Source organism: Calonectris borealis, chromosome 4 (genome assembly GCF_964195595.1).
Source record: "Calonectris borealis chromosome 4, bCalBor7.hap1.2, whole genome shotgun sequence".
Classification (NCBI taxonomy): Eukaryota; Metazoa; Chordata; class Aves; order Procellariiformes; family Procellariidae; genus Calonectris; species Calonectris borealis.
Genome location: NC_134315.1, coordinates 82914577 through 83043051, shown reverse-complemented (window position 1 = coordinate 83043051; position 128475 = coordinate 82914577). Strand labels below are relative to the sequence as shown.

The window sequence follows — 128475 nt, the reverse complement described above, 5'->3', positions numbered from 1 at the left end:
GTCAGGTCTTCATGAAAACACAGGCAGAGAATCAGGCTTGCCGAAGAACGCTGTTCACTCTCCGGCCATTTCCTCACGCTGTGTCAGTATCGGGGATCATGGTTTTCTGTGGTTACCAGCATACCGTACATGGGCTTGCTCAGAGCCGTGAAATAATAGGCAGGGGCCTATCCACGGTGTTATTCCTGGAACAAAATCCTTTTGCATCAGTGAAAATTCTCAATGATGACTTGGAATTTCCTTCATGAATCAAGATTTTAGCACTACAAGCAATTCAATTTTAGCTGTGTTTTACAAGTTTTATGCCAGCTACTGTACAGGGAAAGATTTGGTTTCCAATGGACTTTTTGATCTCTCTCTTCTAGTAACCTCATCTTGGGAGTCCGAAGTTAGGTTTCCCTGTTGCCAGAGGGGATTCAGAAATGCCTCCCAAGACGGTCAAAAGTACCTCTGATGAAACCAGATCAAACGGGTGGGGAGTAGAACACTGCATTAAAACAGCATAAATCGGATGAAAACAGACCCAACGTTAATCGAGGCAGTGAAAATGGAGTCCCCTTCAGCGCTTCACATGAACATTTCATCTCCTCTAAAACTCTGATTCTGCGTTCTCGGTGGTTAGCTGTAGTTCGGCCTTCTTTATAGTGGGAAGTTTTGCCATTTAAGTTATATAGATGCGCTTCCCCTTGCGCCAGGACTTCGATGCAGCTGTGCTGGTATAGGGGTTCTTACACCGATATAATGGTATAAATATGGTAGCTTTTTTTTTCAGTAAACAAAGTATGTGGTACCAGTGCATGGCGGCTTTACGCCAGCTTAAATGCGTACATAATTTTATGTGTACGTAAATATCTATAATATGTACAAGAATGATAGATGCTTCCTCTAAATATACACTGGAGTTCTAGGGTATACATAACCAGCTCTGTATACAACCAGGGTTCTTTGCATCTGGCCTGTCCCAAAAATGCAAGCTGCTTGGCGGAAGGTGCCCTGCAGTCAGCCGCGCGTGGCAGGCCTCGCAGCTTACTAACGATCCCAACGAACAAACGGCGCTTCCAGGCTCACTCTCTGGATGCGTCTGAAAAGCCTTTCTGGATGCCCATCAAAAAAACATGTAAACTTTGCCTTTGCAAAACAAAGCAATATACCTAAACAGCCCAGCTGTGCTGTTACAAATTTTCTTGTGTAGGCTAACTTGCGTTTCCCTTTGTGGTGAGCTTCCTCTGGTAAAGGAAATTCCTCTCACCCACCCATTAACACTGTTAGATGCTATTTCTGCACTGGTTTGCCATATGTTGCAGCAGCAAGACAAAAATCACAATCTCTAACAGCTTACCGTCTGTCCTAAACTTTTTAAGTTTCCATTGATTTGTGTTCAGGTCTTGTCAGCCCACGGTATTTTCTGCTAAGTATAGCTCCCTTCTCCTGAGCAAACAAGATGGGTTTCTTTTTTCTGCACCCTCCCTTCCTAATTTCACCAGCTATTTTGAACTCGGGGTGTGGTCACTGAGACAGACAGACATGCACTGTCATTGCTTGTCGCTAGATTTGTTCGTGTTGCCTCTGAACCTTTTCCCCAACACCAACCTCATATTTACATTAATCCTTGACCGGCAAGCCTTGCTCTCCTTCCGTCTTTTAGGAAGCACGTAATAAATCTGAATAAATTCATTTATTTATGAATTCTGAACTTGACCAACTTCCATTGAGCACAAGGTGAAAAGTGTGAAATTACACTCCTCTGTACTGAAGACAGGAGCTGTACCAGTGGGGACGTTTACTCCTAGGGCTACTAGAGGATCAAATGCCGCTCTCCTTTAGGGGCTTCTGTCAGGGGAACACGTTTTACATTCTGGCAGATTTATGAGTCATTTAAGCTCCTAGACTTGTTACCTCACAAAGGGCCTGGTGAGGGGAAGCCTATGCAAAGGCTTCATTTTTGATAGCTTTTATCGCCAGGCGCTTCTAAAAGCAACAGAATCCGCAAAATATTTCTCAGATACATATATATATGTGTGTACATATACATATGTATGTAGCCTTTATATGTGCTTTCTAATATGTATATTTCTGTATAAAAACAAAATGTACACACTGAGGTTATTTTATTTGCTTAAAGAACCTACTTTTACTCCCCTCAGTTAAACAGAAAACACCCAACTGTCAAATCATGCCATTTAATTAAAACAGGGATTTTTTTTTTTTCATATCATGCCTCTTAAGGAGTTACGAAAAGAATAAGCAGGTCTCAAGGGGGGGGAAGGGTTCTAGGGCCAGTCTCATCTGACGCGGGTTCTCTTGATGTTTGATACTTTACCCATATTCTCAAATGAGCTTGACTGGCGTTTGAAGAAAATGCCAATTAACACGAGCTGTTGTCTCTTCCATCATTGCAGAAAAGAAGGATGTTGGCCAAACTAGACACATTTTTTTCCCCCAGAATTAGGTGCTGAGTCCTTAATCATCATATAGCAGCAGTTTGGTCTTCGGGAAGAGAAGTAGTCACAACTGTGTGACTTCTGCCTTCCAGCTTTCCTGGTGCTGCTGTCCTCCGTACCAGTATAATGCGATAGCAGCGGGGCACTTAGATTAATTAGTGGCTGTGAAGTGTGTGGAGCTCTTTGGTTAAGTGGTTCAAAGGAAACTATGGTTCTAAGTGACCCCTATTGTTCTTACCTGGGTGTCCAATTGAGTAGGCAGACTGCTTGTGTCTAGAGTGTTAATTACCACGTGTCCCTTAATCATGAAGGTTTGTAATCCTATTTCAGTTTGGAAATCCACATGCCACAATGCCCAATTAACATTTCTGATACCATCACATATGATACCATCATATAGTCAATACCCAGCTGTAAGCCATCCATAACTATTGCCGATGAAATGCTGTGCAGACATGCCGGGACAAGTTTTGCTAAGCCATATTGGAAGACAGTTTAGCAAGGCTAGTTAAAATAGTACCTATTTAATTTGACAGCATTGGAAAGTCTCCCATCACATCAAATAAATGACAAATATTTTTTTGTTGTTTAATTTAAAATCTGTTTTACAGAACTTAAGGCTTCAGTATAAATCTTCGTTTTATTAGGATCCCAAAAGATTTCAGATGGGTTTTCCTCCAGTTTCAATTCCTTTTTTCGTTGATTTCACGCCAGCCTTCCGGTTCAGTGTACCTCAAGAATTCCCCTCTCAAAGGCTGTCGTCACTATTTCTAAATAATGAGTGCTATAGCATCTGTAGCTAAGGAATTTATAACTCTCTCTTTACTTACCACATCTTTAGGTTCCCAAAGAATGTCAGGAAGGAATTGCTATTCTGTAAAGCACAGCATGTTACAGAACAGATAAATTGTGTTTTCTCATAATACTTCTCATTTCTCCCCCCACATACACACTTCCCTTAGTCACAAATAAATGCCACATTGAAAGAAAATTATTCCTTGCATATGGGAAAACCCCCCAGATTTTATTTCTAGACCTTACCAAGGGCTCCTCCTTTGCTCGCAACACTTGATTGTTCTGCCAGGTCCAGACAGCACAGGGAACAGATGTAATTTTTCCTGTTTATAATCCCAAAGCTGATGAGTGCATCGCTTACCTATAGTAAGGATCCTTGGGGTTGTTTGCTTTTTTTTCCCCTCGATCCTGCTCAGCTCTTTGCAACAGATCAGTTAATTACAGAGGAACAAAGATGGGGCAGGGACCCTTCTCTCCTCATGTAGAAAATGAGCCTTTCTGCTGCAAGGCTGCAGAGAAAGCGCTTCCGAGCCATGCTCTTACGGCGGATTTTCCCCCCTCAAATTACATGATAGATGAATGATAATTTTGCAGAGTGTTATATTAGGTTTAAATTAGTAAAGGGAAAGGAATGTATGTGTTCAAGTAGATGCCTGAATTAGCATTTTTAGAATTGTCATGCTACGTGTTTACAAAATTAACTTTTTTTGCCGTTGTTTAGGTAAACGGAAACATGTTCCACTGCGTGGCTTAATACAGCACGTCATCCATACTCCGTCTCTGTCATGGCAAGATACACTTCAGAATGTGGCGGAAAAAAAAGCAGCAACTGCCACGAGCATTTAGATAACAGAGACTGGAGCTCAGAGCCTCATCCTGTAAACATCACCTAGATGACGCCACTGCAAGCAGTCAGTTTGAAGTCAACTCCATTAACAGTAATCATTGTTGTTCGAACTGGAGCAGATCCACAACTCTTACTTCAGAGCCTAAAACTACTTTTATCCCTTGAAATACTGGCTTCAGTCACAAAAAAAATCAGTCGGCGTGCCAGTTCATTCACCTTGGAGGGATGCTGCATTTAAGGGTGCTCAAGATATATCTGATGGTACCTACAAGAGCGCTGGCCTGTGTCAGGAATATCCCGAGGAAACGTTTTGCATGTTTATGGGAGTCTAAGAGCGCTTGTCATCAAAATAAACTTGAAGAAATTGTTGGCCGTCATCACTGGCATAGCAGACAGGAACTGTGCCTAGAAATAGAGATTGGCATAGCAACATTGCTGACTGTTTTGTAGAGAAGGCGGCTTATTTTTCCAGACTGCGACATTTAATAAACATTTTCTGTTTGTTGAAACTGCGGAACCTCAGTAGATCAAACTGAATGCTAATCTGCTCGAGTCGCCACCACAGACTTTTGTCTCCAGTGTGTACACATCACGAGTCACTGTGGTTTCGTTGGTGTTGTCCTATGACATTTGTTCCTTTGTGTTTGTCCACGAAAAATAGAACATGGAACGCGTTGAAACAGCCCCACAAATCCTCCAGACGATGATTTATTTTGCGAGATCCTGCTTTATCTTGTCATTAGGGCTCCGTTAAGCAGCGGGCTGAGAAGCCCTTTGATGCAACCTCCGACTAGCAATCTGCTAGAGGGTCGATAGGCACCAGCGCAGCTGCCAGCTGCTCGCCTATTAGCCGTCCTCTACCTGAACCGTCGGACCTTGGATTCACACACCACGCAAATGGACCGCGATTACGAAGAGAAGCCTGGAAGTGCACATCCTAAAAGCTCTGAAACGCCAGACCGCGAATACATTTGACTTTTGGTTTAAAGCTTTTAAATGGGGCTTTTAAATCCAGATGGGCACCTTGAACCCTCGAGAAACAGCGTGAGGAGAAGGGTCCCACACAGACACCCGGGAGTTACGCCCACGGGAGCAGAGCTACCTCAGGCCGCCCCCCTCGGGGCGGCAGGTCAGCCTTTGTCTTTATTACAGCGCAAGAGAGCTGTGGGGACGGGAGGTGTTTCTCGGCGGCTTCGCTGGCCCAAGGTGGCCGGCAGCCGTTGACCGTGGAGCCGAGCGACCGTTGGCCTCCGGCCGTTAGCACCCACAGCCCCCGCCTCAACGCCAGGCGCCCCCCGCGCGCGCACGGCTCTGTCACGGTTGCTAAGGCCCGCAGCTGTAGGCGGGGCAGAGGTAGAACTCATCCGGCCAATCCGGAGAGACCCACCTTCGGTCGGCGGCCAATCGCTGCCGGTAAACAACACACCCCGCCGGGTGGGGAAGGGGAGGGGGGGAAGCCGCACTGCCGGCCAATCAGCGGCTGGAGAGCGCGGACCAATCAGGGCGGGGGAGGGTTTGGGCGGACTTTTTAAAACAGGTCAGCCGCCACAGCGGCTTCGCTCTCGGGTCCCTTTAAAGGAGTGGCTCGGCTCATCCCTGTCTCCTTCCGCCGGGGCCTAGCACTCCCTCCGGAGGAGCGCGGTTTCGCCCCGCTTCGCGTCGAGCAGGCGTGGCGCTGGATGGTTGCGTCGTGCCCTGACCTCCGGGCCCTCTCGGGGCACCCCTAGGGTGCGAGTCTGGAAGCGGACTATTTTACTTCTCGGCGGCGCCTCACCGGCCGGGCCTAGCAGGAAGCGCTCCGCGCGGGGCCATCTGCGGGCCGCCAGAACAAAAACAAGGGGGCGGGGCCGGGCCGCCTCCATTTTGATGCGGGGCTGGGGCGGCGGCGGCGGCTGGGGCCCGGGATGGTGCCGCTGTCGCGGGCATCGCCGTGACTCGCTGGGGGAGGCGAGCGGGGCCCGCCGCGGGCGGGGGCGCAGGCGGCCCTGCCTGGATGCGGGGCCAGCGGCGGAGCCGATCCGCGTCCGTGCGGTGACGGGAGCCGGGCTCGCCTCCCGCTCCCCGCCGCGGAGGAACCGAGCGGGGGCGGCCCGGTGCCCCCTCACCACCGCCCCGGGTGAGTGTGCTGGCAGGGCCGGGCAGCCCCCCCCTTGAGGCGTTCTGTCGGGTCCCTTTGTTCGCCTCCCCGGTGCTGTGGGGGTTTTCCCCCCCCGGGGGGGAAGGCGGTTGAGAGGCCTGGGGCGGGGGGCGCCCGGCTCCCTTTGTCCGGCGGGGGGGGAGCGAGCTGCCAGCTGTTGACGACGTGTGTCTGCCGTGAAGGTGAAGGATCCGGAGGCGGGGGAGAAGATGAGCAGCGAGGCGCTGTGGCTTTTCAAGCAGCTGAATCTCCACCTGGAACAGGAGGGGCGGTTTCAGCCCCGAGAGAAGGGGCTCAGCCTCATCGAGTGCGCCGCCGAGGTGAGGGGGGACCGGGGCGCTGGGCTGGGGCAGGCGCGGAGGGAGGAGGCAGCCTGCTCAGGGCAGGAAATACGTGCCTTAAAAAAAATCCGAGCTAGGCGGGAGACGTGCGTTAACTTCGGAAAGTTAATTCTTTCCTCTGTAAACGCCGCTTGCCTTTTGTTTTCGCTCAATCTTAATCTGTAGTTTTTAACATACCCTACATCATCAAAGAATTAGGACCTACAGGGCAAGTAAAATATTTAGGCGGTTAATACTTACTGTTTAAACTTCGAGTAACACAGAACCAAGAGAAGTGTATTATTTTCACCTGGGGAGCTCTGTACCACTGCGTTGTACCGCTGCAGGAAAGCTGGGATGTCAAGTAAGCAATTAACAAATGGGGAAATGATCAGTTTTTCATTAGCAAGGTGTAGGGAAATGAACCTGGAAACACTCAGTGCTGAACAGCAAAAAATAAACTAAGCATAAACATTACCACGTTAATAACGAGAGTTCCTTACAGAGTTTAGGGCAGGCGTACACTTCTTTGGATGCTTGTGAGTTTTTTCGAAGGGGCCTTAATGTTGAACAAAAAAAGTCACTGAAATCAGACTGCTTGTTTGTTTTGAAAGCAGAACTTTTGTCGCTTAAATATTGACATGCAGGCAGAGAGGCGAAGAAGCTGAGTTTGGTCATCTCTCTTTCCGTAATGTCAGGAGTCGCTGTGTGTGCACGCACTTGGTAACTATTGTCTTAAAAAGACAAGTGCGTACCTGGAAGTGTGGTTGTGCTGGGTATTGCACCAGTGAGACTCAGGACCTGGCCGTAATCCTTGTACCTTGGCTGTGTTTTGAGTCTCAAGTATCTAAATTAATTTTTTGAGTCGAGAGAAAAAAAGTATTTATGGAAGAAAAGAATTGCTTTCCTTTGACCTAAGTAAAAGATGACTTAAGGAGTGAGTCGTCGCAGTCATCAGTGCTGCCACTGGATAATTCTGACTTTGCTTCTCTTGCCATAGAACGAAAATACTCTGTGTCCGAGACAAAGGAATGCCAAGGTGGAAGATCTTTGGAGTCTGACCAACTTTTTCGGTTTTGCAACTGAAACGTTTGTTTTGGCTGTTAATATTCTGGACAGATTCTTGGCTCTTATGAAGGTATTTGGGGGGGGGAGGACCTGCTGTAGGGTCAGCTCTGAACTTTCTTGTCTGACAAAAAGGGGAAGGTTGTGATCTAGGAGGTAGCTGTGGCTACTCGTTCTGTGCTAGCAACATTTCTGAAGTCCTCTTTTGTAAACCTGGAGTACAGTTCTTTTTTCTTCTAAAGGCAAGTAGCAGCATGGTTTGTTTCCTCTAGTAAGTCTGTGGCCTTCACCGGGTAGATGAAGAAGAGTAAGAAAGGAGGAATTTAGAAGGAACAAACCAATTTGTGTTACAGGCTGTTTCTAGGTGTTAAAGATAAGCTTAGCGCTGGAACTAATACCGAGTAATAATTTCCTGGATGTTTATTTTATTGTGTTTGTGCTGCGTTATGGCAGACAATTCAAACCTAGACCAGTTCCCCATTATTATTCCTCATTATTAAGTTGGCAGAAAAACTAAAGTTGCATCAGTTCTCTGGTCTGACTGTCCTTGAGGTTGCACAAAATGTTATGTTGGTACATGGGAGAGAATAGCAGAGGTTGGAACAAGTTGGGGAGGGATAGGACTGCCTAGAACAGGCTCAGGCTGGATTTGCTTAGGCTTTAAATTGAGGGTGAGTGAGCACTGCCGCTTGGAGAACCGGGGTATTACAGTTCTCACTGCAATTTATTTGTTGTGTAGTGATGTGGAACAAGATTTCAATAGAGGTGCTCAGCTGTTGAACTTCGCTTCCTCTGGCTTAGCTATGGCAGATTGATACTGCTTTATGGGCTCTGCCAGCTGTGTTTTGCTGAAACTTAAGTGATGAAACTAGTTACGACTGGGTGAGGTGTATAAGCTGACTGATGTCGCGTCTAGTTGAGATAAGGAAATCTCTCGGTTGAACTGTGAATTTTCCAAACAGCTCGCCGAGGCTGGGGGAGCGGTTGCTGTTTTATACGCGTGGTGTTTATGGGGGGGAGGTATTCATAGTGCTTCCTTTTACTTATAGGTCAAACCGAAGCATTTATCTTGCATTGGAGTTTGTTGTTTCCAACTGGCTGCCCGAGTAGTCGAAGAAGAATGCAATATTCCATCTGCTCATGAGATCATCCGGATCAGCCAATGTAAATGCACTGTGTCCGACCTGAAACGGATGGAAAAGATAATTTCAGAAAAGTTGCACTTTGAATTTAAAGCTACTACTGCCTTAACCTTCTTGCACTTGTACCATACTATTGTACTCTGTCATACCTCAGAAAGGTGAGTTGAGTTGCACATTGGTGGTGGCCTATATGCTTGCTAAGCCCTTTTTCTCTTTAGTGACCTCTTAAATAATTATGGCATTGGCTGTAGAGGAGGCAGCTCCTTAGTTTTTACTTACTGACAAGTGAATGCTTGTTGATACAAATGCTTCTTCTCTTGGGTGTCTTACAGGAAAGAAGTACTGAATCTGGACAAATTGGAAGCGCAGCTAAAAGCTTGCAACTGTCGTCTAGTCTTTTCTAAAGCAAAAGTAAGTAGAAGTAGCTTTCTTTGACTTCTGAATAGATTTTGATTCATGTCATGTTGAGTGGTGTTTTTTTGTCCTTCTAGCCATCTGTCTTGGCCTTGTGCCTTCTCACTCTAGAAGTTCAGACTTTGAAATCTGTTGAGCTGTTTGAGATCCTTCTGCGTGTTCAGAAACATTCTAAGGTAAATATTTTCTGTGGATTGTTGTAGTTGTTGGGACGGGTGCAGTTAATGATGTGCCATGTTACATTTAAGGGACCTCTGCTGTCAGTGTACAATCTTTACAGGTGCTGTTTGGCATCAGCTGAAATAAGCAACGAAATGGGTCTTTAAGCATCTGTCTGCAGCTTGTGTAACTATTTTACTGGTGGAATGCCAAATGCAAAAAACGGGTGCTTAGAGAATGAGATCAGGTAGTCATTTCGCAGTGGCACATCTTGGCAGCTGCCTGGCAAGCAAAAGGGTTACGGTTTAAAAAACGAGCTTAAATGTATAAAATGAGAAGAAATGCTGACCTAATGCCTACATCGTACGTGCTTTAACAAGCAGCGGATTTAACTTGTACAGTTCTAGCTGTGTGTTCTAGAGAAACTGCCAGTTGGTTCGTAGGACTACAATGACTGCTGGGCTGGTTATTCTTTTTGCCTGAATAACTAACCTAGGATTTATAGCTTCTAGGTGCGTACTGTATCAGTTGATGTTCTAAACCAAGCTTTTCACTTTTACAGTCAAATTGAACTAACCCAGTTTCTGAGGGCTGGAAGTAGTTCCTTAAAGTATCAGATTATTCCATTTTAAAGTGGAATAAACTTGGTTTCATTTTTGCTTTGGAAGTGATAATGGAAATGGTAAAAGCAACTGACAGGCAAACTGTTAACTTGACTTAGACTTCAATGTGGACATTTCTAGGAGGTGTACAGGAATTTATCTTCAAAAGCAGCCCAACTTTGGCAAAGGTATCACAGTTACGACTTGCTTTTATCTTGACTGATATTTTTTCAAGTCTTTACTGAGGAGGTGAAGTGGAAGAAGCGGGGGGTTATTTTTAGAGCCTGTGTGTAATAGACTAAATAGGTTCTTTTTTTTGCTTTTCAGATAAGTGATAGTGACCTACTTTACTGGAGGGAACTGGTCTCGAAATGCCTAGCAGATTATTCGTCTCCTGAATGTTGCAAACCTGATCATAAAAAGCTAGTTTGGATTGTTTCGAGACGTACAGCCCAGAATCTACAGAACAGTTACTACAGTGTTCCTGAGTTGCCAACGATACCAGAGGGTGGATGTTTCAATGAAAGCGAGAGGTTGGTAAAACTTCTACCAGGTGGTTAATTTGTTAGGAATTCTCATTTTCTGGAAATGTTAATGGCAACTCTGTATAACTATTCAATACTACTTGAAAAGAATTGCTAGCTTTGAAAATACTGGTGGGCTTAAAATACATGTTAAACAGAAGGGAAAAAAAATGGGGAACTGTCATTGTGGTGTTGAAAAAGTACAAGTGCTTTGCGGGGTGGGGGGAGGCATACCTCTTCTTTTAAGACGGGGAGGCTTACAAAGCATTTTAGTCTTTTCAAGTAATTTATATTTGATATCTCGAACACTGGCTTCTTGGTTGGTAGGAGATTTTTGGCATTAGGAGAAAGGAAATTGTACCTTGTTATGATTAAGCCTTAGTGCCGAGAAGCATTTAGATCTGGGACGTTAGACTAGGAACAGCTTGTAAGAAAACACTGGATTGAGGAGTACTTTGCAATTTTCAAGGGGTTGTGCTGTGTTTAAATTACCTTTCCTACTGTTCCTTCTAGTGAAGACTCCTGTGAAGATATGAGCAGCGGAGAAGAAAGCCTTAGCAGTTCTCCTCCAAGTGATCTGGAAGGCACCTTCTTTTTTGAACTCAAACCTAAAACAAAGTGGCAAACTCTTAGCTGTCGGTCTTAGCATTAAGCCTTGATTGTATTAGGTTGAGATTTTTAATGCACCATAAAGTCTTCTTTTGGCAATAATAAATGAGGTGGTAATCTGTAAACTGTATTAAGGCAAGAATTGCTGTGGTATATCAATGCTTTGAATGCCTGCCTTGGTTTTTCTATTGTTGTAACTTTAAGGAAGAAAAAAAATGCCATTCATGTCCCCAGTTCAGCAAAAAAGTTCATGTATATTTCTGTTGTCAGCAAGCGTAAATGTAGTCCTGTACCTGGTGGTCCCAAATGGTTAGCGGCCGAACGCGTTAGCGGTGTGCCCTGGCAGCAATGAAGGCTGCCAGCTACTGGGCTGTGTTCGCAGGAGCGTAGCCAACAGATAGAGGGAAGTGGGTTTTTTCCTCCCTTTACTTGGCATTCATTCTCATTTGGAACAGTGTCTGGTTTTGGGCCCAAGATGTTGATCAACTTGTGCAAGTCCAACAGGAAGCTGCCAAGATGGTTAAGCGATTTGGGGCACAGGACCTGTGAGGAGAGGCTAAGCGAATTGACCTTATTGAGCCTGGTAAAGTGGCCTTTGCGGGGAAAATGGGATTGAACCAGCAGGCTTTTGGTATCTAAGAGGCGGTTGCTGAGGAGGAGATGATTTCAGGGTCTTGACTGAGAAGCATGGAGCAAGAAGGAGAGGCTTTCATTAAAAGGAAAAGTGAAGTTCTGAGTTATTGGAAGAAGTTTGCTCCATGGGGACAGTCCGGCGTGGGAGTGGACCGAGACGGGCTGTGCAGTCTTTGTCCCGGGAGGTTCTCGGGATTCTACAAGACAAAACCCCGAGCTTGGTTTGAATTCAGCCTTGACCCTGCTTTAAGCAGGAGCTTGCACTAGAATCCTCTTGAGGGCACCTCCACCCTTTAGTATTTTCGGATTAGATCAAATTGGCTGGATGGTGATATGGAATTACATGTACGCATAGTACCAGGCTGAAATGATTTACTGTCAGATGGGCCAAATGCTGAAACTGCTTTAACACTTCACGTGCTGTGCTCCTTTCCAGCAGGATCTTGAGTTGTGAACTCCAAGTAGATTTTTTTTTTTTAATTAAACTTGGTTTTTATAAACTTGAGGAATCCCTGTTTCACAACAGGAGTATGCATGGCAAGAAGGAGGTTTCTAGTCAATAATAGTTTTCACTGAAGGGTAGTATAAAGAATGTGGCAGGGAGTAATTTCTTTTTCTTTAATTCAGATGTTTGCACACTGAAATTCACATTGTGTACTTCAGTGTGTTTAAAATCTTAACTGTTAACATGTCAATCCATACTATTAGCTTGGACTTATTAACATGGTAAATCTTGGTAAGTCTACATTCCTTTTAATATTTAACCCTTGTAGTTGTTTTTCAGTATATTCATGTTATTGATTGAGTCATAATCAGACTTGTTTGCATGCTTACGTAAAGCAGTTAGTGCAGGAAAAGTTGATATTATGCAGTAATACCAGGTAAATGTGATGTTGATGAAGTAGTTCATGTAATGTTTTTTTTCTGAACTTCTTTTTTTGAAGCACAAACTGAAGTATGATTGCGTTTTTCCATATTGAGAACATGGCTAGGTAGCAAGTGGACTAATTAGCTCAGAATAATGGTGTGAAGTGTGTTGGTGCCAAAGTAGAAATGAAGGAGCAAACAAGCTAAAGGCTATTCTGTAGACGCAAGCATTGTTGTAGAACGGTAAGAGCGGTGCCGTAAGTTCATAACTGTTATGTGATTTCAGTTTTATAAAAATACAAAAAGTTTACAAAAAAGTGTATAAAAATGTAAATGGAAAAATGTACAGAAAAAATTTAAAACAAAAAATGAGCAGAAAATACTGTATTTTTTTATGTTATATGTAACTTTTTGTAGGTATGTTGCATGTAGATAGTAATTTATTGTGTACTCTGTATGATATAAATACTGTACATCTGAAGACGTACTAGTGCAAGTCTCTGCGCCTGGAAGCTCACTTCTGAAAGAGTGCTTTGGTTACAGGTAACACACCTACTGAGTCTTGTTTCAGTTGAGAACAAAAATAAACCAAGTGCTGTATTTGTTAACTGGTGTGAGTTACGGTTGGCTACTTGAAGCTTTTGGCTTGCTTTTTTTTTTTTTTTGCTGTATTGCTTGTATGGTGCTGCAGGTGTGTTCCAGGTTCCCCAGTTCTGGTAAGCAGTTCGTAAAGAACAAGGGGAGACTTTGGTGTGGCTTGCTACTGGATGTGAATCTCTGCTCAGCTTTGCCCCTGTCAGTTTTAGAAGCTAGTGTGAGGTGTCCTCTGCTTACCACCCAGCTGCAGCTGGACTCTGGCCTGCTGGCTTGCGGGTTGTGAATGGTGCATTTGCACATCTGGTAAATGGGAGCGGTTAAGTTAGGGGTCACTACAGGCTAAGTGGTCTGGGTTTTTCTGGATTTGTGGTTGCTGCTGTTCCCAGTCCTCTGAGTGAAACTTAGTTTTGGGATATGTCTGTGTCTTGGCAATCCGAAACACCTGCAGTAACTCCTCAAAGACAAACTTGAGCTCGTTTCCTTTTTGTCTCATGCTGCCCATCTTGCCCAAGTATTTCCGAAGGGTGCCTCTGTTGCAAAAACTAAGGAATAAGGGAGTGTAAATGGTTCTTGCTGGTAAGATGTTCCCAGCCCTAGAAAGACTGAAAGAGGGAGCCTGGACTCGCACTCGGCTTACCTGCTGAGACGGCTGTAAGGATCACGATAGACCTATTGCACCTTGTAGCTTGATACAGATCGTCCCTCTCTTTGTCCTTTTTCTTTCTTGTGCAAGGGATGGAGTGAGACAGCACGAAGGTGCTCCCTCTGTCAGGCCAGCCTGTCTTCCAGCTCTGGCCGCTGCTGCTGCGAAGGGAAATCCTGCCTCCGATGTTCCAACGTTGGGGCAGTGTGTGTAGGCGGGGGCTGGGAATGAGTAGGGTGCTGTGAGGCTGACAGTGAGTGCTGTCACTCATTGGCAGGGGGCATGTGTGGCAAGAATAGGGTCACTGCTACTGTTAAAATAATCCTCAGTTTTTTCTTCACTTTTTTTTTAAATACAGGAACACGCTACAAGGCTTCTCACTTCCCACATGTAACAGATGAGGGATGGACAGTTGATATTCCTATGTTCTGTATGAAATTCCTTCCTGTCTAATAACTCACATGTACCACGGAAAGTCAATTATATAATGGAACTGTTCATCTATGAAGCACGCATTGTAATGTTTTAAGAGCAATGGCTTCCTTGCTGTCTGTTGTGACTGCTTTGAACATGAAAGCTACTGCAGCGGAGATGTTCAGCTTCTACTTCAAAGGTGCCCACTCGGGTCGCTTCAGTACACCTCGCTCAGGAGTCGGCGGATAATGCGTGTGCTGCGTGGGTGGGCTGTTAGGAAGGTAGGAAGCCATGGGCTATGTCCCTGGGTTTACTAACAGCTTGTGAGATCAGTCTGGTTAATAAAGCTGGAGGTGTAGCATTCAGCCCCTTTCAAGTTCGTCCCAGCATGAAAGGAAATCTGCTTGCAAGAACGTTGTCAGGTTTACTTCTGTGGTTTGGTAATTTAGGCTCAACTTTGATTTTGCCGGGTCAGATAGCTGTGTATCCCTCAAAGGAGGTTTGCCTGGCTTTGTTCAAAGAATGGGGCTTTTGGTGGTTGGCTTGTTTTTAATAGCAGAGGTGTACATGGTTTTTAAATGCTGTTTTGGGCTTTCTTGTACCACGAGGTGAAACTTTGAATGCTTGCAGTCTCAAGAGTTTAAATATGTGCTCATTTACATAACTGCCTTGTCAGTAAGACTGGTTTGGGTGGGGGCGGAGGGGGCTGAAAGGCAAGGTTACTGTGAGGAAGACATCCCCTGGGACAGCTCCTAGCTGTACGGTTTCTGTCTGAGCTCTGAGACGTCACTCCCTGTGCCTTTGTGAGCTGGTGTGTTGCCAAACCTATTTAAAGCGTAGAGCCGAAGGTTCACATGGGTATAGATGAGCCCTGGATTCTGAGAGGATCTTGAGATGTTATCATACTGCTCACCTGCTCTCCTGTGGCTGAACTGGGCCACTTCTGTTCCTAGGGAATTGTCATTCCATAATTAAATAATGATAATGGCCTTCTAAACAGGAAACTTGACTTCCCCACCACTTGATTACATGACAAGTGACATGGAGCAATAAAATCTTTCAGCATACATCAGTCGGTGTGTTCAGGCCCTGGTCTCTTAACAGCTCCCCATTTTTTCTGGTGGAATAAGTAGTATGTTTCTGTTGGCCAGTGCTTAGAGCAGGCTCTGTGCTTGACTGTAGCATGAAAGGCTGAACCATAAGGTAAAGGAAACAGTTGATGTAAAAGACAGCGCTGCCTCACGATCTCATACCATTTCTTCGCTTGCTTGTGGATGGGCTGGGCTAATAGGTGAATGCCTTGTTCCTGTGATACCAGGTAGCTATCAGGGCTTAGAAGCTCAGCGAAACGTGAATCAGCAGATACTGGGGCAAAACCAGAAACCAGCTTCTGCAGTTTCCAGTTCCCTGTACATTGCTTAGGGCCTTTAACAAGGGAAGATGTCTGTTTCCATTTCCAAACCATGTCTAACTCGGAGCTGCTGTCTTCAGCTCCCTGAAGACCTGATGCATGTGAGATGGATGACTCACAAGAGATTATAAGGAGGTACTCCGGGGACCCGCAAAATGTGCTTTGCTAGCATACATGCTCGGAGAGCAAGATCCGTTTGGCTGTGCAGAAGTGACTGGGTATGTTTACACCTAAGCAGCAGTTAGACCTTCGCTGGGGAGAGACAGGAGGAGAGATAAATAGGAGTGGATCTGTAAGTATAGCTGAGCAAAGCCGGTGCTGGGTGTTACTGTTGAACTGAACTGCATACCTTCTTATAAACAGCAAGAGGCATGGTTTGACTTCAGGTCTCAACTGTCAGGTTTTGACTTCCTGCTTCGAATTCCTGTTGTGTAAAAGCTTTTCTGGAAAAGAGTCAGAAAATAGATGAGGTAATGTCTAACATATGTGCTGACAAAACTGCCATTTCTAACTAGCTTCGCAAAATGGCCACTGTTTTTGCTCAAGCAGAAGTAATAGTAAACTAGTGTCAAGCAAGAGTAGGTGGAGGGAAGCGTGGAAGTCATCAGTTGGGACAGCTGAGAGAAACTGCCTATGATAATAAAACATTAGACTAGAAGGTCTTGGATAGCTCTAACTATGGTCTCTGTTTACTATGTATCATATGAGTAGATAATCAGTATTATTTATCTCACAGTACATGTTAGAACTGTGGTGTGTCACATAGCCTTACTTGATGGCTTCAGCCTGTAAGCGTCTAGTGTAGTGCGTATACTAAAAGGAGAAAGTTGCCATAACAACTGAATGAAATCAATTAGAGTAATAAGCAATTAAAATCTCATCCGTAGTGTTGCATAAACATAGCATTTTGCTCATGAATTATTTGTAATCTTGCCTCTAGACCTGTATGTTCTGTTCCTGATTTGCAATCTCGACAATTTTTGAATTAATGAAGCATTTCATTTCTCCTTCAAAGAGTGCTGGTGGGGTTTTTCTTGGCTGCAGCAAGTACGTCTTCATCAGAGAGATGTGAACACTATTAAAACATCCAAATGAAGGAAGCATTCATGATGGGATTTCCAGAGCACTCGGGGCTGGCTTCATTCCCACCCGGTGAAGTCGATGGGAGAACTAGCCTGTGGTGAGAAATTTTGCCCTGGACCTAGAAAGGCAAATGCAACTCTTCACTCTGTCACACGCTTCCTCCTTGACCTTCTGCGTATTTCTGAATCTCTCGCTTCCTTTGTTCCCCCTCGGTAGCACAAAGATAGGAATAGCTCCTTACTGTAGTTGTCAGTTGCCAAGGATAAATCAGCTGAAAACAGAGAACTACGTAGCTGTTGTGGAAAGGCAGGGTGCCGAAGGGCCCATGAGAGAGTAGGGCTTGCAGACTTCGGTGGGAGTGGAGCTAGGCCACCTGTTAATTCCCAGTGGGTCATTTCAGTGCTCCTATATAAAGACGTGCCCTATATAAAGGCAGGGATTCGCACTCAAAGGTAATGTTGCCTTTGCTAGCATGGCAGGACGGGTGTTATGACCAGCTGATAACATCCCCCGTCTGCCCCAGTTGCTGTGGCAGGAGGTGTTCAGCATTTTTCAAGTACAGATACTCTCTGTTTGCTGGGAAGGTCCTGTGCTGTGCCTTAAAGGGTACCATTTATTTAACAGGCTTCTTTGTGCACCTAAAGCTTTACCCACTCTGCATTACATGCGCATATGTGGCCCAAGCTAAAGACGGCTGCAGTTGTGCAAGTTAGGCAACGGTGTAAATGCAACATCTGTTTACTTTGCGAGGGCCTGTATGCTTGTTCTCTGGGGATTTCGTGTAGCTGTGGGTAAAATGTTTCAAAGGTTAGAGTTGAATTTTTAATCCTAAGTCTACAGGGAACTTTGGAAAACGTTACTGTGGTTTAAATAGCAGTCTTCTCATGTACAGTTACTGAGCCAGGGATCTGTGTTACGGAGCAAAAGGACTTGACGTGATCCCTGGTTTTGGCTTGCTGTCCTGCCAAGATGACAAAAGCAAAGGCCGGTAGCCTCGTGGCTTGTGCTGCAGATGATCAGGAGCTAGGTGCGGTTTACATGCCAACTCCTTGCCCAAGGTGTTGGCACGGTGTAGGACAGATAGGAGGGGAAAGCTGTTCTGTGACAAAGAGTACAGTACTGTGCTCCTCCCTCGCTGTATCGGGAGAGCAAAGGGACGCTGCAGGTCCCTGTGATGCTCTGCGCTCCTGCAGCAGCTGCGTGCTGTCCCTCACTCAAACCATGCTGTAAGAAGCAGTTATAGTGTATTGCTCATGAGGCCGAGACCTCCTCTTCTTGGAATGCCACTTCTCAAATTCAGCAGTGCCATCTTACCAGAGGCACTGTCCAGTGCATCCAGAGGTCACCTGTCTGATTTTCTAAGCTTTTGCTTTTCTAAGCTTTTTCTGTTCCATTAAATGTAATCCTGCCACCTTTAACCTGTCTGGGCAGTCGGGAAGAGCCACACACTCAATGCTGTAAATGCAACATGAGCTACTTCCATCAGTTGTGAAATCGAAATGTGGCTCCGTTGAAGGAATTTGGTTTTGTGCTATTCTCAGGATGTGTACTTTGATCGGTTACCTTCACAGCCTGCCATTGCCACTGGAATAGCTGTTGTAGTACTCTTACAAGCCGAAGTTAAGGATTCACTCCTGCACCCCAAACTCCCTAATTCCGCGTTAGTTCTCAGGGTGTTTTTTTCTTTAACATCGAGCAAGTGACGGTGATGACGCATACTGCTCCGATCCGTATGCATGTACACTGTGTGGCTCTTAATGCTTAGGAAAACACGGATCGCGGTTTCAATGTAAAAAACACGTGCACCTTCTCCTGCCAAGCAGAGAGGAACGTGCAGTCGTATAACACGAGAAATGTTTGCTCATAGTTAGCTGAGTGCTAGACAGCTATTACGGATGTTTATCATTGGGATGGGAGGTGCCTTTGCCCAAGGTGTGTTAAATGGGGGAATGTTCTCTGAAAATAATCCCTGGTGTGAATGTTTGGCATGAGGGGTGGCTCCCATCTGAGGGTCTGGGTCCTGAGATGTTCTTATCTCAGCACAGAGATAACATGAACAGAGCGTATCTCATGGATTTGCTCAAAAGTACGGTTAGAAATTAGTACTATTTTCTTTTCTCCACAACTTTTTCCAAACAAGGTAGCTGTAGTATTAATATTCGGACTGCACTAAAAACTTTCTTTCTTTGATTTTACGTTCCCATTGCTTGCTTTTAAGGCTGATTTTGGGTAACTGGCAAGGACTGGGGCATTCTATTTTTATGGGCAGCCTATGGACTATTCTTAAAGTGTGTGCTATGCCTTAACTATCCAAGTGGGGGGAAATGCACTTCCACCCTTCTTCCATGGTTTGGTTCAGGAGCTGAATAGACAAGGGTTAGTGCAGAAGAGAGCTCTTCTAGTGATGAGCACAACACAGGCTTTCTGGTGTGCCGTGAGACAGTGCAGAAAATGGTTGAACACTGGTGATCGTCCACAAGTTTCTAACAGGAACAGACCTTTTTTTTTTTTTTCTCCTTTGGCAGCCTCTAGGATTATTTTGGTTTTCTAGAGGAGGGTTTTGGAGGCAGGGGGGTTGGATTTGTCTTTCAACTCTGCAGCTATATATCTTTGCACTCATAAAAAGGAAGAGGGAAGGAGAAGGAGGAATACTGTGCTAAGTGTTGGACCTGGCTTCTAACATCTTCGTTTATATACCAGTTGTGTGCTGATAGAGTCACTGCTTGCAGGTAAGTTTCCTAAGGCTGTGGCCATGGTTTTCTAGAAAAGGGCCCGTCTCCTTTACTGTTGTCCATGGCTGTTAAGGGTATGCGGCTTCCTACAGTCTGGAAAGGCTGGTTAAGGCGTTTGGCTGGCATAAAGATGATATGGGCTGGATTCTTAGCTTTGTTGTGAGTAGCTGCTGTCCCACCCTATAGAAATTTAGCTAACTGTTGTCCCATTTGCAAAATGAGAATGATAATCTCTCCCTATCTTTTTTGTGTGCTTGGCATGTTACTGCAGTGAACCAAGTGCTGTGCGCTTACTTGCCGTGTATGTAGTGTATCTTATTTCCATTTGCATATAGCAGTCTCACCTGGTATTTTCGGATACAGCTAAATACAAAAGATCACTGTAATTAAGGGCTGTTTTGTTGGCTATAATAATGTCTGGTTTCTTATCCTCTCATCTACCAGCTGATTTAATAAACAAGAACTTACCTGTGGTGGTAGCTTAGCACTCTTCTCAGATCTCCAGGATGAATACGGATTAATTCCTTCCAGGGGAATAACAGCAGCTTTAACTTCCACTGGTATCTAATCTCTGCGACAGTGCCTCTGATTGTCTGCTTCCTTCAAGTAACCTGGCGGCAACATTTGACTCCTGAGCACCTACAGTCAAGCGTAATCCCTCAGATTTTCTTCTCTGGATTGATTTAGCATCAGAGCGTGTAGTCCACAGCTCCTGGTTACGTGTCACCGTGCATTCTCCAGTGTTTTCCCTCTTCCACCTTTCGGCTCCTCCAGCGAGGTGGTCCCGGAGGCAAAATCTCAGTCCGGATGGACAAGCATCCTCACTGGCCCAGAGCTCCAGTCAGATTCAGCTACCGAAGACATCAGGAGCTGGGGCTAGTGCTGTATTTTGCCCCCTGCTTCCTTTCTTCCCCAGGGACTATTTCAGCACTCCTAGGACATGCGGACCTGAGAGAGAGCAAAATCAAAACAGCTGACTACGGGCTTACAGGTCTGAGCCTGCTGCCCAGCTCAACTGGGTTTTATGATAACATGGTCCTCAGGGTGCAGCAGGCAGCTTGGACTCAGCAGGGGATTTGGCCCAGGACATTTGCTGATAAGCTTTGGTCTCACCAGGCCATAGTTAAAAGCAGAAAAACCACTGGATCTTAGATCTGTAGTGGAAGAAAAAGCAGGCAATTAACCTGTCTGATGATCAGAGAATGGTACTGTAGAAAGAGGGGACCTTTTTATTCCGTCTTCACTGATCGGATAGGCTGCTGGCAGCTGCACGTGCAGTAACCATGCATGCACAAATGTAAGTTTGGGGGATTAGATGCAATTAATTGGCCTGTGCAGCCATTCCTGTGCAGAATGCTGCTATTCAGTGTCTGGGTTTAGAAAACATTTTCTTCAGGATATCATTTCTCTTGTCCTGAAGGAACCACTTTGGATCCCTCTCTTTAGTCTCTCCAAAAAGAGACAATGTATATCTGAGACAGTGACTGCAAACGGCTCAGCTGTGTCCTATTAGCTCCTTTAGGGGGGACCTTTAGCTCCTTTAGGGGCGACTTTTAGTTGCAGAGGCTGCTGGATGTGTGCCGTTTTATAGATATGCCCTGCTATTAAAAGCAATCAACACATATCTGGGCCTGAAGGGAAGAGCAGGCAGTGGCTGCGGCTCCAAGAGCACCGTGCTGGAGTCCCCGAATAGGCGGGGAGAAGCAAGAGCCAGCAGCGTGAATATACTGAGGACATGAGCAGTGTGGAAAGCCTTTCTCTGCAAATCAGCAGTCTGGAGAAAGATCTCACTAGCCAGTATTTCCAAGTGCCCTTGGAATGAGAAAGAAGCCTGGTAGCCTTCTCAGGAGTTTATGGAGACTGATGCTAGCGTTAGAGAAGCTGGACTGTGGCAGGAACAAAGGTAAATCGATGCTGCAGCCCACAAAGAGGCATCTGTGCTGGCTTTGCAGGTATACCCTGAGGGGAACCAAGATCACTTAGTGCTGCTTTTTGCCATTTCTTACCATCACTTTAAGAGCAGCAGGTTGCTGTACAGGTGAGGACAAAATTCTCTCTTTGCCAACTACATAACACTGAATTTGTAAAATCTCTCAATCCTTTCATTTTTTTCCTTTTTTCCTTTGGAAGATGAGATGAGCGAAGCCCTTCAGCCTCCCTTTTTCTAGAATTCATCCGACTGCCCTGGACAGGATCTTCAGCCAGCCTTCTGGATAGAGCACTGCTCTTGAAATGCAGATAGCGAGCTCTGTTTGTGTCTACTGGGCCCAAGTGACATTGTTGTACTTCTGCCGGGCTGGACTTTCCCCAGGTGCTCAGCACTACCCTAGGCCCTGCTGTCCTCGCTGATGCCACTGAGGGCTTTCTTGAAGGTCCCACCTTTACACGCTTAACTCTGTCTCCATAAGAAATGCACCCCTCAAATGCATATCCATTGCATGCAAATGCAGAATTGCAAGAAAGTTGATGAGGGGTTTGCAATTACTACGGGATGCTCTAGGGGCCAACCTATTAACTGGCATGTAATTCTCAATAAGCATGACGAGCATAGTTTCAGATTTCTACAGAAAGCAACTAAGGCTTGACTGTTGAATGAAGTCCTATTTACGCTGGTTATACCGATGGACATTTTAACCAGCGTTTATTTGGAATTTTTTTTTACTGCTACAGTTGTTAAAAAGAGGCTTTGTGTAATGGAGAATTTGCTAACTCTCCTGCTCTATTTAATGGGCTTTGATCACAGTTGCCATAGAAGCCCGCCTTCTGAATGCCCCTGTGATTCATCTCTTACAAAAAAGTCCACGTCAAGTTACAGGGCTGAACTCTTCCTCTGTATAGCTGTCAGTCCTCAGAGGGTTAAAGCCATGCCGGCTCTGGTCATAAATAATTTTCTGTTTCACTGGGGTTCAAGTTTTTATGTTACGGCTTTCTTTAGATCTTTTCAGGCCACTCTTTTAGACGCTGCGGCGTGTGGAGCATTTGGGTCTACGCTGGACATGGCTTGATGTTGCTGCTCTGTGACGAGTGTGTATCTTTTGGCATTCTTTCTTGAGCTGTGAGCAGGAAATAACTCCTTTTTTATTAAGCAGTAGTAGATGACAGTGCTCTCTATCTGGTACTTATCCCTCAACTGATGTCCTTTGTGCCTTACGTTATATGAAAGGCAAATAAAAAGCTTTGTGAAATGTATTGCTTCTTGGAGGTGTTAGGTTGTCAGCTGTGAAGATCAAAGTCCGTTTTCAAGTAGCTAACAGCAGCACACACTTTTCTGTACTTCCTCTTGTCCGAGCTTCAAACGTGACCTCAAGAAGCTGTTTTTTGAGAAGCATGTTAATGCTATGGAAACTTACCCAGCTGAGTAAAGCCGCTTTCCCGCCTGGTTGGAAAACCCCGCACATCTGCATGCAGAATTTGTCCGGGTCGTTTGCAAGGCAGCTAGTTCTGTAAGAAAGAAGCTGCGCACGCCTGGGCTACTGCCTCTGTCCGTGTTGTGCGTGTCAGGCTCCGTCTTGTAGTGTCATCTTGGCTATGTACCAGTGAAAGGACTGGATTAGTCCTTGTGGTTTTGTATCAGCCAAGGATACCCAGGATTCACTACTTCTGGAGAAGCTAAAGAAGGGGAGGTAGGTAGCTACAGGGACTTGCTTTTGCGATGATTCTTGTAACACATTCACAGTAAATCTTACGTCTGGAGCACGGCCGGTCTGTGTTCTGGCTGCCAGTCCACCTTCACTGGATCCCGTAAGAACCCAGCTCGGGCTGGCAGATCGCCTGTCTCCTGCAACAGTAATGTGGGCTGGGCTGTAATTGTAGCGCTTGCTGTTGAAGCAGAGATTGCTCCTAACACGAAGCATACATGTTATGTGTAACTCCTCGAACTATACTGCTCCAGTAGGACTGTTCAAGCTCCTAGGAGAGGAGATGAACGGGGGCCGTTTGGATGCCAAACAGGAGCAGCATTATTCCGCTTATGTGCAGAGAATGTGATTTTCCCAGTAGCTGAACACCTCCATCTGCCACTACTTTCTGAAGGAGTTGAAGAGATTTGTGAGCTCCGAAACTCAGGTCTCGTACATCCTAGGGTTATGCCAGAGGGAAAACTTTGTATATTAAATACCTAATCAACACCTAAGTTTTGCAAATGCTTGCTTGAGTAAGTTCTTATCATAGTAACAAGTTTTTGAAAACAAACAAGCAAAACTGTCCTGCATTACGGTGGGCGGAATAAAAACAAAGTCATAATACTCCTGAAATTCAGGAAGTCTGAAATTCAAATCTGCACTTTGAGACTGGGCCAGTCTTTTAATTTCCATTTCAGAAGTGGAAATACCCCACAGCAGATTGAGCCAGGAATAATTGGCCAGACCTAGTGTCTTAACAGAAAGTTTTAAGCAGATGGATTATAAGCAAAGATGACAAGGTATAAGATGGAGAACATCTATTTTACCATTTTATCTTCAGTCGCAAGCAGTTTTAGAGCTGATAAGTGATGCTGACTGTTTTGTTTGTATGTGATTGTTTTGTTTGGATGTGAAGGGAGGAGGATCTAAGCTGGAGCACAATTTGCAGAGAGTGTGGGCTTAGAAGAAGCCATTTCCCATGCCTTATCAAGGCCAGAGGAGGAAGGTCAGATTCTGGACGTAAGACACTCTCGTTAAAGGACTCAAAATAAACTATTTTGAGAAGCATATAAAAAAAAAATTGAAGGATGAAGGGTGACCGGTGATTCATCTCCAATTTGGCATGTAGCCAAGCCCATCCTTGAAACATGGGTCCTCCATACCATAAAGCGGTGACAATTAGCTCCGCATAGCCATCCATTATGCTAACATTTGGTTCCCAAAATTCTGACCTAGCAAAACGCTAACTGGAGCCGTACAAGCCCAGTTCATACTGCTGTGGAACAGCCTTAAGCCTGGTCTCCAGCTCTGTGCTTTGGGCTGATCCGGTTAGCTTTGTGAAGGAGGTCAGTTGTCCTGTGTCGCAACATAGTCTGCTGTGTCCTAATAGACAAATAGAAAATTATTTAGAAATCAGAAAATAGTTTGTTTTCACTTTCCTTTCACCTCAGCTGTAATTTTTTTCCTATTTGGTTCCAGTACAGTATTTCTTTCTCAGCTCACTATTTCCTTCGTGGCCTTCATGGGTTAAGGTCTTACTTAAGCAATAGGCTTGTTACGGTTAAGCAGCCTATATGCGATATGAAAACCCAGGCTGGAGGAGCGCTTCTTCCCCCATTTCTAGCATAGTTAAGGCATGTAAATCTTTTTGGTACATGTTTGGAAAGGTATCTAACCGTGATTACTTACTTGAACCTCTTGATGGCATTGCCATGCCCTTCTGGGTAAAAAACCAGGACAATTTATGCCCCTGCCGGCGGTTTGAAACTCTCAACATGCTTTATGTTGTTAAGGGCAGCAATGCTTTCATCTTGCCAAATAAAGAGAAACAAAAGTGAGATGTGAACAAGAAGTTGGTGGGTTTTTTGCCTTCCCCGAGTTGGGAAATTGTTGGAGGACAGTTTCCTATATGACAAAAACAGCAACAGAGGATGCCTTTGCTATTTATGCGGCCACTTGATAATGGCGAAATACCAGCACTTGTCATGGATAAGCTATCAGACTGTTTCCGTGAGAAAGATTTGGACAGAAGTCTAAGCTCGGAGGTAGAATTTGTAGTTTTAAGTGGGTTGACACAATAGGTAGTTGCTGATTAACATGCCCTTGCTCACCGGCGGCAGATAAATTTGCAGCAGCAGGTATAACCCTACAGGATACTGTTGCTGCCTTAGCCATAAAGGATGTAAGCAAGCAAGATGTACCATGTCTCGCCCCGCCAGTGGTGCCTGTGCCCAGCCTTGCAGAGGAATTGTTGTCTTTCTCCGGGGCTGTTCATTTACAGTCTTGCAGTGCAATTGCTGCTGAGAGCTGGGAAGGATCCAATCCGGTGTAGCCAGGTGCCTTTCAAGCCCTTTCTTTCAAGCACACTTGGTAACTCAGATGCAACTGTTGTGCAAAACCAAGCCAATCCCTTATTCATAGTGTGTTACAAAGATTGGAGGCCTTTCTTCTCCTGCTTACTGCCAAGTTTACATCCACAACCCACCCAAACCTCTCTTGGGCTTTTATAGACGGCTCGACTGCCTACCTACCCCCTTGCCGGTTGTGTTGTGGGCTGGCCTGTCTTCACAGGAGCAGATGACAACGTGACCACAAAATGCTCCTTAGGGGATGTCATACTCACTTTACACGTGTGTTGCCCACCACCATCGACACCAGCAAAATCATCTCGGTTCAAAACCTGAGCAAAGAGGGCAGGGTCGGTCCCTGTCAGAGGACAGGCGTTCTGGTGTAATCTCACACTGGTACTCGGCCAAATCAGTCCTCCTGATTTTGAAACAGCATAGATAGGCGAGCTTCTGCAAGCTAAGAGCTGGCCAAAGGATGCCCACGATGACCTCTTGGAGAAGCACAAAGTGCTCAAGCCGAGACACAAACGTTCCCTGTTTGCTTATGCTTTGTGCTAGACTGATAAGAGTAATAGAGCCACCAAACCTGCAGGGCCAGTGGTTACATAGGGAAGACGTGCTGAGTGACAGCTGTCAGTAGTCTATAAAATAGCCTGCTTGGGGAGGAAGGGCAAAGAGAAGTCACTTAGCCGTCCCGTTTGTTTAAATTTAGAAGAGGGAGCTGCAGATTATAAAAAGGGGGCTGTGGCTGTCTGTAATTTTTAAATGGTGGGGGCTACTTTGAGGGAAGGCTGGGTGGAAACGCAGAGAGGCAAGGCAGGTTAGGGAGACGGCAGTCTTGTCTTCTGTGTGCAGTCGATGGGAAATGGCAGGGAAATGCTTTCGTGTAGAGAAGCACGTTAGAGAAGAAATTTTGGGAAGATAATAGATGTTGAGGGAAATGATTTCTTAGCTGACTTCACACCAGATCTCTAGGGAGTTGGAAGGCTTGATGGAAATCAGACTCTTCTCCTAGGGTTCAGCTTCGTTAGCATCAGCAGAAATGAAACTTCCACAGATGAAAACAACCTGCAAATAGGGAGAGCCCGGGGGGGGAAAAGAACCTACCTGACAGATAAGTCATCTAGGACAGAGGTTTTTAAAGTGCAGCCTGCAGGGCACTTGAGGCTTGACAAGCCTCTACATGCAGCCTATAAGGGGATTTTTTTAAACCGAGGCATTGCATTTATCTGGGGTATTGCACTGTGAACGAATGTTACGTGATCCAAGCCTAGCAGCCCGCTGATGGAGTGGGTGACTATGAACGTGACTAATCCTACGGTAGGGCTTTCCTATCAAGAACTTCCTAAAGTTTTCTTTAGGCGTGAGTGTTATCTGTACTAAGAAAAACAAAGCCTTTTGAGGCTAGGAAAGAAAACAATCTCCTGGAAGTCATATGTTTTATCCTGTGGTTTCATTAGCTTTCTCAGGGAATTAGGTTTCAAGAAAAAAAAAGGAAGTAGTAAGGGCAGTTTGAATTTTTTCAGTACTTAACGTCAATCTTAATCAGTTATCTGAACTCTATTTCTGTTTCTCACTGCATTATTGTAGGGCTGTTCTGGGTAGCCTGCCACAAAGCGGCTGAAATAGCGAGAAACTACCTCTTTTGCAATCTGCATTCTCTTTATCATGGCCAGGGAAAAACAAGCTCAGGGCTGCGTATATGTTGAAATACTAACAACTAGGAGAAATCCGGCTGCACAGTCCCTTCAGCCCTCAAGGCCGTGTAAAACGGGTCACTGGAAATGTGTAAGCAAAATGAAAGGAGAGAGGAGAACCTGTTAATCCTGGATTTTTTGGTTCCTTGAGCACAAATTTAATGCTAAACTGCTTTCTGACTTGAGGGATTGACACGTGCTAGAAAGGTTTGCTACAAAGAGGGGAGAGAGCAGCCGAACATAAGCGAAAGGAAAATCCTGTGCCTCTGAAAGTAACAGCGATTTACTAAGACATTTGGGGGTTTCTGGAAATGCATTCCCGCTTCGGTACCACTTCATGGAAGCGATTTTCCACATGATGAAGAAAACTCGTCGTGCACTTGTAGAATTCCCCTAGCATCCTCTCCTTGCACTTCAAAGGAAATGCCCAGCATTACCCTGCTCTGGGCAGGGAGGGTACGGTGGAACTTCCCTGTCCCAGCGTTCGGGACCATGTGGTGGACTCTCCGGTAGAGAAAAACCACACGCTCCTCTCGCTGGTCACGCACTGCTGCAAACTAACACACCGCTCGGAGCTTGTAAAATTTAAGCTCAGAAATTACTGTGGAGAGGGGATGAAGAAGCCTGTAGGGAAGTAGTCAGGGGGTAAAATGTCATTAACTTGCTTCTGTCCTTCTCTCGTTAGTTCCACTCATCCTCTTCTCTTGCTGCCAATCACCGGATGGCTGAGGAAGGCACGGAAGCAATCATCCCTCTCGCTCGCCTTCCCTGGCTCCCAGGTGGGAGTGCTTTGCAAGGAATTGGGCAGCATACCAATTCCTGGCTGAGCCCAGGTGTTGAGACTGCCCTCGCAGCGAGCTTCCTGCTGATTGTAGGAAGGCTGGTGGCCACGTTTCTTGGTAGAGAGGCCTCTGGGAGCAGAGCTGTGAAGCGCTCTCTGGCTGCAGAGATGACAGGGCTCTTGTTTCATTGCTCACCTTACAGCTACCATCAGCGGTTAGACTTTGATATGTAAGTACGCACAGTTTTTCCGATTGTTTTACAAGTCGTTTATGCTGGTGGCTGCTATTTAAGTTGAATAGGAACTTGATTATTCATAGAAATACAGCTTGAGCTCAACTTCTTTCAGGTGCAGGTGGAAGTCTATTTGAGTGCACAGTGGGTAGCCTTTCTTTCAGCTAGGTGTTACCAGGCATGCCAGTACATACTGTCCTTTGAAGAACGTGGGCTTGTTGGTGTCCGTACGGCTTGTCTCAGAAGAAGTTGAGTTGAAATTTACCCTCGGTTAGAAAGTTCTGTCCTAACATAGCGGTTTTCTAAGTGGTTGAAAAGGTGGTCTTGGGGAAAGAAGGAAAGAGCCTGCTTTCTCTAATTTAGTTGAAACAAGCAAAGCATGTGCTGGGGAGAGCACTCTGTCTTGAACACAGACAACAGCCTTTTGAGTTACTTCTGGCTTGTTTCTTCAGGTTTGTTCTTTCTGGGGAAAGGTTTGTTATTTTGTCTGCCAAACCAGGCTTGTCTTACCGATGGAGGTAGAGGAATAAGAAGAGAATGAATGGAGGAAGGAGCTGAGCCAGTACACACCTGAGGAACTGAATGGACAGAGAGAGCTGAAGCTCCTGTAGACAGTGTAGTCCTTGGATCTCGCTACATTTGGTCCCAAAAGACCTGCTTAAGTTCTGGCTCAATGAATTGAGGGCCCAATGGCTTGTAGGGACCTCTTCACCTCCACGTTTTAAAAGCTTCCTAGAGGAAACACGACTATTTCAAGGGCTTGAAACTTCACCTCAATAAAACAATAACCCATGAAATAGACTTGCTCTTTTGAGAAGTGCTAAACTTTCTAGAGTTGGATAGTTGCTCTCCATTCGCTGAGAGCCGGTGGGTAATATGCTATCAGTGGAGGTGTGGAGCATCTGAAAGTAGGAGCTGGGAAATGGGCAGCAGGGATAGAGTCAGGCTTTTAAGACCGAGGAACAGATGAAATAAGGGACTCGTGCTAGTTTTTTTTTCATCCAGAACTTAAAAACCCAACCAAACGAGCGATGGGAGCGTGGGCTCCTCTGTTAGGCTCTCAAGTTAGCTTGCCTGCAAATTACGTCCCTGTCTAGCAGGACACAATGGTCCAAGTAACAGTAGTGCAGTGGACTGCCACGCCACTGCCACCAGGTCACAAACAACCCCCTTCTGCCCCAGGGAGCAGAAAATCAGCTGAGACCACTGCCCGAGAAACTGGTTTCACTGTCAGCTGTGGGGAAGAGAAATGGTTCTGAAACTCTCTGTTTCCAACCAAATATTGGGAGCTGAGGAGCTCAGAGACGGGAAGGAAGGGGGAAAAGCAGTGTTCCTCCCTCCGAGTCATTTCAAAGCACGGGAAGGGCTTGCGGCGTCGGCTTCAGAGGGCTGTGACCGTTTAAATAGAGCAGCAGGCGAGAAAAAGACTTATAGCTCTATGACAGGGTCTTCTGGCTTTTGGGGACAGGCCGGGGCTGCTTGGACTCTGAGGAGGAAAGAAGTTCTGTATTTGGAAAATCCACGTTCTGTTGTTACTGCCCCAGGATCCTACTTTTTCCATACAGAACTTTCCCCTTGTGTCTTTGAACCAACATGTCTTTCTTGGTGAAAATGATGTCTCCAGAGCAGAGGTTTTGGGTTAGGACAGTGGCTGTTTTTAAGTCCATTTTGAGTACTTGTTTGAAGTAACTTCAGGAACATCCTAATGTTGCTGGTGAATGCATAAGCTCTGGAAACAGAGTGATATGTACGAGGCTGCTGACAGGTCCCAGGCCCCTTCCAGAGGGAAAAGGTGGAAGGAGAGTTGGCTCTTCTCTGCTACGAATTCTAGAAGAAACCGCAAATTCCTCCTCAGTAGAGAAAATAATCTGAGGCTCTGATGATGCGCAGGGATTTTTCTGATAGCAAATAAATTCGCTCAGGCTCAAATCAAGACTTAAAAGGGCCCGTTGCTTCCCGTGAACTGCCGCAAGATATTGCGGAGAAGGTGGAAATTCCCGAAGCGTGTTTGCAATGCGAGGTAGGCAAGAGGCTTTTGACAGTATTGCAATATGTTTGGGGTAAGAATGGTACGTGGCTGACATTTTGCTTAAACCGGTGCAAGCTGGAGGCAAATTACTGTGTAGATCTTAGTGAATTGAGCATCCCAAGTCTGGCGTTGCTGCCCTAACGGGGAAGGAGATAGGGCAAAGTTCGAATTTGAAGGGGACTGAGAAGGCGCACCAGGGAAGGGGTCCTATCCTGAAACAGTGTGTTGAGCCAAGTAGCTGAGCCTCCACCATGTACTGGTGACTCTACTCAGCATCGGTAGGGGAGGGGGTTCAGGCAGCACCAGCCGGTGACGGAAATTTCTCCTTTGCCTGTTAAAATAACGTTGTCTGGCCTGATGCTGATGACCCTGTGACTCGTATCTCTTTAAACACAGCTTTGAAGGGGCTGGTGTCGTCGCGTACCCCGTTACGGAGGCGTGGGGCACTCGCTGTGTTGTCCTGTGATTGACTACCACCACTGAGGTTGCACGAGAAAGAATAATGAGCTTGAATCGTTTCCTCCATCTTTCAGAGGGCCTCCTGACGTCTCCCAGGCTTGATTATAGAGAAGCAGACGTGTGGTGGGCTTCTGTCGTGACCCTGAAATGCAAGCCCGTACTCTGGTTACGAGTTGCACAGAGTAACTGCGCCTCAGAAGAAGGGTTTTTCCGTAGGTGTGGTGGAAACGTGGGCTCCCTGCTTGCAGGTTAGTGCGAGGTGAGGCAGAATGGTGACTAACCTTAGGAGAGGCTGGGGGAGGAAGGTGTGAGTGTGCTGCTATTTATGCAAACACCCCGATAGCTCAGGCGATTCAGAAAATACTTCAGAAACTGGGGAAATATCACAAGGAAATATCAGCTGGGTAGGGCAAATAGCTGTGGCGTTACCTGTGAGGAGGTGGAACTGGTGACACAGATGTGTAATCGGGCTCGCACCTTCACCTCGATTTGCCCCGGTCTAAAGGGTTGGAAGAAGGAAGGCAGGCTGATAGGGGCAGGAGTCCTTTGAGTGGCAAAAATATTCCAAGGGCGTTTAGCACCCTGACCTTTAAACACTTCCATAGGCTGATTCAGCTCAAGTATAGAAAACACTTTGGGTGAGGCAGGGCTCAATGTAAATCTGCTGTGAATCACGCTGTTGTGATGCTCTCCACTGCGTTACGTGGTCTCCCAGTCCCACGCGTTAGAGTTCTGGGCAGATAAACATGACTGGCTTTAGCATAAAAAATGAAACAGTTGGGAGGGTCCGTTGCAGTTGCTTACAAATGCTGGATGAGCGTTGAAGCAGATAAGGTTTATTGTGACTTAAAGCATCGTTAAACTATTAGTTTGTCTTGGCTGTTATTTCCAAAGTATTAAAAATCCCAGCTTTTGAAGGTGTTCTGTGTGGAAATGCATTTCACCCACCCTCCCTGCCAAGTTGTGTTGCTCTCCAGGAAGCAGCTGAATGCCCTGCAGCCCGGTGGCTTTCTCGGTATCACTCCCCTCCAGCTCGAATGATAACCAGTTGTACCGTCAAACAGGAAAAACCAGGCTCAAGTGAGGCTCAGACAAATAACTGTAAGACAGACCGGTTATATCAACCGGTACCCGGGGTTGAACGCTTCCTGGGTGGCTTTTTGCATAAACCCTGGGGAAAATGCTACCCCGGCTCCTGTGTTGCCCTCCTGTGGCTGTCCGGAAAGAACCGGGTATTGTGACTATATATACGTCAATATTCTAGGGGGATTTTGTGTTTCCACTGAACTGTGTAGTTTACTCAGTCAATTGACACCTATATCGCTTACTCAGAAGTAATGACTGTCACGAAACCAAGAAATACTGTACAAAAGCGAATAGATCACGGCGCGTCATGTTCACTAGCTGTGTTTTGCACTTCACGGGGGCAAATCTGGCTAACTGTTGGAATGGAGGACTTTGGAGTAACTTAGTAGTTTCTTTTAAGATTCACGGGCTTAGCTAGGTGTTAGGGTAACAGCACCGTTCCTCAGCCTCTCCCTCCTTAGTCTTTCATCTCTGGAAATCCTACACTGCAGGCGTGCACCCGTGTTACTTTTTAGCAAATAAGCATCCAACATTGTTTTGGGGGAAGCGTGTCTGTAGGATGCAAAACTCCCTTGCAAGCAAAAACCCAGGGGAAATTGGGAAAGAAGTTCACCTCGAGCTCCCCTAAACTTTGGTCCTGCCATTGCTTCTCTTTGGGATTCAAGAAAACGGAGATCCTAAACGTGTGCTCTGCCGGCGCTTTAACACAAATGCAGTGAGATCACGTACTCAAGCGACCGAAGCGGGCAGCCTGCGCTCTGGTTCTCCAGCTGCTCCCGGCGGCAAACCTCAGCCGTTGTAGATTTTCTCTACTTTCCTATGCGGCACACTGGCTTCCTGTGACACTAACAGGTTCCAGCTGTTTCCAGGTGTGTAGCTGAACAGTAACGCTCATGGCTCAGCTTCAGACTCCTTAACCTACAAGCTTTCTAGTTAGGAATATAGCCAGCATACACATACTAAAAAGGCATTGCACGTAAACTTGCATCTTCATGCTTCTAGCAAATCTCTAGATATGTTACAAAACTCTAGATATATTAATAAGGAGTCTCTCTGGTCTTGGAAAAACAGGAGTGATACTTTCCTAGCTGACTGTCCTTTTAATGTTGGCGTGCTTTTAGTGTCAAGTATCGCAGCGTAGTTCAGCCGTGGGAGTCCTTCACAGTATACATTCCTCAGCTGTGCTGGCTTTAGTTAGGACGTGTAGCTACGTTAATGCTTTTTCAGGCCATAAGCACTGTTTTGGTCAACTCCGAAATAACTCTGGTATTTTTGGCTGCTTGCAAAGTCAGGCACATGTGCTGTAGCAGTTATACCCGCTAAAGTTTCCAGGTGTATTTGTAAAGAAGGGTCCTATAGTCTCTCTAAGGAAAGCCTGGGCTTTAGAGCCCAAAGCAGGGCAGTATACGACGTACGCAGCTTGTCAGACTAACAAATGGCCTCTACCTGGTTCTGCTGGGAGGGACGCCTTTCGTAAGGTAGGGTCAGACAGCCGTGTGATCCTGCGTAAGCCTGCTGTGCTCAATATGCAGAGCAACAGTTGGTCTGGAGGATGATGCCAGCTTTTGAAGAGCAGTGCGAAAGCTCCTGGCCTGCGTGTTGCCCTCCTGCCTCTGCGTTTTCAGTCACAGAAGTACTTTGCCTACCCAGCGACGTGCATCTTGCGTTTGCTCATCCGGGCTTGCTTCCGTTCTCTGTAACTGGGGGACACCGTGAAATGCATTGGGGATGCGCTGATGGTGGTGAAGCTGTATAGGAGTGTCCCTTTCCTTCTGCCCTCCCCAGGGCAGGGCAAGCTCTCCCTGTCCCTGACCAGGCACGGGAGGCGTTTTCCAACTGCCTGTGGTGGCTTTGCAGCAGGCACAATGCTGTGTGATTACTCCGTTTCTGGTGGTTGACTCTCCAGCCTCCTCTTTCCACCCACAGACGGTCCTGCTGGGAGCGCTCCGTCTCTCCAGGTGTGTTGGCTGCAGGCTGTTCTCCTTTTCCACACTGCAGACTTGAGCCAGTCCCCCAGCGGTGCCGGAGAAAGAAGGCTCTCTGTCTACATCTCCTTCTCCTCCTCATCTCGCAGGGTGATCGCTGCTCTATGCAGCAGTCTTCCTCGATCCTCCCTCAAACGAAAGTCCCTTTACGTTGCTGCAGGGTCTGTAGGGTCCAACCTGCATTTCTAGATTTCCAGGATGCCTCTGTGCCTCTCCCCACCCAAAAACCTACCCTAAACTGTGCTTCGCTGCAGAACATCAAGACAAGCCAGTTCCGCGGGTTGCTACCGCTCTTGCCTGGGAATTGAGCAAAGAGCCCTAACCTGTGTGTTATGTGGGAGGAGGAAGCCCTCCTTTTATCTCATCTCTTTCCTTCTCTTTTTCCTTCCCCAGGCCCGAGTTTCCTTTGTTCGGTCCCACACCGACACCCGGTCGCTTGGTCCTTCTCACCTGCATCCCATCTCCATGCCCGTTCCTTGGGGCACCCCGGTCTTTGTGCAGCACCCACCTGTGCTCAGGTCTGATGACACCGGGCAACGCCGTGGCACTGGCCAGCTCCAGTTTTATTGCACCGCAGTCGCTAAGAAAAATGACAAACTGGGAAAAAATTTCAAGCCGGTGGTTCAGAAATGCTTCTGAAAATTGTCTTTCTTAAGGGGGCAGTGGGAAAAAAACCCCTCTGTGATGAGAGCAGGCACGTGTAACACCTACAAAGATGTTAAAATTTTCCCTGTACAGTCGGTCAGCTTTGACTGTGACCTTCTGATTGCGACCCGGACACTTGGGTAGATCCCAGGCTGTATGAAATTTTCCTTTCCCATTTAATTTTCCTCGCTCAGCTGCCCTCCGTGGCGCTGGTGTCTGCCGCTCTCTAGTGGTGCCGAGCCCCGAGCCTCCCGGGCAGCCCTGCTTTACACCAGCTTTTCACGTAAGTGCTGAATATGGACACATGTAGAGGTGCTGGAAAGGGCTCGGGGGGACGTTGCGGTGTGCGTTTGTCTGTACATCCACTCCTCTGCAGTCATCCCCCACTGGGCCCTGCCCACAATGAGTTACTGGGCTCCCTATCTCGCCCAGTACGGCCATTCTCCGGGCCTTTCCTCAAACCAAATTAAACATCTTCATATAAGAAGGGAAAAAAAAAAAAAAAAAAAAATCTGGGTATCGGTACGTGTGTTGCACAAACCACTTAGCTACAGCAGCTGTGCCTTAAGGTCACTGCAATGGCATAAACCGGCAAATATGGCTCTGAAACTGAAGGAGAAGGCTTTTTGTCTGAGGGCTGTACATGAATCCCGTGGTGTCACTGCAAAGTGAGAACCTAGCTGCGGCTTTTTTTTTTTTTTTTCTTCAAAGGTTACTTCTGCTGTGGCAAGTCTAAATCCTGTATCTACATGATGCGGGCGTTTAAGCTGCCCACGCTCCCCAGTCCCATGCTCAGAGGCAGAGAAGGAAAGTCCCTCATTTTGTTAAGCTAAGGTGATATGTTATGTGGACGTGTTATGTTGAGGAAACATCTTTCCCAGCGCCTCCCTTGTACACCACCTCCCCCTTCCACGCAGCCAAAACTGCCGGGTGAAATACCCCCTGCTACTGACCCTGAGACCGTGGATATCCAGTCAAACGTCCTCAGCAAATACTGTCGAAAAGAAAATCCCCTGTCCGGGAGAGGAAAAACCCTTTCTAGCCTTAACGTCCTTCCGCTCCAGCTCGCCGTTCGCAGTTACTGCAGCTTAGATGCTTGTTCTGCTCTGCTGCAGTGCCCATGAGCGAAGGGGGAGGCTCTGGGGAGACCTCGCTGTCTAGGGTGAGCAGAGGAAGGGGTTTCACTCTGTCCGGTAACCCGTTCATGAAACAGGAGGTTGGCTTTTGCCAGCTGAAATTCAGACCCTTAAATCCCCAAGCCGTCTTAGTGGCGCCTAGCTGTCTCCCAGCGGATGTATATATATATATCTCAAGGAGAAAGGGCGTAACGCTGAGATCTGAGTTACCATTTCTTGGTTTATTTTGCCATTTAAAAGTAAAGTCGCAACTTCAGATGTGAAAATGGAATATAAGCAGCAACTCATTGGAATAAAGGGTATAAAGATAACCAAGCAGTCCTCGGAGAAGGGAAATAAAAACTTGATTCAAACCAACCTGCTAGCAAATAGTAATCCTAGGTACAAATCTAAAATACAGATCTGAAATAAAATGCCAAACTCGATTTGAGTACCAATCCCATTTGTCTGATGCCAGAACAACACGCAACAGACGACCTCGTTTTATTGGAAAATGCGCTTTCAGACAGGACCATAATCGGATAAATTTGGGGAGGGTCAGCTTGGATCATGGCACAGTCCTCCTCATCTGTGATGTTTTTCTAATGTTATAGCCCTTTGGCAATTTTGCTTTTTACGTTGTTGTTCGAACAAGGAAATAGAGACCTTAAAAAAAAAAAAAAAGAAAAATTTCTATGTTTGTCAAAGTAGTTGATGTGTTAAAGAATCCAGGTTTTCTACAGGATATTGTTTGTAGTTTTCTTCCAAGCCATCTGCGCACCGCCAGTGGGGGCCAGCAAACTAAGGCAAGGAAAAGGCTGTTTCCTGACAAATCCAGGTGCAGGGGAGGGTAGGCGTTTATCTTGTGTATGATCCATAGAGTGTATTTGGCAGGAAAGAAAACGATAAAATATTTATTGAAACGGACAAAAGCACGTTTCCTTCAGATATCAATTACATCGGACTTTGACTGATGTTCCCTCAATTAGGATGCCAGTGCGATTTAATTTTTTTTTTTTTTTGCTTCAAGAAAGGGTTTTCCCCGGGATGGGAACCTCTCTGCAAAGCCCGTGCCAGCGTCTCCGTTATGCCCCGAGGCACCAGGAGGTGTCGGGGCGCGCACGCTCGCTGGCTGCGGCTCGGCACCCTCCGGCCCTGGGTGCTCCCACCCTGCACCCAGCTCAGCCCGTCATTCCTTCGATAATGGACTTCTTTTTGCCCCATCCAGCCTGCAGCGGAGGGTTTGCTGATGTACTGGCTTGCTGCTTGCGTTGGGCAAAAAATGAACAGGTTCAAGTGACGGAATAGCAAGGTGACTTTTTAATAAAGGTGTTTCAAGATGTCTTTTTTTCCCTTCTGAGCCCTGGAAAATAACCTGAGCAAGTATCCACGTTTTCAGAAGAGGTATTTCGAACTGCGTCGTGTTGAGTGCTCGCCTTTGCCTTCGGACCTTTATGAGTGTGCCTTTTGACTGTTGCGCGTGGAGGGTTTTATGAGATTGGAAACGCACAACATGTCTAAATGCCTTGTTAAGTCTTTGTGTAGGCAGCAGGGCTATAGTTGTGTAAAGGATATAAGAAAACTGAAGGGTTTCATCTGCAGTGCTCAGCAGACGCTGCACTTCTTTCTGCTTGCTATCGCTGAACGTCCAGATAAGCTTTTAACTCTGTATGGACCCTATTAGCGTCTTCGTTTTGCAACGCCGTGCGTGTTCAGCCGTAAATGCACACCTTGTCAGAAAACATATATTATCGTGTCAGCGCCAGCCACGCGTGTGTTTCGGTCTGCAAAGGACTGGCATGGCTGCTGGGAAGCACGCGCTTCCGAAGGGCTTGTGTTTGACTGAAGCCTGGTGCCCCTTCAGTTTTGATGGTCTGACCGGTTTCTCTGGCTCCTTCCGATATTTTGACTTCTCCACACAGCTGCTTTCTTTCTTTTTCTTAAATAGGGGTTGGAATTAGGAGATATTCCTGCTAGGCGTTGGTTTTAAGTCAACTATAGTGGTTATATACCCCAAAATGCAAGGAGGTTGTATTTCCGTGTAGGTTTTAAAAATCACTCTTGGATAATTTTTAAGCTGTTATGATGATCACTGACTTTTCACAGCCTTGGGTTCTCCAGTGCTGTGCAAGGCACGATCTTCTCGTACAGGCAGACGCCTGTGCTGACTCAAAGTAAATATCTCAATTCACGACGGATTGTGTCTTGCAGAAGTTTAAGGCAAAGCCACGTGACGAGACATCGGGTTCTCCTTTATTTGCATGGACTTCTAAGGTGGGAACAAACCTCAAAAAACCCAGAACGTGCTTTATGTAATGCTTTTCATTGAGCAGCCTGTAAAGCTGCTCTGCTGTAGTGACAGAATTAGTGCTGTGGATCTATTGCCGCAACCGGTGTGATTTTCCTCCACACGGCCAGGGCGCGCGTGGTCTTGCGGCCAGGTATTTCACAAGTAGTCTCTTCGCCTTTCCCCAGAAGCTAATCCGGTCCTTTGTACGTTGTGGGCTTTTCATGCTCTGAATAGTAATGCCTCCTCTTTCCTGTTGTAAAAAAATATAGTCATGTTCAAACATGGCATTAACCCGGCAAAGAGGGATAGCTGAATTCTCCTACAGGGTTGTGGCAAATAACTGTATTGCTTCTCGTAGTATCTATGCCGTTATTTAGCTTACTCATGACCCCCCCATCTCTTCCACCACATCCACGAGACAGAGAAGAAGTGCTCCCCCTCTCCACGGGTGCCTCTCGTTCCCTTTTCGCTGGCGGGACACGCTCCTGAATGAAGAAACAGTCTGGGGCTCGCGATGGTGAGGCAATTTGGGCTGAACCGATCTCAGGGTGCATTTACATTAGTGTTTCAGTTTGGATCACTAGGGCTGGCTGGGTGGGGATTTTTTTGTTTGCGGGGGCGGGGGTGTGTGTTTTGGACCAAACATCCCCAGCATCCCCACTTACAGTGCCGTTCTCCATCCAAGGGGTGGTCCTCAAGGGCATGAACTCGGTTCCCTTCTGGGGAAACTAAACAGGGTGACGAAGCCCACCAGCCGTGGGCCAGCCTCCAGTGGGTGTTCGGTCCACAGGACCGGGCTAGGCTGAGCCACGAAAATGAAGAAACCCCTGATGTGTGCATGGAGTGTGGATGCCCGGTCTTCAGAGCGGTCAGTGCTTTGCAGGTGTCGTGCTGGTCCAGGCTACTTGCCGATGTAGGTGGGACTGTAACGGTCCTTTCTGATCTGAAGGGAACAAACCACCGTGCTGAGAGGAGCGTGGAAGGAGGAGGAGAGCCGTAATGAATCCCTTCTGGAGAACCGGGAAATGAACTGCGGGAGAAAAAGTTAACTGGACTACCTCTCTTCTGCAGGCTGAGATGAAGCGGGGAGCTTTCTTCCCGAGATCAGCTTCCTTGGTTGGTGCCCCTGAAAAATCAGTCTGGTTGGGTAAAAACTGCTTTTCCCCTGTTTTCCATTTGCACGTGGCTAGCAGGGGCGGGAAGCTTCAGATTTGGGATGGAAAACCTTTCTCGCACAACAAAACCTCAAGCCAGGAGATGCTCTAATCTGTGCTTGCGAGAGCGGGCGCCCGAGCCGCGGGAAGGTGGGGTATGAAAGGGAGGGGAGATGCACAAATAGCTTCAGGGACGTTCTGAATCCCACCCGAGGCTGCGCCCTGCGACAGATGCGACTTTGTAGGCCTTATTAGTTTTCAGGGTGTGTTTCGTAAGTGACAACCAAGATAAAAGCTGAGGAAAGATCAAAGCAGATTTCATGGTTTCTATGGGTTTATGCTTCTTGGTTTCACTTTCCAGTATCGCCCTAAGACTTTTTTCTCTCCCCGCCTGCTGCCCTTTCATCTGCCTCCCCGTTTCCACCCGTCAGGCGAGAGCTTGCTGGCCTTCCAGCCTTGAGCACGGCTTGTGAGCTCGAACAGCCTTTCTTTCATCCCCCCAAACCTGAAGCCATGTTGGATTATTTTAGCTGCGAGAGAATTCCTTTCAGTATTGATTCTCTTAGCTGGTGAGATTTACGTCGTTTGCAGAAGTTGGGCTCGAGTTTCTCCTTCTCCGTTGAGAGCATCTCCGGGTAGCTGCGTTGGCTCAGCAGCGTGAGCAAGGCTTCGATTTCCGAAGTGCTGATTCAGGGTGGCCGCGTCCAAGAGAAACGGTTGAGAAGGGGCTTTCCAGGGGGGCGGGAGGGCTGCTCGTCTCCCCAGTAGTCATTTAGGTTGCAGCGACGTGGTTCCTTCTCGGAGAAGACCTGGATTTCCCCTCCTTACCATGTGCACTTCTACTTGCTGCAGGAGAACAGTCGCTCTTGGCTTGGCTTTTTTTTAATATAAATACTCCTGTGGTGGCTTGCGGGTGAAATGTGGGGAAAGCATCTTCCCCAAGAGAAGAGGTGGGGAGACACCTGGCAAAAAGAGGATAAGGGAAGGCCTCCAAACATTAAGTGGACATTAATGGAAATAACGATTCCGGCTGTAGGCCCAAGTCTGACGGTCAAGTTTGGGTCCATTCCTGGTGTGTTAGGGTACAAAGTGCCTCGTGGCAGAAGCGATATACTCGAGTGTGTTGTGCTGCACTGGGGTTGGGACCCCAGCCAGAAACATCATCCCCCAGTAGGTGGGTGTGATGTGCCGCTGCCGGCCTGGGATGGGGCTGGCACACGACGGTCCCTCCAGCAGCCGTGGCTGGATGTGACTGAGATGTCCCGGGAGGTGGGACGCCCCCACTCACCATGCACAATCCCATCCCCACCACCATTTCCCACGTATCTCATCCTTCTCTTTCCCAATAAACTTTTAATAGCCGGCTAGCCTCACACCCCTCGCCGACCCCCGCGACCCTCGACAGCAGCCCCTCAGCAGTGATTAACCCTGGCAGGATGGCAAACATTCATCTGCGCTTGTCTGCAGCTGGGACCATCGCTCCCTCTCCTGCCCCATCACGTGGCTTTTCCAAAAGTAGCACATTTTGGCGCTCCAGGCTGCGCTTACAGGTACTTCGCCTTGCTGCCAGCGGGCCTAGGACTTGGAGCGGCGTCGGTAAATGTAGCAGACGGAAATGCCGGCCGCACGGGGCTAGCGAGGCTCTCAAAGGTAGCTGGGCACGTCCTTCTCCCTTGACCATGTCACTTAAACAGTACCAGCTCTTCGGAGCAGATCTGGGTGTAGGCAGCTCTGCATCCCAAGGACTAGTGCCCTGAGGGCTTCTCTGCATCTCTTTGCTTCAGAGCGGGGCTGTGGCTCATCTCGTGGTCCATTTAGCTGGTCATCCTGCCTTGCTGGCTTCCCGTCCTCCAGGTAGCTCATCCCAGGCTGTGAATGTACCAGGCTGTGGTGTCTGTGTGCAATTCCCACTTGGAGAAGTGGGTCCTGTGGCAATGGGGATTTGCAAACCGTTCAACTAGCTTCTGTCACCTTTGGGTGACAGATTGGACCTCATCAGGTGAGACCCTGCTTTGAGGTGGGGAGCTGGACCTCGTGCGTGGTTGGTGAACTTTGCAAGTAGGGTGGATAAACTTAATGTTCCTCAGTCAGACGGGAAATGTCAAGCTATTGCAAGCAGAAGATCTGCAAAGACCGCTTTGAACAGGCGGAAAAGAGCAGAGACGTATGTCATATGCGCTGTGGCAATCAAACCCAGATAGTCTGGAAAGAGTTGACATTTGTTGGGAAATGAGTCACCAACATACGTGTGAAGTGGAGATGTGCCACTAGACATTGGGGAGCTTGGTTGTTGTGGTTGAGGAAGATTGTGTCAAGCTAGAAAGCAAGAGGTGCTGCTTTCCTAAAGATGGGCTACTGTCTTCTGACTTAACAATAGAAAATGGGTCAAGACCATGTTTAGCTCTACCAGAAATAATAGTCATGGGTTGTTCTGCAAGCCAAATAATGTGGAGACAGCTTAATTACTGACTCATCTAAAACGGAAACCACTAATATTTGGAAAAATAAAAAATTGAAAAAACCCGCTTTAACCAAGCCTGCCAGCTTCTAGCTGCATTTATTGAGATGTCAGACTCTGAGGAGAAGGGGAGGAGACCTTGCTGTAATGCTTCTTGGGAGGTTGGCGGTAGGACTGTTGCTAAGTGTTTGCCTAAATAAGTTACCCAAACATGCTGTAATTCAGCTCACGCAATTAAAATGTGCCTGTAGGAGGCTGCTCCCTCAGGTACGGAGAGGAGATGTGCTTGCGTACCAGTATCTTTGTTGTATTTCTGGCCTTCGTGGCATTTTTGGCTCCTCTTTCCTCCTTGCCGTGGCCAGAAATGTCCAACTGTGAAAGCTCGCCTTGACTCCTTCCGTATCTTTGCAGTCCTCTGGGTCTAATTCCTTTTTCCGGTCGCCCAGCTAACGGTGCAATTGCTGACATGGACACAGAAGACAGCTAAAACCTTGAGCTGCCGCAATGACGTGCTTGATGCCCAGCCTCCCACCGGCACCCTGGGCTTGGCTGGATCATTGGCGCTGTGGGACAAGCAGACGATGTAATCCTGCCGCTCTGATCTAGCTTCTTCTCTTTAGCACCCGTTGCATAGTGTCCTGAAGCGCTGGAGCATCCTCACTGGCCTTGCGGAGTCCTGTTTCTATTCCAGGGAAAGGCGCTGGGGGTTGTGGGGGCCACCTTCGAGTGTGGTGGAAACTTCCCATCTGAAGCGCAGGCTAGATCTAGCTGGGGGAGTTTCCAGGAGCATGTTTTGGTCTAGCCGTTGTAATTAGACCCGGAGTGCTTTTTCGCTAGCCCAGGAATGAAGTGCTAAAAGCAAGAGACCTTCCTCCCAGCCGGCGGAGATGCGGAGGACATCGGGTTGAAGTTGCACCAACTACGCGACGAGAGCAGCAAAGCCGTGTCAACAGGCACGTCTCACTTACAATGCCCCGGCTCGCAATTTATTGCCTCCTTCCCCGTCGCAGCTTGACTTCGTTTCAACTCATCATCAACTTGCTCCCATGCCGCGGGGTCGAGCCCTCACCGTCGCACGAAGCCCCTATGCAAATGGCCAACGGCGCTCGCTCGGCGGCACCTGCAGCGTCTAGACCGGTTCCTGCGCCCGCATGCAAATGTGCGGAGAGGGAGCTGGGGCCCGCGGCCGAGCCACAAACACCGCTTTCTGGTAAAGCCCTTGGGTTTCATTCCCACTTTGCGTCTTTCGTGCCAGGCGGCATGGCGCTTTCCGCTTTTCCGGCCTGCCTTTGAGGAATAACGCTGCTTCTCTGCTTCACGTTAGGTTCATTTCGGATTAACTCATATTTAAAACAAATCGAGAGCTTCAGGCAAAGAAGTGCGGGGGTGCCGGGGTATTTCTCCAGCGTCCTTTTCTAGCAGCAAGTGCAAATTAGCACAGCAGACTGGGGATTTTCTCCTGCGCTTGTTTGGTGCCATTTGCATCTCTGGGGTGGACGGGATGTCCCAGAAACTGTCCCTGCTCTGGGGTGGGGTGGTGTTCTCTGACATGCTGCTGAACGCGTACTAGTGCTTTTCCTTCGACAGAAAGCGCCCGGTGGCTGCTCCGCAGAGGTCCTACAGCTCGGGATTGACCGGGGAGGCAGGAATACCGAATTCACATTTCTTAAAAGTTTCCCTTAATTTCTCTCACCCTGATCAAGCTTTTGTTCTTGCTCCGAGCCTTTCTCCTTCCTCCTCCTCCTTATCGGTTCTCTTTCAAAGCTCCCTCTTACTGTATTCCCTTTTTTCAGCCCTCAAGCAGACCAAATACTTGAGCCCTGCTTTTAAAGATGCCCGTAGTAGGTTTTTCACCTTCGGGCAGGTATGCAGAGCAGAGGTGTCATCACACCGCTCTGGTAGCGCCAAAAATGCCATCTTGTCCCCATGCCACGTCATCAGCAAGTCTGCGCACCTTCGCTCAAAGACAGTTGAGTGACAGTGAGCTTGATGGGTGGTGTGAACGACCTAATTTTGGACTGATTTCGTTAGGCTTTGGCTAATTCTGGTGCTCTCACGTTGAAATTTCACGTCTATACCTGGCGTCTGCAGCAGTGAGCACCGTCTGTTTTGCATCCGAGTACAAATAAAACTCCGGCGAGTTGCGTCTGAGCTGGGAACCACCAGCGCAGGAACTGGGAGACCCACGTGTCGTGGTCAGTCGTTCCCTTCCCCTGGGCTTGTACCCTTGCGTCGGTGTCATTTTTTGCAGATTTGGGCTAGTAATTTTTTAGAAGAAAGGAAGGCCAGTTGTACAAAGGGAACGATTCTTCTTCAAATGCAACCAGGAGAAGGGACAGCAGGGGAAAAAAGGGCTAAAGCAGTTTCTTCTCATGCGTGGATAAATGAACACAGGCTGGTTGGGAACGTGTTTTCGAGGTGTAGGAGGCACGACGGGATGGAGAACATCCCCGTTGGGCTGGAAGGAGCCCTGGGCTGGAAACTGGGCACCGCATGAAGGGGCTGAGAGACGCTTGTCTACACTAAGAGAGAAATCAATGCCGTGCTCGGGTGCTGGGTGCTTCTGCCTGGGTTTTCATGCAGTGCTGAACTGGTTGGCGCTGAAATAGGTGTGGGTACAGCTCTCCTTCAGGTTTCAGCAGGAGGCATCTGTATCTTTGAAGCAGGTGACGGACCACAAACCACAGTGGTGACAATTGACTGCAGTTGGGGTTTTTTGAGAGGTAAATTAAAAAAAAAAAAAAAAAACAACCCAAAACACAACAGTTTTTATCGCTCCCGCAAGGAGCGCTGGGTGAGTTGTGGAGAAAGGAGGGGTACGCTGAGAGTTCGCTTTCTCTCAAAACAAACCTAGTGGTTTCAGCGTGGACGAGAGGTTTGCTTGCTGCAGACATCTCCGACGCAGCCCCTTGCGAATCCTTACATGCTTGCTTGTGGAGCACGCAGGTCCTCGCTGAAGGGCAGGAGAGCCGGTATCTCCACAGCATTTACGTCAGGGTTGGGTTTTTGCCCATCCTGGTCAACCATGGAAAAGGTTTTTTGTTTGGGTTTTTGTTTTTTTTTTTTTTTCCCCCTCCTACTCCACTTAACTCAAGTTGTTTTCTACTCATCTCTGAAGCTGCCTTGCTGTTACAGACCAAGTTCTCCCTCCATCCCTGGTTCTTGTGTTTGGAGAGGCTGTGACAGGTTTTCCATCCTCACCTTCCAGAGGGGGTTCAGGCGCGTAAAACCTCCTGTTTCCCTCTGCCAAAAAGCATGAGCTCTCTTCTTCTTCCCACACGTGGCTCACCTACCTCCCTTCTTATTGCCCATCGCTTATTTTGTAGTGTCTTCAAGGAAATCTTTGGCCTCGCTGAACTAGCCTGAGGCTTTCTATGGCTTGATGCCATTAAATGACCTGGTTTTAAGCGGTTTGATGGCTGCAGAAGCACAGCAAAGCCACGCAGCGGAGCACTTCTTCCCTGCCACGGTGGTGGCCTTTGGGAGGTATTTGCACCACTTTTTTGTAGGCTTCTGATTTAGGTACCAGGGGAAGGATGTCTGGAGGATCCAGTGGGTGTAAAAAAAAATTTTAAACATCTAATAAAAATAATAGAAATAAAAAATGACTCAAATCAAAGTCTTGCCTGCAAAGGTACAGCTGCTGCAGAAAATACAGGAGCTGTTAGGCTATTTCTAACGTGTTTCATTTGATGCTGGCCTGGATAAGTCCACAGATCAATATGTGAGGGCCACTCTTCCGAATTACTGGCATCCAGGAAGCGGTTAGTTTAAATATAGTCCCAGGCTAGATCCTCACCCTCCTTCTCCCTTTTCAGAATTACCACCCAGCATTCACAAATATGAGCCGCCTGCAATGACCGCGAGCTTTTCCTTCCTGAGAAAACACCACAATGTTTATCAATATACACATTAGTCATACATCAAAACCACCGTGACTACCCCCAAGGCGATTCAGAAACCCTGGGATTACGGTATCTCGGTCAAGTTCTCCTTTCTCGCCGTGTCCACATTTATTTCGCCTTTCCTACCCGAAGCAGAAGCTTGTAGCAGCTTGAGGACCAGCTAGGCAAACGTCTTCTGGGGTGATGCGGCGGGGATTCACCAAACTACCCCGGCGTCCTGGGGGGGAATCCCAAGCGCATCGCTGCAGAGATGGAGCCAGAGCTTCGCTTCGCTATGAAAATCTGCGTCTAGGTATGAATCGAGAGGACGCGTCCGAAAGGGAACCGCTGGTTATGCTCTGTTCCTCTTCGTAGCCGTGTAGGCAATGACTGCCATGCCACCCCACCCCCTGAAATCGCAGAGATGAGCCCGTGCTTTGGGCTGTCTTTCCAGAAGCATCCATGGGCCAGGCCAGGGACGCTGTTGGGCAGCTTTGCTTGCCCAAAGGGTTCCATGATGGCTGTTGCTTCCCCGCAGCCCCAGGGTGAGCGCGTTATTTTGTCCCGGCAGCGTTGATTTCTCCTACTTGGAGGGGAGCTGCTGCCAAGGCCACTTCTGCAGAGGAGACGACTTCCTCGGTGCTCGCGATGAAGAGGAGGCCCTCCTGTCCTCCCCCCGAGGGAAGTGTGGGTTTCATCCTGGGCACAAAGGGAGTTAATGAGCACCACGACTGTCATGGAACAAGTGTTGCGAGGACGGGCATAAAGCAACACGTCCCTAGAGGAGACAACCTCAGTGAAAGCACCTGGGATCTTGCATAGATCTGGGGGCAAACATCTGCCCCAGGCTAAAACTGAGGTCGCTGTGGCCCAACTGGTTGCCCAGGACCCCTCTAAAGCCACCTCTCTAAATCCATCCAGCCTAAACATGGTTCTGTAGTTCCCACTTCTCTCCAGGGTAGACAAGAGGTGGACACTGCCCTGTACCCACAAATCTGGGACGTGATCTCGCTCATGAGTTATCTTGGTCTGTCCATTGCACGTCTCCCAGGGGTAGCTTCTTCCCGTACCCGTTTCCTTAAGCGCTGCCAGCACTGGTGTTGGTTTCCCTTGGTCATGGAAGAGCCCTGCTTGGTGCGCCGGCCACGTGCCCCGATTCCGTCCTTTCCCCTGTGCAGCTCAGGGGAAAGTTGCTTTCACTTCTCTTGGTTTTCCCCAGCTATAACAGCAGGATCGTTTTGAAGTCATGAACTTCAGAAACATTTTGAAACTTATTTAGTGCCTCCATAGCACTTTGAGTAGGTGACCGGTCGTCTCCCCAGTAAATCGCTGCTTTCTCCACCATTTGGCAGACTTTTCTTTGAAGAGACCCCTGCCACGACCCAGGAAAACCTCTTAAACCAGTCCTAGGTTGGGTGGCTTCTAATAACTCTCTGCAAGGAAACTGAAAACTCTGAAAGTATTGAACAAAAACCACTTCTAAAGCCATGTTCTTTTCCACTGCCATAGCAGCAAGGCTCTCATTCCCTTCATAGGACATTGGGAATAGCCCATGGAAATTGTCCCTGGCCTCGCTGCGACCCTGACGTATAGGGAGTTCAACTCCTCGCTCGTCTGGTTTTGACCTTGATCTCTTGAACAAGGTCCTTACAAGACTTTTGGACCTATCTCAGAGGAAAAACAAGTTTTTAAGAGAAAGATGAGTAGCTTACAGTTTGAGTGGAAGACGACTTTTTCCTTTTTTCTTTTTTTTTTTTTTTTTAGTTTACCATTTTGTTACTATATAAAATGCTGATGTGATTTGAAAGCTCCAAATTACAACACTGTCACACAACCACATCATTTTTCTTCTGCCCTCTTCCTTCCTCCTCGCCTCGCTATCATGGCCGCATGTCCCCTTCCCCTTTTGCTTCCCGGCTGATGACTTTGCCTTATTCAGGGCAGCCCCCGTCCCACCGACACCCGAGAGCGCGGGGTGCTGCTGCGGCCATCGCATTGCAGCGGTGGCCCTTGAATATCCTGTGCGAGAGCCGAAGGTGTGGGCATGACAGGACTGACTCTTTGCGTGCCAAAATGCCTTATTTTAGTCCTTCGATGGCTCATTTTGAGAGAAACTCCGAAGATGCTGTGAAATGCGCGGAGGAGCACGCGCCAGCCGACGGTTCCCCAAAACGGGCAGGCGTATTCCCTTCTGCGTGAGCCCTGGAGGACTCTGCGCTGCCGGATAAAAAACCTCGCGGACACGTGGCTCTACGCGTCAGGTTGCGCGTGGTCCGACCTCCCTTTCTGTACGCTCCTGCGGTTTCTCACTGCCGCATCCACGTCTACTTCGGTGTGGGTAGTTTGCCCGCTACCATTTGATTATCCCTGCCACGAAGGATGGAGAACTGGCTCGCTGACTGCACAGCGCACTGCACCTCGGAGCTGATAACGTAGCAAAAGCCGCTTTTCCTGAAACGGTGGGCAGGCCACCTCTAACTAAGCCCAGACTATTTCAGGTCCTAAGTGCTGTAATGGGCTACTAAATGGGGCCAAATAGGAAGACCCCTGAAGCTACCCCTGGTGCCGTCCCGGGGCTCCGTGTGCATCCAAATGGGGACTTGATCCCTACGTTATCGCAGGGCGCTCGTCAACATCTCTCTCTGTTATGTCCAAAGGGAAACGGAGGGGCTGCAGCCCCTCTCCCTCCAGTCCCAACACCGCAAGGGGAGAGCTCAGGTCTCACCCTCACAAATCCCTGGGTCCATCCCAGCTCCTTCGCTTTTCCTCCTGCCGCTCTCTGGCATCCCCTCTGCGTTTCACTGCCAGGCTGCTGGTCCCGAGAAAGTCGCTGCTGATAAATGTGCACGTCAGCACTTAGTCACAAATGTGCAGAGATGTGGGAATAGTTTGGGTTTTGCTGGTGCTACTGTACCAGTCATCTCTTGCATTTTCCTGGGTGTTTTACTCGTACAGCAAAGCGCTAGATTTGAAGGGTCTGAGTGGAAACTTATAGCGGAGATCTTAATTATTTTTCCACGGTAGAGTGCTAGGCATTTTTGCTGATGTAAGAGATAGCAAAAATAGCGTGGGGGAATTATAGCCCTAAGAAAGAAATATGTAAATATCTGAGTGCATTAAAAAAACCCTGCTTACCCGGGGTTTGTGCTCCGATTTTATTTTGGGCTCTTTTTGTGGTTGAGGGGTAAATGCTAAAGGGAACGAAGGGTGATGTTTGCACAGACCCAGCTCATCAGAAACAGGGTGTAGGGAAGATTACGTGGGGAATCCAAATATGCACTTCGTCCCAATGGCTGGTTTTAATCAATAATATTGTAAATTCAACTTCTGACCCGGCTGCGGGGAGCATCCGAGAAATTACGTCACCTCTCTTCACAGTCCGCTGGTCAGATGTGACTGCTGAAGTTTGAATCTTGCCGCTTGTGTCAGAGTGTGACCCTCCCCAATAAATAGGGGTGTTTCTTCACCCGGTTCCTCAGACGGTCTCCGGGGCTGAGCCTGCTGCGAGGATGCGAGCGCTGGCTGGGGTGGGGACAGGAGCCCCCGTGCTCCCGTGGCTGCTGCTGCTGCTGGTGATGTCCCGCTCAGCCCACGCAGGTGAGCTTCTGGTGTCTTTGCAGAGATACCCACGGCTGTCAGCTCCCATCCCGCCGTGGTCCTGGCGATGGGTGGGCATCACCTGCGTCCTGCGCCGAAAGGGAGCGGAGGAGGCAGGGACCCCTCCCGCCTGTTTAGCCCAGGGTTTTTCTCGTAGCCAAGGAAAGAGCGTGACCGTCCTCCTTTGCTGGGACCTGGTTCAGCTTTCAGGAGCTGTGCGAGAGCGGGGTACCGAGGTAGAGGCACCGATAACGGCTTCTCACCGCGGTGCCTAAAGTGGTGTCAGCGAAAGCACGGAAAGGGACAATTTCTTTGGCTCTCTGAGAGACTCGGAGTTGCCGCATCTCTAAATAACGCTGTCTGTCTCTGTAAGTTGCTACCTTCTCTCTCCCTCAGCCATCCTGGAGGTGAACGGAAACCTCAACTGTAGGTGCGTAAAAACGACTTCGGACTACATCAGTCCGAAGCGATACGAAAGCATTGAGATAAGACCTGTGGGAAGCACCTGCAGACGTACAGAGATCATGTAAGTGCTGCCGGCGGCTCGCGGGGCGGAAAGCTGCTTTCTCCTCCGGCTCCCGCAGAGCAGCGGGGCCGGCGCTGCAACCTTTTCTTTTGCAACCACCCCGCTTCTCCCCTCCCTTTTCTGAAAACCGAAGCCTTTCAAAAATGCCGGCAAGCTCGCTCACGCTTGGGGGCTGAGAAACATCAGAGCCGAGCCGACCTGCCAGAGTTCCCCAGGACCTAATCGAGCCATTCCAGCTGGGAGAAGCGTGGTTTCCTAATGCTGGTGCTTAGTGGGGAGTTTGCGGGGGGGGATGTTTGCAGTTTGGAGGAAGCACATCCTCGGACATCAAGGCAGGATGAGCTATAACTAATTTTTCCATCACGGATATGAGCAAACAGCATCTTGCGTCGAGTCCTTATCTCGTTACTCCTGTCCTGACTAAAGCGGTGCGTTAAGCAGAAGCGTGAGATTTCTTGACTGCCGGGCGTCGATACTTTTGTAAATCTACGGAGAAAATTGTCTTTGAACGGTCACCTCTGGGCTTCAGGCACGGTCTCCGCTCCGCACGGGAACGTGTTGCATCTTGCTTTTTCCTGACCGTCCTGTGCCTTCCCTCCGTCGCCGGCAGCTTTCTGCGATCTGCGGGCGCTGTAAACGAAAGCTGAGCCTTGCAGATCAGCTCTGGCTGCTCGAATCCCTGCCTTGGGAGGGGAGGGTAACGCTCGTAAACTCTCCTTCCCTTTCAGAATTAAATTGAAAACCTCGGGGAAGGTGTGCGTGAATCCCGACGCCCCTTGGGTAAAGAAACTGCTGAAGCGTATTGCTAGCACGTAAGTTGCTTTGATGAAAAACCCTTTGCCTGAGGTGGCCCTGGACAGCATCCCAGCCCATCGGGGGTCCTGGGGAGCGCTCGCAGGACCGAGGGCTCTCGGGGGGGGGCTGCCGGGGGCCAGGGGACCCCTCGCAAGGCGATGAGGGGTGAGACCTCGCTGCGCAAAGCAGCGTCGGGTCGTTCGGCACGCCGATGCTGCCATCCGTGGGTCGTGCTCTCCCCGGCTTGTGCACGGTGCTGCGCCTCTGAAAACATTTTGGCAAAAAAGAAGAAATATTTTGGGGGGCGGGAGGAACGGCAGGAGCAGGGTTTGCTCGTTGCTAGTGCAATAGTGCATCGATGCTCAGCTGGGAAAGCCGCCCTGCCTCGTCGTGCCCGGGTTTGTGGCAGAGCAGAGGGGTGGCCGGGAGACGTCCCCGCAGGTGACGCCCGCCCCGAGGAAACGGCGACGACTTCCTTCAGTTGGGGCAGGAGCTTCCTCCCCCCGGGACCCTCTTTTCTCTGCGTTCACACATTTCTCCTCCTTCTGCTTTTCGCAGGAAGAAAAAATAAGTTTCTTGCTAAGGAAGTGGACGCTCGGAGCCCCGCGACGGGCTGGCAGATGATGCACAGGCGTGCAAACCTGGCCGCTCCTCACTTTGCCCTTGCTTCCCCCCCGCTTCCCGAAAGCCCCGTGTCCGGCCCCGGCGGCTGCGGGGAGGGCGGCTCGCTGCTGACCCCAGCCCCGTGGCAGGTTCGTGGGGGTGTTTCCCCCCTGCCTTCGGTCCCTGGATCAGCGTGAACATGAACCCTTCGTTTATTTACTCGCCCGTGAAGCCATTCTCTATCCGGGGCTGCTCCCGTCTCTGTAGGAACGACTTTGCGATTCTTTCCGTGTAAAGCACTCATCGGCAGAGTGCCTGTCTGGGTTTTTTATTACGCAGCGTGGCGTGTCCTGTCCCGAGAGCTCAAGTCAAATAAAATTCAGGTTTTTTTTTTTTTTCTTCTGTTGTATTTTCCCTGGATCCCCTAGCTTCGAAGAAACTCTGCAGAGCTTCGATAAATCCCACCGTCGTAGCTTTCCTGGAGCTGAATTTACCGTCATTTGCACCCGGCGCTCTTGTCTCGATGCTCTTTCACAGATGTGCCGCAGGCATTAAAACGTGCATTTGAATATACGTCAGGGGAGGTATTTCTACTACAGGTAGGGGAAGGAGGGCAGCGCCCAGGCGCGTGTCGGGCACGATGAAAAACCCTTTTACGGGGAGGAATGAGACTGGGACGGGGAAAGGTTTGTCCAAGGCAGCGACTGTAGCTGGGATGGGTGTCCCAGCCCTGAACCGCCAGCAAGGGTGCGGCAGCCCCGGCACAGCCGGTGGGAAGCGAAGTTCCGTCCCGGCATAACGTGTTGTCTCCCTCGGTGCTGATTTGAGGGCACGATGGTGCCGGCAGGGAGCCGGGTGATAGAGCCCATGTGCCCCACGTGCACCACCGGTGTTCGTGATGGGCTTGGGGTTTGCAGGCAGCTGTAAGGCTTTTGAAAGCAGTAAAAACCAATAAGGAAATAGAGGGTGCGAGAGTTTTGGGATAATCGGCCACGGGGTGGGCAAGAGCAAAAGCAAATGCTGCTAAAGCTCAGGCTGGGATGCGCCTTGCGGAAATGAGTGGCAGAAACGAGTAATACCTGATCATGCAAAAAAAAGAAAAGCACCCCAAAAACCTCCAGGCTTGTGCAGCCGCGTGGGCTAAGAACAAGGTTGGGGGAAACAACCAATATCTTTACAAGACCCGGCTTCGTAGGAAGGGGAAAACGGTTTCAGGAAGCCTGGGCCCCCACCAAGCCCCGAGCCGCTTTTTCTCCGCGGCGTTGCAAGCTCAGCGAGTGCCGTCAGCAGGGAACGGAGACGGGCAAAAACCACCCCGACCCCGGGGCCTCCCCCCTGCGCCGCCTCACTTCTCCTATTTTCCGGCACAAATAGGGGGATGCTGCCGGGGCCGGGGATGGGGCCGGCATGGCTGCGCGGGCGGCCCTGCTGCTGGGGGTGCTGCTGGTGACCCACCATCCCGGGGATGCAGGTGAGGGTCCCCGTGCCCCCACGTGCGGGGCTGGAGGATGCTGGGGGGGGATGTGAGGTTTTCGGAGGTGGCATCCCGCTGCCATCTCCGGGGCTTAAATACCACCGAGGTTCTTTTGTAAGCGGGTGCGGTGATCCTGGTGGGATGTGGGAGGAGATGCGTTGCCCAGAAAGGGTTTTGGGGACGGTGGCGGGTTTTCGGGCGATGCGTGAGCTGCGGCCGTGTGCCTCTCCAGCTCTCCTGGAAGCCAACGGCAACCTCAGCTGCCGATGTGCCAAGACCACCAGGTCCTTCATCTCCCCGCGGAAATACAGCAGCATCGAGGTCCGGCCGGTGGGGAGCAGCTGCCGGCGCCTCGAGGTGATGTAAGTGGCTGCCGGGGGGGTACCAGCCCTCTGCTCCCCCCCGTCTTTCCCGAATTCGTTCAGTTCCGTGCTCTTTTTCTTTATGGGAAGCGCCGGGTGGGGGGCTTGGCTGCTCGAGCCCCAACGCTGGAGGAGGGGGAAGCCACGGGGTTGAAACCCCACGTGTTTTCTAGGATTAAGCTAAAAAGCCTGGAGAGGGTCTGCGTGGATCCTGACGCCTCTTGGGTGAAGAAACTCCTGCAGGACCTCCCTCACCTGTAAGCCCCCCTCCACCCCGAGCGAAAGGGGCTCCCGGCGGGACCAGGGGCATCCCGTGAGGACCGGTCTTCACATGTTTCTCCCTCCTTCTGCTTTTGGCAGGAGGAAGAAAGAGGCTTCCCACTGAGGAAGCTGTCACCGGTGGGACGGCCAGATGTGCCAGGCCTGAAACCGGACCCCCACCACCCCGCTGTCGCCTTGCCCCGGTGCGGAGGGGAGCATGCTGCTGCGTGATGCCCCGAGCCCCTTTTTCCTTTGCATTTTACGCATTTAAGCCCTTGAAAATGCCAGTCCCCGCTTCCCCACCCTCCCACCCCGTGGCCGTGCGCTGGGTGTCCCCTGCGGGCACAACCTAACAGGTCCAATAAAGGCGGCAGCCCTCGGTCACCGTCACTTGCGTCCCTTCCCGTGGTGCGCCGGGGGCTTGGGGGGGCTCGGGGCTGCAAGTCCCTGCGGGGTGAGGAGCCGGGCGGGGGTCACCGGTGTTTCTCCACCGAGAAACACGGAGCAAGCAGGAGGTTTTAGGAGGCGGCCACGGTGGTTTCTGCCTTTTTTCGGCGGGGAGGCGGCGTGGGCCACGTGCGACGGGGGGAAGCGACGGCAGGGAAGTCGAAGTGCGGGGCAAGCTCCTTTCCCCACCTCGGCCTTTCCCAGCCTGCAAAATCCCCGGCGGGGCTGGCTATAAAGCAGCCCCCGGGGTGGCGCGGGGCGGGCGGCGAGGATGCGGCTGCTGCCGGCGGCGCTGGCCCTGGCCCTGCTCCTGAGCAACCTGGTGCCGGGGGGCGGTGAGTGACCTTGGGGGGTCCGTCTGTCTCCCCCTCCAAATCCCTAGGCAGAGGCATTGGGTGCCTCGGCTAGGGCTGAGCATGGGCTCCTCTTAAGCTTTCAAATTTATCTCTTGCCTATCTTTGAGCTTGAGTTTATCTTTTAAACCCGGTGGCTAAGCTGGAGGGGGATGCCTGGGACCGGGGGGGATCTGCCCGATGGCTTTCAGCTGCTTTTCTTCAAGACCCCTGTGGAATTCGAGCGCTTGGTGGGCGGGCGATGGTTTAATTCGTAAAATGCTGGTTAAGTTTCCAAACCCTGAAGCTAAACCCCCTCCGTATGCATGAAAAGAAAGCCGTGAGACCGCGCCGGGAGGGATTAGCCTTGCGTCGGCCTCGCTGCTCTCGCCGCTTGCTGCTGCAAACCCCATTAACACAAACCCGTCCCCGCAAACGGCCCCGTGGGCGCTGGGGAGGGAACGGGACGGTGGCGCGGGGACGGTGGCAGGAGGATGGCGTGGGGGGGGGGGTCCCCATCTGTCTCCCCCCGCGGGGGGCCGAGACCTGGGTGTGGGCTGCTCTCGGGCGCAGGTCTGTCGCTGGAGAGCCTGCTGACCAACATGAGGTGCAAGTGCATCAAATCGACCGCCCAGGTGATCAACTTGGGGCTGATCCTTGCCATCGACGTTACGCCGCCGGGTATTCACTGCAGGAGGAAGGAGATCGTGTAAGTGGAAAGCCTGCAAACCGATTCCTGCAAATTGCTTGCTCGTCTACCGGTGCAAAAATACGCCGGCGCTTGCACCCTCTCCCGAGCCCCCAAATCTTGCGGTGACTCTTGCAAGGCACCGGCCGTCGCACGGGACGCCGCTGCCCATTTTAATGGGAGTTACCCCCGGTGCGGCTCACGGAGCCGAGGTCGAAGCCCAAAAAATTCCATCTATCTCCCGGCAAGGGTTGCAGGGGTGTGCTGATAACCGTGCCGGGGAGCGAGAGGGATTTTTTCTTCAGCCGGCGGCAGGGTTAGAAAAACTTTGGGGAAGAGGCGTGCGTGGGGCTGAGGGGGTCTCCTCGCCTTGCAGCCTCACCCTGAAGAAGAACAAGAAGGTGTGCGTGGCCCCCGAGGCGCCTTGGATCCAGCTGCTCATCCACAAGCTGATGCAGAGGTACGCAACGCCCGGCGACCGAAAAACAAGCGGCGTAACGAACGTCTTGGCGGGGCGATCCTCTCCTCCTGACTGCTTTATTTTTTTCCTCCCCCCAAATCTGTAGGAACGCCGTCAAAAGAGAAGCGGCGGCGCGGCCGCGGCGGGCAGCGGAGCGGTGGGCTGGGGGAGCGGAGCGGTGGTGCCGGCCCCCTCGCAGACCCCCCGCCCCGTCTCTCCCTCTGTCCGGATACAATAATAAATAACCGGCCGCGGTTATTTATTCCCCTGCGCCGAGATGCGCCGGGTTTCACGGCGCGACGCCGGCGCTTGCTCTGCTCCCGGGGTTTTGGCAGAGGGCAGGCGCCTTCCCCTGCTCCCCCCCAAAAAAAGGCTTTCCCCTCGGGCGCCCGGCGTCGCCCTCCATTTCGGATGCCTGCGCTGTTCCTGCACGCGACGGCAGCCCGTCCCGGGCGCCCTCAATAAAAGGATGAACGTGCTTCTCCCCCTCGGCTGCGGCAGCTCTTTCTGCACGGGTTTGTGTCAAAATTGGGATTTTTGGGGTGAGGGGGTTGGCCGGACCGCCGCACCATGAAGCCCTCTTTGCCGCAGGGCGCTTCCGAACGCACCGCCTTGCCCCTGCCCCGAGTTTTCGTGCCTTTTTCTGACAGCTCCTGGGAGGAGCGGGTGCTGCCATGGGACGCTGGCGGGAGTTGGATGGGGTCTCTGACCTCTGCAGCCCCACGGTGCTGGCTCCCAGTTGTGCAAGCACAGGAGAAACGGGAGATACTGGGAAGTTTCCCGGTGGCTGGCTGAGGCTCTCTCCATGGACTCCCATTTTCCCGGGATGGATGCGCACGTCCCGCGGGGACCCCGGCATGGCACAGGGATGTCCCTTGGCCACGCGGACCGTGGGGACGCAGGCGTGACTTGCAACCCTGAGCAAAATTACCACCGTTTAAAAATCGGGCTTGGCCATGCTGGTGGTAGGTGTCAAGAGGTCTGGGGACCTCCCCAAAAAGGTAGGAATCAAATTCGCCTCACCCACCCCATCACCCTGGATGCCAAAAGCGCGTCCCGGGGCAGTGGCGAGCTGTGAAACACCCGGCCGGTCCCCACGTCCCCCTCCTTCCCGCCCTGTGCTGCTCAGGAAGCAGAGCAAGGGACAAGAGTGGTTGCAAAAGGGCTGTTTATTGCCTACAGAAGGAAATAAAAATACACAGGTGCGAAAAAAACCAAGCAGATATTTAGCCCTATCCATCCCGTGTGAGCAGTACCCCATCTCCACGGTGCGGGGGGGGGTGTTAAAATTAAAAAAAAAAAAAAAAAAAAATTAAAAAGGGAAGAAAAAAGTAACAGTTCAGGGTTTTGCGGACCTCCCTTTCCCAAGCTGCCCTAAGGTTGAAGCAAGGCAGGGGCTGCTCAGCTCAGTCATCGTCGTTATTTTGTCCGGGCCGGGTCTGTGCAGGGGAACGGTTCTTCCCCCTGCCTGGGTCCCCGCTGTCCCCACTCGATGGGAATTCGCTTTCTCGGTGAGTTTTTCATTGCGAAGTATAATTACGGGGGGAATTGTACCGTGGCATGGCACTTTCTCCAAAACACGAGTTCTTCAGAGGGAGAGAGAAAAAGGATCCTTTTGTAAAAGCGAAGGAGAGAGCTGGAGAGAAGGTTTCTTACTCTTTATGCTCGCGGGAAACATGGAAGAAGTGAGTTACTCCGTTTTTTTGCTCAGGTCTCAGTTGAAGGCCTCTGCTCTCGCAAGCACGGTGCCTAGGGCTGGTGTCAAACTTTGCAAAGTTTTTTGCCTGGGAGCCCTACCCCGTCCCCGGGCCAGGGCTGGTGGGGAGGGCAACCTCCCAGGGCCCCCCGGCCGGTGACGGTGCTGTGGAGCTGCCCCAGGGCAGGCGAGACAAAACCGGGGCCGGGGGGGGGGCCAACAGCGGCTCCGCAAGCGGCAATTTCCCCATCTGAGAGCCCAGCGCGCTCTCGATTTAAAGCGCGGCTACCGTTTTCATGAAATAAGACGTAAACTCCCCTAAAATTTTAGCGTAAGCGTGTCCGGGAGTGACACTGCAGCTTCCCCCCTCTCCACGTGCACTTCCATCTTTTGAGGGACAGGACCTTGCGGTTGCAAAGACAACACCCAAGAAAGAAATCCAACTAAAAAAAACCCCGCCCTCCCAAAATAACCACCGTGAAATGGAGCGGGAGGGGGAGCCCGGGCTCCCATCATCGCTGCTCCGGTCCAGCCTGTGAGTTTATGAATTAAGGGCATATTTAGCTAACGTGGTGCACACAAACACTTTAATCGCTCGGAAAGCAAACACACGATGTGATAATGAAAAATGGAAAACAAAGTCAAAGTCATGTAGCATGTCACTTGTAAAGAAAGCCACCGTGAGGGTTTTTTGGTTTTTTTTTTGTTGTTGTTGGGTTTTTTTTTTTTTGCTTTGGAACAAAGACAAATACAGACAAATGCAAACTCAGTAAATGCCTAAGTTGGAGGAATGTTTAACAAAGAGGACAAGACCAGGATCACTCTGACCTTCACCACTCCAACGGTGAGAGATTTTGCAAGCTAAACACACTGTACGATTGCAGGGGGGGAGGGAAAAAAGAGAAAGAGTCATATCACTTGGCGTGCTTTGCCATCAACGCTGTTTAAAACACCCTAAAGTACCAAAGTACCCGAGCATTTCTCTATCGACGCTTATTTTCAGATATACTCCGAGAAACCGTACCCCTGAAGTCCATCATCCTCAAACATCGCCAAACCAGCAAACTTTATCGGCATTTATACCTTTTATAGAGTCAAATCATTTTTCTTAGGATGAAGGACTTCTTTAAAGGTGTGAATTTTGTCCCTTTTCTGATCGTGCAATGCCTGCACCTGCCTCATCCGCTCTGTTTTCTGTCCCTGCTCTCGTTTCCCGGAGGAAAAGCCAACCCGTGGTGGGTGTTAGTGCCAAGAGTGGTCCCAGGAGGAGACGCTGCATCGCTTAGAGCTGTGCCTGGATCTAGAGCCTTATGATCTCCTTTTAAAAATGTTTTTGATCTTCAAGTGAGTTCCTGGATGTCTCTTGACATAGAGACTTAAGACGTGAACAGTTTCCACCAGGTTTTCTCGGGGTTTGTGTCGCCTTCGAACACTGAAGGGTGAGAAAGGGAGGGTATGCGATTATACTTCTGTAATCTCATAAAAAACTGGGGGGCTGCGTATCGCAAGATGCTTTTCCTCACTATGAGATGGAGAGAGTCAGCCAATAATAGCGTCTATCAGAAAAACCCGAACCTCTCTGCTTCTAGGGCTCATTTCTTTTCCGGTCTCTAACAAATCAGGTCCTCTGCCCCCTGGGTAAAACCCCCCCAAGACCAAGCACTTCAGCTCCTTTTGGGATTCGTGAAATTAGGCAGGAGAAGTTTTTCAACGCGCGTGCTTGGTGCCGAAACCATACCGCTTTTGAAGCCAACTTCAGCGAGTCTTGTACGCCGCTTCGCTTCCTAGCAGGCAGTTTTGGTTACAGAGACCGCCCAGAAGAACATCACGCCTCTGTGGTGACCAAGCAGGACAACGACCCGCTGCTCTTTTATGTTGACAGCCTTGCTTTTAGCTGAACCACCTCCTGCTGCTGCCTAGCGTACCAGCCTGCCGCATAAGGACCTGCTTAGATCAGTCATCTCCCCATACAACAGGGAGAGGGTCCTTCCTTTGGTTTAAATCGGGCCTTAGATCTTCATTACTATTACAAGAAAAATGTCTATGCAGAAGCCAAGAACAGAGGAATCGTAATTACGTACAAAGCTGAGGTTGTGGGGGAGAGGACAACTGCCATTGGCGATTAAACTCCCTTTTAAACCAGTACGAGGGTGCGTATCGCGTTTGTGCGATATTTCTAATGCAGGCTATTGATTTGGTTTGATAGGGCTAAAAGACCTTTCACTCCACCCCGCTATACCACGTTTCGTGCCAAAGGAAGGTTTGATGCTGGAAGCTGAAAATGCATCGTGGAAATGAAGAAACTGCTGCTGTGTCGCTGGGTTTAAATCTGGTCTTCAGGACCGGCAGCCACTTCTGGCTCCCTGTCAAGAAGGCGTAAATACTGTGCTCCTGGTCTAGGAGTCCTTAAAGTGTTTCCCCAACCTGTCTTCTAAATTAACAGAGAAAATCTAAATTTCAACGAGCCCTTTCGGCTTTCCCCCCTCCACCTCACTAAAACCGACCCCCAGAGAAACAAGTGATATGAACCTTTGAGGTCTCGAATTCTCACTTGCGATTCGGACCCGACGTCTCACGAGCCGGGTGCGGAAAGCCGGTCTCCAAAAGCCCAATATTCGGGATTAAGTGGGAGCCACACATGCGCAGCATCTTTGTAAAGTGGACCTCGGGAGTTCAAGAGCGTGAACGTGGATGTAGGAGTCTCCGCAGCACGGCCAGCAAGGTGGGAGACCTTCAGCCATCCACAGCGTTACCCGAACGCTGAAGATCACGGTACGGTTTTGAAAGCTGCATTAGGTCAGTGGCAAGTGCTTCTGAAAAGGTTAGGAGTTGAAGACTTTGGCTTTCTAGTCTCTAAAACACGGAACAGCGAGGACATGGGACTAATGAGACTTTTTCTGAATGTGTCTGCAGACGAATCAGGAGTGGCTTCCAACAGACAGAGAAAGCTTACCGATAAAATGAAATATTTTCTCAATGAATGCTAGAAAGAGACGACAAAAGCTTTTAACAAGGCAAATGGGAAGGAAAGCTGGTCTCGGACCCCATCGTGCCACACCCGACTTCAGCGTGCGGTACGCAAATGTTCACGCTCCTTACATCGAAATAAGGAAACAAAAATATTCAGCTCCATTGTACAAAATTCTCTTTTTTTTATATATATATACACACACAAAACCCCATATCTAACATATTTACCATATTGAATTTTAAAAAGTTGCTTGTAGAAGGGTGTTGGATTTTTTTTTCTCTGCTTGCTTTAGGCAGTGCTGTTGCTTAGAAGTTGACACCAGGCACCATATTTTTGAAAGCAAACCAAGACAGCGAGGAGCAGTAAAGGACTTAGAGCTTTTTTTCCAGGCGTCAGCTGCGAGGGCGCTGTGATGTGCTGGGAACTGAAGGTCAGGGACGCAGAGAACTGATGGTTCCCCATCCATCTCTGCTTAGGGTTAGGGATATTTCACTTCGTATTACTCCCTCTCCCCCAGAAAAGACCCTACCCTCAGCTTCCATCTGCGTCAAAAGAAAATTAGCATTGCCAGCTGGATGATGCATATGTTTACCGAAAGGGATCTCGTCCTGCGCACGAGGCTGACGGCTGCTCCTCGCTCCCTCTCTTCGCGGAGCAGAAAATCGCTACGGAAAGCGGCGTTTCTGCTCGGCTGGAAAAAAAGCGCAATCCCCTTACTGCTCCTGCCGGGAGGGGAAAAAACCAGAAAATGGAGAGGGAGCGAGACAGGTGAAAGGTGGGTAAACACGTCCCCGGTTATGTGCACCGACTGAAACATAAACAAGACTCTTTTTTTCTTAAAATCCAGAGGTTTTGTGCAACGTGTGTTAAAATAACTTTTTTTTTAAAAAAATCGCACAGCGTAATGGACGTTCGGAAGTGCGTTTCGCAGCAGAGAAAATCCAATGAAACACCTTCCCGCAACAGAACACTTCAATCGATTAGAAACCAAAGGAAAGTCAAACTTAAGCAGTTTACAATGTTTGCCAGGGTTTTTTTTTCCATCCCCATCGTCTCCCTCCCCGGTATTACAAAAGATTGTTGTTGGTTTTTATTTTTATTAATAAACGGGCTCCTCTGCAGTTCATATACAATCATAGGTGAATTTTAAATTCCATTTTATACAAACATCTCAAAAAATATTGGGAGTGAAGTATGGTAGGAAATATTGCTCACGTTGCTCGTTAACATGCGTGTAGGAAAAGGAGGAGAAGGGTTTGTTAGTGCACACCTCCAGAGCAGAGCACCCCCCCCTCCAAAAAAGATACAGTAGCTGATTACAGAAAGGTAATGTCCACAAAATTAAGTTTTTCATGCTATTCTACTTTCCAGTACTATACTCTCAAATCGCTTTCGCAATTTATCTGCAATGGCTAGGTGTCGAACGCTGAGGTATATTAAAAAAGAGATACCTGCACCTAGAGGAAAATCCGTCTTTAGAAAGGGCTTTTTTTTTTGGTGCTGCACAAAGCAATTGCTGTACAGGAATTTCACCCAGCTACGATCACTTCCAATTTATAGTAGACAATAGATGACGCCTCCATTTTTTAGGCACTTCTTTTAAAAGGGAGTTGTCGTTTCGCTGAACCCATTTTTGCGTTCTGTCCCACACCACCCCCTCCCCGGCCCCCAACAAGAGTCAGGGAATAGTTTCTACTCTAGGTCCAATTGATTTTTTTTCCCCTATGGATAATTTCCTATGTATAAAACGACAAAGGAAATGTTTAATTAGAGAGTAGAGGAACAGCCTGACTTTGCAGTTTTGCAAGACAGAAGATGGCTCCTTAGTATTTAAAACTAATTTCACAATTTAAATTTGACTTTTTTAAGTATACGAATGAGACATAAATATAGGCTATCAATCTGTTTAAAAATTTCATTCACATAATGGAAAATTTTTTCATTTATTAAAAATATCACATTTTGAGACTAGAAACAGTAAAGTGCATGAAAAGTTTAAAATATAAATTCAAGAAAATCTTATAGCAGCAAAAAAGCAGAATAAAGAAAAACTTAAAAACACAGACACAACCTTTTCCTATCACTGTGCCATTTTTGTTTAAACATTAAGCAGCCAACCAATTTTTCAGAAAATTGCATTATGTTTAATGCCTCTTGAGGCACAAGGGTTTGAACTGGCCACCTAGAGCATAAAAAGGAAAAAAAAAAGATTTCCAACACATCCAAAGAGCATTAACAGTTGGGAATGAACCAGCAGCTTTTTAATTCAACCCTGACCGACAACGGAAGAGAAAGATTAATAAAAAAGTGTGATGGTTATTTGGCGACTAGGGTCAGGAAAAATAATTCAAGGAATGATTACGGCTACCGCTCGCTCCCCCAATGAAAAAAGCATGCCGACAGCGATGCCGCGTGCCCTTCGGAGACAGAAGTAGGATCACTTCCAGAGGCTTTTTCCTCTACCCTACACTTAAGCGTTTAATCCCGAGTTTCCCATCTTTGCAACCGAGCTTCGGAAAAGGGAACCTAGGACGGATTCGCAACTTCTTTATTCAGCCGGAACCCAAACGCTTGCAACAGCTCGCTTCGAGTGCAATTTCTTACCATTTCTAAGTCCCGCTCCCAAACCGTGCTGCTGAGCAGCGTGTCGCCCTGGCTGGCCGCAGCAGAGAGGCAGCTCTGTTTCACCCAAGAGGTCCTTGGGATCCCTGCGGATCTCGCCCAGAAAGGACCGAGTTCTTCAGAGCTCCGGAAAAAAGCCACCGTGGCGTCTGCCGAGCAAGCGATCTATACGCAGCATTAAACGCTCACCTGCAACGTCTCGTGAGACGTAGCTTCGCTGGAAATTTCGTTGTAAATGAAATTACATCAGGAGAATTTAGACCTCAAATTTCGCCACAGATATTAAGCCATCTTTGGTTTTCTAATATTAGTTAGACAAGGGGCAGGGCCACACTGCTAATCATTTATAGTCGGGTATTAAGTGCTTCACTAATGTGCAAAATTTATTTCGGATGCAGAGTTCAGTCTCCGTTTTGGGTTCAAACAAACAGTATTTCTAAAATTCTTCCTACAAAACAAGCATTTCTATTTTTGTCTTTCCTTCTCCTAAAAGGTTGGCTCATTTCGCCATGTTCTGGAAAAAAGCATTACCTTGAAATACGTTAATAAGCACGTTTTTAATCTCATTTGTCCATTTATAAGTGCAGCTTCCTACTGAAAAAAAAGCTTGCCAGTTTAAAAAAAAAAAAAATTAAATTAAAAAACCTGGAAAGGGAATAATACTTTGGTTCCAGCCCTAGTGCCAAATGATACCAATATGCACCAAAATGTGCAAAATCTCATATCAAACACATAAAGAAAGGAGCTTGAAGAAGCAGCTTAAGGTTGGCCATACTTCACTCCTATATACTTTGATTTACAACTGTACAGGTCCATAACAACAGGTCCTTGCCCTCAAAGGGGCAGGGCTCCACTACCTCCTGTTAGGCAAGTGCACACCGTTGACAAGAGGCAGGAGCGGAGGATGGAGTTCGAGTTGTGTTAACAGTGAGAAGTGGTCTGAAGGGATGTGAGGGTGTGGACACCCAGTGATGTTGTTGTCAACCAGCCACTGAGGGTCCAAAGGCCCCAGGACACCAAGCACGTTCATGTGAGTGTTGGAATAGAAAATGTAGTCAATCACACCCTAGGGAGAAAGAGAAACACGACAGTGAGAACAGACCTCGCTTCTGGCAACCTGAACTCGACCGGCTTCTGGCCGCAATTCACAGGAATTGGGGTAAGGAACGCGCGTGGCGTTTTGCGTTCAAAGCGCTGCGTCCGTTCTCATTAAGTCACTGGCCAGAGCCAGGTCGGAAGCTTAAAAACACCGGCAAATCAAGGATTTGTGTGCGGTAGGAAAGCGTCCAGCGAGTGTAGGAACCAGTGACGAGGCACTTACAGGAACAAAGAGAAAGACAGCCAGTGGTCAGAAAATTAAGACAGCATCCTGGGGAGACCAGGCCAATGTCTGCCACGTCAGAAAAATCGCTGCTTACTTTGAAATCAAAAGTGTAATTGGTGTAAGGCATCAAGTTGTTTTCATAGGCGCTCTTGAGTTGGAATCCATGCGTAATTCTTCCCTCAGAAGCCCCGTTTTTTCCATTGCCACTGAAGTTCATGAGACACTCGTTATAACGCAACTCCTTGAAGTCCTTGTGGTTGTCAGCTACTATGCCATTGCTTAAGTATTCCACTACACCTGTTTGCAAAGGAAAGGATTCAGGGAGTTGCTTCAAAATACAACGCTCAGGGAATGTTGGCCCCGGAGTTAAAAACCAAAACACCAACAAGACACCCCACGAGATTAGGAAAGTGCTTTCCATCTAAGGGGAAATCTACCCAGCAGCTGTCTTGTCCGCGTCTGAGCCGCATACACCGTTCTGACACGCAGCCAGGGAACTGAGGCTCTCCAGCGGTTTTGACACCATTTTTTGAGGATTACAGTAAACCCATAGTACCTGTACCGTGGTACGCATGTGACGGGGTGCTAGAGAGGCAGCTTTCGTACATACACCTGGTATTACAGTATCGAACGTCATAATTACTGAAGGAAATCCGTCTCCTCAGAAAGTTTTCATGTTCCATCACGAACTCACGTCTTTCCTACTTATTATTGCTGCTCAAGGCGTGGGTATTTATTTAATGATTTATTTGAGACCTATTTGTGCTTTTCTACATCTTTGCAGGCGCAACCAACTTCTCTGGAGCGTACAACCGATCACGAAAAGCAGCCTACTCAACCGGAGGACGTGCATTCTCCTCAGCCAGATTTTGAAAGACGGCTGTTACTAAAAAGGTTTCATCCGCACCCATCCAGGGAAGCGCAAACTGCCCCATCGCCCTCAGAGGAAAAGAGGATTCAAACGTTCTAAAAAGGTAAGTTAAAAATTAAGCCAAACCAATCTTACCTGAATCAGGCAATGAGTTGAGATCCGCACACAGCACCAGAGGGATAGAGTTAGGATCTGCTGTTGGGCTACCGGGCCTGCTTGAGGCTTTCTCGAGGATATTTTTCAGTTCCGAGACAAACATCATAGTCTGAATGAGTTTCACATCTGAGTATTCGGGGTCCCAGTGCATGTGGGCATTGGCCACAATAAGCAGCTGTTTGTCCACATGAAGCGATTTCATACCTACATAAACAAACACATTTTTATCACGAAAGGCTGATTGTGTGAATACAGCAGGTTCCCCCCTGTTAACGTTAAGGGTCCAGCTACTAAGGACACCAGCAGATGGATGTACTTTTGTTGCTGGAACAAAGGCATTACCCGACCGAACCACTACTCCTTTCTAAATAAGCAGCATTTACATAATTTTACGTGACTAAATCTCTCCAATATAGGAAAGAAACAGCCAGCATAATCTGATACCGTTACAATTGCATTCCTTCTCTACCGCTCAAGTGGTCATCGCTTGACCGTGCACTGCTATTCAATATTTAAGACACAAGGGAGTTTCCTGACTCTTAGCTGCCACGGTACGGCAAATTGTTCCCGTGGGGAAAAAACTCAAACCTGCTTAAATGAATGCAGTATGAACCGCAAAATGCTATAGCTGTTTTTACTATTTATCCGAGAAACAGTATTCTGAAAGATGGCGCATAAAGTCCCAGGCAGCTCCTTCCAGTCCTGCAATTTAGACATTCTGCTCCTTTGAAGGGTACACTGGAATCAAGCGATCAAAAAAACCGGACACGCAGCCAGAGCAGGGTGGCAATTTTAAGCATGTTGAAATTGTCTACTGCACGTGATCAAACTTAATGAAAATGTGGCAGTCAGTCAATCAAGTGGCATGAAAGGATACCTGATAATCTCATTCTTCCACATCAGTACATTAGCACTGTCATACAATCACTGGGGGAGGACGGAAGGATTCAAATCCAGGGGGAAAAAAGAGAGTTGAAAATAGAAGTTGAACATTACCGACAACTATTGCTAAGAGCATATGCATGTAAACATACTGACCTTGGAAAAGCTTAATTCTTCAAGTAAAATTTAACAGAATAAGTAAGCAGGGACAAAAGCTTGAAAGGAAAAAGTGAAATCTGGGCGTCTGGCTGTGAGTGCAACCAGACCGGGAAATCATGTCATCTGTGTCCTGTCTTAGCCACCGATGGGCTATCATTTCTCAAATTAGCAGCGTTTGGCTCCTCTGCAAGTATTTGGTTACCACCACCAACGGCAATAATATTCTAGGGAGCCGTATTACCTACAGAATAACTCATGCCTTTACGTGGAACTGAAGAATCAATGAGAGAACCACGGTCATACTCACTTGCTCCAAATAATTCTTTGTGCACCTCTAACACTATGGCAACTCCGATGTTGTCCTTCGTCATCACTCTGTTCAACATAGCTTCTGAACCTTCAGAGTTAGCCATTGCCACCTGGTTGAACTCCACTGTATGCTTCTGCACCAGCGTAAACCTGATTAAACAAAGGGAATCGCGTGTGAACGCGTGTGACGTATCGCTGTGTGAAAAGTCGTGGTTTCTGTCCGCACTCCAGCCTACCACGTCCAAGGAGAGAGCCTGCAGGGTGACGCACATTTCTTTTGTCCTCTTGTTTTATAAAAGGAAAAACAGTTCTAAGAAATATTGCCCCGGTCAGGACAGAGCTCGCGGTCTGGCAAGTGAGATACTCCCCGGGCAGACGAGATACCTGGGGTTTAGTAAGCGTTTGCTTGTTTCAGCCTAGCACTCTGAGAGGACTATTCAGAGCAACGTTCAGAGCTTATCGCACCTCCTCAGGAGTGTTCGAGGCAAAAAATTAAGATGAGATGGTAATTAAGGACTTGCCTTTTACTTTGGGTAAATTCATTATTAAAAACCAGCTTCTTTTAAACCACTAGCTGCCACCATTAGTTTTCTGAAATTGGTTTTTCATTCCTTTCCAGGCTTAGGATGCCTGAAAAGGCCTTGCTTCAGGACAAACTGAAGGCTACCTATTGAAAGGGGTTTTTTTTTTGGTTTTGTCCTCTTAGAAATTTAAAAAGTATTAATAGCAAAAAAAAAAAGGGATTTTTTTTCTTTTTTTTAACTGAGAGCGGCACAGCATAATAACCAGTTCTGTATATATCCTTGTCAGTATCAAGGTTTGAAGGTTTCAAAAACATCAGTTGTTTGTTTTCACAGACTTCCTCTATGCAAAACCAGTCAAGTTGTTTTTATACATGATCTGAAAGGCATATTTTTGTTTCTGGAAGCAATGAAAACTGAAAGGGAGCTAATGCTTTGTGAAACTTCCATTCTAATTACTGAAAACTGTTCTGAGGGAACATTCAGAGGGATACTCGGTGTGGTACAACCCGTAAGCAGTTTATGCGAATGAGAAGCGTGAATGCCAGCACCTCTCCTCCCTTCACAATAGTTTGATGCTTTTAGAGTAGCAGAACTTTTTGGATCAGGTATTCAATAATGTAATGTTTTGATTCATAAAAGCAGAGAATATTCTGCGATCCTTTGGCAATAATACCTCTTTCGATAGCTGAAGATTTAATACCTGAAGCACAGCTTACAGATCTTTAAAGACTAATCTCAGAGGGGCGAAAGGCAGAAGTTTGTAGAGAAGGTGAGGTATTTAATAGATCTGCCAAAAATGCGCACACGAAGCACGTAAGTTTTTACTCATACTAGTTCTCCTGCAACTTCCGTGTTTCTGAAGAGATATCTTTGTTCGTAGTCTGAAAGGAATGGAAGGACTCTGTCGCAAATAGAGCAAAAAAAGGGAAGGGAGGATCATTCTTTGTAGCAAACTTTATCTTTTGTTTTATAGCACAGTTCTTCGGTTACCATGCACCCTGAGAGAGGAAAGCTTTCAGACCTAAATCAAGCGGGTTTTAATGTATTTTTAAAAAGCTGCTTCCGTCCCTTACTTTTCAGTTTTGAAGAATATTGCGCAGCCATCCACATGCTTTTTCTCCTGCTCAGACATGATTTTGGCACGTGACTTTGGAGAAAAGAATCCATCGTATCCTCGTTCTTTCAAGGCTGGCAGAAAAAGGGTGAAGTATTGCTCTGTTTCCACTTCCTGGAATTGAACACAAATACCTTAGGCTGACAAAGTCAAGTAAACCCTTCCTATCGCTGTATGGCAACTTGGGCCTCCCTTGGCTTGCAGTCAGCAGCTCTCACCAAAGCGAAAAGCTTCTGCTTGCACAAATCATGTCACTTCCTAGATTAATGGCCTGCTGGAAACAGATTTGCATTCCTGGATATCCTGGAATCCCCCCAAAAGGGAAAGTGACAGGTGTGTTTTGAATAGCAATAGATTACGTATTTTTGACATCTAAATACGGATACCGTCCTAGGTTAAAACTTCTGAGAGGTCGATAGATATCCAGCAGCAATTAATATTTAATCTGGAGAGCTCTTTCGCACAAGGGTCTCTTGCTGTTCTTTAACGACACATTTTCTATGTAGTAACATTTGGTCTCCAAGAGGATTTCAGAAGTTGATCTCTTGAGGTTTTCAGATCAAGGTAACTACTCTCCTCTTGTGCAAGATTTTTGCCTACCGGAACTTGCTTAAAAAATGGAAGATCAGTTTAAAGGCAGAAGCGTTCAACTGTTCTAAACATCGGCAACACATTTCTAATAACATAGCAGGATACAGGTACCAATGACAATCGATATTTAACTTTGACCATGAGAGTCCCCTTGTTTGCCAATCAGAGTATTTTTGAGACTTTAACTTCTGTACCAAGCAGGAATGGACTAGGAACAGTGGCATTTGGGCTTACAGCATTCTACATTTTCCCCTTCTGCAGTAAAACCCGTACACCCAGAGGGAGAATATTTAGGATGCTTATCTGAGGGGGAAAAGACCCAGACCTTCCAATGCAAATTCCCTACTAATTTAGCTGATTTTGTCTCACTTACTTTGTCTCATTTCATAAAACACAAGCCAAGGCGTAAACAGGGAGCTGTGCACATAGCTTGTATTCGTAAGCTCCAGAATTTGTCAGCAAGCAGGCGAATACGGTGTTTTCAAGGGAGCGTTTCATTCTAAAGGTGGAAGTTAATGTTTTCTGTTTCCGTTGAAAAATACAGTTATTTTCCCATTACCTGAAGACTAATGATATCTGCATCACAGTTGACGATTTCTTCCATGATTCCCTTTTTTCTGTACTCCCAATTGAGCGCCCAAGACGGGCAGTAGCCATAGAGCTGCCGGGTGGCGTATTTATCGCACAACACATTGTAACACATAACTGTGAATGAAGCTGGAAGGAAAGAAAGAAAGGGCAAGGTTATCAGCCTCTGAAGATGACAAACGCTGAACTTATTCACGCCAAAATACTGAACCTTACATGGTCTGTTCTGGAGGCCCTACTGAACACACGTCAGTGGGCTTATTCCACCGAGAGTTTCATGAGCAGGAGTAAAAAAGGCTCTGCTGAGCCAGCAGCTACCGTGAAAGGGTAAACTCTTCCTGAAAAAAAATCAGCATTGCTACCAAAATGAGACGGCGTCACGTGCGTAACAAGGCAACGCAATCCCATTTTGCAGTCAATTCTTCGTGACGTTTGAGGATGGGCTCGGCAACAATTAGGAACAGTCTTTCCCTGGATTTGGGGGTAAGGAGAGGGAAAGTAGCAGCCATTTCGGGGATGGAGTCAAAACCCAGTATTTATTGCATGAGCTGCCTTGATACAGCAACTTCAGGCTTAAGTGACGTGTACGGTTCTAAAGCAAAAGGAAAAGCAAGCTGCTAAAGAAGCTGTTGCTATGTCATGATACCACAGCATCAGAGAGAAATGCTGCTTTAGAATGCTTCATTTTTAGGCAGTCCGATTCCAAAACATTTGTCCAATTTTCCTAGCACCTGTACAACATTTCTAAGTTGTATCAAGTTGTATCTGTGTCTGTCAAGTCTAAAGGGGAGAGAGAGGTTTGGGTGAGGGCAGGGAAAAGAAGGAGAAATTAAGTCAAAAATTAGCAAGCACCTAATACATTATTTGGTCGCATTTTGTAAAAAAAGAGAGAAGTCAGCGTGCAGCTCATCAGATCATTCAACTCGAAACACACTTTTTTCACACACAAACTTCTCAACTCCCTTAGATTTTATACCAATTAAAAAAGATAGGTAAATGTAACACCCTAGCACTATGCCGCTGGGAAAAGACTGCCCATATTTACAGGGAAAGAAGTGAGGTTTTACTACAAGGCTACCCCACACCTGTATTTTTTTATATTCATAGTCAAAGAAGATTTCTGCTGTTCCGTTGTTTCAATTTGATAATAACAACCAATTGGCTTGTTACAGTTTCCACCATGAAATATTCCACAGCTCGCTCGCCTAACACTGTGCTTTCTAATGACTTCTGAATTCTGTTTCTGCTCAGGAAGTTTGATTTAAAAAATAAAACCAAAGTCTGTAAAACTCCACTGAGACACTGATTTGGAAGGGAATTTGAAACAGAAATGCAGAACTTAATGTTGTGGTGGCTTACAAGACTTTTGGCATTTCCTGTTTCTTCCCATTTTTTTTTTCTGGTTTGTTGTTCTTTAATATAAAAAAAGTGACAGATGATCTCAACTGCAACATTAGCCTGCCTAACACGCAATCGAGTTAAGTTTTGAAGACCTGCCATCTTCACGCTTCTAAAAAGAAAAAGTATAGAGGACTGCCACGTTATTCTTGCTGGTTATTAATCTGATCTTCTGCAATAACAATATTAGCATTTTTCTTTTTTTATACAAGCTCACGGATGCTTTTTGAGGGCTATATTCAGGATGCACAGGGGAAGAAGAGCCACTGGATTTGGACAGCCTAAAGAAACGCCGCCTCTTGAACTTTACCAAAAGCAACAATAGAGGGCATTAAACTAACTTCAGCACCAGGCGCTCCACGGGTTCACTTGCAGACAAGGACTTCTCAAAGTCTCACTTCAGCCGGCCTGTGCATGGACACGGCATTTGTATACAGTTATTTTACAGTTCTCATTATTTCTGAGAAATTACTTTTTAAAAAAAAACTCTTTTGCTTGGGCATCAGTGGCTGGAACAGTTATGAAAAAGCCTAATATGGAAAAGAAATGACTGGCATCCCATTCAAATTACAAAAATGATATTTACAGCATAGCCATATGTTAATTGTTTTAGTACAAATGAACACAATTTGCTATTTTCAATCTGATCCATGTAAGGCAGAAGACTTCTCAGAAAATAAAGCCAAACAAAAGTTTTTCAGCGCATCATTGTGTGAACATAGGGAAAAGAACCACAGATTTACCTGAGGGCAGAATTTGGTCTCGTTCTTTTAAAGTAATCCATGGCCTTGGAGGCAGCTGCTCTGGATGAACTAAAAAAAATTTAAAACAGTGAGTAATTCAGGGTTTATATTTGTAAGCTAAAATTTCTAAGTCAAAATGATGACTGAACAATCATGTTCCACACTGTGCTTTGCAATCCCAACTCCCCAAGTCTTTTTACACTCCAGGGGAGGCAAAAATCATTTAAATGGCTAGCTATAGTAAGAGCAAATTTGTCAGTTATAAGATTCACGACTATTTTTGTCTCTTGCTTTCAGATCTAGAAGCACCACCGAAATACTCCTGCACCTTGAATATACTGCTGAAGAAGGAGGGGTAAATCCTGTAGCGGTTCAGACATCTTATATTCCCCTTCTCCGAGAACCTCACCCTATATCCATCGTTCCTGCAATGTTTTAACTTAGTAGCCATCAAGCGGCAAAACAGAAAGCTCAGTTACAGAACCACGAAGCAGGATTTAAGTCAGGTACTGGATATTCTGAATCACTTTGGTATTTCTAGATCTAAATTTGACATTCTGCTTGCATTCGGATAATAATTTCTAGCGGAAAGTATCGAAATGGCTTCAGCAAGGAAGACTTTGCAATTTGTTGGTAATCGAAGGGTTTCAAACAGAACAGTTGGAACACCTGGCTGTAACGTGGTAACACGGGAAAAGCTTAGACAATACACGTCAACCTCTTCCACTGTGTGCGAGCGTGTGTTTGTGTGTACGACCGGAACCACTTGACAAAAGCGCAAAAGCGGTTAGAAAATACTCTCCCTTCAGCGGTTCAGATTCTTGTTTTAGCAGCAAATACTGTCAGAAATGCATGCTTTTAAACCACTTCTGTCAATCAGATTTGTAGGGCTGTCACCTGCTAGATTGTCAAGCATGTAGTTCAGTAGCTTTCGAGTTCCGTCTGGATCCTGGTAGAGGCTGAGAATATCTTGTGATAAAGGATTGCCTGCCAACAGCATAAAACAACAACTGGGTGATTAGCTGCCTGACTTTCTTGAGGCTTTCCAACCAAAGAAAATCTCCCATAATGAGAACAGACAAATTGACTCCAAAGATATTTAGGTTGCTTAACTTGGAACTGTAGAATACCACAGTAACAGATGCTATGGAAATCGCTAGCACACATAGACTTTCTTCCTTCGACTCACCTCAATCAATAATACAGTAGGTTAAAGGGTTTATTTACCTAGCTACAGATTTGAAATAGGCTCGTAAGGAAGTTTAATAGCTTTAAAAAAGAAAAGCATTGTTTTCCAAACTGGCTGGTCATTTTTGCTACAAGCTAAGCATCTCAAATAAACTGTAAGCAAATGTTGAGGTAATACACAAAGCTTTTGAGCCCAACCCCCTCAGTAATTCAAGAGTACTCCTAGGAATATTTAACTGCAAAGAACTCGCTCACCTTTCAAACCTAGGGTTTGTAGCTGGAAGAGCCGTCCAAGTTCATAAGGCAAAACCCGTAACAGATTGTTATTTAAAAGCAATTCCCTGCAGCAAATGCAAAAACACTTTTGATGAGTATCACTTCAGAAGAAAACTCTTAAAGCGCTATATGCTGCTCATCTTCAAAGATGACACTTTTCACCCTGAATTTTTTTCTATTATGGAAAGATATGCCAATCTTCCCATTTCAAAGCACGATCGAAATACTTTCATTAGGGAAAAAAAAGCCACAAAAACCCCAAAACACAAAATTAAATCAGGGAGAATTTAAACAGCCGGCAATCACCAAGTCTCAAAGAATGTTTCGGAGCAGAAGACTACATAGCTTACAGACATGTGTCTGTAGAGATCAGAAAAGAAGGGTAATGAACCCAAAAGTAATTATTAGAACTGAAGCTTTGCACCAATCTTGAATTTTTCAGAATTATTTTAAATCCAAGAATGGAAAGCAAAATAAAATTCTCGGTCCCAATGCCAGAATATAGATTTTTGAAAAGTTAACCAGAATAATTTCTCTCACCTGAGAGATACCATGTTTCCTAGTTCTGCTGGTAAACTTCTGAGTTTGTTGGATGACAGATCCAGGTAAACCAGATTATGAAGCTTGGCAATATCAGGTGGAATGCGAGTAAGATTATTGTCATTGAGGTGCAGAGCAGTCAAGTGCGTCAGCGACCAAAGTGACGTACTTAAGCTCCGCACTCTACCTAAAGAAGAAAAGCGAAGAACCACCTCTTCAGTCAGATTTGCGCTCTCAAATCATCAGATACAAACTATGGGGAATGTAAGAATGTGGGATTCCCAGTGTGGAAACCCTACCGCTTCACTGGAACACTCAGTGACGCTTGCAGAAGATACCTTTGTGTATCTTTTCTACGAGCAGACTTGAAATAATTATCTAACCCTCCCAGTTAAAAGGATAGAGACAGAGGCACAGTTCTAGGGAAGCAGCCGTGCTACCCAAAAACTCGCGTCCAGTCTGAGTTGGTGTTTTAAATCAACCGGGCTGAATGTGAGCCAGCCAAGCTCGAAGGCAATCCGGTAAGTCAGTTACTCCTCCTCCCCCAGCTCAGAAAAACCGTTTTCACAACAGGATCCCCTACCTGAAAGCGTCTGGTGCGATGCCGGGGCACCAACAACTCCGCCGAACCAAAATTCAAAACCGAATCAACTCACCCGAGATCTCTAATTCAGCCCAGTGCGACTTCTTCCCGTTGGCTACCTCTTCTGCTGACATGATGGTGTAAATTCTGCGAGGATCTGGAGGATCATATTTTTCCTTTGGCATCCCTGTTAGTCTGAAAGACCATCACAACCATTACCGTCTGCCACTCGACAACACTTCTTCATTTCTAGCCCACCAGGAGATTACCTTCCCCAGTGACACTCTGTAAAAACACACGCCCTGGAGTTTACGTACAATAAATATTATGCTGACGTCAGCCCAAGTGCTCCCAGCGCATGGAGTTAAGCAGGTGCTCAGACCTTTGCAGAATAAGGGCCTGTAACGGAAAAGGGCATTTCTTCCTACAAAGTTTGGTTTTCTGCAGTCACGCACAGTGTTACCTTGTACTGCCCCGATGCAGAGTTTCTGGATTTCCTAGTTTATCCCCCAGACCGAAGCATAACCTACGTCATCGCTGAGTTATTTGCCGTGTGCAGAACCTGCAGACAAGATGACGGCGTTTCGCTGTTCACGGCGAAACACGGATTGCTCCCTCCTGTAGTTTTCCCAGGGAACCTACGATCGAAGGGAAGGCTCTTCTCTTTGCTTTTATAGCAATTATTTTCAACAAACAAAGTCCTACTTTTGCATTCCACTTATACAAGACTTGAAATTGCAGTCTGAAGGGGAATTAGCTCAATTAGCTTTTCTGCTTTGTGCTTTTTCATGCTCAGTATCAGTCAAGACCTTTTTACTCCTAATGGCCTTAGGAGGAGGAGACATAAAGGAGACATAAAACAAGCTCAGGTAAAATTCTCATTAGCTGTTCTTACGCATACAGGGCTTCAGCCCAGTCCAAAACTTTAATATCAGATGCACTCAGGACTTAAGGGTGAGCGTGCGCACACACAGATTCAACTGATCTCGTTTTCCAGATTCTTGTCAGAAGAAAGCTCTGATGTCCCATTCAAAAAACATACACTTTCCAGATGACACAGGGAGAAGTTTCCCTCCATACCTCCCCAGACCATCGTGCGGAAAAAGACTGGGGGGGAGAGGGGTTGTTTGGTTTAAAAACATGAGGTTAGCTGAATTTGCTGTTCATTGGTCTTTTCCTCCCCAGACACACAAAATACACAAACCTTGATTTTATACAAATCTAAAGCAGATGGTCTACAGGATGCATTTTTTCCCTCATACATACGTCTCTACTACAACCGGCTGCAATAGCTGTGAAGCTCTTCAAACAACTATTACTCGTTTGGTTTGCTGAACTGCCAAGACAGAAAACTATGAAGAATTTGAGGAAACGAGTTCAGGTTTTTTTTCAGCTTGTCCAACTAAACAAAGATCACACACGTCCCCTTTACGAGCTTAAAGTACTGCAGTTTTTTCTAACTGATGCAGATAGCCAAAACAGCATTCCAGCGTTGCACCGGAGCAGTTGTCAGGGTCGTCCCCTGCGAAGGGTCTCAGTTACAGGTCTGGTGCTTCCTTCCCCGACGAACACCCAAGGAAATTCCATTCATGCTGAATTAAGGCTCCCTGTTGCAAGCGCAGGGCAGATGCGAGCCCCACGTCTAATTATAGCTGACCTCTATTTACAGGTGAAGTCATACGGCGAGGAAAGCTACAGGGTAAGAAGATTCTGCGCTCATGCTGCTCAGCTGCAGCAATTCAGTTCGAGGCGATGAATGAAACAGATTACTTAAGGACACGGGATTAGACCTGAAATCCTTCGATTCTCGTTTCAGAACCCCAAAATCGGGAACGGTACTTCCCGACACAATCAGAGTTACAGGCTATGCTTCGGAAGTGCTGTATCTCCAGTGCTCGGGGTTTGCCGGATTTATCTTCACTGCTGAATACGTGCATGTGCAGAAGCACGGAGCAGCCCCGGCCCCAAGAACAGATTCCTCGCAGCCTCTGCCGAGAGCCACGAGAGCCCCATTTCACCTTTTCTCCCGGGCATCCTTGCCCTTAGACACGTATGAAACTAATCCACATTCCAGCGAGTCTCGACACGGCTCTTCCTGGATTTTGCTAGACCCCTGGAACCGACCAGAGACATCCAGCAGAGCCGCGAATCGCTGCCGAGACGGGGGGGCCAAGACCAGAGCACTGGGAGAGCTTGCAGTCCCTGGCAGCTGCGGAGAGCACGGTCCCAGTCCCAACGCCTGCGAGGAAGCACATCGCAACGCTACCGCACTTTGTATTAAAGCCGAATTGCCTCGAGTAGCACCGAGTGTATTATCTAGCATGCTACTCTACAAATTTTACATGATACACACGTGAATCCAGATCACAGTCCTAGCATTTCAGACACGGCATAAACGGAGCGAGTCTGTCTGTGCCAAAAAGCAGCAAGCTAGTTTTGCAGCAAGTAAAGCCGTCACGTCACTGTCACAGAGTGACCTGCAATGATCCTTTAATAGAAAATGAGATTTCATTACCTGGCAATATTTATTTCATCCGTAAGGCATACTGCAGATTAGAAGGGGGAAACTTAAAAGCTGGGTGGTGAAAATCAAGCAGAATACTAACAAAGGATTAAGCGTTTATGGCAGAAGGGAGTTTTTTTGATCTTTAAGCCTTAACCATCAAACATTTGAACTGATCCAAGATGGATCTTCACTTTGCTTTTGAATCTGTTGTATCTTAAAACAATCCATACTCCTACCGCATCTGGACCTAGGACATCGCAAACTTTGCTGTCCAATACTTAGCATCAGCACTTGGGTGAGTGCTCTGTGAAACACGCTGTGCTTAGCGGGTCTTCGCATTCTTGTTTTCTACAGCTTAATGTTATAGTCGTATCAGACCCAGGCAGACTTAAATTTCAGTTTTTGCCTACTCCTCCCTGCCCTGCATACTGCTGGCAAAAGCTTTGGCCACGGTTGCTTCCTACGGGTTTCTCAAAGTGCATTTCCAGCTAAAGAAGCAAGTGGGAAATTACTTGTATTTCTGCTCGCCGTTTCATCGCAAGCCAGCCACAGATGGCTAACGGCTCAGGAAGGCTCAGTCCAGCCAGGGGTCCTTGCTGTCACATGCACGTCGAATCAAAGCCTTGAAGCGGCAGCGGTCTCCTCCAGCTGCCGAGCAGCCTCGCTGGAAATCAGAGCGGGGCTTGCCGTTCCCACCGCCGGACCCCAGCAGCTTCGCTCCTCGCAACGGAGCAGAAGTTGGACAAATATCCCAGGGCCTGGTGATGAAGTCTTTAAAACTGCGGTGGTTAGACCGGCTGAGTCACCCCGTACTCATCCATACCTGCCCACAGGCCAAGAGACGTCCAGTGACCGGGTGACACCATCAAAAAGCTTCAGGATTACAGTTTCCTCCTTGGCAGGGAACCCAATTAAGTTATGTTGAAATATCGCTCGTTATGAGAAGTGCTCTGCCAATTTAAAGCAATTTGCGGCAGTCGGAGGCCCTCCAATGAAACGAGCCCTGAACTGCGAGTCAAACGACACGCACATTTTTCAGGTATTAGTCACTTTAATATTATTTTGAAATAGTAGTGAGTCAAACGAGCATCAGTGTCATTTCCACAGTTACAGAAAAGGGAAAACAAACCTAAATCAAATATACTTTTTTTTCTTCTGCGTAACAGCAACATTGAGCAAGACTTGAAAGCCACCACATGTATTCTTTTTGAAGCAAAAATTAATTCTGCCTGGGTTCCCAACTCCTATCGTTCCCATCACCCCCTCTGCTTGTCCTGGAAATAAACCAGTATCCAAAAATCCCAACCTATTTTTGCTCATTCTTCAGGGAGCTACACCGACTTCCCCGAATTGGTTAACCCCGCAATCGGACGCGTATTAGCGCTGTCGCAAGGAACAAAGCAGGAAGACCCAGCCAGGGACGTGGGAACTGAAGTAGCACTGATTCAGGTCAGCTTGAGCTGTTGCGGAGTTGCACCCTGCGGGTTCAAGCAAGGCCTTTGCTAAAATTCAGCTAACACAGGTGTGGCATGAGCAGAGTATGTGCACTCGGTTTCTTTGCTTTTCAAGTGGGACCAAAAAAAAAAACTTCTTGCCGGCTTTTCTTCTAAAGAGTTCCCTTGGAAAACTTTTGAAGCTACTAAAACTTGCTCTCCACTACAAATCTTACCATGTAAACTTAAATAGTATGACCCTGATATTATGTAAATTAAAGAAAACCTGAATATGAGAACACCAGGGCATTAGCAAGAACAATATTTAAGCTCTGAACAAACTTTGAAATCTGGGGAGTTCCTAACGATGTCATGCTTATGCACTAACTCTTTGGCTACAAGTCCGTCCTCAAAAGCCTAGAGATGACTGGCATGGCAGGGTTACTCAGCTGAAACCCTAAGTATGGTCCCAGGTGAACTTAAGCAGCCCTAGCTCAGCTGTATATAAAAAGGGTTAGGGGGAGGGTGCTTGGTTTGCAAGTGTTGCAAGCAGTAGGTCTGTGGCTGCCTTTTTTTTTTTTTGCACTCTTGTTTTTATATGTTGTTCAATTTGCTGGCTTTTGTGTATGAGGCACACTGACTGCCAATTAAAGCCAAAAAAAGGAATAATGTAAGAGTACTGAAGGTGTGAAGAGTGTCCAAGAAGAAAGTTTTGAGCTATCAGGCTGTGCCACAGGCTTTTACGCTGAAGACACATTTATGGGGCAACAAACAACAGGAGCTTTTGCACACTCGGAGTTTCAGACAACCAGGTAATAACAGAAAAGAGCACTGCTTTTCTGTAATTAATTATCTAAGATATTCTCAAGTTACACAGGTGTGGAGAACATGAGATAGGGAGGATATAGTTAGCAGTATGAAATACAAACTGTGATTTTTCTTAGGGAGAAGCTGAAGGCAGCCCTACAAATTGCATCAACACAACAAGAGAGAAAAGGACACTATACTAGGGATTAAGAAATTTCTTAACTCATAGTGTATTTTGTTTTGTATGGGTGGGGGAAATCAACAGCAGCTATGAACACAAAAAATCTCTTCCATTGCACAGCACATCCAAACACACCAAAGTAACTATCTCAGGGTCCCTATGAGAGATGAACGGCATCACTATCATTTTGAACAAAGTCAGATTTCTTCTTCCGAAGGCAAATATCCCCCATCAAGCAGAAGGATTAACGCATGCTCAGAGGAAAGAGAAAGCCTGCTCAAAGCTGTCCGGATTATTTGGCATCTATGTTGCAGGAGGACTTTGAAGCCAGATAGGGCAAAGTCTCTTAGAGCTATGTGCTGCTGCAAAATAATGACCAGTCCTTTCCCCAGAGAGGTTAGAAGACGCATTTCTTAAATTATGGTGACTACACGCTATAATATGTTGTTCCGTTTAAGTTCTTTCATACTTGAATGCATAAATGAATTGTCTGTTTCTTACGAGGAAGCAAATCAAAAAGAGCTGCAACTTCATCTCGCTTCAGCCCTATGTTCATGGATGTGTTGGCACAACTCAAAATCCTCGCCTCCAGCAGTGACATTCTTTGTGATTTTTTTTTTTTCCAGTCTCTGTATATAGATGAGTCAAACTGCCAAAGCTTTTTGAAAACTATCCAGCAGACAGCCCTGAATCATTCCTCCTTCCTTCCTCTGCGCAGTAACAGCTTACTGTCCATCCACTTCCATACGGTGATCCCTCCCAGGAATTAAAAATCCTGCCGGCTGACGAGGCCAGAGCGTGTGTGTGCGCGTGTACACGCACAGGCATGTGTTATTTAACGTTGGAAAGTTGGACCACAAGTTGGAAAACAGACCCATTTTTATCGATGTATTTTGTAAACAGGACTAAATGGTTGCACAGGGAGGAGAGGAAGGCTACTCATCTGTAATAAGCGTGCTCTGTTTTTATATGAGTATCTGACAAAAGTCTCCCCATTTTGGCCTCGAGAAGAAGTACAGCCAATACCCACAAATACAAAAACTGACTTAGAGTACCTTGGGGGGGGTGGGGGGTGAAGATCAAGAAAATAAGGTGATTGTTTAAGGGAATGTTAAGGGGATTTAAGACAGAACTGCTAACCCTAGGATCTCTATACATGCGTTAGCTTAAGGTAAACTACTTAGTATATCAGTACATATAGTACCTAGTGTATATATACTAGCAAGAAAATATGCATGGGGAATTCTGATAGCCTTTTGCTTGGATCTGAATTTTCTTCGTCGTGCTTTCTTGCAGGAACATGTTCAAGCACCTCTGCATACGCTGCCTCTACCAAGAGTTCAGCGAGCACCGTGAGTCTGCCAACAAAGGTACTGTCTCTTTTCAGTTTCTTACTCCAAGTAACCTGATTGGGAATAGAGATTATCAGCGAAACAAATAAAAATGCCTCATCACGGTTTTTTATTAAAAAGAGAAAATAAGCATTTTGTTACTGTCATTTCCCAATATTGAGATTTCAAACCATCTTTGAGGAAAGTATAATCCAAGTACATAAATAGAGACTACTTGGACACAAGTAAGTATCCTTCCAACAGGAGGATACTTGAACAGTAAGTGGAAATAAATCGCAAGGCCAAAGATGAAATTTTAAGTGAATATTAAATCTAAGGAATAACAATTGAAATTTCAAGCTTAGCACCATGGAGCAGCAACAAACGATGAAGTCCATAAGTACAACTGAAAAAAAAATTTGTTTTATAAATCTGTAAAAAGATGTATTTATTTTCATATCATCCAAGGAAATTGTTTCTCACGAGAAGGCACACTGATTCTGCTGTGCAGAGGGCTCCTCTACATGAACTCAGTAGGACTATTGATCTCTACTCACTAGTCATCTCTTCGTTAGCAGAAAGAGTCCAAAAACACATAGTTAGGAGAACTGTGGAAATCTAGAGCATTAAAGGTCGTTTACTTCTATCTCAAGTCCGTAGCACCAGCAACTCTGCCTCTGTAGTAACCTGTAGACAGAGCCTCAGCCCAGTTTGCTTTTTTAAAATATTCTGGTCTCCAAGTGGGAAAGAGACAGGGCCTTACTTCTGTAATGCTGTTAGAAAATTACATCAGCTTGTTCTCTTCTCATCTGCTAATACGTTTAAAAATACAGTAAGGTAATACAGGGGTTTTCTTGAACCACATCAGTCACGCATCTAAAACCAAACTTGCCGTAGTAAGACATCTTTGTTACTCTTGGATTCAGGACTTAAATTCCTTAACTTGAAACTTCTAGGGAGTTTTCACTCATATTGCAAGCTGAACGTTTTAATAAAACTGCCACCTCTTCTACATGATCAAGATAAATATTAGATGTAGAAAATCACAAAATAAGCTTCAGAAGTTATCTTCATAGTCCTTCCTTGTACCTATCACAAGGCAGATCTCCTTCAAGGACTATAGCTTTATATTGCAGCTGATATAGGCGAAATAAGCAGACGTGGAAAGACGTAAGTAGTGGGATCCCTATACTGATGGAGAAAGGATGAAAAGCTGTTCCTCTAAGCTGTAACTGGTCAGGGGGCATGTTTGTGCTGAGAAGCAGAAGGCAACAGACTCTTACTATGGTGCTGCCCCTGCCTGGCGATTTTATCTTTGCCATAGTCCAGGGAAACTCAGACATCCGCCAGGTTTGGATCAAGGTTGCACAGGCAGGAGGCATCTTCACGGAGTAACTACAGGGTCGCGAAGAGAGCACTATTACTTGATAAATATTGTTGACAATTTGGAAAGCGTTGTAGTCCTTACCAGAGTGGTGGAAACCCTGCGAGAACCTGCATGCAGGATTTTGGACTTGCGCTCGCCCGCTCCAGCTAGCGAACACAGAAGGACGGTGGAAAGGACATGTCAACAACAAGCACAGCAACAGTATGATGGAATTTGTCCAAACTTTGCTCTAGTTTTTATTCCGTGTGGTACTCAGATTAGGCTCAGCGAGAGGAGGCTATTTAAGTTTTGCATGTTCAGTTTCACAGAAAAATCCTCTCTTTGTTCATTAGGGAGTTCTTCATCGTGCGAGAGGTGCAGCATTCATAGGGATCCACCAGAGGCTGTTGTACAAAGGGACTGTTTTCAGGGATTGAAAACACAGTCACCATTTCCTTAACTACATAGCTTTCTTCCTTTCCAGTAAGGAATTGCCTACGCCCGGCACACTGGTTAGCAGAGCTGCTCATGTGCTGCCGAGCCCCCGTAAGGCAAGCAAAACAAGATGTACGACCGGCTGCAGCCGATGTTCAGCAACCACATCCTGCGAGGCTTCTCCCCTCCTCTGCCTGACTTGAGGTACGGCACGAGCCCGAGTGCAGGGGAATTCAGGTTGGGGGTGGGAACAGAGAAATGCCAAGAGGTAACCAAGAACCTGCGGCTGATAGTAAATTCAGTGGCGGTGGAATCCCAGGGGGCTTCACGTTATCACTTCAACAAAGACTGTAAAAGCCCAGAGAAGCATAGAAAAGTCATAGAAGCAAACCCTGGAGAAAAAAAAGCAGCAAAAGCCAAGGGGAGGAGTGGGAAGGGAGGGAACGAGCTGCGTTCGATTAATTCTAGAGCCAACTGGCACTCACTTGATGGAAATGCTAATTGTCCTACTGACATACACCCACTAGTTATTTCCCCCTGTTCCCTCATCTCCTCTAAATGAAGTATAGACTCTTTTCTTAAATCACAGGTAACACAAGAATATCCAGGTTTCCACCCTTCCTTTTCCTCTATGTCACACCCCCACTTACAAGAAGAGCTGAACTACTTACTGCATGGAAATACTATGTAGCATTACGTAGTTATTTTTAATTTCTGTACTTAATTAACATTTCAGTCCTTACTCCAAAAGAACAGTTTCTGCTCTCTTTGAAATAGCCTGTTACCTCTCATTGTGTACATGACAACTTTTGAATATCTGCATCAAGTCATACAGTAATACTTGCCTTTGTCTGCAGATGCCTTTTATACTCGGTGCTTTCAAAGGAGCTCTTAGGGGCTAGTTTACATGCAAACACAGGATAGGTAGCTCCTCAAAAGCAAAGCTCTGCTTAACAGAAATGCATACAAGGGGTCTATTATAGGGCAAGAAGAGTTTCAACAGCCAGCCTGTAAATAAATCTAATCAGAAGCCCCCAAAGGGATGGTTTAAATAGTACATTTATTTACACAAGTATCCCACGCTAGTTCAAAGACATGACCCATTTGCAATGTCGCCCCGTCCCCTGGAGAGCGCTGGTCTTTTAATGAGATAGAGGACAGAGTGGCTTAAAGGATTAAGAACTGAAGTCACTGGGAGTCTGGGGAAGGAAGCAGCCGGTGCTGGATCAGTAGCAAGCATCAAGACAAAACACTGTCCTGGGCTGTGGGCACAGAAGAAAACCGGCCGTGCATGGCTGCAACTTAAAGCAGGAGGTTTTCCTAGTACCGGTTTGACAGCGATAGGACCGAGGAGATGGAAAACTCTCAAGAACTGAGAACCAAGAACTGAGTAAGCTTCCAGTGTCGTGGTGTGTGAGCATCCCTCCGAGCCTCACAGGGAAAGAGCTGTTTTATTGACAAGCCTAATCTGACACCTCAGCTCGTTCAGTCACTTGCTTAGAAATGATAAGGACTCTGTTCAGGTTGCCCCGAGCCAACACCTTGTCTCATTCAACTCCTCAGGATCAATAATTGGAGAGAAGTCAGCTATCGACTTGTTTTCTGAGCAAAACTACACCAGAATTATTAATTCACACACACCACTGCAGCAGCTTGGAAGCGATCTTCTCAATGAACATTTCTTCCTTTCTTTAAAATACAATTCGAATTATCAATAACCTTTCCTCCTTCAAAGAAAAGTTTGCGGCAGGAGAAAAGAACAAATGAGATCGTTTCCGCGGCTGCGACGTTATCTTACCCTTTAAGTGGTAGGCTGCCAACACTTTAAGAAAACAAGCAAAGCCCAGCAGCACTTCAGCTGCTCTCCCTATACGATGGAAAGATAACGGCCAGCTTATCGTTCACAATCTGTTATTTGCAGCAATAATTAACAACAGTGAAATCTGCCACCATAAAACTTAATTCAGATAGCTTTAAAGTTACGAGGCCTGCCCTGTTCACCTACAGGTAGATTGGACGAGTCAAAGCTCAAGATTTTACAAGAAAGGAGGAAAAAAAAAAAAAAGCCAGAAGAAAAAGCACACACCAATAGTGGAAACTGTTTTGCAACTGCTGGCACAATAAATCATCCTTTTCGTATTACAGCCCAGTTTCAACAGGCCACAGGATGCTGCATTAGTGCTCAAAGTAGCTAGGCTTGCATGCTCGAAAGAGGAGGAGAAAGAAAAGGGATCTCTAAAATAAAGCAGTTTATAGGCATACCCCCCTTTCTCGGTAGAGTATATTTAAATGTACTTTACTTCTTAAATCAAAGAAGTAAAAAAGCTTGCCTGATAGCGTGAGAAAAGCGTATTATTTGGATACCGAAAGATAGTTAGTTTAGCTGCTTCTGTATCTGATTATCCAAATCTGTCCCATGTACATTTACACCATACTTAAACTTCCAAGTACTAGACCTAGTTTCAAAATCAATGTTGACGAGTAACACGTACTCTTCTAGCCACATTCCAGCAAGGTGGAAAATGAGAAACCACAGCAACAATAGCCCAAGACAATCTCTGCGGGGACCAGGAAACTCGCCTCCAACAGAGCAGTGAGATGCGGGTATCTGGAGGTTAAACTAAGAGCATCTATGAAACCTGACCGCAACAAGACACACAAGAGCTGTGATCTCCAGTGGGTCAAGTCGCTACCCAGCGCAGGAGGTATCCTGCTCTCTGAACCAAAATTAGCAGAAGGCTAATTCTGTTGCCCAGGACGATCATTGTAATATTTAATTTATTAGAGGGAAGTAGGCCATATGTGAACAAACCCTGAGGTATATGCTAGGGGGCACGGCCAAGAGCTGACATGAATTGTACTCGTTCCTCTGCCGGAAAATCGGTTGAACTTGGGTGGATGCCTCTGTTCAGCCACTTGAAGGGATTTCATCTAAAATGCGTGCATTTCCTAACCAGGGAATACCTTTGGCAACTTCTGCTCAAGTTCTTCAAACAGGTCAGTTCTGTTATTTCTTAATATGCTAGCACGTGAGAAGTTAATTCAAGAGTACCCTAATGTTTATGTTTGCAAAGGCTTCCTCGTGGTCGCCCCTCCCTCCCCATCGCGCTGAGTTTTGGTCACGGTCTTTCGCTGCGGATTCGGAGTTACGCGAGCCGTCGGGCACCGTCAGAAGAGCTGCAGCCCTGAGGCTTGCTTTCAAGGCACTGAGGTGCTAGGAGTCCAAGTACTCACGACACTAAGTACTGTATAAACTTGCAAAGAAGATAATGATCTCTGAAAGGAAGTTAAAGAAGAAAAATACAGTCCGAAGCCCCGGTCCTGCCAAGCGTCACTCACCGCTGGGTTGCGTGCACACCGCTGCTTTACAGAAACGGAGCCTAAAGCAAGAGCACAGACACAGGGGATATGCGGAGGAGGCAGGTAGGGATTCAGGAATGCTGTAGCATTGTTGACAGCTTGAGGTTTTAAAACACGTGATTTTCCAAGTAGAAAATACTTCTGAGTTATACTCATCTCCCTGCATACACGTCCAGGGTTGTTTTGTCCATACCTGCAGCTGCCGTGAAATAAATGGCCATCAATTTAAAATTGAGTGGTAGCACCTTTACATGGATCGGGAGCTTTGTTTGGCAGCACCTAGGGGTTATTATAGCAGGCAGAAAAACATCTTGCAGTTCATCACAGGACTAGTCACTGTGCAGTCTTCAAGTCAAGCCATACACCAAAAAAGACATCAAAGAATGAAACAGATATCCTAAGGTCATAGCCTCACTCAAACTTTGTTACCTAAGTCTGCAAAAAGGCTAGATAATCTTGCAATCTGAGACATTGCAAAGATATCTTAGTACTGTTGAAAAAAACCAACCCTCCTATTCTATCCACAGGTCTCAAATACTTTATATACGCGCTTATCTCAGCCACTCAAAATATTCCTCGTTTATCTGATGAACTCCACTCCTTCACAATCTTTGGCTCCAGACTAAGAAGGAGAAGGAAGAGGATCATTGCACAGGTACAAAGATGTGCCTAGAGACTGAATTACTCCCAAAGGTAAGATGTAATTTGGCTGGAGGAAAAAATGCAAGCCAAGGGGCCATCTGACAGTCTGAATCTGACTCTTCCTGGCACTTGTGACTATATTCTGGTATGTGAGAAGTCGTCTGGCCCCGTTTTCCTTTTGCTTTCTTAACTTTCCAAAACAAAAAGGGATTAGAGGAAAGGCGTTCACAAATGGAAATTTCTGCTGGGTGGATAATTCATCCTGTGCTAGCTCTCTCCCACTTCCAGGGCCAGTTGTAAATTCATGTAACAGAATAAATATAAATTGAATTTTAAGGTATAGAGGAAGCAGTAACCAGTTTTCTGGAACTACATTCAGCACTGCCCCAGTTGGCCTTTTCCTGCCAGGAGCTGCAAGTTCCATGAGTTTCGGAAAATGCAAGGACGAGTGTTTTCTCTTACCTGGAGAGCATAGCTTCTGACAACTATTCTGCTTTTATGTCTCTTGCAAATCAGTTTGAAGTTTCCTGTCTGTACCAGCAGGAAGCTTTCTCTTGCAGCAGCCTGTGTCACGTGTGCCAGGGCTGAGCAGCGCGTACTAATACGTGCTCCGACAAGAAGCGAGTGAACCAACCCTTTCCGAAAGGCCAGGAAACGCTGGCAGTTTCACAGCGCTGGTAGCGGTTCCTATCTGCGTTTCTCCCCGCGGATGACAGGGTGACAACTCTACGCTTTCCTCCGAGCGTTTTCATTCTGCTCCAGCTCTCAGCCTGAAGCAACAAGAAGAGCAAAGGAGATTCTCCATGTGTCAAGGCTGACTCAAGATACAAGACGTTTATTTGAGGGAGATACGCACCCCTTGTGCCGTCGGGAAGCTTACTGACTTCACATAAGAATGTACGGCAAGCAAGCCTCGGGTATACATTCACCTCCACCCCCGAAGAGCAAACTCCCTAGCTTACATGGAAGAAACAAAGGCTCGAATGGGACCTTTCCATCGGAAGCTCTCAAATACCTTTTTAGGCCATGAAATCTTAGTGTCAAGCACCAGGAGCAGGAACAGCTGCAGGCAGAGCTGACAACTTAAAAACCTGCAGGACCTTTCCATTCCGCTGTTTACAAAACACAGGATGGTAATATACAGCAAAGCATACAAAGCATGTTTTCTGCTTTACCCCTTTCTCAATTCTCCCGCAAGTATCGCGTGGAGAAAACCAGCTAAAAATCTGCAGAAGGAAGTCTTCCTCAACATGCTGCTCTCTCTACGTACTTAAAGCCGAGCCAGAACCTTCCGAGAGAGACTTTAGATTGATTTCTTGGGAAGAAAAAAAAGCAAAACTAATTTGTGATTAGAAGGCACAAAGATGTTCAGTCAGACGGAAGCATTCCTGAAAAGAGAGGGGAAAAGGATCCAATCAATTCATTCAGCTGACTTATTAACAGCTTGACCAAAAGCGGATATTTTTTGTAGTTATCTTTGTACTTGTGAAATCTGATGAACTAAAAAAATATGTTGGATGGACCCTGACACCAAAGCAAAGAGGACAAAAACAACCTCCTTTTCAAAATGATCTGCCAGTGAAGCACGTTTCTGGAGCTGTCAAAATATCTTAAAAAGAAAACCAAAGCCATTTTTTACGTGGGGAAAGCTCCCTTTGCAATACCGGGACGCCGTAAGGTGAAGGCTACGTATCCCTTCTATCTGCAGGTGTGACCCATAGTATTGCTAAGCAGAAGGCAATTCCCTTTCCCCCTCGCTTTTCCTGAGACCTTCCTCCTCCCTGCCTGCCCCAAAAGCGGACAACAAAACCTCCCTCTGCAGCAACACAAGGCTAAACATTCCTCTCTCTTCTGCAACTTGCAGAGCTGCGTCAGCCCATGAATATTTTTTGCCTTTAAAAAGCATTTACGATAGTTTATTTGGGTTTTTAGTTTCAGGTGGTTGTAAGCAGGAGACTGGAGAGCTTTTGGCTTGCAGTAGTAGTTGTATAAGGACTGGTGGCCAGGAGAAAGGACCCTTAGTCGGGAGCTTTGGTTTGCGTTCCCCTTTGCCACACAGGCCTCCGCAGACCACAGGTGGGTGCAGAACTTGGGAAGGGTCAAGGCCCACGGGCACTTCGGAGGAGCGCTGCCTCCTGTCGTTTCCCAGCCATAAAAATTCCTGCTGCTCCTAGCCGAGGGCACAATAGGTTTGCCTTTACGCTTGGTTTAGGGTAATGAATAATCCTGATTAACATCAGTGGGGATGATGGCAGGGTGCTCTGAAGGATTAGTCGGTTCATGTCCGTAAACAATCAAAGATGCAAATGGAGGGGGGGGAACCCCAAAACTAAAAACCCTTCTGAAGATCCATCACCTCATGGACTCAGAAAGTATATGGCCTCTCCTGAGGGTCGTCATCTTTATTCCTAGACTTTTCCCTCAATAACACGTCCTGATCATGGTTGTCGGCAAGATGGACGCTTTGGCGGGAGAAGTAAAATAGTAGAAGAGTTCCCGTGGAGCCAGACAGCAGTGCTGTTGTGCTCATCCCGAGATCACTATTTTTGACACCGCCGCTTTTAACCATCAGTGTCACAAGCAAGCCTCAACTTGCTTTTGGCAGCGAGGCAATGAGCAAAAAACCCCTCCTCCTCCTCTCTCCTCTGGCCCTACTTTCACTGGTGTGCTCAAAGTGGAAGTTTCAAAGGGGAAAATTATTTCATTTCTCTGCTGCTAGCGTAGACGGTCTGAGCACCTTTGTTAACAGGACTGTGTTGTAAATCTGTGAAATCCGCCTGCAGACAACGTATGCGCAGTGTTAAGTTTACTTAAAATATGCACCTATACCACAGACTTCATATCCTGGGAAATCTGCAGATAGAGCCCTCCAGCCCTTTTAATCTCACTTTATAGACCTTTCTCAGAGAAAACATAAAGCTCCTTTACAGGCGAGCAAAATGTGAAAGACAATCAACCATTTAGCTAAACGCTAAGCATAAACAGCTACAATGCCATGCAATCATAAAACGCCATTAATCATTTACATCAGGAAATGCCAAAGTAAGGGCGAACACACACAGCCTTATCTGTTCCTTGTGTACACATGCAGGTTGCAAGCTTTAGTTAAATTACTTGCGTGCGTGACACGCAATGGCTAAATGGGGTTCTGTTCCTTGGTCCTAGGTGCTGACTTCGTAAACTTCAAAAATCTCTGAGTTCACTGACTGCACATGAGTTGGAGCTAAAATTGTTTGTAGCTGGTTTTTCTTCACCTTGGAGCATTTTTATCAGTGCTGGTTTAACGTCTCCCCTTCAAAGGGATAAAATTTGTTTCTTCTAGAACATCATATAAAGCATTTCTGCCTCATGTAAGGCATTTCTGCCTACCTTTAATCATATTTTCAACGACCTCCTCACAAATCCTGGAGGGAAAGCTTTCCGGTAGTGTCTGAGCACTGTTAAGTCACTTCTTGATCCTCTGTAGGGAGATGCACAAGCGGCTGCAAAAGTTGTTGTTCTAAACAGGATTCCAAAGCAATTCTTCTGGAGAGATTTTCTTCTAGTGCTGCCCTTTTTTATTTAGAGTAATTTCGGTTTAGGTTGGGGGGTTTTTTGGTGGTTTTTTTTTTTCTTGTTTAGAACTCTCAGAGGAGTTTTCTCCCAAATAACAGAAACCAAGTCACGTCCAGTACCTTGCCATTACAGGTAGCTGTCACGTAGTCTTTTTGTGAATTTACCAAGCTTCAAATAAAGCCAGACAGCGTGTTCAGCTAAAGCCTTACACAGTCCTCTCTGCACCTTGCTCTTTGACATCTACTCCAAGGCACTCTGGAAAGTGTGTAGTTTGTGCCTCTGGAAAGAGGCACAAATGGATCCGGTAAATCCTGTGCATATATATTCTTTTTGCCATCTCCTGTGGGATAGTTCAGAGTTTGCTTTGTCCCCTCTGAGTTGTTTGATCTTTGTTTTTGGGGGGAAGAGGGGGTCTTGCAGCGGAAGGTACACATGTGAAGTTTGCTGACACAGACCTGAGATGCCCAAGCCTTTTAAGATGGGGAAGGAGAGCAAGATAATTCCAGAAACATTGTCACTAGCTAAAGATATCGATAAAGAAATGTCCTAAGAAAGCCTTTGCTTTTATCTTTACAGATGAGATGGAGAAGCTGTACAGACAAATCACTGAAACCCAAAGAATTAATCAAAAGGTGAAGTTACACGGTACTGTCACTGCTGATCTAAGAATCAACACTTTTAAAAAACACGAATGCTTTGCAGCTTTCATCTCGGGTTTTGTTTATTTATTTATTGTCAGGTTAGAGAGGGAAACTGGCTCAGCACAGGGTCCAACGAGCGGCAGGGCTGGGAGCAGCACTTCCCCTTCCGGCACCAGAAAAGTTCAATCAGCTCAGCTGGGACAGTTGCACCATCAAAATACTTGCTGCATGTTTTGACACGTACGTTAACCGATAACTGATAAATGGAGGAGAATGCACAGCTCTCGGATTTAGTCACGATTTCTACACAGCTTTCCAGAGCTGGGTGTCCTGAGCAAGGTAAGTGCAGCACTAAAGGCAGCCTCCTCCCCCAGCCTGAGCCACCAGCGGTGTGCAGGGGACCTAGATGAACGCAGGGGAGAGCTATCTATATCTTTACGGCGCTAGCAAATCTGCTCGAGACAGGAGAAACACTCTGTTAAACTGAAGAAAGCAAGTAACAAGCACCCAAGCCTTGATTACAGGCTATCATCAAGAGGACCACAGAATTTGGGGGGGGGGGAATATTACAAGAGGCTTAGCATTTAATACTCTAAAGTAGTAAATCCACAGCAAATCCTCCTGAATCTAAATGTGCCTAAGACATATTTTAACTTATTTTTTAAAGTTTTATCAAATGCCACCTTAGACTCCCAAACAACTAAGCTTCACCGTTACATTTGCTTTCTCAGTATTCTGCAAATCAGGTTACATCCAGTGCCTCGAGTCCTGTTTTGGCATCCCAAAAGCTCTTTCCAATAAATAGTAAGCAAACCATTCATTCGTATTTATCTTTCCCTTTAAACCCAAGTAACCCAAAAGTGTCCAACAGATTAAAGTTTATCTAAGCAGTATTTTTTTTTTTGCAGTTAAAGAAAGTTTGCTCTCAAATTATGCACGTTTATGATTTTATCACTTAAAAACAGAACGGCCTCGGAAAGGTTTTAATAAGAAAAAAGAAATACACCTCCCCCTTAGTGCACATTGACTCTGAACAAAAAAGACAGCGGCTGCTGCAATCTAGGTAAATGTAAGTTTTTCTTCTCAGTGTTTTAGGTTGAAATTAAGCAAAGATTTAGCCCAGTGTGGAAATCAATTAATTTTTCTCCAATGGTGCCTTTTCATTTTGCTATGAGAGTCCACACACACCTTGGGATCACTTTCTAGCTTATTTCTTGTAAGACTGGTGTGAAAGCTAAATATTACCATGGGCAAATGGTAATACTGCTTGGCAGACTCCGTCAAAAGCCTGCCTTGCTCTTTGCAAAAACAAGATTGTTAATGAAAAACCACCACAGTCCACGTGGAAAGAAAAAAAATAAATCCCAGCTTATCACATGAAATGCAAGTTTTATAAACACCTTTGGACGGAAACAAAACAAGTAGCAGCCATAACATCACTTACTTCCACAAGAGACTTCCCACTGCAAATGTGATCGAGCTCCTGCACACCGTGGATGGGAAGAGGAGAGCCACTCACAGAAAATACCCCCTGAGCAGTCGTCCCTTCCAAGCCAGGCAAATAAATGTCTGATTACACTGCATCCCTGGGAGCAGGGTGCTTTACTGGCAGCAGCACTGCTACCAGGATAAGGAAAAACACCCTTTAAAAATGAAAACAAGCTATATCAGTAAAAGTGCACTTTTGCCGATAACTGCTTCCACAGCTGGGGCTTCTGCTGGCACAGCTATGTCAGTCACGGGTCACACGTCGTCACAGCGTTCGCAGACAGAGCTGTGCCAGCAGAAGTTTGCCATATAGACCTGGTGGGAAACTCAACAGCGACTAAAATGAATCTGCAAAGTTTTGTGTTTTTCATGCTGCTGCCAAACTAAGTTTTTCTAACAGTCTGAAGATGGGTAGTCTTTCTCCTGCGCTGCTGACACGTTAGGATCTCGGCTTCCAAGGACTGAAAAAACCTAAACTTAGCTCAGGAACGTGGCGATACCTATCAGCCATTTACATTGTACTTTATCCTTCAATTAAATACACAAACTAAATTAGAAAGACCTCCTATACGAAGAAAAGATAAAACGGAATAAATTAAACTCTGCTTACTTCAGCACTCAGAGTAGATTGCCCTCACTTTTAATAGTAAGAAAAGAACAAAACTGGAAGTGTTCAACAGGATTTGTTTAGCAGACAGGAAAGCACTGCAAAATTCCCACCGTTCAGTTAAACCGAACAGTCAAACTGTAACGGGGCTTTTGTCATCTTCGATCTTCTTTGAAGACTGCGGGCAAGGAGATTTAACGCCCGAGTTGACGCTCAAACAGAAGTTCTGTTTGGATCAATCAACACGATGCTGCGGGTCGTGCATACGGTGATGCGTATTGTTATTCCACAGCACGGCGCGGCAAGATGTCAGAAACGCGCGCTGCCGATCTGCTCCGGAGGAAAATTACAAAATCAAGGTGTAAATAAACTCCCACCACCCTCCGTGGGGAAAATGAAAGCTACAGGCAAGCGCTTCGGTGCCTCCGAACCTGTTTGCGTTCAATAATGAATAAAGCTGACCGAAGCGCGGAGCTGTGGAAAGGAGAAGGGCTACTTCCGCAGCGCAACGTAAACCTCAAACGTAAAGCCTGCCTTTATCTTTTGTCAGGTATCGCCAGCATGTGGCTGTACCCAAAGCGGGCTGCGTTTCAGAAGAGCAGCGTTTGTTAGTACAAATTTCACCATCGCTTCCTATTTTGATAGGGAGAACGCAGAAATAAAATCGCTGGCAGTGCTGTGATTGTAAAGGCTGTGCTACACCTTCGTCAGAGCTTTCTGGCCCTCCAAATTGGGATACAGCTTCTAGGAATTCCTTGGGTTGTGTCACAGGGAAGACTTTGTTGTTAGAAATAATGTACTTTTTTTTTAGGGAAAAAAAAAGCATTGGGGCAAAAACATCTCAAAGGAATGGCAGAGGCTAAAAATAGACACGTTATCATCACTTTCATTATCAGCCATGTCTACACACACAAGAAGTAACTGTGAGCGACTTCAGGATGAGGTGTTTTCCCCTCCAGGTTAGTTTAAAGTTGCGGCGGAGCGCATTTGTGCTTGGCTGAGCCGCGGAGCGTCACAGAGAAGGGATGGCACAGGTATGAATTTAACTGTAGCACCCCACCCGCCCCCCTGCTTAAACAAGGTCATCTAAAATTCTTATCAGCAGGCCGGCCCATGAGAAGTTGTAACTCCCCAAAGCAAATACTTAGCCTATTCAAAGTTTCAAAAATGGCCTGATAAAGGCTACTCTCCTAAAGATTTCAGAAGGTCAGATAAAACTTGGTGTGGCTGCAAAACGGCAGAAAGCAACCGAACCCTCGCCCTATTTACCCAAGAGTAGTCAAGTTTAAAAAGCAAGCCCCAAACTGTTACAAAAACCCAGCGTTTAGGTGCATTATTTTATTTCCAAGCACTACCGCCTGAGCTTGAAGCCCAGTTTTTGTTACAGGTGACATTCCTGCCATCTTCCTCGTACGGGACCACCGGGAAAAAGCAGCGAGACCCACGCCTCCCTAAGAACACCCTCGCCAACCCCGCTAACGCGTGACCCTCGGTGCCAGGCGAAGGTCCCATCAGGGGATGCTGGCCGGCCCGGAGGGCTTGCGGCCAAGCGCTGGCATTGGCCCCACGGCCGGGTTTGCCCCATGGCCTGGGTTCGCCCCATGGCCACGGTTCACCCCATGGCCGTGGTTTGCCCCACAGCCGGTGTTCGCCCCACAGCCCGGGTTCGCCCCACTGCTGCCGCCCTCAGCCAGGGCTACGGGCCGAGCCTGGCATCCCCGAAAGCAGCGCGGGGAAGGGCTGCCAACGCCTGCGGGGCCCAGCCTCCAGGGATCCCACACCGCCGGGCCCGGGGCCGGGACCCCCGCTCCCTCCTCACCCCCCGGCCCCTCGGGGGGGTCCCCATTCCCCTCCCGGCCGGCCCTCGCTGGGGAATGCCCGCAGTCCCCCGCTGTACACACGGATCCGTGTGTCCGTGAGCGGCGGCTGCGAGGCGGGCCAGGCCGCGGCGGCCGCCCCGGGTGCTGGCCCCGGTGCTGGCGGGGTGGCGGCGGCGGCGGGGCCCGACATGGCGGCGCGGGCCCGCTCCCCCCCTTCCCCGCCTCGCTCCCCGCCCTGCCAGGCCCCGTCGGGCCGCGGCGCTCACCTGCATCCGGCGCGGCGGGGCGGCGGGGCCGGCGGCGGCAGGGCGGCGGGGCGGCGGCGGCGGGCAGCAACGACATGCAGGCGGCGGCCCGCCGGGGAGCGGTGCCGGGCCGGGGACGGAGCCGCGGGGCCGGGGCGGCCGGGGCGGCGGCGGCGGCGGCGACGGGGAGGAGCGGGCCGGGACTCGGGCGGCGCTGAGGGCGGAGGAGACGGAGGCGGGGGCGGGCGCGGGGAGGCGGCGGCGGGAGGCGGGCGGTGCCGGGGCCGTCGGCGGGGAGGGGACCTCGGGCCGTGTCACCGCTCACACTCGGGCCCTGTCACCCCCCCGCAGACGGTGTCAACACCTGCCCGGGGCGGGGAACGACGCACCACCGGTCGGGGGGGACATCACCGGTCCGGGGGGACACCGGCAGGTCCCCGAAACGCCCGAAGGCGGGAAGACAACCCCGGTTTTACCTCATGATTTTGTTGGCGGCAGCCAGGAACCCTCTCCGGAGCGGGAACCGAGGAGGCGGTTGTCATCGGGAGGGCCCTGCGGCACCCCGGGGGGACGTGGCTCAGGTTTGGGGGAGACTTCTGAGGGGCTGCTTGCCCCCCAAATTATGGAGGCGAGGGGGTGAGCAGGGGTCCGCTCACCCCCGGGGTGGGGAGAGGGAAATGGCCTCTGGCGAAGGCGGGGGGCCGCGGGGGCAGAGCTCCGTGTTCAGCGCGGGATTTGAGGGCACAGACGTCTTTTCGGCGTCGGTCACGTTCGTTTTTCCACAGGCAGCAGCTCTTTTTCTGGAAAATGTTTTTCAGCCCCCAAATTTCAGTTGTACGGACCCGTGTGAGACGGGGGATGCTCTCGGGGGCAGCTGAAGCAAGGAAGCGCAGGTAAATGTCACCCCAGCGTTCAAGCACATCTTCTCTCAGACACCCCCAAATCCTTTTTGGTGGCCGTTTCCACGTTCGATGAGGAGGAACGTGGGCCTACCGTGAGGGAAAGATGGATTGAAAAAAATAAAATAAAAGCAGCAGCCAGGAGCGGGGAGGGATGTAGGTCTTTGAGGGACAAGCCCAGGGGCTGGAAAAAAAGAAAAAAGCATGGGAGAGGTGCAGGGAGGTGCCTGAGGGAGCAGCAGGCGGCTGGGGGGGGCACAGGGTGGGACAAGAGATGAGGCCTGAGAGCTTTTTATTCAAACTTGCTTCCTACTGCAGCCGCTGGACCGAAAAAACTCATTTATGCTGAGCGAGCGGGAAGTGCAGAAGGAGCCTCTGCGGTAGAGCAAGGGGGTTTGTTAGGAAATGGGCTTCAGAGCGAGTGAGTAATGGGGAATGGGTGCACGTTAACCGTGAGCCCGTCTTTCCCTCCCAGGGCCAAAATCCGTGATCCACGGCAGCGACCTTGTGTCTAACACGTCGGAGGCTCACAAGGGGACTGAGGAGTCACGGAGGAAGACCGTAAAGGATGCAGGTCGTTACCTGATCACAGGTGCATATTAAACAGAGCCACGGGGTGAGTCTGGTATTACATCTGCCACCGCTATAGGAGACATACGTGCCTAACGCCCATTCGAAAAGGACGCCTTCCCCCAAACCCGCTGTGTCTCAAATTCACACTTTTTCACTCCTCACTGAGACTTTTTAACCAAGGAGGGTTTTTTTTTTCCCCCTCCTATCACCCTCACACCTTCCCGTCTCGACCCTTTCCCGGGACACTGAGCATATAGTTGGACGAACACGTATCGGTTTTGTTACGACTCGTTTTACGCATGCGCGTACGTCCGATTTAAAAATAACAATTCTAGTTCAAGAGGCTCCCTGCCGTATCGGGGAATGCCAGGTGGGATGTAAACATCCAACAGCTGCCGGGCCTTCGCGGCGCCCGCGATCCCTACGGAGAGAAACGCTGCCATTTCTGCGGGAATGTGAATCATCTTGTACCGCAAGAAAACGCGTAGTGTCGCCGCTGGTCAGGTATTTCACAAATATTTCCGAACAAACGAACGGACAAGATGATCCTGAGTTCAGAGTTTTGAGCAGGAAGGACTTGATTGAATTTAGAGAATATTCTTGGACGCAGATTTATCGGGGAGGGGGATGAAACTGCTGGAATCGGGATGTTTCTAGTCAAAAGCACGTCAGCGTGGAATAAACGGGCCCCCTTTCACGAGCGTGCATATAGCAAGAGACAGGATTATAGTTTACGGTATATATATGAACAGCTTAGGACCCGGTTCAACAACGTCCTTAGAGATGGACGCTGCTCCGCGAGGAGGTTTGGAGACCAGGCGGATCTTTTCCTGACCCATTTGCAGCGAGCGACGGCAGCCAGAAAAATCTCTTTTTTGAATTACTTGGGACTCAAGAACGTTAAGAGTGAATCGGCCAACGTTAACGCGGGCAAATGTTTCTTTCAGGCAGAAACATCCCGGTTTCTGGGGGAAGCGGCTCCGGCCGCCCGCCGGAGACGCCAGCCGCCATGTTGGGTCTCTCTGATGCGGGCCCAGCCTACTAAACGCTTTCGGGGGGGGGGTTAGTTTTGTTTGCAGGGCTGTGGGGAAAACCCCGATTTTGTACCGTCTTTCAGGGCGGTTAAGAACCGGGCTGGAGGCTTTTAAGCAGGCCCCGGCAATGACCCCCGTCACCGGGCACCGGACACAAGCCGGGGAGGGGGACCTGCGCACCCGCGGAACGGTGGGCCCCGGCAGCGGCGGGTAGGGGGACGGTGATGCGGGGGACACAGTGCGGCGTTTCCGGCCACCGCCGGACGTATTCGGGCCCGTTCGTCGCCGGAACATTTCTTCGCCGTCGCGGGGAGCACTTTCGGCGCTGCGCCGCGGCGGCTCTGCAAGATGGCGGCGCCCGCTGGTCGCTGCCTGTGGAGAGGTGAAAGGACTTGGCCGTTTCTCTCACGGCCGGGAAAGCGCGGTCGTTGGCTACCGGCTTTTCTCTATCTCCAGCCGGCGACTTTCCTCTTGGTCGCGGGCAGGGGGGGACTCTGAGGGACGGTGGGGCCCGGCGGGCGGCGCCTGGGGAGGTGAGGGAGGCGGGGGCGCCTGTCTGAGGCGATGTTTGCTTTTCCCTCGCAGTACTGGCCCCGCGTCGCGGGTGGGTCTTCCCCGGGCTCGACCAGCGCCTCGCCGCCGCCCCCGCCTTGGTGAGCGCCGCGCCGCCCGCCCGGCCCTACGCTGCGGCAGCGAAGTGAGTGCGTCTTTTTCCATCCGAAGCCGCTCTCTTGGCCGTCGGGTGTTCTGGTGGTGGTGTGGGCGGGAGTGTGTGGTTTTTTCGGTGTCTGCGGTGTTGTTCTAACAGCCGGGCTGCCCTTGGTGGCATCCTGCAAGCTGCTACCTCCTAGAGAAACAGCCTGGAGAGAAAAAATCTAAGCTGGACTTGCAGGGAGTGTTTTCTGTTACTCTTGTAATAACGAATGTTACAGTTATGGGGCAAGATTTACGTGTTATTTTTGATGTGCGCTTTTGGAGGGTATGGCTGGATTACAGCTTAAGGAGTACTGTCACCATGAAAGCTGGTGAGCTTATGGAATGAGGTTTCAAACAGTTCTTGCTTCAGGTTGCTTTTTATCGTTTAATTTGTTGTCTCTTTAAGTCTAATATTGCGGCGTAAGTGGGAGAACTAAAAATGATCTCTGTGTACAGAACAGTGAAGCGTGCTGTGCACCAAGTGTTCTGAAGTGTTGCAGACTCTTTCACCATAGTTAATAAAGGAATGGAGTATCTAGGTGTTAGTTTAATTTTCTTTTCCTTGTTTTGAGAGCCTTTGAAAATAGGTAGGAGAATAAGGAGCGGGGCTTGTGTTTGTTAACTCCATGAAAAATAATACAGGGAAGGGAGGAGAAACTTTTTTTGAAAAGTGGGACTGCCGTGATCCGCTGTGAGAAGAAGAAAAACTCTGCAGATGTGGCTCCTTCTGATTACCAGGAAGGTGTGTGGGATTTGCTCGACTTTGAAGCAGCTTGGCCACAGTGCGGGCTACCAGCCCGTGTTAAGGCAAGACTTGTAAAAGCTGGTGTGTTATCTTAAACTGGTTTTGCTTTGATCCAGTAGGAGGTCATTAACTTGGTTCCATGCGGCTCGTGGTACATTAACGGGTTCCACCATGTGGTACAAATGTGATTATGTTGTTTGAGGAGCTTAATTGCCTTCAGAGCTTTTGATTTCTGTCTTGGCCATCTGAGACAAGTAACTGGAATGAATTTAGGGATGCTGTTCATCTTTGTATAGGTTCTTCCTTGTTAAGTAATTGTTACTTAATAAGTGACACATAACAGCATCTATTTTTTTCTCTTGGAACACGTGCTGAACTCTTCAGTTGATGATCTAACGATATTTTTCGTTTGTCTTAGAACTGCAAAAAAAGGTTCACAAAAGACCAAGCAGGAAGAAACAAAAAAGAAACAAGTAATTAGGAGGCGGCCGCTGATGAGCAAGCCCGTGGATGATGTATACTTGACGTGGTATTATGAGCGGCCGTCCTATGAAGTGGAAGAGGCTGTGGGTATGCTAAAGAAATTTCAGGAGCTGGACTTCACTCACCCCAAACAATTTGTCTATATTAACGTATTCCTAGATATGGCACTACAGAAGAAGGTAGGTTGGAAGCGCATACAGATTTAGATACATTTTTCTTTTCAACGTGGGAAGGCTGTGTTTTAAGTGCAGAGCAGATGCTGCTGTTGGCCTGGTCAGCTGCCTCCTGCAGCTTCTCTGATTGTCAGAATAATGTGTGCTTTTGCAGGTGGCTTTGTGCCTTTGTACATGTATAATTATTAAAAATCTTTCATGTTCCTGAGATGAAGATAGCACCACTGAGAATTTTGAAAACAAGCTATTATGTGACTAAAATTCATGTCCGGACAGAACTGATCAAACTAAGTTTACATCTGTTAGGGCTTTCCACTTAGAGGTGCGTTACCAAAATCATCGTGTGTGATTTGTTCTGGGATGATTGTTACAGGGAGAAGTGTTAAGACAAGTTTCTTCTCGCCTCAGTCCTTCACCTTATTTTGATTTTCTTATTTTTTTTTTTTTAAGTATGTTCCTTGAAAGTATGCTATTGCTCGTTTGCCTGTGACCTTTTTGGTTTAAAGGTGTCTTGCCCAGTTTGGTCTTTCCCTAAAACTCCTCCCGCTTCCCCCGTAAGTAGAAAACAGTTAGGCCACTTTAGAGTCGGTTTCTACTCGTGTGTAACTATATATCCCTTGGGTATACCAGGGGTCCCTGAGAGCTAGAAAATAAGTTCATGCTTAAAGAATCGCAGAGCTCTTGCTCGTGCTTTTGGAGGGTATGTTGTTACTGACTGCACCAGAGCATGGTAGCAATCCTACGCTGGTCCCAGCCCCTCTCTCTTGGGCAAACTGCATCACAATTAATTCATGTTTCTTAAGTTTAGATTTGAGTATGTACGGGACATGAAAAAGCAATCAAAATGTATGCATCATGCTTGTTTGTTATTACCTCTCTGCAGGGAAACTGTGGCTAAGATAGCTATTCAGGGGACCAACTCCACGCGATTGTGTAACTTGCTGTTAAGTCCTGATTTGTTTTTGTTTGGTTTTTTTTAATGTTTTTCTTCCTTTACTTACTAGAAAAAAGTGGATCCATTTGCAAGCACTGTTCTTCTTCCATATCGCTTTACAGATGAAATGAATAAGGTCTTGGTTTTCACAGAGGTGGGTAAGCCTGAATTACTTGCTCTCTGCATGTTATGTATCTAGCATGCTCTTACAACACAACTAGTTCCCGTGCAAGTACTCTACCTTTTTTTTGAGAAGACTCTGCAAGTGCTTTAGAGAACTCTTAAGTCTCTCTAGGATTCGTCTTCAGCAGCGTCTTAATGTATTAACAAGCATCTTATAGGATTTCCTTCATCTTGATAGTTTTACATATATGTAGATTATTCTAGCAAGGCACTTAGAGAACAAACATCTGCATAGATGCGACTAAGTAAGAGATGATTAAAGATTGCTTATAGAGTAAAACCTTTGTCACCTTGTTGTAATACAGGCAGATGGTTTAGTGTAGCAGCCATGTCCAACCCTGCTGTTTTAAGCCTTAGTAGGCAGTGCAAACTAGAAGTGGGTGTTACTCACAGTAACTTGTGCTGTAACAGGATACCTTTGGGCGGCGGAAAAGTAACTTCTCAAAAACCTTAAACAGCAGCCCCCTCCCCCAAACCCTTTGTCTACTCTCCTAGGAGTTCACTCATGTGGCACGGTGTGTAAAGCGGTTGTAGCATCTGCATGAGATCCGTTTCAGCCTCTGCTGCTGTCCTTTGCCGGTTAATCATTCTAACAGAATAGACCTATATATATCTGTATGAGGTGATCTAGAGAACTGTCACAGATTTACCCTTTGGGCTTAATTGTTTTAAGATTCTCCACCTGAGCTACGAGGTGAGAATCCTATACAGAACGGAGGGCTGACAAAAGACCCGAGCGTGCCAGGTTCTTTGGTGCTGTGTCTCACAACCTTCTCTCTTTGCTCAAATTCATGTGGGATAAGAGATCCCATGCCTTGTGAAGGTGTATATGGGCAAAAAGATTAAGAGACTGAAACACTTGCTAGTGGTTTTGGATGGAAGCGTGGAGCTATTAATTTTATTCTTGTGAGGAAAAGTTGATTCTGGATTTGAGTTACGAATATCTGCTTGTATCAAAAGCTTGAGCCAAAGTTTTTACAACATGATGCCTTTTACCTTTCCGTATTTCAGGCTATTGAAAGCGAAACCTTGCAGCGCACAGATGAGGTTAACTTATAAATGCTCTTTGAAGCCGAAGTTTAATAGCACTTCAGAAGTTGAATAGCCTTATTTTACAGTGGTTTTTAGTAGCATGTTCTGTGCTTTTCTTTAAGCTTAGAGCAAGATGTTGGCCCCGTCCAGTGGATGGTTCGTTATAGTTTCCAGAGGATGGAGGGGGGAAGAGAAAGGGCTTTTGATAGAGCTGCTCAGAAAACGGGGTGGGCTTTACTTCTTCTTCTCCAGTATAAATCTTAAGTATAAGTCTTAAGTATATAAGCAGTATAAGACTTAACTGCTTCTTATTGGGACCTGGAGTGGAATTTATGCTCTTATACTAAATCACCAGCATTACGTATTTTTGGTCTTTGATTGCCTTAAACCATTCTTTCTTTCTTAACCTGTAATAGCCTGTTCTTATACCTAGTTGTCTCAGATAAATCACCTATGCGGTACTGTTGATACAGACAAATTTGTAGTACTGATGTTACTAAATATTTTTTTTCTCTCAACAGAATGAGGAAGAAGCTGAAATAGCTCGAGAGAATGGAGCTGCTGTTGTGGGAGGAGTTGAATTAATAAAATGGGTATTTATTTTTTATAAGACTTATGTAAATATCCTAACTTAAACAGTGACTGAGGTGGAAGGAGCAAGAAACCTAATCTCCAGTAAACTCTAGCTTGATCTTAGTAGCCAATATAAAGAGTGAGAGATGGGTTTCTGTGCTCGAATGTGCTTGTAGGTCAACTTGCGTACTGAGGTCATTTATTGTATTCCTAAACACATTAAATTTTTTTATTGCAGATTTTGGAAGACGAAATTAAAGTGGACTTCTATGTAGCTGTTCCTGCAATAATGCCTAAGCTAATACCATTAAGGAACAAACTAAGACGAAAATACCCAAGCACAAAAAGAAGTAAGAAGCAATTCTTTATTATAAATCTGAAGTACTGAACAAGATTTAACTCTAGAAGTGACGCTGAAAATTTTTTTATGAGGATGGAAAATTACATTGAGTATTAGGCTGTATGTGACTGAACCACTTCTTTTGTTTTAGATAAGAGTAGTTTTAGGAATTTGGAACTGTGCTTTTCTCCTACAGCAGGCAGATGTGGGATTAGAAGCAAGATAAGTTTGCCTACTAGTTGCCCCTATGCTTGTTAGTCCTGATGAACCAAAATAGTGAAGTTAGCCAGGAAAACAGAAACAACTTGAAAAAAACATTCACTGAGATAGTTGCGTTGTCTAACTTGTACAATTGTTTGGATCCCAGCTTCGTGACTGCTGCTGTTCTTCTGTCTGTTTATTACTACTCGACAACAGAGTTATTTATGCTTTTCCTTAGTACAGCCTGGTCCCTTATCCGTGTGGTTTCTCCTGTTTCGTAATGCTCAAGACATTTCCTCTTCAGTTCAGGTTTTCACAGCAACAGACACGAGTTTCTCAATACTTTTGTCCTCCCTTGCTGTCTTAATTGATTTTAACTATGTGTCAGGGGTCTATTTCAAATATGAAAAAAATAAAGGGCTGCTTTTCAAATGTAGAGCCTGTGCCAGCTGTGTGAAGCACTGAGTCTTGAACCGTATCTCTTACTTCCATGTCCCGGCTATTTTAATGTTTTACAAGCTGCAGGCAGTATTTTTAGACTCCTAAACATTTGAGACAAACCTATTAACCTGTCCAAAACATTGCAACAGACAATACTCCAGATAATTTTTGGAATAAATGAAAGCTATATTATGCCATTATGAACTTAGTTGGTTTGTAGCTTATCCAGAGCCGATTTCTCTTGGAGCCATCAAAAGATGTGTGGGAGAAGTAATGCTTGTATCTGAAGCAATTGAGTGATGGTGTACATCTGTCAAATAAGCCCTTGCAGCTGAGATGAAACAGCTGTATTGACTTGTGGGAATGGCTGGATTGGGCCGGTGTGTTCCAGGCAGTGTGTATCCTTGCTACTAAGTAGTTGCAGACTTCGTTTTCAAGGAAGACTTGGGGCTTGTTCTAAACCTAGCTCAGTAGGTTTTGGTCTTTCAAGCTGCTTGAATTACATAAGGTAATAAAGCTTTGTCATTTGTGTACATAAACAGGTTCTTTATTTGAAGTGAAGCCTTTAAGTTTCCTACTGTATTAGCTGTTCATGTCTGCTGATTAATGAGGAAGGAGGGAAGATAGAAGTGATTTATATAGCATGTGTGAGGACACCATTGTCTTGTCCATGAAACTGCATTTTTTTATTGGAGTTTAACTGCCTTAATTGAAAGATTGAATTCTCTCTTTACTAGTATCACACTTAGCCACGCTAATAAGCGTTACTCGGACAACTTTTTTGCCTTTTTCTTTAAATTAGATTCCCTGGGCCATGATATTCCCAAAATGCTGCAACTGTTCAGAGAAGGTCTTGAGTACATGGTAGAAGACGAGCGTGTGATCAAGACAAGAATAGCAAGAGTAAGTTGTATATAGCATTCTTCAGTCTTCTCTACTAAGCAGACCTGAAGTTAGTATTAAAAGAGGGAGAACAACATGTTTTTAATCGTGTGTGTTTCCAAGATTTTTAACCATAAGAACCAAGGTTCTTTAAGGGACCTGTGAAGTAAATGGAACTCTTACTCTTGGTTGTGTGACATCTTAGCTGATGTGAGCCCTCTACGTTGTTAATGTGTGGCCGTAGAAGATGGCTCCCCTAAAAGTGAGAGCAAGGCATACCTGATGCTAAGAGGCTACGGATGCCAAGAATGGGATCTGTGTTTGCCACTAGATTGGCAAGGAATCGTAATAATGAACAAAATGGGGTGAAAAAGGTACTATTCCTAGTAATCTCCTCCTGAGCTGACAACGTAGGCTTCCCTTTCCTCCTACGTTCCCCAGCACTCTTCTGTGAGTAGAATAAAGCTGCTTTGCTATTTTTTTAAGTAAATAAACTATGGGTTGTAAGTCCATGGTCAATATGCACAGGTGGATCAAAAAGTGTTTGCGTGAACCTAGGAATTAAAGACTCATTTGATTTTGAGAACTTCAGTCCTGGACTGGAGCAAAAAGGAAGAACTGTTTGCATTACACGTGAAATATAAAATTAATTTGTGCTTTGCTATCATATAAGAAATTGGGTTCTGTAAGAGTATCTTTTCTCTCTCTTTTTTTTTTTTTTGGCCCTTAATATGTTTTATGTAATGTGTTTTTTTGTTTATTTTCCCCTGCCCCAAACTGTGTCTTATGTTTTCATTCTGTTTTGTCTATTTTTATTCCTGCCTGATGTTTAGTTTTCCTTTAACTGATACTGGTACAGAAAGGAAGAGTACAAGATAACCAACCCCTCAAGTTCTGTCTGGCGGTGCTAGAGATAAGCAAGTTTATTAATTCTGGCTAGCTGCTCTGAGTTGTGCATGTGAACTTCAAGGGTTTGCTCGTCTATATGATACTCAGAACTGAGGTTGGATATCTGAGTATCTTGGATCAGAAACAGCATGATGCGGTTTTACGTACAGACAGAGTACATCTGTGCTAAGTTAATGTCAGCAACGTGGCAGAGGTGACTCTAACGCCGCACATGCAGCGTGACATGCTCTGTCACGCTGTGGTGTATCGCGTTGTGTGCGGAGGGGTGACTCGCTGGTTATGGCTTGTGTAAAATGTCTCCACCCTCTCTAGCCACTATCCTTACCTGACCTAGTTTTCCTACTGTTTGTGCAGAGGCGCTGGAAGGAAACAGAGAGCGGCAAGACTCTGGGAGGCTGTGAGAGCCTTCAGTAGTTATGCATATCTGCTCACCACTAAATCAAGAGCTTTTTAGATTCAAATCTTGTCAGTGAGAAAATAATAATTTATGAATTACACGGAAGCATGAACATTTATTGCTGTGTTCCAGACAGTAGCGTAGATGTTTCTGGGAGACTGCCAAGCTGGCGTTTCTCAAAGAGATGTTTTCCCTTTAGTGCTGCTGTCTCGTGTTGCCTGTTAGTTCAATTATGGCCAGTGGCTTGATGTAATGCTGCACTCCCGCATAAGTCAGCAGCCTCAGTGGTGTTTTCTTAGTAGTAATTGAGATGTCTTTGAAAAGCCCAGAATCTGGCAGCAGTTAAGTTTAATTAGTAGACCTAAAGTTGTGGAACTCGGGATGTAAAATCTTCTTTTAAGACACGGAGCTTAAAGCAGAAGGGAGACAAATTAGGACACTTGGGATATCTCCTTCAGAATACAGTTACCTGCAGAGGGCAGCTTAAGGTTGTTTTTTTTTTTTTGAGGGTTTTGACTTAAGTTTTGAGTCTAGACAGGGTGCTGTTGATCATTACAAAATATTCTTTTTCCCAGTTGGAGTTATCTTGAGAAAAATCAGAGTCCAAATGTGACACCAGGAAGGAATTTCTAGTGTATCTTCCGATCTGTGCGGAGACCTGCCTGCAAAATGGCTCTTCAGTCAAAGAGTAAGATGGTTTCAGGAGGTGAGACTTGAAGATTGGTTCGGAAGGATGTATTTTCTGGGGAGGGGCATGTTTACAGGAGAACTGTTTTATTCACAGGGTTATAAGTATGGAGAGATGTGTACTGAACCAGAGATCTCTCAAACTTGGTACGCAGAACGTACAAGTGCATGGAAATGAGAGTTAAGGCAGGAAACAGAAATGCCAGTTGGCACTAGAAGTAGCATCTACCTCCCTTGGCTGTTAATGGGATTGAAGGCCTGAAGTGTCTGTGTCCCTTGAAAAAGAAAAATAGACAAGTCTGATGGTTCCTTAGCTTTGAAGTCCTTAAAGGAGGGGGAAATGACACGGTTGAGGAAGAGCTGTTAACTCTTGCCATTTTGAGTGCTTGAGAGTTGAAATGTTTATTGGGGGTTGGAGGGAATAATGCAAAAAGCATAGGTTCTAACACTTGTCTTTTGTTACCTGTTTGAGCTGTTCTCTATTTGAGATGTCACATGGAAAGGCTTGCCTGTCTGCGATGCTATTTCCTAATGATCCCAAGTATTGACAAGTCCAGGATGAGAGAGAGATTCAGCCTTAAATTAAGTACCTCGGAGTTTAAGGTGTTGTGTAGGTCCTGATGGCATGCGCTGGACGGTACCCGAATAATGTCTTCGTAGTAGTCTTGTACTACTGTGAAAGGCTTGAGTTTCGAACAAAACGGGACCATGGATGTGGAAAAAGTTGTAGCAAGTTCTTTCCTGCACATGGCACGGGGCTACTCAGAAATGCATCTACCTTGAGTGCCAGGATGAGAAAATGCTATCTGCATGGTCCATGTAATTATAGGCTTCTACACAGAACTCTGTTTTTTCCCTTATTCTGACCTTCTCAGGAAGGTTCATAACTAAGCAGAAACCTGTGAAAGCAAGGCAACACAAAATACGTCAGTGCTCTTCTCTTATTGATACTGTCAGTCCTCCAGATGTCTTTGCAAATGGTGCAGAAATGTTGTTCTGCCATGTTTGTCAACACTTACGTGTTGGTTCAGAGGCTTTCTTTTAGTTCTGACAGCAGAGATGGGAGTTTCTGCCCTCACTGTGTAATGACTTGATGTCCCAGAATACTGGCCAGGTGGAGTTGTTGCATTATGCTGCTGCAGAGCAAAATAAAACGTGTTAGGAGCAGCTCTAAACCTGATTTTAATAATAGGTGTAGCTAATATTTTGTGTAGAGGCATTTGAAGACAAGTTCTTGGGGTTCGGTAGGGTCAAGTGTTTTCTGTTGAAATTTAGAGGAAATCTGGTTATGTTATAATGATGCAGAGGTTGCATATTGTTATGGGATGCTGGTCAAATTACCACTGGTAATTGCTTGGCGGTTTATTGTGCTCCAGAAATGTCTCGCCATTGCAAAAAGGTATAATAGGTGAAAAAGGTAAATCTCTTCATAGACAGCATGAGGAGACAAAAGGTATCTGCTTGGAAAACAGCTATGAACTCATGTCTGTTTTCATGAACTTGTTCCTTGTTTTGCATTTGACCGAAATAATTTTTTTTTTTTTTTTTTTGGTGAATAGTTGGAATTCTAGGTCTTGCTGTTGGGGGGAACCAAACTTGAAATTCTGCGTCTCTGTGGGTTTCCTATTCTTCTTGGTTTGTCTCTCAGCAGCTGTAGTAGGGGACTTGGAGTAGATGTCTGCCTGTCCCCCTGCCCCAACACCACAACTGTAAGCCCAATTAAGGTGCTCTGAGAACTCATTTAGCTTTCTTGTTGAATGGTCACAGGCAGCCCAGGACTACTATATGCCATGAGATAAAGCCATAAAAATTCCAGTTGCATTTTTGGAATGGATTGTTTTTCATGATTGCCTTGTCCTATAGCTCTTCAGAAAAGCTGGTACCTGAGTTCTGAGTGAAGATGCTAAAACTCTTAAATTCCTGATTATGGCAGCGTTTATTACAGGATTTTTAAGTCCTCGTGGCTTGATGAGGGAAGCCCTCAGTTAAAGAAAAGGCTGGAAGAAACGTGAGTGCATTTGTGCTAATATGTATTTCTTCTGGCAACTTCAAAAAGGAGCAGAAGGGAGGAGTAGAAAACTGGTTCTGGGAATAAGAGCGTGGGCTGATCTGCCTTGCTATATTAGGCATTATTTTAGGAGTTATGGCATATATTCTTAATACTGCTTGCTGGAAGAACAGACCATGTGAGTGAGATAGAGGCTCAAGCTTTACACCTCTTCTAAATCTCTTGAATGTGGTGCAAAATCACTGTTGTCTGAATTGAAAGTGCCTATTTTGTTAGATGTGCGTGCGAGAAACTGAAAAAGGCTGTCTTTGCCCTCCTCCAGGCAGAAGTGGGTAGATTAAAACAACATGGTCACGCAAGTGAATATTACAGGACTCTCACTGGACACAGGAATAAGGGAAGTTGGATTGACTTACCTGGAATTTAATCGGTATTTTATATTTCTTCTATACAAACCATGTTTACGAGAAATGCAATTGGAGTCATATACTTTTGTCTGCTGTGGAGTTTTCCTGTTGACTTAGGGGAACCATATCTGTTAAAAATAGTTTCACTTGCTTTTAAATATTATTTCATACTACTTTTAAATTATTTATTTGATTAAATAACTTGAAAATATTACAGAGACTAAAATGTTAGTAGCCGAGATGGTGAAGTACGGTTCTTTTGAATAGCAAAAATAGAGGCTGAGTGCCACTGATGAATAAAAGGAGGGGTTATTTCACCTTTCCTGTTTCACTTAATTTGAAGCTGCATGAAGCTTTCGTTGTATTGGTGTTTTTATAGATGGATAGCCTTGGCTAAAATGCTACGTCCATTTCATGAGATGCAACAATAATATGTCCAGACTGCTATCAACTCAGTGGTTTGGGTTTTTGGGTTTTTTTTGGGAGGACGAGTCCTGGCAAATGATAGGTATGTTTAGAGAACGTCATAAGCAATGGAAGTGCCATTCCTAGTTAGTTTGCATTAGCATGGCTTTTGATTGTTGTGTAGTATGTAGCAGAAGTCACTTTTAGAATTTGTATGGTAGATAAGTCAGTTGCAGATTGCAGTGGATGTGTACATTTGTGTTAGTCAATGAATGACCTAAACTTAAGAGCTGTCAGCTGCTTTTTTTTTTTTTTTTGGCCTGGGTTGTGAAACCATTGTAAAACAGGCTATAAAGTGAAGAAATTGATAGACATTCCCCTCAGGAAACCTTTTTCTATTAGCTTTGTTATGTTTCCATTAATTTTCTGTTGCTCAGTCTTTTTTTTCCGATGTATAAATGATATATACCGTATTTTACTTCATTTTATTTAAGTCGTCTTTTAGTTGCTGGTTCCCAGGCCATTAAGTATCTTATATTGTCATCATGCAGGTCTCAAATCACACCTCCCCCCTGCATCTAGGAACAGGATTTTTTTCGCGTCTGTTGTGGTGTAGAAGATCAGTTAGCCTCATTCTCTGTAACCTTCGCATCTGCAGCACTTTGCTGTCTCGCTCTTTCTGGAGGGAGGTTGTTCGTGTTCTTGAACTTGAATGCATGAAGTGCTGGGTTCCTTTCTCTGCGTAACCTACTTTATCCCCTACGTACTGCTTCTAGTACGTAGAACAGCTTTGCTATGTCTACTTGTGGGTTTTCTGGCTAGTTTCTAGCTGTATTTTCTTGCCCTCTAATTCTTAAAGCATTGAGCTAAATTGCTGGCAATAATCTTGTTTTGCGGAGCGTTAATCATGTTGTGTTAATTGTTTCTCATCTTCTGCCAAGTGTTTCTGCCCTGCCCTGACTGCCCCATATGTGTGTTACATTCCAACTGCCTGGTAGTTAAATCTGCAATACAGTTTCAGTGCTCTGAATGATCTCTTGATACAATTCTCTGAATACAGTTTAGAAGAGCAGTTCTGTGGTTGAAGCTAGTGTTTTAATAGCAGGGCACCTTTTTGTTCTTCATGTGCATATTTAGTCAGCAAATAGCTGAGTGGCTCTTCTGTGTGTTCAGTTGCACTTTTCAGAAGATCCCCTAGAAGATTAGAAACACTGAGACTTCATGAATCAAGTTTTAAACGTGATCTGTTTTGGTGAAACTTGTGCTGAATATTAATAGGCAGTTTCCTACTAGGCAGCAGAGTTAGCGGGAGGCCCTTTTAAAGACATATATAACATATGTTTCTTACTTTATTTGTCCCTTTTTTTTAAATTTCCGTAAACCTTTTTACAGCACCTTGTGCTGCTCTAGAGAGAAGTGTTCTAAGCTTTAAACGGTACGTAATAATTCATTTCTGTGTTCTGATTGTAGTATATACTGTTCTTTCCTAAGGTTCTTTGTGGTTAGGTTTTATTTATACAAAGTGGACTAGAAATTGCTTTATAGTTGCTCCCTCTGCAGGCATGGTTATTCTTTAGGAAGGCTCAGGACTTAAAGATATTTAGCTCTCATTGCAATCGATCTGAACAGATTAGCTTGCCTAGCCTTGAAGATCTGGTCCGGAGTACTTTTGTTGGTTTGGTGAAGGTTTGAATTAAACTAAATATCTAAGTGCTGATACACAGTGACGGTGTATACACAAGGATTTACTGTGGAACACTTATTCGGAAGCTGAAATATTTATTTGGATGTGGAAGCTATTTTGAAATACTTGGAACCCTTTGAGCATTACCTGTCTTCATTATGGAGCTGTCGGCATCTCAAGGAAATTATGGTACGTGATCCCTTGGGATGTGTCATGTTGTTGAACTGAATGCAAGTCACTCTGTCCTATTTTTCTGTCTTGACAAATACAGAATATTAACTAATGTCTTCATATTTTGAGATAGGTCTTGTCTCATAATGTGTTGTAATTCTGAATCTTTATAAGGCGTAACTTGTTTAGAGAAACTTGAGAATTCTGTCTCTTTATAAATGTTTCTAGACTTGGTTACAGATGATGAATGCCAAGTAGCTCACTGAAATTGTACAATTGAAGGTTCGCTTAAGACCTGAACTCAGTGTAAGGTTTGGAAGCAAATGCTATTTGCACCTTAATTGGAAGTATAGTTTCTAATCAGTTATTACCAATGTGTTGTTATAAGTATTCCTTTATTTTGAATTCGGTACAGCATGGTGAGTCTGTCAGCAAAATGAAATGCTCAGCATTAACGAACAGATTTTTACGTCTGTTAACTTCTGAATGATTAAGCACATTGCAATCAGCGTAACAACAATAAAGACAAACGCGTTCTGGTCTGTGTAACAGAGGAACTGCATTTGGATTCTAAGTCTGCGGGAAGAGCATAAAGAGAGATTAATGGGCCAGATCTGGGAGGAGAGTAGTCAAATACAACAGTACTTCTATTGCTAAGTAATGCATACATTTATACATAAGTGAGATATTAATAAAATGCTCATGCTACACTGGGAAGTGGCGGAGAGGAAGAGGAGACCCCAGTGATGCCTGTACGTTCCCCTGAAACGGAATTAATTCTGTGGGAATAAATACGATTTTGTTTCTTAATTCGAGATCTGAAACCTCTAGAAAAAGAACTCGATTTTTCATCTGGATCTGAAATCTCTAGAAGAAGAACTTGATTTTTCATCTGGATCAAGATATGTGCATGATATGGGTGAGACCAGATAGCAAATTAAATGAAGCGTAGGAGGGCATTATAGGAGCTGAATATTAAGTCTGAGAAATGCATGTGAAGCTCTCCAGGAGCTGAGAGATGGGTCAGTCCTGGCTTTGACCTGAGGGTGTTCAGGTTGGTGTGTCTCTTGATCACGAGTTGCATGTTCTTGAAGAGAGTCCAGATGAGATGAATAGCAGTCATGGTTTAAGGTGATTGGTATATGAGGGAAGATGAACATATTAATTTTTTGGCAAGGTATTGGTTCACGTCCAAGTGTCTGTGATCGGTCCGGTGAGGATCACGTATGTGTCTGCTGTGAGGTGTGTTTAAGTGTTCCGTTAGACGAGGACATTGGGCAGAACGAGGAGCCATCAGTCCACAGTTTCTGTTGGAAGGTTAAAAAGGCCATGGACAGGAACCGGGGTGTGTAAAAAGGGTAGATACAGAACCGGTCTATATTTAGAGCTCAATGCTTCCATGTACTTTACGTAAAAAGTAGAAATTGCATGTAATATGTTAAAATTGGAAAGAAAAAGAGCCTAAATTTTATAATTTCTAAATGATTCATTTGGTCCTGTTAAAGTTCTTTATGCCTTCAACTTTAGATGCTTATGGGTTTTTTTTTAGTTGATCTGTTCTGTTGTCTTTGACAGCTGCTTCTTGAAGCTTCTTTCCTCAAACACTTTAATATGATTTTCACGAAAATATTTGTACGTATATTGTTTTTTAAGGCTTTTTACCTCTTTAAGGCTATGTGCTGTTGCAGAGCCATGGGAATTTGATGTCATGAGTAGAAATACGGAGAATAATGATGAGCGTATAGCCATGTATAAAATATATTTTTCTCTGAGTCATTTGGATAAGGCTGTTAATGGGATTTGTAACTCTTTAACAGGGAACACAGTGAAACAAAATCTATCCAAATGTAGAATAAATACGTACCCAGTGCTTTCAGATTTATTCATCTAGGCTTTTAAGTATCACCGTGGCTAACTTAGCATTATCCTTTTTCAGCTGGATATGCCTACTGAGCAGATAGTTGCCAATCTGAAGACAGTTATCCATGATATCTGCACATTCAAGCCATCGACCTACGGTAAGTAGCTGTTCTTCTAATGTGGTGGTTGAAGTTAGAGCAAACAAAGTTAAGACATGGCTGTTCTGTACTGGGTTGTCATGAAATGACCTTGCTGCTTTGTCTGCCTTGGGACAGGAGGAGGGAATTGTTAGGCAACTCGATGAATCAAGACCTAAGAACTTGACAGCCTGTAAGGGCGTGAATAGCATCTGCTCTTATTGATGTGAACTCTAATTGCACCGTGGCACTACGTAAGTGTCTGTGTGAGGAAAGGAGTGAGATGTTGTACAAAACTACGTTTGCAGGCTTGATGCTTAAATAGATTCAAGCCATACAAGGAAATCCTTATGAGACGTGGAGGTCTTCAGCATCTGTGTGCATTGGTTTTACCCCACTGACGTGACCCTGTTGTGGCTCAATGCAAAGAATCTGAACTTGGAATCCACTTGTAGTTGCCTTAGTTAACACCTATGCTGCAGTTAATATCTAATCTGGTTAGCTACCCTGTTAGAAGGTATATCACCATTTTTTTTTTTCTAATATCAACATATTTTTAAAGTTTCTGCTGCTCCAAGAGAAAAGCTGTTAAATCTTTTTTTTTTATTATTTGTTAGCAAAAGGATCAAGTTACAAAGGAGTAAAGGTTTGAATTCTGCGTGTTGTTCCCGTGGGTTCTGCTCGCTGTTGTCAGCAGAGTGTGAACAACTAATATGCTATCTGCTCTTTGTCATAATGAAGTAAACTAAACAAATGTCATCTGCTTAGCTGGAGTGGAAATGGTGATTTATGAACATAATTTTATGGAAGAACAACCTTGTTTAAGCTAAGAAAACAACTTTTTATATTGGTATTGGCTTACTGTCTGCAAAAAGAATCATCTTGCTTCTCTTCAATTGATGGTGTTACTAGTAAGTACTGTACAGAGAACTGATCACGAGAAGCCAAGTACACATGCCTTTAGAAGCGTTTCAGCCCAAATAAAAAGTACAAAGGGTTGGCTGACTTGAAATATAAGTAAATAGAAACAGAAAGAGGTGGTATTTTTGTCCTTAGTGAGTTTTTTATGTGAACTACACCACCTAGTTAAGTCAGGGTAAGCTCTTTTGGTCTTAGTAGCATTTCTACTGATATTGTGGTATGAAGCTTGAATCTTATGGTGGGTCTCTTACTGGCTTGATTAAATACATTTGCTGTGTATAGGAAGCAAATTTGATAATTAACACATCTTTACAACAATGGAGTCTAGATATGCTTGCTAACTATCAATCACTTAGACCAACTAGTTATAGGTATTTGTTCCTTAGTTCCTTTCAGACTTCCCATATGTAATAGCATGTCTTTGTGCAGCGATGTTGTTATCACTAAAACGGCATTCCTCTGCGAGTCACTTGATCTAATTCAAGACTAAAAATACCACCAGGCAAATGTTCTCAGAGTATAATGTAGATCTACTTTATCTTCCATAAAGAAATCTGACTCTTTTTGTGGTTCTTCTTGTCAAAAGGTTCCCTCAGCATTTCATGGTAGGATCCAGAATTAGGAATGGTTTGTTTAGTGCTCTTAGTCATGTATGAATATTTGGGTGATGAAAGAACTTCCCACCCATATCTTGCCACTCAGGACCACTTCCCAAAGTCAGTTCACTTGTGTTTCTTTTTTTGGAGGAGTGGGGCGTGTGGAGCTTTATTTGTACGTTCTAAGGCTCAGGGGCACCAGTGATGTCAACTGCTGGTGAGGTACTGAAGGAATAAGGTAGCCGTCACGTTAGTACCTTTCATGGCACCAGAGGGTAAATTGCATTTTGAACCCAGTCTGCCAGGGTGGATGTTAAACTCTGTTCTGAAGGGATGTGTCTACACGTATAGTTCTGATTCTGGTCACATACTTGACGCAGTATGGATTAGTACTAAGATAAATCAGCCTCGAGACATGAAAAGTGGTAGAGTGACCGAATTGGTGGTGTTCTTTGTTTCCTAGGTCCTTTTGTGCAGAAGTTGGTTATTAGATCTTCAACCAGTGAAGGTTTGCTGTTGAACCTTGATGGACTTCTACCGCAGGTGGAGAAAGTAGAAGAAGAAGAAAATGCAGAAGATAATGAAGAAAAACATGTCCAAGAATCTGTTAGTACCTGATGTCTTACCTCGTAGATGTGATGATCAAGCTTGGAAGGCAAATGGTGTAATTCAAATTGTACTTTATGAAAAGAAAAAATAAATCTAACTTGTGAATTTCACTTGTAAACTCTGTGTAACAAGAAACATTGTCACAAACAGGAGTTGTCAAAATGGAAGACATTTTAAATTCCTTCTGTTGGTAGCTTGAAAGCTCCCTAGTTTGTGTGGTTTTTTCCTTTACCCGTAATAGTCCTTACTTTAATAAAAGTATTTCTGTAATTTCTGAAGTATTGCCATCCAATTTCCACAGCAGCAGCTGAAAGGCCAGCACACGCTATGTCCATAATGCTGGGCTTTTTCCTCTGTTGAAATTGCAGAATGTTCAGTGCTTTTGGGGTCTTGACTCGGTCCCCCGCAGAGCAACTAATGCGGTTACTTGGGAAAGCTGCTGTGTATCTCGCCAATGAAGGAAACGGGTTTTTATTTACCATTCCATTTTTCTGCAAAGTCAGACATGGTGTTCCTTTTGAATTGGTGGAAGTAACGTCTGCACGATGCTTGTGATAACTCAATTAGTTTCGATTTAATCTGCATACGTAGATACTGGAGGTGTATACAGAGGATTACTACTCTGACCCTCTGAATGCAGGTTAGTCTTTGTGACAAATTGTAATAGATGAGGTTTTTCTAATGATAAATTGGCAGTATTCCATCGGAGGAGTGATCATGCACCTTATCTTTAAAATAATACTATTTCATCTATGCGTAACTGATACGATGCCCCTCAGAGAATCCAGTCAATTAGTGGTTTGTTTGCACTGTCCTGTAAAGAATTACGCTTAAAATGTTTTGGGATGAAACCTGAGTGAAGCTACAAAGTCCGAGTGTCACTTTCTTGTCTATTTTCTATCATAGAGGTTTTTCTTGATGGGCTTGTGAATAACCACTTGGGGTAAGTGGGGGAGTGGGGGCGGCTTCACAGCAAGCTCCAGAAGATCTCTTTTCCATAGAGGTGACTCTCAGAGGAAGACTCCCACGCTACACTTCCGATGAGGTTTTTTGGGTTGGGTTGGGTTTTTTTGCCTGAAAATGCTGACTGATGCCTTATGTGGATTTCATGTGCTACTGTCTGGAGAGGAAGAGCACGTAGATAACCAGAGCAGTGAGTGGCTGGGAGCTGTGGGGCGGCGCTCCTGTGCTAGGTTAGTCATCTTGGAGGTGCACTAGGCTCTGTAGACCTCGCTAGAAGGCACTGGTTATCTAGTGGCTGGATGGAGGCTCCCCATCCCCTCTGCCGGTGTGGGGGTCACCTTTGGTTATCAACCTGCCTAACTTTGGTCCTCTGACTCTTGGTAGCTATGCGTACCACTTAGATTTGGTGGAAAACCTTGAAGATAAAGACTCTTTAATTAAAACGGAGGTCTCTAGTAGCAACAGCACAGTTTGACATAAGTGGTAGATTCCCAATAAATGAGTGGAACTCTTGTTGGGGTTTGAGCTCTTAAACACATCCAAAGGCTCAACTTGGCAATGGTTCCATTTTTTGCACGGTTAGCTTTTTGTTCTTTGGGGCTGCTTGGTGTGGGTCAATCGGATTAAAACCAAAACACCAATCCTTTTTCGCAACAACCGCTCTTGAGTGTGCTTGTAATGTAATCTTGCCATTCTGCCTGATTTAATTCAGTCTGTGGCAATTGCTGTGACTTCTTATTTTGCTTACCTTGTTTTCCTCCAGCATAGTTCTTAAATATAAACTGGAGACAAGCATAAATATCCATGCATTTTTTAACTGGCTGTTTATAAATAGGTGTTTCTTGCTTTGCTGCAGAACTTCTTTCACAGTTTTTTCCACTTTGTTTCCAGCAGGTGGCATTCTTGATCCCTTCTGTAGAGGTGTTAGAGAAGGAGTTTCTAAGTGGAGGTTTTTTTTTGGACTTGGCTAAACATATATATTAGTAAAAGTGCACCCTAAAATGTACGAAGATTCCAAAAAGGATTGGCTATTTACAAAAGGGATGAGCTTATCCAAAACTGGAAGGGTGGTTTGTGTTTGTGGCTTTAAATCATTACTATTGTTGGAGGCGGGGTTCATTTTTCAAAGAAGTTACCCTTATCTGTCTGCATAGAAATTCTCGTACCTCCCATCTGAAGCACTTGGCTGCTGTCAGTCAGGGTGCTTGACGGATTACTGTTAGGCCCCACGGCTAGATTTTTGATTACGTGGGGTCCTTTGCTCAGAGTTGGATCAGAAAATTCTCGTAGGGGTAAAGGAAGGCTTCGCACTGACTTCAGTAGGCTTACGAGGTAGTATGTGGAAAAAGCAATGCCGGTGCACTTGAACAGCCATCTAAACATCTTTTTTACTATGGGCTGTGCTCATATGCCTGGTGGAAAGAAGAAAATTAAATCTGTTGCTTCGCAAAGTGAATAGTTGATGTGACTGGCAAAAATATTGTCGAATGTGTTCACTGATGTTAATTGCCCTAAATGTCCCATTTGGTCCAAATCTTCCTACATTAGGAATTGGTGATGAGGAGGCGGGTAATGGTAGTCATTTGTAAGTATCTTTAGAATGGATTATGTCTTTTTTTTTTCCTTTCCTCCTCCTTCCTCTGTTCTGCAGGAGTTAAATTGTAGAGTAAAGCTTTTTTAGCTCCTTAATACTGATGTCTCCTAATTTCTGGTCTGGAGCACCAGGCAAGTTTCAGAAGCTAGGTGAGGGTAGGTAATCAAGAGGAAACTGGATTTTTTCCAAGTGTTTCAAATATGTAGGTTTTTTCTCCTCCACTCTGTGCCTTAAGTAATTGATTGTACTGATTACGGATGGTAGTGTACTGGCAAGTCTAGTCTATGCCAACATAGAATGGGCTAGCAACTGAATCGGTCTGCAGCAAAAGGCTTGATTACTTGTGACAAGTTTGACCTAGATGGTTTTTTGCTAATGAAAAAAAAATTAATCATGTTGCGTAAGCTCCTCATCTGCAATATGTCTAGCTTTATTAGCTCAAGTACAGCATCCTCTGCAAGTACATCACGTATGCAGTAACCTTTTTCTACTTGGAGTTTGTGCTGAGGATGTGTGCTTGCATGAACAGAAAAGATCAAGCCATGGGGATGTGCTTTGTTTTGAGGACCTGGCTCTTAATTTACATGCATCTCGAATGGATCACGAGCGGTTGATTAACACTGAATTTTAGCAAAAGGTAGGATATTGTTTTACAGGAGCGTTGTTTCACCCTGCAAGTACGGTTTTGTGTCTGTGTGTAAGCAAAGAGTGTTTTTATTACTGATGAATTACATATACAAGGAATGTTATGAGATATTGCAGTAGTGATGTGCTGTTTGCGACCCGAAAGGAACAATGTGAAGGTGATGACCTGTTGGTGTAGAAAAGCAAGGCTTGTGATATCATTTGCGTAGGTTTGTTGGTCTCTTCTCTTTTTTTTTTCTTGGCTTATTTAAAAGACTTTACTATCTATTATGGAAAAAGGTAGAGCTGCCCTTTTGAAGATGGGTGGCTATTAAAAAAAGGGATGCTTAAGCATAAATATACAGGTGAACTTAAATCATAAGTTCTCAGACTGCTGAGTGTACTTTCAAAGAATAGAAGCGTGGAATAATAAACATTTCTGCAGAAATCTATACTTGGAAAATTTGAACACTATGGGAATACTGTGGATCTGAGCCTCTAGAAGTCAGGTGAGCAAAAGAAGTGGCTCATGAACTTAGCAAATTTTCAGCTGCATTTGTTCAGGTGTAATCCTGCAGTTAGGAGTACCTGTTATGACGCTACTAATCGATGAAGTAATAATGCCCCTGGTCGGTGTAATACTGACATCGCGTTTTACAAGCTGTTGAGTATATTGGAATTTCTAGCCTGAAATTCTTGAGTGACACAGAGGAGAGATGAAAGGGAGGAAGACAACATGAGATTATTCCCCTTTAATAAGTTTAGTCCCAAAACAAAAACATGCAGAGTGGGAGGACTTCTACATGTGGTTCTTGTGCCAATATGCCTTAGAAACCAGTTAAATGGTTAGAGTACGCATAACTAAAATGGCGTTGTTGGCTTCCAGAAATTAATACTAGCGTACTCATTGCAAAGCGTGGGGTTGTAATGCTTTAGTGGTTTTTGATTAGTTAGAGCAGGACATAATAAATAGGTTATCTGTCCTGAATGTTAAGTCCTGTATAATAAGAGGCCTGCTTTTTACCAGAGTTTCTGTTAATGGATGCTTAATACTCCTTTGGTAGGTAAATAGAGCCCAGATCTTCTATCAAAAGCAAAATGGCAGTAACGCAGGACCTGGTTACCCGAATATGTGGTGAGGTGAGAAGGGATGTGTTGCAAGGCATTAACCGGTCCGTGCTAGCTGCGTGTGTGACGTTGCCCGCGGTAAGCGGAAACTTATTTCAAGTCAGTTAGTCCATAGTGAAAGGTTCGCTAGGCAAACTCTTTGCGCATACTCGGGCATGAAAGCACATACTCTTGGTCCCTGCAGAGCAGCTGAGAAGTAAATAAATGTTATCGCCTGTTAACAAACCATACCTTGCTGTGCACGCTTGGCTCTCGGCGAGAAGGGGGAGATGTCTGGGAGGGTGGCTGGAAGGACGAGACCATCTTCCCATGGACCACGTAAGTGAAGAAGGCTGGTCGCTGTGCCCTAGTTCTCTCCCGAAGGGCTTTGTGTTTTTCAGTGCATTTACCCTACCTCCTCTCCTCTCTAATTTTTAGCAGCACAATCCAAGCTATGCTGAATTTGGTTGGCAGCTTCATTTCCACCGAAAATATTTCTCGGGGAAGTATCCGGTTACGGCATTTGAGGTCGCAGCCTTTTTGCCTCTAAAAGTGTGCTCTTAATGATGGTAGGAAAGTAAGAGTAGATGTATGGGACTTGGAATCCACACTGTTTATGAGTATTGGAAAAGTTTACTGATGTTCCTTGTGGAAAAAAGGGAGTGCTGCAATACATTTACTAATGCAGATGATGTATGATTGCTTTTAAAATTGTCTTATATGAAACTGCTGTTAGTTTGACTAAGGAGAAGCAGGCGGTGAGCTCGGATTCGCAGTTAGTGCATACAGAAACATTTGCCCAAACAAGGAAGAAATGGCCCTAGAGGCATGCACGCAGTTGTGGGGAATGACTTGTACGGATATTAGGTGCACTCCAAAAAACTTTGAATCTGCGTAGGTCAAACTGAGTTCACAGGGCCTTTGCTGCAAATTATGGCATGGAGGTTAAGTCAGATGGGCAGGACGGGGATGTTAAAAATGCCACGCTCAAAACCGATGCAAGAAAGGCTAGCCTCTCCATAGCCACGGGGGTTTTCCAGGGAGCTAGCGGTTGGAATTAGCACTAGTCCCACAGCTGCTGTTGTGATGTACTGTAGCTAGGTACAGTGTTGGAAACATCAGGTAAGATCAGCCTTGTACACCTCCTGAATTTTAACTTGTCAGGTATAGACACTGATTTTAGTTTTCTCGGGGACAGAGCTGGAAGTTCTGCAGTGTGTCTGCCTCTGCTCTGAAAGTTAGGCTAGCCTAAGATGTCGGGCTGAGCGCTTCATTTGAAGCATACAAAACCGCTTGGAAAGATCTGGGCTAAGCACAAAGCCCATCCAGACGATGTCACTGATGAGGTCTGTTTAAAACTCTAATCGTGCCTACGAGGGGTAAGATGTTTCTAAACGCTGAGACAGGCATTATGAATGATTACATTCATATTCTGCAGTACCATTGGTATTGTCAGCCTCCAAACTTACAGGGAAGCTAATATTGTAGCCTAAATTCTGTCCGTATGGTAAAACATGCATTGACTTAAATAGGATAGAGGGAAATAAAAAGCTGTTAGGACTAAAAATACTGTTAGGGATAAACATTGTTATTTTACAAGCAGTCATTTCTGTCAGTACCTCACCTTGCGGGTGAGTAGAGGCTTCGTCCTACGACTACATGGAGAGGGAGTTGTCAGTGAATTCCTGACGGTTGTACCTTGCAGGGTTAGTGTTCAGTGCACGCGCGAGTAGTTGTAATGTTGGGGGGGGAGTGCTATGGCACTCGGGGGGAAAGCTGGTTTGGGAGGAAAAGTGTCCTTACTTCCTATCACTGTTCTGAAAAAATAAGCTTTTTGTGCCGTGAGGGTAAGCAGCATGGGAATCGGTCCACCACGGATTTGTATTGGCATCCTACTGAGAGGAGGAGGCTTCATGGGAGGCTTGGTTTGGGTACACTCATTGACTTTTAAGGTTTTAGTACTGTCTTTCATCAGTGGCCTTCAATATAAGCTGCTTGTTTTTAGGGTTACCTTTACCCCTAGTGCGTAGTGTTCTACCATTTAGCAAAGGGAAGTGCTCATTTGTGAAGGTTTTCAGAACAAAGATCAGGCTTTCTGCGAAAACTGCCTGTGAAAAATGTGAATGTAATCGGAAGAGTATTGAATTTCTTAGAGTCAAATCCTGTTTAAGTTAAAGTTATTTAGCTCCAAGAGTACTTGGAAAACGGGGCAAAACCCAGCCTGCCCAATCTGCCAGGTACTGGGAAATGCTGGGTTAACATGAGCTATTACTGCACATGCCATATTTAGTCACTGGCAGAGCGAGACGGGTGTATGTCAGGGGCTGTGGCGCTTGGCACCTTCGGTGTGATCTTCAGTGGGGTAGCAGGTCTTCTCGTGAGCCTGTATGTTCTAGCGGGCATCTTTGTAGTAAAACCTGTGCTGATGGTATTTCTTTGCAGCTGGAGTTCTAAAGGTCTTGGTATTGTTGAAGTAGAGAAACACTTGGGGGACTGTTCTCTCACCCTAAAGAAGGCTTAAAAAAAACCCCAAACGCTAAAGTGGAAATGTTTTCGGTAAAAAGGGTAGTGATTAAAAATTATTTGTTCTTTCCCGAAAGCTTCATCTTGCCAGCAGTCCTCCTGCTGCGATTACATTGCTAGTAGCACCGTTTCTAAGTCACTAGGAGTGACTGGGGTGGAAATAACAGATAAGTAAGGCAAAACTTTTTTCTTTAACGTGCTCCGTGTACAAAATCAGGTAAATTTCATTTCCCAGCATTAGTAAAAGTGGTTATGAGAAGACAAATTTGGAAGTGACCTGTACAAAGGCTAGGTACTGCTCAAAGCTTTTAGAAAAGATGGCATGCTAACAAGGTAGCCAGTGACCTTACGCTAGAGGTGCCCTGTGAAAAATAAAGCTTTATTTCAGGGAATTTGGACCATTGTAAGCATGGTTCCTGTAACAGGGCTTTCCCAAGCCCACCTGCTTTCGGCTCCCTAGGTTTGTTGGGGAGGGGGGCTGGATTTTGGGGACTGGGACAGTGAGATATAAGAACATCATCCTAGTTGAAGCTACGTAAAAACATGTGCCATCTAGTAGAAAGACATTTTCTATTTCTGAGGTTTCTGGAAGGTGCCTGCTGGATTTACTAAGAGTGTGCTGCCTGGTGGTCTTTGTACTTTGACTGCAGTTCTGCTGGAAAGCTGTTCCGCATGAGTGCGGTCAATCGTATGCTTCCCCAAAACTAAAGATCAGGTCTGTGTGTGCTGTGTAGCACATGTACGTGCACATCTGTGTTGGCTAAACCAAGCTGAAATGCAGGCATCCTGCATAAAGAGAAGCGAATTAATATTGTGCTGGACCCTCAGTTGGGGGAAGGGTCATTTTTCTGCTTCACAAGGGCTTTCCAAAAGGGTTGTGAGTAGATGAGGCGCAGTGGAAGAGCGAGTTGTTCCTATTTCAAGAAGGCTAGTTTTGATGTTTTTTCAAAATGCTTACGAGCATCCATTATCAATGGATAGTGGCTTGAAAGAGATTATTAATGCCCTTATCTCATTGTGTTTTAAAAACGCTTATTAACAAAACCTGCAGTACTATATGTAGTGCATAGAGGTGGTGTCTCATTCCTTGTCTGTGTGCGGAGACATGGGGAAAAGATTGGATTTCCTTTATTTCAGTAGTGATTTGTTGTCTTGGATGTAAGTGAAGGGGTGAAATGTCTACTAGATGTAGAGCTTCCAGACTCTGAAATGCAGACTCTTCTTAAAGTGTGTCAGAGTGGCCTTCGAATTGTCATTTCCTCTCCAAAACCTTTGTAAAAAAGGTGTTGTAAAGGTTACCTAGCAAGTTGGAGAACTTGGAATTAAAATCAAGGACAGGCATTTTATCCTTGTGTGTGTGTGTGTATTGAACTACAGACGCTTACGTATTTTAAAAGTACGTTTTAATGTTTCTGAGGGAGCTAGACCAAGTGGGGAGAAGGTCAAATTAATAATCTTGGAAGAGTCCCTTTGAAGGGATCATGTTAAAAACACATCTATCCTCTCCAAATCAATGTATTGGTAAATAAAGCAGTTTTGCTTACCTCTGACAAAAGACTGACTGAAATACGATACGTAGTGGTCAAAGACGGCCAGGATCTATCGGGCTTCATGCGGCATGAGAGCACAGTTGATCTCCTAGCCTTGTCACAGCATCAGAACATTACGGAAGGAAGTTGTTTTCTCCTTGGCCAGATAAAACCCCTTCGGTGCTTGGTCTCACACTTAGATTAGAAAAAACCCTTTCTTTTTTAAATTCAAGAGATAAATCCTTCACCCTTCCGGGTAATACAATACCATCTGCAAACAACCGTGAACACATGAAAGTCGAGCCAAGCTCCGAGTCAATGACAGCGTCTTGACACGTTAGGGAATGAGTGTGAAGTCCTCTCCCAAAAAGCTTGTGCCACTTCGTACGGCGTTTGTTTACTTTTCGTATGAGAACCGTGAATGACTTATGGCACAGTTGCAGCCTCTGGCACATTATTGTTCTGTGCCAAGCAAAACATCCACCGGTAGAGATTTCCATTCAGCTTTGACAGGGTTTGCCGCTTGGAATTCAGCGGATCAAAGATGAATTGTTTTCGCTGTTTAATACTGATTAGGAGGCTTGCATCTGGTGTGTACTTTATAACTCCAGGGAAGGGAAGAAGGTACAATGTAATTTAGTTGTTGGTGGATTGTTTGTACCTGTAGCTATTGCTTCCTTGACCCTCAGTTTTCTCCATGGAGAAAGCCATCTACATTTTTTTTTTTCCTCCCAGAGGTGCTAAAAGCTCTGGTCAGTGCAAGCGCAGCACTGATAGTCATTGAAGAAGGTTGGTCTGTTATACCGTTCTCCGCACTTCAACAAATCAGCTTATTCTTAAAGAAGACAGCAGAAACAAACCGAGATGCCAAAAAAATTCAGCTATGGCAAAATTCTGCTCACAGGACAAGTTAGAAATCTTAACAATAGAAGAAGGAAGAGCTGTGCGGAAGGTAGATTCCGCCCTCCTGCTTAGGTTTTTCTACAGAAGAGCAATGACCAGTTTGACCAGAAGTTAGAAGTTCAAAGTGATTAAATCTAATTAATACATATAAAAACAATTTAGATAAATTATTTCTGTAATTTAGCAGCCTTAAAGAAAGGAGTGCATATGTATATCGGGTAAAATTTGGAAGAATTGTTAACTGTAAGAACTGAAGTGTCAGGGATTCTGGAATCGGGGAATTCACAAGAAAATCCATTTCATAATTGTCTACTTGACAGGTTTTTTTAATAAGTCCCGGAAAGTAGCTGGCTTGATACAAGTATAGGACTACATCTGAGTCTACTTCTATCTGACAAGTTCCTATATGAAGGTCGCTATCTTCTTCGGAAGGTTTAACCCACAGATTTCCGAGTATGGACCATGTGGGCTAAATTCCAAGAAGTTCAAGAAGAGACCTCAGCCAGCAGATCTGGAATGAGACGGATCCTTCTCAGAAACGTGTTTCTTCAGCTCTTCTGTGTGAGTCTGTGCCAGCACATGCCCAGCTTCCAATAAACGTAAGTTATGTCTGGCTCGAATCACTCAAACCAGTGATTTGCATGCCAAACTGAGAAAGAGATCCTGAACACCAATGTGCAGAAAAAGTGGCCTCTGCCTCGAGATTTAATGAAAGGATGGTTAAAAATCGTTTATTCCTACAACCTCGGTGACTTTTTGTGCCGCTAGTTCCAAGATAGGCAGCTGCCGTTGGCAGTTGGGTCATTGCTTTGCAAGATGCACCCTTCAAGCTTTCAGTCTTAGAACAATCTCGTATTTCTCTAGACAGTCTGAAGCTTATTCTGTAGTTTCGTTTGCTGGTAAATTGTAAATAGACTCAAACCAGAAATGCCGCTTTTGTATTGAATTAGGAGTTTAAAAAAACAAACAAACAAACAAAAAACAAACAAACAACAAACAAACAAACAAACAAAAAGGATGTGAAGGCCAAGACTTTACAAAGCTTTGAATTTCTGAAACAGGTGGGAGGCCTTGGTGCAAAATTTGAGAAATGTTTTCTTTTAAATGCATGTTTTCGTTTCAGAGGGAAAAGCTCTTCATTCATATTGTGGAATGGGTGAACTTCCAAAACTATGTAAACTATGGATCTGGAGTTCTTCGGACTTTAACGGCTTCTTTGGAACAGTGTTAATATTAATGTTACTTTTACAGTCATCTCAAATGATTTAAAACTTGTAACACCATCTGCCTTGACAGATAGTGGCGAAATACCTGTTCTCTCCCTGTGAGACCAGAATGGATTAGGAGGGGATTAGGGCCTGTGTATTTATTCCTTTCATGGTTTGTGCTCTATTTGAAATGAACTTGAAATATTTGTTTGGTTAGTGTTTGTGTGTGCAGTGGTAGTTATTATGTGTCTCTGGTCCTATTTTTGTAATAAGTACCTCCTGCTATAGCTAATGAGTACTTACTCGGTAAAGCACTGGGAAACTCATCATGCAAATTGCTGTTTGAATCTTGGATCAGTGCCATGCTGTACATTCCACTTCTCACATTTATTGCTGAAATTACGGTGCAGTAATTAATGGCATACAATCCTGAAAAAATTTGGCCTCCAACTTGGAGTTCAAGATGGTAGTGTTCAGTAGAAAGTGAATCAAAATTGAACAGATGGAATTACCATGAGGAATTACTATTACATTTAGCTGGCATATTGCACTTAATCAGACAGACTTTGTTTAAAGCGAGCGGGCGAAGGCGGCTGCAGCAGTCCAGCCTTGTACAACTGAGTGCTAGATGGTAATTGGGATACTGCTACGGAGCAGGTACATTGAAATTAGCTGAAAAATGAGATTTCATTTATAGACCGGTACAAATATGATCACTTTTCCAGTTCATTTCAGGTTTAGGCTTTTGCATGTAGCAGTTTAATGGCTGTGACTTCAAAACTTGTGTCTGGTTTTCTTTATCCCGTGACCTCAAGGAACCCAACTTTTATATTGCAGAAGCACTTGGAAAAGTTGGCTCCAGTACCTTCTGTTGAGTGTGCGGTGCTGGAGGTGTGAAATAATAATGACTGGCCAGGAGCGGGGAAGTGCCTGAAGAAAGACAGTGTTATAATGGGAAGAGTCCAACTCAGGCTGTGTGGGGTGCTGTGGTAATTTTTATTAGTTTGAGTGCTTGATTTGTGATTGCTAATGTTGGAGTCTTCATTTTTAGAGGAAATCTATGTAAAGGGTGAAGAGCAAAGGAATTGAAATTGAAGGGAGAAAGTGTAAGATGTGTGTCACAAGAAAACAGTCCTTTCAGTAAACACATCCTACCCCTTTCATTTTTTTTTTTATTCAATCCTGCAAGCAAAAGTGAGATCCAAACCTACGTTAAGAAAAACTTCACCACCGCCCGAGAGAATGACTTCTCCATTCCCCCCCATCGATTTCTGACCAAGATCACCCCCCGACCGCTCCCCTGGGCGCTGAAACGCTCTCCGGGTCATTCCCGCAATGCTTTCCCACACAACCACCTTCGCTTTGCCTCATCGTAGGACAAACGCCCGCCGCTGCAGCCGCTGCTGTTGCAGCTTTACTGTCGGCTGCTACTTCAGGTAGCAGCCGGGGAAGAAGAGGAGAGGCTCGGCTCCTCTCCCACCCACCCCAGGGGCACGGCCGCGGCTGGGCGCTGGCGGCACGGGCTCTCGGCTTCGCCCCCCCCGCCCCCTCCTCTGAAAGGTGCCGGGGGAGGAGGGGGAAAGCGCTGCCCGAGGCGGGGCCGGGCGGGGCGGAGGGCTGGGCGGGCTACGGCGCATTTCTTGCGGGGCTGCCGCCGCTTTGTCTGCGGGGAAAGTTTGGCGGCGGGGTGGGGGCCGAGGCGCTGCCCCGGCACCTGCCGAGGGGGCGGCGGAGCCACCCCCTCTTCCCCTTTCTTCCCGCGGAAGCCCGCCCGACGCGGCGTCTCTCCCTCTCTTCCCCTGCAGCCGCCGGAGGGGCAGCGCGGCGGGGCCATGGGCGCCCCGGCCGCCGCCGCCTGGGCGACGCTGTGCCTCCTCCTCAGCGCGGCGCTGGCCGCCGCCGCCTCAGGTGAGTCGTCGCGCCGGGCCCCGGCCCCGGCCCCGGCCCGCGGGCGGTTGGTGCCCTGAGGAGAAGCTTGAGTTCCCCCGCTGAGGAGAAATCCTCCTCTCCCGGGGGATTTGGGGCATCTTTCCCTCCTTTCTCCTGCTCCCCGGCCCGGGCGGGGGTCCGCCCCCCGCCATTTTGGCGGCCTCTTCACAGGCGGGGCGAGGGGAGCGGGGGCGAAGCCGTGCCCGGCCCCTCCCGCGTCTGCCCCCCCGGTTCTTCCCGCTCGGTGGTGGTGGTGGGGTGTCCTCAAGCAGCTGAGGGCTGGCGGGCGTTAAGCGCCGGGGATGGAGGAGCGTGTCCCGCTTCGAGCACACGGGGCGATGGGGAGACGCGGGGGGTGGCCCGGGGGTGCCGCCGGTCGGGCTGGGGCTGCGGGGCTTTCCCTCACCTTCGGCATCTTTTCCTGACGGCGGGAGGGGGACGAGGCAGCCCGGGACAGCAGTAAAGCCTCTACCAAGCTGAGTGTGGGGTTCACCCAAAAAGATTTTTGTGGGTTTTAGTTGTCCAAACCCACAAAAACCACCCAGTGCCCGCGTGTGAGGTGGGCTGAGCTGGGTCAGTCAGCGGCAGGGCTCGGGGCAGAGCCCGCCCTCACGCTGCCCTGGCACGCTCTCCACGGGTGTTCGTGGCGGTGGTGAGCCCACGGGAGCCGCTTGCCCACGGGACTCGGAAATGCTGTGGTGCGCGGTTGTAGCCTGCCGGCCTGGGCAGCGGTGACAGGAGCTGGGGGGAAGTGGAGAGCAGGCAGCGGTCATCCACCTTTCCTTGTTTTAGGAGAAGAGGGCTGCGTTCAACTCGGTGTGTGCGGATGTTGCCGTAAGAGTGCCTTGGCAGGCATTGAGCGTTGGTTTCTTCTAACATAAAAAAAGCGTTCTGGACAGACTTGTGAAAAGTGCAAGGTTATGATCTTACGATGCTGTCAAACAGTAAAGTTAATGATGTTTTAAGTTTGAGAGTGCAGTGCGGCTACACTTGTGCACTTCAGTTGTTTTCCAGCATTTCCTTTGACCGTGCGACTGTAGGTTGTTGGTTTCCAAAGGGGCAAACTCCCCAAATACTATTGAAACACTATGATTCCCATTTGATATAGTTGTCTCAGTGAATAACATTAGTTAAAAATAGCTATGTGTGTGTGAGTTGGGGAATTGTTAGATGTGAATTCAGGATATTGATTTGTTAGGTAGTACTCTGAGAGACTTAACTTCTAAAAAAAAAAAAACAAAAAGCAAAAATCCCCAAACCAGAAGACTACCCTACCAACCTCCTGCATCCAAGATGCTCCACACAAAAATACCAAGGCAAAAAGTTTGGGGGTTTCTTCCCACCCTTCTACCTGTATGTGAAAGGCAATATGATCATTTGAGGAAATCCTTTCAGGTGAACTTTGCAAACAGTCATGAATCACACGGGTAACTTGGAGCTGCATGCAAAGCCAGGGCACTGCAACAAAGAGCAGCATTGCTTAAATGTGCATCGTGCGATGTCTTGGGCTCACTCAGAATTGGGAATAAAAAATAGCTAGAAGCTATTTGTAACTAAGGGTTTTCCAAGTCCTGTAAAAATGGGTTATATCCCAGTTGGTAACTTGTGAGGGAATGAAATACACCTTTGCTTTAATGGAAAGGAAGAATCAGACTTTCTGTGTTTGCGTTCTAGTCCCGCACGGGCTGGGATGAGCCTGTCTCTCCAGAGCGCAGTGGAGGCAGCAGGCTGTAGAGCTGAGAGAGAAATTTTTGAAGGTCTGTCTCATTCCTGCTCTTGCCTGCCCGGGCTGTTCGAAGCAGCTGCTCTCGCCCTGTTGCCTTGGTCCTTACTCCGTGCTCTGACTTTCATGATGTGTTTATAGTGCCTGGCACAAAGGGCCTAGATGTAATTACAGCCTCTTGAAGCAAAAGTAGGAAATGCTGGTATTTTGTCGTTGTTGTTGATAATTTCCCCCAGTCTCTTTAAGGTTTTCAAATCCTCAGTGGGGGCTCTGATACCACATTTCACATTTTAGGGTATCAAACCATTGTTACTTTGTTACATGGGTACTTTTGAGGAGCTTCAGATGTTAGTGAGCAAAAAAGTAAGGCCAGCAGCCCTTTTTAGGAGTAAAACAGTCGAGTTGTGCTGGTCTTAACTAACTGGTATTAAGTATTGGTTTTTTTTCCCACGTGCCTTCCAACCGTATGTGACCTTGTGTTTTGCACTGAGTTTTGAGGTGCAGCTGGATGATGAAACTTGAAATTATCTTATCATACCAGAAGAAGAGTGTGGGGGAGGAGAGAGATGTGGGGGGCAGGAAGATAATTGATATTTGAAAATCAATGCAGTAACGTGAAGTCAAGGTACGATCAAGTGTTTGTGTTTGTGGTTTTTTTTTTCTGTATACAGAAATT

At 46.3% G+C, this 128475-nt stretch overlaps 5 protein-coding genes and 2 long non-coding RNA genes across 16 annotated transcripts; 6 read left to right on the top strand and 1 right to left on the bottom strand.

The window, feature by feature from the left end:
* The first annotated feature begins 6046 nt into the window (after positions 1 to 6046).
* Positions 6047 to 13163, top strand: CCNG2 (cyclin G2). 2 transcript variants are annotated; one of them, XM_075150370.1, is made up of 8 exons: positions 6047 to 6199; positions 6403 to 6540; positions 7541 to 7678; positions 8655 to 8905; positions 9080 to 9158; positions 9239 to 9337; positions 10250 to 10455; positions 10960 to 13163. In XM_075150370.1, exons 2-8 carry the CDS (start codon positions 6430 to 6432, stop codon positions 11090 to 11092), a joined length of 1017 nt encoding a protein of 338 aa, XP_075006471.1. In that variant the 5' UTR covers positions 6047 to 6199; positions 6403 to 6429; the 3' UTR covers positions 11093 to 13163. The 2 variants fall into 2 exon arrangements, with proteins under 2 accessions (XP_075006471.1, XP_075006472.1); XM_075150371.1 differs by having other exon boundaries at positions 6145 to 6205; positions 6409 to 6540.
* A 35565-nt stretch (positions 13164 to 48728) lies between these two features.
* On the top strand, positions 48729 to 50168 carry LOC142082529 (interleukin-8-like). The gene is made up of 3 exons (XM_075150644.1): positions 48729 to 48816; positions 49213 to 49342; positions 50071 to 50168. The coding sequence occupies exons 1-3, from the start codon at positions 48729 to 48731 to the stop codon at positions 50156 to 50158; spliced, it is 306 nt and encodes a 101-aa protein (XP_075006745.1). The 3' UTR covers positions 50159 to 50168.
* A 1979-nt stretch (positions 50169 to 52147) lies between these two features.
* Positions 52148 to 52961, top strand: LOC142082528 (alveolar macrophage chemotactic factor-like). The gene is made up of 4 exons (XM_075150643.1): positions 52148 to 52211; positions 52447 to 52576; positions 52750 to 52833; positions 52937 to 52961. Exons 1-4 carry the CDS (start codon positions 52148 to 52150, stop codon positions 52959 to 52961), a joined length of 303 nt encoding a protein of 100 aa, XP_075006744.1.
* Positions 52962 to 59582: 6621 nt separating this feature from the next.
* Positions 59583 to 93833, bottom strand: CNOT6L (CCR4-NOT transcription complex subunit 6 like). Of its 6 annotated transcripts, XM_075150362.1 has the most exons (13): positions 76318 to 79631; positions 73763 to 75538; positions 73373 to 73494; positions 72717 to 72903; positions 72156 to 72241; positions 71610 to 71699; positions 70713 to 70781; positions 68543 to 68700; positions 67352 to 67506; positions 65753 to 65904; positions 64384 to 64608; positions 63472 to 63674; positions 59583 to 63119 (listed from the first exon to the last, which is right to left on the bottom strand). In XM_075150362.1, exons 3-13 carry the CDS (start codon positions 73482 to 73484, stop codon positions 62907 to 62909), a joined length of 1650 nt encoding a protein of 549 aa, XP_075006463.1. In that variant the 5' UTR covers positions 73485 to 73494; positions 73763 to 75538; positions 76318 to 79631; the 3' UTR covers positions 59583 to 62906. The 6 variants fall into 6 exon arrangements, with proteins under 6 accessions (XP_075006463.1, XP_075006467.1, XP_075006464.1 ...); XM_075150366.1 differs by lacking the exons at positions 73763 to 75538; positions 76318 to 79631 and adding an exon at positions 93738 to 93833; XM_075150363.1 differs by lacking the exons at positions 73763 to 75538; positions 76318 to 79631 and adding an exon at positions 91001 to 93276.
* Positions 93834 to 94377: 544 nt separating this feature from the next.
* On the top strand, positions 94378 to 96412 carry LOC142082293 (uncharacterized). 3 transcript variants are annotated; one of them, XR_012673654.1, is made up of 3 exons: positions 94378 to 94609; positions 95091 to 95207; positions 96306 to 96412. It is a non-coding gene; the product is annotated as an uncharacterized LOC142082293 (long non-coding RNA). The 3 variants fall into 3 exon arrangements; XR_012673655.1 differs by lacking the exon at positions 96306 to 96412 and adding an exon at positions 95941 to 96299; XR_012673653.1 differs by having other exon boundaries at positions 94386 to 94609; positions 95091 to 95231.
* An 88-nt stretch (positions 96413 to 96500) lies between these two features.
* On the top strand, positions 96501 to 113974 carry MRPL1 (mitochondrial ribosomal protein L1). 2 transcript variants are annotated; one of them, XM_075150368.1, is made up of 9 exons: positions 96503 to 96604; positions 96808 to 96919; positions 98082 to 98325; positions 99324 to 99407; positions 100990 to 101061; positions 101280 to 101391; positions 102826 to 102926; positions 111510 to 111591; positions 113551 to 113974. In XM_075150368.1, exons 1-9 carry the CDS (start codon positions 96571 to 96573, stop codon positions 113703 to 113705), a joined length of 996 nt encoding a protein of 331 aa, XP_075006469.1. In that variant the 5' UTR covers positions 96503 to 96570; the 3' UTR covers positions 113706 to 113974. The 2 variants fall into 2 exon arrangements, with proteins under 2 accessions (XP_075006470.1, XP_075006469.1); XM_075150369.1 differs by lacking the exons at positions 111510 to 111591; positions 113551 to 113974 and adding an exon at positions 107229 to 111503 and having other exon boundaries at positions 96501 to 96604.
* A 3399-nt stretch (positions 113975 to 117373) lies between these two features.
* LOC142082294 (uncharacterized) lies at positions 117374 to 127854 on the top strand. Its single transcript, XR_012673656.1, has 3 exons — positions 117374 to 117386; positions 117942 to 118017; positions 122772 to 127854. It is a non-coding gene; the product is annotated as an uncharacterized LOC142082294 (long non-coding RNA).
* The last annotated feature ends 621 nt before the right edge of the window (positions 127855 to 128475 follow it).

Bases quoted from the DNA above. Each gene is read 5' to 3' on its own strand.
- CNOT6L (XM_075150366.1), bottom strand. From the start codon at position 73,484: ATGCCAAAGGAAAAATATGATCCTCCAGATCCTCGCAGAATTTACACC. The intron at 64,609-65,752 runs GTGAGTATGACC...TTGTTTATGTAG, and splicing joins CAAAGAATTATTTGGAGCAA to GTATGAAATCGCTTCATGTG. The intron at 63,120-63,471 runs GTAAGCAGCGAT...CTTTCTCCCTAG, and splicing joins ATTACACTTTTGATTTCAAA to GGTGTGATTGACTACATTTT.
- LOC142082529 (XM_075150644.1), top strand. From the start codon at position 48,729: ATGCGAGCGCTGGCTGGGGTGGGGACAGGAGCCCCCGTGCTCCCGTGG. The intron at 48,817-49,212 runs GTGAGCTTCTGG...TCTCTCCCTCAG, and splicing joins GTCCCGCTCAGCCCACGCAG to CCATCCTGGAGGTGAACGGA. The intron at 49,343-50,070 runs GTAAGTGCTGCC...CTTCCCTTTCAG, and splicing joins TGCAGACGTACAGAGATCAT to AATTAAATTGAAAACCTCGG.
- LOC142082528 (XM_075150643.1), top strand. From the start codon at position 52,148: ATGGCTGCGCGGGCGGCCCTGCTGCTGGGGGTGCTGCTGGTGACCCAC. The intron at 52,577-52,749 runs GTAAGTGGCTGC...CGTGTTTTCTAG, and splicing joins TGCCGGCGCCTCGAGGTGAT to GATTAAGCTAAAAAGCCTGG. The intron at 52,834-52,936 runs GTAAGCCCCCCT...TGCTTTTGGCAG, and splicing joins CTGCAGGACCTCCCTCACCT to GAGGAAGAAAGAGGCTTCCC.
- MRPL1 (XM_075150368.1), top strand. From the start codon at position 96,571: ATGGCGGCGCCCGCTGGTCGCTGCCTGTGGAGAG. The intron at 101,392-102,825 runs GTAAGAAGCAAT...TCTTTAAATTAG, and splicing joins ATACCCAAGCACAAAAAGAA to ATTCCCTGGGCCATGATATT. The intron at 111,592-113,550 runs GTAAGTAGCTGT...TTTGTTTCCTAG, and splicing joins ATTCAAGCCATCGACCTACG to GTCCTTTTGTGCAGAAGTTG.
- CCNG2 (XM_075150370.1), top strand. From the start codon at position 6,430: ATGAGCAGCGAGGCGCTGTGGCTTTTCAAGCAGCTGAATCTCCACCTG. The intron at 8,906-9,079 runs GTGAGTTGAGTT...GGTGTCTTACAG, and splicing joins CTCTGTCATACCTCAGAAAG to GAAAGAAGTACTGAATCTGG. The intron at 9,159-9,238 runs GTAAGTAGAAGT...TTGTCCTTCTAG, and splicing joins TAGTCTTTTCTAAAGCAAAA to CCATCTGTCTTGGCCTTGTG.